The following is a 104,145-nucleotide window of genomic DNA, read 5'->3' on the forward strand; positions in this document are numbered from 1 at the left end:
AAGGCTGTCACCAGGGTCTCTTCTATACCCGTGACTCTGCTCCAGCATTTTTGTCTACCTCCAAAATAACCAAAGACTTCTCACCCCAATCATTCCATCTGCCAGAAGGTACAGAAGCTTGAAAGCGTGCACCACAAGACTCTGGAAAAGCTTCTCTCCCTCTGTTATCAGGCTTTCAATGGTCCTTCCACAAGCTTGGGTACTGCCCAATTCATCTCTACCCAATTGTGGGCATTGGACTTAGTCTATGGAACTGATGCGCTACAATGCTGGGAACTATATTCCATACTCTGTATCTTTCACTTTCCTCTACCCGTTGTACTTTTGATGACTTGATTGTATTTTTATGTTGTACTATCTAATCTATTTGGATAGCATGCAAAATAAAGCTTCTCTCTCTTCCTCGGTACCTTAATTCTCATTGTAGCCTAATTATGGGATAGGGTAGGCAGTGAGAAGATGTAGCACCAACCAGCGGCATCGGTGTAAGGTAAGAGATGGAAGGGACCTGAGGATGAATTATTTCACCCGGAAGCTGGTTGGAATCTGGAGTGGTTGAGGCAGATAGTCTCACAACATTTAACAGTTTTTTGGACGGCCACTTGCCATGGCAAAGAAGCCAAATGTGATAGAAAATGGGTTTAGTATAACTGGATTCCTGGTGGCTAGCACAGACTCTGTGGGCCAAAGGGCCTCCCTCCATGCTTTGTGACTGCATGACTCCCTAAAACTTTATTAAATTAATATTACTAATATAATTATATAATTGAATTATGTTATTATATTTCTATTATATTATGTATATACATTATATTATATTATATTATTTTATATTATATTATATTATATTAACGGAATTATATGTTATTAGATATTTAATTAAACATAATTATATAATATTTCAGGCATAATTGTATAATATATTAGATATTCATTGTTTATAATATAATTAGATAATGATTATATAATTGTATGTAGGGATGACGCGTTCTACATTCGCCCAGGCGAGCGTTGGATTGTGGGGGTTGTAGTCCACGGGCGGTGACGTGAACTACGCGCGCCGAGCCAGGGGACTACACTTCCCATGGCCGCCGGCGGCGTGCAGACGCCATTTCCTCTTCCGCCCCCCTCCGGGCCGGTGGTTGGGGACAATGGCAGCTTCCTTGGTGCTGGTGATGGTGGTGGCCGTCACTGTCAGGGCCGTGCTGTTCCGCTCCTCGCTGGCGGAGTTTATCTCGGAGCGGGTGGAGGTGGTGTCGCCGCTCAATTCCTGGAAGCGAGGTACGGGGAGGAGGGCGGTCGCTGGGCCGGGCAGCCCCATGCAAGCTGCAGCCATTCAGCAGGGATGGGTGGGGCCGAAGGGCCTCCGTTATGCTGCATGACTCCATTCCAAGAGTCAAGAGTCAATTTAATTGTCATTTGGACCCCTGGGGGTCCAAACGAAATGCCGTTTCTGCAGCCATACATTACACACAAATAGACCCAGACACAACATAATTACATTTTACATAAACATCCATCACATAGCTGTGATGGAAGGCCAAAAAAACTTATCTCTCCACTGCACTCTCCCCCCCCCCGATGTCAGAGTCAAAGTCAAAGCCCCCGGCTGGCGATGGCGATTGTCCCGCGGCCATTGAAGCCACGCCGGGTGGTGCGAGGTCGCACACCGGGTCTTGGTGTTGGAGCCCCCGGTGTGCGCTCGCAAAGTCCCGCGGCCATTCCAGCCGCGCGGGGCAGTGGTGTCAGGCCCCGCTCCAGGAGCTCTTCAACCCCGCAACACGGGCGGGAGAATTCGCCGTTGCAGGAGCCCCGAAAAGCGGTCTCCCTCCAGGGATCCACGGGCTCCCGGTGCTGCCGTCCGCAGACCCGCAGTCCCTACCATTGGTTTCCACTACAATGCTGAGAACTATATATTCTGCACTCTGTATCTTACCCTTTGCTCCGCCTATTGTACTTGTTGTTAATTGTACATTTATTGTGACTTCATTGGTCGACTCAAAGTATAGTGCTGGAGCAGCTCAGCGGGGCAGGCAGCATCTGTGGAGAAAACGATGGGTGATGTTTTGGGTCCAGACCCTTCTTCAAACTGAGAATCAGGGGAGAGGGAAACTAGAGATATGAAAAGGTATGAAGAACAAATGAATGGAAGATATGCAAAAGGACAAATCAAAGCCACGATCAAGGAAAGGGGGAGCCCACAATGGTTCCTTGTTGGCTGTTGATGTACTTCTTCATACTTTTAGTTTCCTTCTCCCTTGACTCTCAGTGTGAAGAAGGGTCTTGACCCGAAATGGCACCTATTCCTTTTCTCCAGGGATGCTGCCTGACCCACTTACTCCAGTTTTTTGTATCTACGGTGTAAACCAGCATCTGCAGTTCCTTCCTACACAATGGTTCAATGGTACTTTATTTGTCACATGTACCAAGGTACAGTGAAATTCTTTTTTGTGTACAGCTCAGTACACGTATCCCTGTATATAAGCACTTCGGGGACGGCCCAGTGGCGCAGTGGTAGAGCTGCTGCCTTACAGCGTAAGAGATCCATGTTCAATCCTGACTGCGGGAGCTGACTGCGTGTATGTTCTCCCTGTGACCACGTGGGTTTTCTCCAGTATCCCCGCACATTCCAAAGACGTATAGGTTTGTTCCTCCAGTTTGTGTTTGGCGTCACTCTGCCAATGGAGGTGGCCAAGGACCAAAAAGGTTGGATTGGGAGTTAAAATGGTTAGCAATTGCAGGCCTTGGTGAACAGAGTACAAATGTTTGGCAAAATGGTCACCTAGTCTTAGCATGGTCTCGCTGATGTAAAGTAGGGCACATTGTGAAGCACCAAATGTAGGAGATGAGGTTTGGAGAGGTGTATATAGACCTCTGATTTACCTGGAAGGGCTGCTGGAGTTCCTGGAGGGAAGAAGTGTAGGGTCGGATGTTACATCTTCTGTGGTTGCCGGAGAAAGTACCTGGGGAGAGGCCGGGTTGGGTAGGAAAGTGTGAGTTGGCTGTTGATGTACTTCTTCATACTTTTAGTTTCCTTCTCCCTTGACTCTCAGTGTGAAGAAGGGTCTTGACCCGAAATGGCACCTTTTCTCCAGGGATGCTGCCTGACCCACTTACTCCAGTTTTTTGTATCTACGGTGTAAACCAGCATCTGCAGTTCCTTCCTACACAATGGTTCAATGGTACTTTATTTGTCACATGTACCAAGGTACAGTGAAATTCTTTTTTGTGTACAGCTCAGTACACGTATCCCTGTATATAAGCACTTCGGGGACGGCCCAGTGGCGCAGTGGTAGAGCTGCTGCCTTACAGCGTAAGAGATCCATGTTCAATCCTGACTGGGGGAGCTGACTGCGTGTATGTTCTCCCTGTGACCACGTGGGTTTTCTCCAGTATCCTCGCACATTCCAAAGACGTATAGGTTTGTTCCTCCAGTTTGTGTTTGGCGTCACTCTGCCAATGGAGGTGGCCAAGGACCGAAAAGGTTGGATTGGGAGTTAAAATGGTTAGCAATTGCAGGCCTTGGTGAACAGAGTACAAATGTTTGGCAAAATGGTCACCTAGTCTTAGCATAGTCTCGCTGATGTAAAGTAGGGCACATTATGAAGCACCAAATGTAGGAGATGAGGTTTGGAGAGGTGTATATGGACCTCTGATTTACCTGGAAGGGCTGCTGGAGTTCCTGGAGGGAAGAAGTGTAGGGGCAGATGTTACATCTTCTGTGGTTGCCAGAGAAAGTACCTGGGGAGAGGCCGGGTTGGGTAGGAAAGTGTGAGCAAACCAAGGAGAGCAGTCTCTGCAGAAAGGGATGGGAAGATGTGAAGTTTGCAGAAATGTCAGAGAATTATGTGTTGGTTGCAGAGCCTGGTGGGATGAAAGACGAGGACATGGGGATCTCATATCATTGTTCTATCTAGCGGGAGAGCGACAACAGAAATGTGAGACACTGAGGCACAGCTGAGGAATCCATCCACAACAGCAGGGGGAAACCATTCTACTGAAGAAAGGGGACATTTTGGAAATCCAAGAGCAGAGAGCCTCACCTTTGATTAGTACGGGTTGCATAGCTTATGGGGAGAAGGCAGGAGAATGGGGCTAGGAGGGAGGGATAGATCAGCCATGAGTGAATGGCAGAGTAGACTTGATAGGCAGAATGGTCTAATTCTGCTTCTATCACTTATGATCTTATGATCTTAATTGGCTTTGGACAAATTGTAAATTGTCACTAGTCTGTAGGACAGTGCTCGTTTAAGGGCCCGTTTCCGCGCAGTATCTCTGAAGTCACTTAGTCACATCTTAGATAAGCATCTCGGATGCAGTACAAATGTATTGTAGTAATACACTGAGACAGTAAACTCTTGCAATAACGGACCTCTATATAGCAGACTGACACCTCCCATTGCACCTTCCCCCCCCCCGCTTCTGCCAGCGCCACGTGGTGGGAGCATCCATTTGTGAGAGCAGTGAGTGGGAGCAGCATGAAGGCGGCGAGAGTACTGGGCCCATCCCTGGCGCACCACGTGTGTGGCCGGGGACTCTGCAGCTCCTCAACCTGTGAATTCCTGCTTGTTTAAGGCTGCATTTCTTCCTTCCCGACCTTAGGTTAAACTTTTAAACTTTACCCCCCCCCCCCCCCCCCCCCCCCTCATTCGGGTGTAGCGGACAATCGGCGACAATGGACCCCAGCCCCCACCCCATTATAGCGAGGGTTTACTGTATACGGAGTTACAGATTACTGTCTAAATGGTGTCAAGTTGGGAAAAGAGGAAGTGCAACGGGATCTGGGGGTCCTTGTTCGCCCTGTACGGCAGCGGCTACTCCAGCTCCCGATAGCGATGTGCGTTTTATGTTTAATATGTTGTCTGTACCGTCACAGTCTTGTGCGAGAGTGGTCTATAACAGAACTACACTACTTGGACTAAGAAATTTCGACTTTTACGAAAACCTTTCTGGAGTTACACTGGCTTTGGAACCCGAGGCACTCTGCGAGCTAGGCATCCTACACCGGCAAGACCCAGGGGCCTGCAAGGCAGCGGACTCTCCTCCCATCACAGGTCGACACTGGCGGCGTGTGAGACCTAACTTGCGGCGGAAGCGGTGTGCTAGACCTAGCACGCGGGGCAGCCGAGCGGGTTTCAGCGCCAGGCTAAAAGCTAACCCCTACAGACCTGCACTTCCTTCTATTCTGCTATCCAACGTTCGTTTGCTGGAAAACAAAATGGACTACCTCAGACTGGATTTAACTACACAAAGAAAGGTCAGAGACTGCAACGCCATCATCCTCACAGAGACGTGGCTTGGACCGTTTCGGACAACGCCATTCAGCTGGACGGACTAACAACATTCCGGGCGGACAGGAGTCATGCTCTCAGCGGGGGGGGGGGGGGGGGGGGGGGGGGGGGGGGGGGGGGGGGGGTGGTATATGCATTTTCATCAATACAACTGATGTACAAACTCCGAAACTGTGTCAAGCTACTGTTCTGAGGATATAGAATTTTTGACAATTAAATGCCGACCATTCTACATGCCAAGGGAATTCACAGCCATCAACATCACAGCTGTGTACATTCCACCCAGTGCGAACACAAAGGACGCACTGTCTGCATTGTATCAGTCTATCAGCTCAATGCAGAACTCTGTCTGCATAATCGCTGACGATTTCAATCAGGCCAAACTGAAGACAGTACTACCACATTATTATAAACATGTGAACTTGGCAACCAGGGGAAATAACATACTCGACCAAGTCTACACCAAAATCAGACAGGCATTCAGAGCTGCTCCCCATCCCCACCTGGGGAACTCAGACCACCTCTCTGTTATGCTAATTCCAGCTTACAGACCTCTATTGACTAGGAACAAGCCGTCTGTGAAGCAGATCAGAGCATGGCCAGAGGGAGCCAACTCAGCTCTCAAAGACTGTTTCGACTGCACAGATTGGACCGTTTTTAGGGAGGCTGCCACTACCAACTATCATGTCAACTTGACGGAATACACTGAATCTGTGTCTGGATATATATTCAAATGCATGGAAGATGTGACTGTCATCAAAAACTTCACCACGAGGGCCAACAACAAACCCTGGTTCACCAGGGCGGTACGTGAGCTCCTGAGAGCACGGAATGCTGTTTTCAAGTCCGGGGACAAATACGCCCTTAGTATTGCTAGGGCCAACTTGAACCGGGGTGTCAGAACAGCCAAGCGTGTCTATGGACAGAAAATTCAAGCACACTTCACAGACACTAAGGACCCCAAGCGCTTGTGCCAAGGCATCCAGTCTGTCACTGGCTACAGGCCAACACCCCCACCGTGCGAGGACAACACAGACTTCCTCAACACACTTAACACCTTCTTCAACCGGTTTGAGGAGGACAACACCATCACACCAACAAAAGCCCCTCCCTGCCCAGACCATGAAACACTTCACCTGGACCCAGCTGATGTGCGGAGGACCCTACTCAAGGTGAACCCCAGAAAAGCTGCAGGTCCTGACAACATACGGGGCGTGTGCTCAGAGACTGTGCTGACCAACTCACAGATGTTCTCACTGACATCTATAACACCTCTCTGAGCCAAGCCATCATACCAGCATGCTTCAAAGCCACCACCATCATACCGTTACCCAAGAAATCCCCAGCCTCAACACTGAATGACTACCGGCCCATAGCACTCACGTCCGTCATGATGAAGTGCTTTGAAAGGTTGGTCAAGGCCCACATAACATCCAGTCTCCCCTCTACACTTGACCCATTCCAGTTTGCATACCGTCCCAACCGTTCCACTGATGATGCCATAGCAGCAGCACTCCACCTAAGCCTGGCTCATCTGGAAAACAATAACAGTTACGTGCGGATGCTGTTCGTTGACTTCAGCTCTGCCTTCAACACAGTCATCCCCCAACACCTGGTGAATAAACTCGGCGAAATAGGCATCAACACCCCACTATGCAACTGGTTACTGGACTTCCTCACCGTCAGACCACAGACAGTAAGAGTTGGAAAAAACTCATCAGAGACCACCATCACTTTTCTATATTGCACCTTTTATTATTGCACGTTAATAACATACCTCAAAACTTTACTACACTCTGGCACACTGAATATTTTATATAATGTATATGTCCTGTCTATTTTTATTGGTATATAGTCTGTCTGTGTTATAAATATTACTTGCACATTTGGAGTATGGGGAAACGCAATTTCAATCCTCTGTGTAACTACTTGTTGCATTATTTGAATTGACAATAAAGTTTATTTTACTTTACTTGTTCATCCTTGTTCTATGAAAGTAAGCATGCAGGTACAGCAGGCAGTGAAGAAAGCGAATGGCATGTTGGCTTTTATAACAAGAGGAGTCGAATATAGAAACATAGAAATTAGGTGCAGGAGTAGGCCATTCGGCCCTTCGAGCCTGCACCGCCATTCAATATGATCATGGCTGATCATCCAACTCAGTATCCCGTACCTGCCTTCTCTCCATACCCTCTGATCCCCTTAGCCACAAGGGCCACATCTAACTCCCTCTTAAATATAGCCAATGAACTGGCCTCAACTACCCTCTGTGGCAGAGAGTTCCAGAGATTCACCACTCTCTGTGTGAAAAAAGTTCTTCTCATCTCGGTTTTAAAGGATTTCCCCCTTATCCTTAAGCTGTGACCCCTTGTCCTGGACGTCCCCAACATCGGGAGCAATCTTCCTGCATCTGGCCTGTCCAACCCCTTGAGAATTTTGTAAGTTTCTATAAGATCCCCTCTCAATCTCCTAAATTCTAGAGAGTATAAACCAAGACTATCCAGTCTTTCATCATAAGACAGTCCTGACATCCCAGGAATCAGTCTGGTGAACCTTCTCTGCACTCCTTCTATGGCAATAATGTCCTTCCTCAGATTTGGAGACCAAAACTGTACGCAATACTCCAGGTGTGGTCTCACCAAGACCCTGTACAACTGCAGTAGAACCTCCCTGCTCCTATACTCAAATCCTTTTGCTATGAAAGCTAACATACCATTCGCTTTCTTCACTGCCTGCTGCACCTGGATGCCTACTTTCAATGACTGGTGTACCATGACACCCAGGTCTCGCTGCATCTCCCCTTTTCCTAATCAGCCACCGTTGAGATAATAGTCTGCTTTCCTGTTTTTGCCACCAAAATGGATAACCTCATATTTATCCACATTATACTGCATCTGCCAAACATTTGCCCACTCACCCAGCCTATCCAAGTCACCTTGCAGTCTCCTAGCATCCTCCTCACAGCTAACACTGCCCCCGCAGCTTAGTGTCATCCGCAAACTTGGAGATATTGCCTTCAATTCCCTCATCCAGATCATTAATATATATTGTAAATAGCTGGGGTCCCAGCACTGAGCCTTGCGGTACCCCACTAGTCACTGCCTGCCATTGTGAAAAGGACCCGTTTACTCCTACTCTTTGCTGAATATAGGAGCAAAGAGGTCCTTCTGCAGTTGTACAGGGCCCTAGTGAGACCACACCTGGAGTATTGTGTTCAAGAAGGAACTGCAGATGCTGGAAGATCGAAGGTACACAAAATTGGGTGCAGCAGCATCTATGGAGCGAAGGTCTGAAGAAGGGTTCCGGCCCGAAACGTCGCCTATTTCCTTCGCTCCATAGATGCTGCTGCACCCGCTGAGTTTCTCCAGCAATTTTGTGTACCCTGGAGTATTGTGTGCAGTTTTGGTCCCCTAATTTGAGGAACGTCGACTATTTCCTTGTTATTGAGGGCTGCCGTAGGTTTAGAAGCTTAATGCCCCCGCGGGAGTTGTCATATGCTGAGAGAATGGCGCGGCTTTGTGTACCTCTGGAGTTTAGAAGGATGTGCAGATTTAGGTCCCCATTAAAGATTTGTTAAGGGGAAGGACACGCTCGAGTTATTGAGGGAGTGGGTGGCGTAGGCCGTTTACAAGGTTACTTTCAAGAGAGAGCTAGATAGGGCTCTTAAAGATAAAAGGAGTCGGGGTATATGGGGTGAAGGCAGGGACGGGGTACTGATTGGGGATGATCAGCCACGATCACATTGAATGACGGTGCTGGCTCGAAGGGCCGAATGGCCTACTCCTGCACCTATTGTCTCTTGAGTCATCAGATTTGGAGCAATTTTCAAGTCTCTTGTTGTAAATGTAGGATTCTTGGCCATGCATTGATGGCTCATTGTCCTGGCATGTACTGAAGTACAGGGAAATTATTTTTTTACATACAGTCCAATATTAGTATAATTATAGAAACAAAGAACTGCAGATGTTGGTTTCTACCAAAGAGAGACACAAAGTGCTAGAGTAACACAGGCAGCATATCTGGACCAAAAGGATCGGGATCCTATCCTTATTCTTCATTTTTCACCCATTCTTTTTCTCCAGAGATGCTGCCTGACCTGCTGAATTACTCTAGAACTTTGTGTCTAGCTCAATTATACATAATACAGCACATTTTCAAGTCCCAGTTGTTATAAGTTCTGTGTTCTCATCTGGCCATGAAGACCAGTTGTTCTGGCAGCGTTGCAGGGTGGGTCTGGCCAAGCGAACAGTTGGAGCCTCCACACTGCTCCCTGCTGCTGCAGGTCACATCTGATCCAGCCGAGCCCAGGCTGCTGCAGAGCCTCCAGCGGTCCACTCTCTCCCCACCATCGAGATGCCCTGCACTGCCTCCCACAGCCTGTCCACTTACTAGCCTTTTGTTCCTTGTGTCTGCCGCTATCTTGGATCTCTTCACCCTCCTCTCCGGGCCTCGGGGACAAGCAGGGCAGGACTCAGCAACTTGCCTCTTGTGGATAGCGGGCAAACCAGGCCTGGTGCGGGAGGATATGTGCAGCACCATGGTCTGCTGCCTTTTGATTGTATTCCGGTTTGGGTTCATTATTGTCACGTGTGCCACGGTGCAGTGAAAAGCTTTGCTTTGCCAATTATCCAAACAAATCGGATTATAACATAGATACAATGTGTAGGAGGGAATTGCAGATGCTGGTTTAAACCGAAGATAGGCGCAAAATGTTGGAGTGACTCAGCTGGACTAGCAGCATCTCTGGAAAGAAGGAATGGGTGGCGTTTCGGAACGTCTCCCGTTCCCTCTCTCCAGAGGTGCAGCCTGTCCCTCTGAGTTACTCCAGCTTTTTGTGTCTATGCATAGATACATTCAGTTCCAACATGAGTGCGGTAGGTAGAGCGAAGAAAAAGATACAGAGTGCAGAACATAGTTCTCAGCCTGGCACTGCATCTTTTCCAGAGAGAGTCCAATGTCCACAATGGGGTAGAGTTGAATTGCACAATACTCTGGCTAATTGAGGGACCGTTCAGAAGCCCAACAATGGCGGGGAAGAACCCATTTTGCACGCAGACCTGCAGACTGCATTCCCCGCTAAACAGATGCAGGGAGAAGGAGGAATTTTAAGTACAATATTATCTGATCCATTTGGATACCATGCAAAACAAAGTTTTTTACTGGAGATACAAGAAAAGGGTGGCGCAGCTGGTAGAGCCACTGCATCCCAGCGGCAGAGACTGGAGTTTGATCCAAACCTCCAGGGTGCTCTCTGAGTCGAATTTGTACGTTCACCCTGTGACCACATGGGTTGCCTCCTCGTGCTCTGTTTCCTCCCACATCCCAGAATTTGAAACATGTGGGCTTCTGCTTTTAGTGCTGAATATCTCATCTCAAGGATGACTTTATAATGTGGGCCGAAGCGCATATTTCATGTTGTATCTCTAAAACTAAAAGCTAATTGTCATATGGAAAAATGAAACTCTGACTTGCAGGAGCATTGCAGGCCTGTAAACACAGTGCATAGATGATATAAAATAAATAAAAAATCAGTAAATTAATAATGCTTTACTAGTGCAAGAAAACTCCAAAGTCCTTAGCACAACCAAAAACTGCCAAAGTTCAGAGTTGAGGGTTAGTATTGTATAGAATCAGATCTGGTCTGGATCATACTTCAAACGGTCTGAAGAAGAGTCCCAACCTGAAAAATTGTCTATCTCTATTGTGTATCTATTCCCTCCACAGATGCTGCCTGACCTGCTGAGTGCCGCCAGCACTTTGTCTTAGCATCCTCCATCACAATGGGTCCTTCTTTGTTCTTTGTGCCTTAAATAAAATGAAATGAAATCCCAGTGCCTGCCTCAACTAACTCCTCTGGCAGCTCGTTCCATATACCCACCACCCTCTGTGTGACGTGGGCGAGGTTACTGGCAATGTCTCTGCAGCTAAAGCGCTTGTTGTCTTGGTCCAGAATTCATGGGAAGCTCCTGAGTTGGCGGAAAAGCCCCAGACTATAAATGTTTAATGACGTTGGTTCAGAAAGCCCCATAAATGAATGAAGATCAATCATTTAATCTCTCTACATTTTGCAACTGGATTAAACGTGTTTGTTTCCCTCTGTTACAGTGGTGGAAGGGCTTGCCTTGCTGGATCTAGGAGTGTCCCCATATTCTGGAAATGTCTTCCATGAAGTAAGTATAATGTTGCCAGCTGTGTGTTGATGGGGAACCTTGATTAATGTTATTGCACCGTTTATTGATGGCTTGCTTCATTTATAACTTGGCAGCTGGTTCTGCTTGTCTTCTAATGCCCTAGCATGTATGCTATGTTGTACTCCATCCTATTCACAGACTAGTTCCCATGCAGATATCCTGTGAATTGGTAAAACGGAAGAAGTAAAAGCATGGAACTGCAGATGCTGGTTTACAAAAAAGGACACAGAATGCTGGAGTAACTCAGCGGGGTCAGCATTTCTGGAGATCATGGATAGGTGACGTTTTGGGTTGGGCCCTTCTTCAGACTCTTCTTCAGTTAGTGGGCTGTTGGTTTCAAAGAGGTTGTATTACAAAAGGCACGACTTTAGACTCTAGAGATACAGCGAGTCCGCGCTGACCAGCGATCACCCAATACACTAGCACTGCCCGATACAATAGGGGCAATTCACAATTTATGGAAGCCAATTAACCTACAAACCTGTACATCTTTGAAGTGTGGGAGGAAACCGGAGCACCCAAAGGCAACTTACATAATCACAGGGAGATCGTACAAACTCCGTACAGACAACACCCATGGCCAGGATTGAACCCCGGTCTCTGGCGCTGTAAGGCAGCAACTCTACCGCTGTGCCACAGTGCTGCCTTCAGATTAATTGAAATAATGAATGACATCAAATCGGTTTCTTCATGACCGCAGGTGAATCTTGGATCAAAAATTGACATCGGACCTTCCAAGGGATATCGATTAAGTGCAGGCAGATGGGACTAGCTAGTGGGGATTCCTCCTGCTTTCTTCCTCCCAGCTCCCCCATTCCCCCCACCTTCAATCAGTCTGAAGAAGGGTCCTGACCTTAGATGTCACCTATCCATGTTCTCCAGAGATACTGCCTGGTCTGCTGTGTTACTCTCAGCACTTTGCGTTGACATTTGGTAAAGCTGATTTGCATCTTAGAAACCTATTGAGTCCAGAAGAAGGCTCTTGACCTGAAATGTCAACATTCCATTTCCCTGAACAAATGCTGCCTCATCCACTAAGTTGCACCGGCAGATTGATTTTGTTCTAGATTCAACATGTCTTGCCAGTTTAGTTTAGTTTATTATTTAAACTATTTTATTATTTATTTAGTTTATTAATGTGCCACCAGGGGGCGCCGCACGTTGGCAGTCTCGCCAACCGTCTGTCTGTCTTTTTATTGTTATTTTTAGAGTGTTTTAAAAGTTTTAATGTTCTCTGGTTTGTTCGATGTTGGGGAAGGGGTCGGGGGAAACTTTTTTTCAATCTCTGACCTTGCCGGAGATGCGATTGTTTTCCGGGTAGTATCTCCAGTCGCTCTGCGGCCTAACATCGTGGAGCTGGAGGCCTTGCTTGGGAAGCTGCAAACGACGCAGAAGGTTCGACCAGCCCCGACCCGCGGTCAGATCGCCCGGAGTGGGGGAGCTGAGATTCCTCCCACCCCCCGATGCAGGAGCTTGATCGCCCCGATGCGGTCCGACCGCTGGCTACGGGAGCCAAGATCACCCCGTCAAATGAAGGCTCGAGGCCCCCGACTGGAGAACCAAGAAGGGAAGAGATTGAACTTTTTTTCGCCTTCCATCACAGTGAGGAATTTGGAGGAGTCACTGTGGTGGATGTTTATGTTAAAATGTATTTTGTGTGTTCTGTTGCTTTTTATTGGTATGACTATATGGAAAATGAAATTCCTCGTATGTTGCAAAACATACTTGGATAATAAAATATGATTATGATTATAGTCATGTTTCCCATGGTACAGTGGAAAGCTTCTGTTTGCATGCTATCCATCAAAGAAAGACGACATTAATATAATCAAGCCTCCCATAGTGCACAGATAAAGGATAAAGTGTACAACAATGCGGGAATGCTGCAATCACAGTTGTAGACGAAACAATCTGTATGCAAGATCCTAAAATCAGTAATAACCAGATAAGGAGCGACAATCTGTGCCTCCATAAGGAGGTATATGAGATTGCTAACCGTTATCATGGGTCTGCAAAGCTCAACAGGTCAGGCAGCACCTCCGGAGTATGTGGACTGGTGACTTTCCGGTTAGTTGATGTAGTGCTTTTCTGGGCTAATCTTTAAATGCACATAAGTTGCGTGTTAACACTGACAATTTGGTTGAGGCAACCCAGTATCTATGGGGCCATCTCTTGTCAAATTGAAGTCATTTTATAGTCTGCATGGTTTCAGCATTGACATTCAATTGGTGCTTTTAGACCAGTTTGGATCACAGAATGTAGGCATCTTTATACTGTAGAATCTCTCTTTCTGAACCAGCTGTCAATCCTGCTGATTGGATGTGATGGATTTGAGTGTCAGTGTAATATATAGTCTTCCCACTGACTGGATACGCAACAAATAGCTTTTCCCTGTACCACATGATATGCAACAAAAAGCTTTTCACATGACAATAAAATTAACTAACTAAACTAAACTTTCAAGCTGGAAACGGTGCAGAGAAAATTGATGTTGCCAGGACTCAAGGGACTGAGCTATAGGGAGAGGTTGGGCAGGCTAGGACTCCATTCCTTGGAACGCAGGTGGATGAGAGATGATCTTATAGACATGGATGGAAATCCTGCGGTGGAACGGAGGGACACGTTTCCCCTCCCCCCCCCACTCCCCAATGCTTTGAGAGGTGGGGAACAATCACCGCCATGTTTTGTAATCCGGACTTTATCAGGCGCTTTCTAAGGGCTTAATCGGCCCGTTCACAAGGCTGCATCGAGGTGATCAAGGCTCCCGATGTTGAAGCCCCCGTGACGGGCCGATTCAAGCCCCACAATTCGGGGCGGACGAAGCTGCTGTTGCTGGAGTTCGGAGTCAGTCACCAACCAGGTCAGCTTCCGATGTTACCATCTACAGGGCCCACGGCCGAAGCATCGCGCGTGCGCATGTGTGGCCACCAAAAAATTGTTTTCCCCCCCCCATGTTTTGATAGCGATTTCCTTGCCTGCTTATAGAGGTGCTCTAAATGAGAGAAATAGATCAGGTGGATGCACAGAGTCTCTTGCCCAGAGTAGGGAAATTAAGAACCACAGGACATAGGTTAAGGTGAGGGGGGAGGAAAGATTTAATAGGAGCCTGAGTGGTAACATTTTCACACAAAGGGTGGTGGATGTATGGAACGAGTTGCCGGAGGCGGTAGTTGAGGCAGGTACTATCGCAACTTTAAGGGCAAGTACATAAATAAGACAGTTTAGAGGGATATGGGCCACATGCAGGCAGGTGGGTCTAACATAGATGGGACATGTTGGGCAGCAGGGCCAGTTTGCACGCTGTATGTCTATGACTATAAACTAAACGCAGGGAGCAGGTGCAGAGCTGTTCATCTACCAAGTGATATTAAACCAATAAAACAAGTGAGCTATGAGTTGTGATGGCTTCCCCTCTTAACCATAGTAAAGCCCTGACTAGCCATTCTTGCCTAAATTGGTTATTTAAATCATATGCATATGTGAGTAGAGTGGTTCTGACCCAATGTCCCGTTAAACTATTCTAGTAAACTCTGCTGTCTTTATCATATTTTTGGTTATTTGATGAAAAATTATCCTTTATGTTAGCTAGTACATTTACTATGGGTTTTTTTTACAGACTCCTCTGATCATATACCTGTTCCATTTTCTTATTGATTATGCAGAGTTTGTCTTTATGGTAAGTAAAGTTACCAAATATTGTCTGTTCATGACACTTTTCAACGACTTGCTGTGTTAGCTGTTTTTGATAGCCAAGTGCATTTTGTTTCTGCAGGCGATGGACATTCTCACTGCACTTGCACTCTACATTGTTGCAGAGGATTTCAACAGGGTTGTGGTAAGAACATTGTATTATGTGTTATAACTGTATAACTTTTGACATATTGTATGTAGCTGGCCCTAACGATAAAGCCCTTTCCCATTCATAGTCATTCCAGATATTTCCTCATCAAAAATTCCCTTTCACATTGTCGCAAAAGCCAAGCATAGATCTTCATCAGGATCCATTTTTTGTATGCTCCAAAAGATGGAAATGGCTCAGGGCAGCACGGAGGTGCAGCGGTAGAGTTGGTGCCTTACAGCGCCAGAGACCAGGGTGCGATCCTGACAAATTGGAAATACAAGGATGGAGTTAAAGGGAAAGAGAGTATAGGAAAAGTTAAGAAAGGCATCAGAATTAACGGGACAAAGCTCACAAAGGGATAGGAGAGTATGGCCAAGTGTGATAGCAATCGATGTGAAAGGTGAGGTGAGTAATGGATTAAAAGTATTATATCTGAATGTGCAAAGTATAAGAAGTAAAATGGATGAGCTTGAGGCTCAGTTAGAGATTGGTAGATATGACATTATGGGGATTACAGAGACGTGGCTGCAGGAGGTTCGAAGCTGGGAACTGAATATTCAGGGTTATACGTCCTACAGAAAAGGACAGGCAGGTGGGCAGAGGAGGTGGGGTAGCTCTGTTGGTGAGGGATGAAATTCAGTCCCTTGCGAGGGGTGACATAGGGACTGACGTTGTAGGGTCGCTGTGGATAGAATTTAGGAATTGTAAAGGTAAGAAGACACTAATGGGAATTATCTACAGGCCCCCAAACAGTAGCCTGGATATAGGGTGCAAGTTGCAGCAGGAGTTAAAATTGTCGGGAACAACGGTAATGCCACTGTGGTTGTGGGAGATTTCAATATGCAGGTAGACTGGGAAAATCAGGTTGGTTCTGGACCCCCCAAGAAAGGGAGTTTGTAGAAAACCTTCGAGAGTGCCTCCGAGATGGAGCAGCTGGTATTGGAGCCTACCAGAGAGAAGGCAATTCTGGATTTAGTGTTGTCTAATGATTTAATAAGAGATCTCAAGGTAAAGGAACCGCTAGGTGGTAGTGACATAAGTTTTAATCTGCAATTTGAGAGGGAGAAGGTTAAATCAGAAGTGTCAGTGTTGCAGTTGAACAAAGGGATGAGAGAGGAGCTGGCCAAGATCGACTGGAAAAGGATCCTAGCAGGAATGACGGTGGAACAGCAATGGCAGGAATTTCTGGGCATAATCCAGAAGATGCAGGATCATTTCATTCCAAAGAGGAAGAAAGATTCTAAGGGGAGTAAGAGGCAACCGTGGCTGACAAGGGAAGTTAGGGACCCTATGAAACTAAAAGTAAAGGTATATAACACAGCAAAAAAGTAGCGGGAAGCCAGAGGATTGGGACACTTTCAAAGGACATCAGAAGGTAACAAAAAGGCCAATACGGGGTGAAAAGATGAAGTACGAAGGTAAGCTCGCCAAGAATATAAAGAAGGATAGTAAAAGCTTCTTTAGGTATGTTATGAGAAAAAGATTAGTAAAGACAAATGTGGGTCCCTTGAAGGCAGAAACAGGGGAAATTATTATGGGGAAGTAGAAAATGGCAGAATAGTTGAACAGGTACTTTGGTTCTTTCTGCACAATGGAAGACACAAACAATCTCCCTAGACAGAGGATCTGGGGAGACGGAGGAACTGAAAGAAATTTGCATTGGGTGAGAAATAGTATTGGGTAGACTGATGGGACTGAAGGCTGATAAATCCCCAGGGCCTGATGGTCTGCATCCCAGGGTACTCAAGGAGGTAGCTCAAGAAATTGTGGACACATTGGTGATCATTTTCCAATGTCCTATAGATTCAGGATCAGTTCCTGTGGATTGGAGGGTAGCTAATGTTATCCCACTTTTCAAGAAAGCAGGGAATTATAGACCAGTTAACCTGACATCGGTGGTGGGAAAGATGCTGGAGTCAATTATTAAAGAAGTAATAATGGGGCATTTGGATAGCTGTAAAAGGATTGATCCAAGTCAGCATGGATTTACGAAGGGGAAATCCTGCTTGACTAATTTTCTGGAATTTTTTGAGGATGTGACTAGTAAAATGGATGAAGGAGAGCCAGTGGATGTAGTGTGTCTGGACTTTCAGAAAGCCTTTGATAAGGTCCCACACAGGAGATTAGTGGGCAAAATTAGAGCACATGGTATTGGGGGTGCAGTATTGACATGGATAGAGAATTGGTAGGCAGACAGGAAACAAAGAGTAGGAATAAACAGGTCCCTGTTAGAATGGCAGGCAGTGGCGAGTGGAGTGTCGCAAGGCTCGTTGCCAGGGCCGTAACTATTTACAATATATATTCATGATTTAGATGATAGAATTAAAAGTAACACTAGCAAATTTGCAGATGACACAAAGCTGGGTGGCAGTGTGAACTGCGAAGAGGATGCCAGGAGGTTGCAGGGTGACGGACAGGTTGAGTGAAAGGGCAGATGCATGGCAGATGCAGTATAATGTAGATAAATGTGAAGTTATCCACTTTGTAGGCAAGAACAAGGAGGCAGATTATTATCTCAATGGTGTCAGATTAGGAAAAAGGGAAGTGCAACGAGACCTGGGTGACCTTGTACACCAGTCACTGAAAGTAAACATGCAGATACAGAAAGCAGTGAAGACTAGCATGTTGGCCTTCATTGCGAAAGGATTTGAGTATAGGAATAAAGAGGTCCTTCTGCCGTTGTACAGGACCCTGGTTAGACCACGTCTGAAGTATTGTGTGCAGTTTTGCTTTCCTAATTTGAGGAAGGGCATCCTTGCTGTTGAGGGAGTGCAGCGTAGGTTCACTAGGTTAATGCCCCGGATGGCGGGACTGTCATATGAGGAAAGATTGGAAAGACTGGGCTTGTATTCACTGGAATTTAGGATGAGAAGGGATCTTGTAGGAACATATAAAATTATAAAAGGACTGGACAAGCTCGATGCAGGAAAACTGGTCCCAATGTTGGGGGAGTCCAGAACCAGGGGCCACAGTCTAAGAATAAAGGGGAGGCCATTTAAAATTGAGATTAGAAAAAACGTTTTCACCCAGAGAGGTGTGAACTTGTGGAATTCTCTGCCACAGGAGAGAGTAGAGGCCAATTCACTGGATGGATTTAAAAGAGAGTTAGATGGAACTCTTGGAGCTAGTGGAATCAAGGGGTATGGGGAGAAGGCAGGAAAGGGTTTCTGATTGTGGATGATCAGCCATGATCACAATGATTGGTGGTGCTGGCTCGAAGAGCTGAATGGCCTCCTCCTGCACCTATTTTCTATTTTTCTCCGTTCACAGGTGCTATCTGTAGGCAGTTTGTGCGTTCTCCCTGTGATCGTGTGGGTTTTTTCCAGGTGTTTTGGTTTCCTACCGCACACCTAGAAAGGTTAATTGGCTTCAGTAAAATTGTAAATTGTCCCGAGTGTGTAGGATAGTGTTAGTGTACGGGGTGAGCACTGGCCAGCGCAGACTCGGTGGGCCGAAGGGACTGTTTCCACATTGCATGTCTAAAGTCTGTGTGCAGGTCTTGTTAAACCTATACATTTTTTTGGGTTCAGGTGTTTAATATTTTTGTACGTGTGTTTGTAGTGGATAATGATGCCACAATCTGCAAACTAACAGGTTCTATTTTTAGTTTGTAACGTGCTGATTCAAGTAGGAGCATTTCCTGCCTTTAACAGGAGATGCTTATCCCTTACTCTGTGGGTGAGAATGATAACTGGGTAACAGGTACTGACTTTGTGAATCAGTGGTATTTACATAACCTCAGCCTCAAAGACAGTCCACATCAGTTAAAAAGATTTGAAAATGAAAAAAATCCAAGCCGCTGCTGGTTTAGGACATCAGCACCGCATTTGATTTTACAACAACATCATAAAACGACATCATATCTGCAATATGAATCAAAATCTTCAGATCAAGCAGAAACATATTGGGGAGGCACAGTGATAGAGTTGCTGCCTTACAGCGGCATAGATCCGGGTTCAATCCTGACTACGGGTGCTGTCTGTACGGAGTTTGAATTTTCTTCCCGTGACCGCGTGGCTTTTCTCCGGGTGCTCGGGTTTCCTCCTACACTACAAAGACGTGCAGGTTTGTAGCTTAATTGGCTTGGGTAAAATTGTAAATTGTCCCTAGTGTGTAGGATAGTGGCAGTGTACCGGGCGATCACTGGTCAGCATGGACTATGTGGGCCGAATGGCTGTATCTCTGGTCTAAAATCTAAAGCAGCAAAAAAATTGGGGAAGGAGAGGAGAAGTAAAAACCTATTATTCTAGGAGACACTCGGATTTGTGAAGGCAGTGCAGAAGCTGGTTTACACAAATTAGACACAGTTATGAAGCAACTCAGTGGGTCAGACAGCATCTCTGGAGAACATGGATAAGTGACGTTTTGGTTCGGGACCCTTCTTCACTGACAAAGGGACCTGACCCCAATCGTCACCAATCCATGTTCTCCAGAGAGTTGCTCCAGCAATTTGTATCACAATTATTATTGCTTTGTTTGAAGTGTCATAATATTTGATTGTCCCAGATGCAGCAAACCAGCGGCAAGATTGACTGATCACTGCGAGGGCGAATGCATTTCAAAGAAATTTAAATTGAATGACTAGAATTAAACTATAACTGTGACACTGAAGCTTTTTAATTTAATTTTTATTTCTCAGTTTAGAAAACAGCGGATTGCATTTGAATTCAAGAAATATGCTTGTGATGTCATCTCACTGGTCAGGACTCCGAAAGAAATGTATCATATTCCCCTTAAGGTAGCACTGTTGTAAGTAAGAAAGTATATTGGCATTATCAGTACTGTGATATCTATGTTTAAGAAGGAACTGCAGATGCTGGAGAATCGAAGGTTACACAAAAAATGTGGTTACACAATAACTGTGATATCTATGTTGATTTGTGGTCACTCAGATGGCCACTTGCCACTGGATGTGTAGCATGACACGGGTTAGGGTAGATTTGGGTTCTCATCCTGTTAACATTAGCATCCACCTTTGTACCAGCTGGTAAACCCTGGAAGTACCTGTGGTTAAAGTAAAGCACTTTGGAGTGATTACATTACACCTTTTAAAGTCTCAGGACACACCAGAGCACATTTCAGACAATGAAATACTTGGACGTTCAGTCATTTGTGCCACACAGAAAGCCTAGCAGCCAATGTCTGCACTTAATTTGGAGAATTGTGTTCAGTTTTGGTCACCCCGCTAAAGATGGAAAGACGTTGTTAAACTGGGAAGACTGCAGAGAAGGTTTATGAGGATGTAGGAGAGTTTGGGCAAGGGAGAACTTTATTACGGAGCGCAGGAGGATGAGGGATGATCATCTCGAGGTGTATAAGATCATGAGTACCCAGAGTAGGAGAACAAGAACCAGTGGACATAGGTTTAAGGTGAGAGGGAAAGATTGAATGTGAGAGGCAATGTTTTCACAAAGAGGGTGGTAGGTATATGGAATGAGCTGCCAGCGGTAGTTGAAGCAGGTACTGCTGAATACAGAGGTGTGGTCAACGACTTTGTTGAGTGGCGTGGGCTAAATTACCTGCAGCTCAACACCGACAAGACTACGGAGTTAATAGCGGACTTTAGGAGGAGAGGAACACCCCTATCCCCCGTCTCCATCAATGGTGTGCATGTGCAGTTTACCAGGGAGTACAAATACCTTGGACTGGTCCAGGAACGCTGACGCCCTGAACAAGAAGGGACTGAGCCGGCTGTACTTTTTGAGAAGGCTTCGCTCCTTGTACATCTGCAGTAAGATGCTGCAGATGTTCTACCCATCGGTGGTAGCCAGTGCCATCTTCATCTCTGTCCTGTTCTGGGGCAGCAGGGCGAAGGCCACAGACAATTATCTTTTTCCAAACTAACTCCGGTATCTTTTTTTAAATTTTAGTTGAAAGTAGGTCAGAGCGGTGAGCCGTTGATAAATGGTGCAATTAGTCATTTATAATTAACATAGTTTAACTCTGGTGTAGAGCTGCACGATACCAGATTATTGTAATACTATATTAATCATGAACTTGTCATTTGCACTCCTTTAAAAAAAAAAAAATGCTTAACCTACTTAATATAACTATTACTGGACTTGGTCAATAGGCATCGACTCATATGGTGAATACAAATAATTATTTAATGTATCCACCTACACTCATATTTGGCTGGTGTTTTATATAACCATTTAAATAACAAAATTAAATGAGTAAGGAAGTTAGCCGGTTACGTTTAAGTGATTCCACATATATGCCAGAGACCCGGGTTTAATCCTGACCAAGGGTGCTGTCTGTATGGTGTTAAGCCCAGTTTTCGCTGATTGGATAACATGCCACAAAAAAGCTTTTCACTGTACCTCGGTACATGTGACAAACTAAACTAAACTAGGGCGGCACAATGGCAGTTGCTGCTTCAGCACCAGAGGCCCGGATTCAATCCTGACTATGAGTGCTGTCTACATGAAGTTTGCACATTCCCCTGTGCCCGTGTGGGTTTTTCTCCAGGTGCTCCGGTTTCCACCCACCCTCCAAAGATGTCCAGATTTACAGTTAATTGGCTTCTGTAAATTGTCCCTTTACAATTGTAAAGTGTGTCGGATAAAACTGGTGTATGGATGATCGTTGGTCGGCGCGGACTCGGTGGGCCGAAGGGCATGTTTCCACGCTGTTTCTCTAAAGTAACCCGAAACAAATCACGAAAGCATTAAGTGAATGCCTGCTTTGGTAGACTAAGAACCCTGGCATCAAGAGTCAAAAAAGCAAACTGCTGGAGGAACCCAGCAAATCAGGCAGCATCTGTGGAGGGACATGGACAAAGCATGTTTCATGTCAGGACATCTTCCTAACCCAAAACATCATCATAAATCTATTTCCCTCCACAGATAATGTCTAATCTACTGTGTTCCTACTGCAGTTTGTATTTATACACTGACAGGCATGAAACTATGTGTACACTGACAGTACATGAAACTATGCATTCATTAAAGAATGAATGCATAGTTTGTAGGCTATATATAGTTATCAATTAAAATGTGATTCTAGCTACAGCTATCAAGAGAATTTAAATATACTTAGTAGATCAAAGGATAAGGCTTAGAATGATAGCAGCAAACCTGAAATTTCAGAATTCAGCACAGCATAGTGAAAAGCATTAAAATACATTGTAGAGCTAAAAGTCAAGTGTATAATTGTCTTATACAGACACATCGGGCTTTACTCTCTTGTTTTTAGAATAACGCGCTGGTGTAGTTACCACAGAAGTTTAATTTACCTATTTTCGGAATAATGCACTCAAACTTATGTCTGGCAAACGCATACATCAGCTTTCAGTTATCTAGTAAGTTTAGTTTTGCTTATCAGAAAGCAAACTCGAGTCAAGTCAAGTTTATTCGTCACATACACATACGAGATGTGCAGTGAAATGAAAAGTGGCAATGCTCGCGGACATTGTGCAAAAAGACAAACAAACAAACAAACAAACAAACTACAAACAGAATGTAACAGAATCACATATTCTTTTTCATATTAAATATTGTGGGCGGAAGGAAAAAGGGGAAAAAAACAGCAATTAATTAAAAAAAAAAAAAAGCAGTAGAGTGGTACAGTAAAGTTAGTCCCTGGTGAGATAGGAGTTTACAGTCCTTATGGCCTCTGGGAAGAAGCTTCTTCTCAACCTCTCCGTTCTCACTGCATGGCAACGGAGGCGTTTGCCTGACCGTAGCAGCTGGAACAGTCCGTTGCAGGGGTGGAAGGGTCTCCCATGATTTTATTGGCTCTGGAGTTGCCTGCAGCTATTTGGTGATATGTTTAAATGTATCTGCCTTGGGTATAATTTTTCCAATTACGGAGCATAAACGGGCAATTTTCCTAGATTTATGCTCTTGACGGATAGCATCATGCGTTTCAGGTACAGATGGAAGAGAAAGATTTATAATGTTGTATGATGTGATTTACCTCATTTATTACCTCATGTAAAAGCAATTTTCTGTTCTGTTCCAGCTATCTCCTGAACCCATACACTGTGCTCACCTGTGTGGCTAAGTCGACTTGTGCTATCAACAATGCCATTATTTCCATTTTTATTTTAGCCACTGTGAAAGGTGAGTATTTCTTATTTCTTTGACAAATGTGCAATACGTTCTATCAATTTTGTGTGCCAAGCCTGTCCTTGGCAGTCTGTAATCATTAGTTGTGGTTTTATTCATTATTCTAGAACACTGAGGTCACTTAAAATTTCAATAATTTGAAGCAAGGAGAGAATTAGAACAAAACAAATTTTTCTTGGGCGGCACAGATACGCAGTCTGTAGAGCTGCTGCCTCACAGCGCCAGAGACTCGGGTTCGATCCACACCTCGAGTGCTATGTCTGTGACCACATGGGTTTCCTAAGGGTGCTCGAGTTTCCTCCCACATCCCAAAGACGTGCAGGTTTGTAGGTCAAACGGCCTCTGTAAATTGCCACTGGTGTGTAGGTAGATAAGTGGAATAACGTAGATCTAGTGTGAATGGGTGACCGATAGTTGGCGTGGATTCGCTGCTACCACTTGCCTTTCAAGCTCACAAGACACAAATGTTCATTTAGCTGAGCTGAAAAATCACCCAGTAACCAAGGAACTGCGAGCTTTGGAAGGGAAATGGAAAAATTATAATGGGAAATATAAATCCAATTTAATATTTTGATTTAAAAGTCTAAATTTGCTAAAGAGGGAAATTAAACACAAATCTGAAACAAGAATGGAAAATGCTGCATTACAAATTTGTTAGTAATTTTGAAGGGTCTATTTTCAGTGAACCTTTCAGTCAATCCTTTGAAAACGTGTCCTCAATATATTGACTTTTGTCATTGCATGTAATGTATTGCTCAATACGGCAGCATTTTAAAGTTGACTGCAGCTTTTAATTGTCTCTTGACTTGAACTGACTTGTTTTCTGTTTTCAGGAAGTGCCTTTATTAGTGCAATATTCTTGGCCTTGGCTGCATACCAATCTCTATATCCTGTTGCATTGTTTGCCCCAGCAGTGCTGTACCTTGCACAGGTGATTTATTCTTAATGGTAGCATCATGTTATTGCTGACAGGTTTTCAGTGTGGACAATTCCGTTCCTAAAGGATGGCAAATAACCCATCCCCGAGGTCATGGTGGTTGACCTATCAATGCAATGTGATCTGTACATGCAGATGAGAGCTCGGTCAAGTCCAATATCTCAGCTTTGCTGCATTGCAAAAGAGAGAAATGAACTTAACTGTGTGTCTACTCACCGATCAAATTGCTTGTCAGCACACCAAGTCTCCAGGAATGGCCCCTTGTACAATGTTTTTGGGGGACATTCGTTGAACCATGTATCCATGCACTAAAGGTCTTCTAGGTTTAATGCACTTGATTTTCAAATAGCTGACATGAGTTGAGCAGACAATTGAATTTAAAGGGGAATGCCATAGTGGGAGTTTAAAATCTGTTATTATGGTACATTATTAAATAATTAAAAAAAGAAAATTAAATCTGTGTGTTGAGGTACTGAAGTTATGCATGATAAGAATATCTCGGGTGAAAAACAAATTGCTGGAGGAACTTAGTGGGTAGACAGCATCTGAAAAAGGGTTTGAAATGTCATTATCCATTTCCATCCATGGATGTTGCCTGACCCGCTGAATTTTAGCAATTTATTTTTTGTTGTCGATTCCAACATCTTCAGTAGATCTAGGGATTGATTTAAGTTAGCTAGTTTTGTCAAAAAGTATGAATGTGCAAAGGATGTATGTGATGTAATTGTCTCCTTGATTTGGGACAAGCAGTCAGAGGTTCTATTCCAGATGATATTCTGTACTCCTGCTGGAAAGTGCATATATCTGAGGATTAGCTGGGCATAACGTGGATCAGGCTGGGACATGATAGTTTCTGTTCCACCTGCCATTGATTCCTCTGGTCACAATAATTTGCTGAGGTCTGCTGACATCAAGAACCCGCAAGGTTTCCTTATGAGCATCAATTACTTTGGGAAGCTACAGTTTCTGAATCTGTGGAGCTATAGAATTTTATACACGGAAACAGGCCCTTCAGCCCAACTTGTCCATGCCGACCAAGATGCCCCATCTACACTAGCCCCACCTGCCTTTGTTTGGCCCATATCCCTCTAAACATTTCCTATCCATATACCTGTCCAAATGTCTTTCAATGGTTTCAACTACCTCCTCCAGAAGCTTATTCTGTATACCCACCCCCTCTGTGTGATAAGCCTTTTAAGAGACATTTTTAAATGCATCTTTTGACTAAAACCTCAATGACTTTGAAAATACTTGCTAGAAAACAGGTTGGTGCTGCCTTACTGATTGTGTATTGTGTCACTGAGTTCCAAAATGTAGATGGTTTAGGAAAATCGCATGCAGTGGTTCCTTGCAAGATATATTTAGTAAAGTCCATCTTAAGGATGTAACCATCATTCTCGTATTATTAGCTAATGCAAGATCCAAGGTTGAAGTTGAGGCATGTCCCGAGTGAATTAAAGGGAGGTTATTCTTTCTCTAACTGCTGCACCTCGGTCAGAGGAGCTCCAAGCAAACAGCAGCACTTAAGCTAAATACCCATCACTGTGAGCGAAAGCAATATTTTTAAAGGTTGAGGAAAAAAAGAGTGATTAAGAATCATTTGAAATGCATCAAAATGTACATATTGATCATCTTTTCCTCTTCCTACAGAAACACCATCTAACGGTGAGCCTCCACAGTACTGCTTTCCTGCTCTATTTGGTCAAATATGCAGTCATGTTTATCGGCTGTTTGCTCATCAGCTTATGCTTGTCGTTTTTCTTGCTGAGTTCGTGGACTTTCATCCCCTCAACATATGGCTTCATGTGAGTTTTTCTTGCAAAAAAAAAATATTCTGAAACTAAATGTCAGCTAAAGTTCAATTTCTGAAATAATGAGTTGCTATCCAAGGTTTTTTTAAGCTTTCGTTTAATGCGGCACAGAGGCGCAGCTGGTAGTGCTGCTGCCTCACAGCGCCAGAGACCCAGCTTTCGATCCAGACCTCGGGTGCTGTCTGTGTGGTGTTTGCACGTTGACCACGCGGGTTGCCTCCGGGTGCTCCGGTTTCCTCCCACATTCCAAAGATGTGCCGGTTTGCAGGTTAATTAGATTCTGTTAAATTGTCTCTGGTGTGTAGTGAATGGAGGTGATAGAGGGATAACACAGAGCTGGTGTGATGGACTCAGTGGGCTGAAGGGCCTGTTTCTGTACTATACCTCCAAACTAAACTAAATTAAAAGGAGGGTGGTGTGCGGTAATAGCTACCATCCAAACTTGAAAGCCAATGGGACATTTAATTCTAGATGAATACCTCTGATATAAATCATAAAACTAGTGGCCAAGAACTTTTATAATTAATTTACCTGTGCAGAGATAATGGGAACAAAGTGAACTTTCTAAAATAGGCCCACCCTACACCCCAGGCAAAAAAACAGAAATTCTCTTACTTGAAGTGTCTTACCCTCACGTTTATAACTGCTCCATCATAGTTACGCCTGCACTACAAATGCCAGGGGTACCATGTCAATCTACCGATATCCTTACCTGAGCCAAGATACAGGCTGTCACTTTTTTCGTTAGACATCCAGAAGCCTTTCCGCCCTCCCTTTCATTAATCGCACTTAAAAGCAGATGAGTTGGGTCTTATATTTAATTTAGTTTAGAGATGCAGCACAGAAACAGGCCCCTCGGCCCACCAAGTCCGCGATGGCCAGCGATCCTCACATACTAACACTATCCTACACACACTAGGGACAACTTACTATTTAACCAAAGCCATTTAACCAACAAACCTGTTCGTCTTTGGAGTGTGGGAGAAAACCCAGGCAGATCATGGTGAGAACGTACAAACTTTGTACAGACAGCACCCGTAGTCAAGATCGAACCCGGGTCTGTGGCACTGCAATGGGCCTGTCCCAATTAGCCGATTTTTCAGGCGCCTGTCGGCGACTCTCAAGTTGTAGCAGATCGCTGAAAAACCGGCGACTGGAACGGCGACTGTCAGAGTGGGACACACACACACGCCACACGCGCGCACACACACACAGACACAGACACCTTCCTTCACCAGCCAGTTGTGCATGCGGGGGATAAGGCTCACTTAAGTTCTTTAAAAGCAGGAGGGAGACTGGGTGGGAAAAAGGAGTGGAGACAACTTTTAAGAAGCCAAAGATACACGGCAGTGAAGCTCGGCGGACATTAACATTACCGGTCGGTTATCCTTGGTTCTGAAAACTACTCTTTACATTTTTTTTCCCAATCATCTGATGACATTCACCGGTCAGCCGGAGAACTTACGACCTCCTACGACCTCCAGGCAACCCACTTCCACTGCACGAGAATTCGCGCTACTTTCCATGGTGACTTCATTCTGGGCGGTGCTAATTTTTCAACATGTCAGCGCCAACCAGAATGAAGCCGCGACTAGTTCCAAGAATGCGGGAACTACTCACGACCATGAAGGCGACTCCCCGGCAACCACCCGTGAACATGTGGCGACCGCATAGTCTCCTGTAGTCGCCTAAAAAGTTGCCTTAAGTGGGACAGGCCCATAAGGCAGCAACTCTACCACTGGGCCACTGTGCTGTTGCACCTGTCACAAGTTACAATGCAAAAAAAATTAATCCTGCAAACTTTCTATTTTATCTGGTTCTAGTTCCAAAAAAATGGTCTGGGCATTTGTGGAAGTTTCCAGTCTTTGTTTTAAAAATGATTTTGATTTTAAGCACAGTTTCGGCAAACTGCTTAACACGTTGCAGCTAAAAGAAGCTGCGGAGGAATGAACCCTTGTGCCTCATGGGTTAGGACGAGCAGGATGCTTCTTCCATATGCTCTCTGAGTAGCACATTTGCACGGCAGGTAGCTCTGCTGCCTCACAGCACCACCAATCTGGGCTTGATCCTGACCTCTGGTGCTGTCCGTGTAGCGTGTCAATATCCTCCCTGTGACCACGTGGTTTCCCACATCCCAAAAAGCATGCTGGTTGAGAGGTGAAATGCTGTCCATAGGTTTTCCCCAGTGTAGGTATCAGGTTGGAGAGTCTGGATGAATGAAGCAGGTGAGAGAGAACAAGTCATTGGGGAAGTTAGTGGTTGTCAATTGTCGTTATGGGCTCAGTGGGCCGAAGGGTCTGTTTCCATGCTCCATGTCTAAACTAAATCTTCTGTTTCTTCTAGCCTTTCTGTTCCAGATCTTACACCAAACATTGGATTATTTTGGTACTTCTTTGCTGAGATGTTTGAACATTTTCGCTTGTTTTTTGTGTGTGTATTTCAAATCAACGTATTCTTCTATACTCTTCCATTAGCCGTGAAATTAAGGTAAGATTTCCTTTATTACTATTTAAAATGCTAACTCCACAAATTTGCTGGTAATATTCAGCAAGGCAGGCAACATCTTAGTTTAGTTTAAATCCGGATAGAATTATGAGAGTGCACTTCAATCTGGCGCCCAGGGCGATCTCGACCTCATCGCGATCTCCCAGGTTGATCAGTGTGTCTAATTTGCCTCCTGCGGCCGGGGTTCTGGAAGTCCGGCCCGGCCGGCCAGAGCAGGCAGATCCGTCCCCATAGCACACTTCCAAGGCTGACTTTGCGAGCCGGTACCTCTGCCTAAGCGGGCTGTTCCGGTACCGCTGGACTCCTCTCGGAGGCCATGACCTCAGTCGGCAAAATTGATAATCCAGAAAGGCTCTGGAACCAAGGATGCCAGAAATTCGGTGGTGGACCTGTACAACAATTGGCACTGTTAACATTTTAGCAGCCACTTTGTGCACAGCACATTTCATGAAATGCAGTGATGCGCGTGTGTTCTGCCTTGCTTGTAGACTTGCAAGTGTCGTCCCCCTTCAAGTACATTTCAACAGTAACAACACTTCAAAAGCACCTGCACGACCATAATATACTTTAGAGTATCCTACAATTATGTAAAACCTTAAAATCTGGTCCACATTTTTTCCATCCACTTACCCTGAAAATCTGATTCGGTGAGTGTGAAATTAGGAAGCATTCTAGAATATTAACAGTGGCATTTAATATAATAACATCTCTTGTGTTTTAATTATCACGAATGGATCCATTGACATGCTTCTTAACCTCTACTTTTAATTTGTTCTATTGATGGAAAGGATAACAATAAGGAAAACAAGAACAGCCCACTCAAACACTTCTAAGTGTATGTGTACGGTATTAAATTATGGTCAGATTATGTTTCTGCTGTGACTGAAATTAAATCAACACAAACCTGGTGCTAATCCTGACGTCATAGAGCGTGGCAACAGGCCCTTCGGCCCAACTTGCCTACGCCGACCAACATGCCTCATCTACACTAGTCCCACCCACCGCCGACACTTGGCACATATATCCCTCTAAACATACCCTATCCAGGTCTTTCAACATTGATAAGGCTGGACAGATCACAGACAAACTAACATAAAATTGGGTATAAGACATTCTCTTTAAATGTAATTAAATGATTTTTCATATTTCAGCTGCATCACTCAAATGCAAGTTTATTTGCAAGATTATGTTTAGATTTATTACCAGATTAGTAAAGCATCACATCAATTGCTGGGAAGCTAACGTTATAAATTGACTACAACGTGTGGCTTATAACTCTGGTTATTTAGTTACTTTTGTTTAATGTCACATGTACCCAGGTACAGTGAGAAGCTTTTGTTGTGTGCTAACCAGTCGGCAGAAAGACAATACACGATTACAAACGAGCCATTCACAGAGTACAGATACATGATAAAGGGAACAACGTGAATTACATTTAGTGCAAGGTAAAGTCCGATCAAAGATAGTCCGAGGGTTTCTATTGTGGTAGATAGCAGCTCAGGACTGCTCTCAAGTTGTTGGTAAGATGATTCAGTTGCCAGATAACAGCTGGGAAGAAACTCCCTGAATCTGGAGGTGTGTGTTTTCATATTCTATACCTTATATGCAGTGTTTGAATTGCTCGTTTGAAAGATATGGAAACGGGCCCTTTGGCCCACTGGGTACATGCTGAACAATGCTCAGATGCTCACACAAAGGCTCCTTTATACCTTTTGCAGAGACCACCCCATGTTCTTCATGTTCGTTCAGCTTGCAATCATTGCGATTTTTAAGTCTTACCCTACGGTGGGTGATGTGGCGTTGTACATGGCCTTCCTACCCATGTGGAACCACCTTTACCGATGTAAGTACTAACTGACTCACTCATTGGATCGGGTTCCTTGCTGCATTTTAAAAACTAAGCTAAACTAAACAAAAATTAAAAAGCTAAAGAGAACTCTGTGTTTTTCAGTCCTGCGGAACATCTTTGTGGTATCGTGCATGTTGATCTCTTCGTCAGTGTTGTTCCCAATTTTATGGCATCTGTGGATCTATTCTGGGAGTGCAAATTCCAACTTCTACTATGCCATTACCTTGGTATTCAACGTTGGCCAGGTAAGAGTACAGGCCCCGCGTTATGCCCATGGATGTAACGGAAATCCTCCCTCACAGAATTCACAAGTCACTTACCAAAGGTTTGGGATGCAGAACAATATTTGCATTCACGGAATTTATATAGGCAGAAAATAGATTTATTTTTTAAAGGCCAAAATGTTACTTTTTTTCTTCAGTTCGTGTTTCTTAGTTTAGTTTAGCTTTATTATCATGTGTACCAAAGTACAGCAAAAATCTTTCTTGTTAAGTGCTATCCAGTCAAAGAAAAGACTATATATGAATGCAGTCAAGCCAGGATCAAGGGTACAATGTTTACTGCAAGATAGAGTCAACACACTCCGATTAAAGATAGTTTGAAGGTTTCGAGTGAGGTAGATGGGAGGTCAGGACCACTCTAACTGGTGATAGGATGGTTTGGTTGCTTGATAACTGGTACAGATGACATGGCAGACAAATGCTGGAGAAACTCAGCGGGTGGGGCAGCATCTATGGAGCGAAGGAAATAGGCAACGTTTCGGATCAAAACCCTTCTTCTTTGTCCGAAGAAGGGTTTCGCCCCAAAACGTTGCCTATTTCCTTCGCTCCATAGATGCTGCCTCACCTGCTGGGTTTCTCCAACATTTTTGTCTACCTTTGATTTTCCAGCATCTGCAGTTCCTTCTCAAACAGATGACATGGCTTTTGGTCACAGAAAATCGCATTGTCGGCTGTTTTAAGGAACACACCCACCGTGTCTCCCCTCCCCTGTATAGTGGGGGTTGTCCTTAATTATTAAATGTGTACTATTTGCACTGATGTGTGAATGGGTTTGCCTGTGTAGATTGGCGAATGATTGTCCACATCTTTGCCCTCATGTAAGATGGCATTTCAAGAAGGGTGTAGGAAGGAACTGCAAATGCTTGTTTACACCGAATAGACACAAATGCTGGAGTAACTCGGCGGGTCAGGCAGCATCTCCAGAGAACATGGATAGGTGACGTTTTTGGTCTGCAAGTCAGGGAAGAGGGAAACTAGAGGTGTAAAAATGTACAAAGAACAAATGAGTGAAAGGAATGAAAAGAACAAATCAAAGCGGGCAACGATAATCAAGGAATGCTGGAGCCCACAATGGTCCACTGTTGGCTGTGGAGAAGGTGAGAGCAAGTGGAAACGAAGAGTAAAACTAAGCGGGACGGTACTTGACATCTGTGCCGGGCAATGGCCGTCCAACCTGCGTCCGATGGATGCAACTGCATGCGTTGAGATCAAAAAGTGCTGGAGTAAGCAGCATCTCTTAAGGACATGGATAGGCAAAGGTTCAGGTCAGGCCCCTAACTCCGTGGTGTTTTTAACAGTTTTTAATTTTATACCGAATAGATCTCTAAATCGTGCCTGTCATTAGTAATGCATAATGTTGATTTCCTGTATATATTGATATAGATGATTGTCAAAAACCTCTATGTGTACATGGGTCCTTTTTGTTTTAGGCATAGCATTAATTAGTTTAGAGATGCAGCCTTCAGCCCATCAAGTCCACACCAACCATCAATCACCTGTTTTCATCAGTTCTAAGTTATCCCACTTTTGCATCCACTCCCGACACACACACTGGGCAATTTACCGAGGGCTAATTAGCCTGCAAACCCTCACGCCTAGCGGATGTGAGAGGAAACGGGAACACCTGGAGGAAACCCATTTGTGTCTCGGGGAGAAAATGCAAACTTCTTACAGACAGCACCCAAGGTGAGGATCAACCCCGGGTCTCTGGCGCTGTAAGGCAGCAGCTCTACCAGCTTTGCCACCGTGCTCCCCTGGATGTTAGTTTATGGAACAATACAGCACAGGAACAGGCCTTTCGGCCCATAATGCCTGTGCTGATCATTGTGCCAAGGTAAACTCATCTCATCTGCCTGCACATGATCCATGTCCCCTCCATTCCCTGCCTAGCCACATGCCTATTTAAACACATCTTAAACACCACTATCGTATCTGCCTCCACCACCACCCCTGGCAACACGTTCAAGGCATGTGAAAAGAAAAATTGTCCCACATATCTGGAATAGTTCAGTCGAACACACGAATTAAGAGTATCACTTTACACGCATTTTTATAAACTCGCTACAAGATAGTTTGAGTCATTGTTATTTAACACTGATGTGATGACTGGCTGTGTCTCGTGTTCCTCCACAGATTCTGTTGGTTTCTGATTATTTCTACGCCTTCATCCGGAGAGAGTATCATCTCATCGTGGGACTTCATTTAAAATCGAAGGATGGGAAAGAAGCACACATTGTTCTTAGATAAGGGACAACTTGCACCAAAGTTAAAATCCCTGATATTATTTTGTATTGGGAAGATACTGTTGCTGAGGACATCGTTAACTGATGTCCCTTTACTCTCATCGCGGTACAGCTATGGATTGCTGGACTCAATCACTCAAATGTATTTGTTTTTACGGAGCTCGAAACAGAAAGAAAAGTTCAAATTGCTGTCAACGAGAAGTGTTATAGGAATTTTTTTTTAAGTTGGTCCTTTAGTTTTATTTTCTACTTTCTAAACAACAAGAGTCATTGCACTGGAACAAAACCAGCCTGAGAATTCAGATGCTTCAGGCTCCGTGTTCACGTTTATACAAGTTCCCCCTCTGTAATAACTAATGGTGGGTGCCTACAATACACGGGCACCTGTGGAATGCAAACGGATTTCATTTTCTCAGGTGCTTTCTGGTCTGAGCCACCCGGCTGTAATTTCTGACCCTGGTACTAAGGGGTTCAAGCGTGCTGGTCTTAAAGGCTAAACGATATCCAGGTCAGACTGACGGCTGTCTATTCTAGATGGGTTGATGTAGTGTGTGTCAGCTGTTCGGCTAAATTGGGAAACTTGACCACATTTCTAAGAAGTGGAGTTGGTCCTGCTGTAAAAATACATGGGAGTGTGTGTGTGTGTGTGTGATCTTTGGGCTAAAATATTATTGTCAATCATTAACAATGTAGAAAACATCCTTTTTCTTCTAATCTTCTGTTATAACACTCTGTGTTAAATGATTGTAAGATACTGTTGATAAAGCAAATCCAAGCCTCTGGCAGCTGACATTTTTGGTTTACATTATTATCCCATGTAATGGAATATTCTACCTGAAGTTTAACAGCACACGTCATTCTACTGAGCGAAATTCTGCAGCTACAGGGCGACACAGTGGCGCAGCGGTAGAGTTGCTACTTTACAGCGCCAGGGACCCGGGTTTGATTCTGATTACGGGTGCTGTATGTATGGAGTTTGTACACCGTTTGCCCTGTGACCACGTGTGTTTTCACCACATGCTCCAGTTTCCGCCGACAATCCAAAGACAAACAGGTTTGTAGGTTAATTGAATTCGGTAAAAATTGTAAATTGTCCCTACTGTGTAAGGCTAGTGCTAATGTACGGGGTGATCGCTGGTTGGTGTGGACTTGGAAGGCCAAAGGGCCTGTTCTGTGCTGCATCTGTAAACGAAACCAAACTAAGTTCCATTCAGGCCAGGAGTGTGGTTTAGTGGCATTTGTTTGCTCAAATGTAAAAGCTCTTATACACCTGGTGCCATTAGCAGCTGAGGGAATAAACATAAAATGCTGGAAACACTCAGCTTCCGTAGTTAATGTTTCAGGTCAAGGATTTGCAACGTCTGAAGAATTGTGCGTTCACATTGAGGTATCCAGCCAAGTCTCCTCAGCAGGTCACGATAGTTAGATTGCTCTCGGCAAGTTTGCTTATTCAGACGTCAGCAGTGAACCCAGCTAAATCCTGTACTGGATTGAAATGATTCGGGATGTAGAAACAAGGAACTGCAGAAGCTGGTTTGCCAAGGAAAGATTAAGTGCTGGAGTAACTCAGCAGGTCAGATAGCTTCTCTGGAGAACATGGATAAGTGATGTTTTGGGTCAGCACCCTTCTTCCTTCAACAAATATTATTTCTGTAGTCTGAAGAAGGGTCCTGACCCATAACGTCACCTATCCATGTTCTCCAGAGATGCTGCCTGGCCTGCTGAGTTGCTCCAGCACTTAGTATCTTCTTTTGTAAACCAGCATCTGCAGTTCCTTGTTTCTAAATATTCTTTTTTATCAATTTCTATATTCAAATGAGAAACCATTTAATGAAGGTGGTGACTTGGGAACAGTGATTTATGTTTGTCATAGACATACAGAACAGAATTAGACAATGTGTAGATTCCCATCTAAGCTAGTCCCACCCACTTGCATTTTTCCTATCCACGCCCAAATGTCTTTTAAATGTTATTATCGTACCTGCCTCAACTGCATCATTTCACATGCCCACCAACCTCTGAGTGAAAAGGTTGCCTCTCGAAGAACCTTTGTCAGTGCCGACAAAATGAGAAAACAAATGTGTTTTTAGTTGTAGAGGTGTTGGGCAAGGGATGGATAGGACAAAGGGAATATCTGAGTCACTAAGCACAGAAACAGGCTCTTCAGTTCAACTCGTCCCTGGCATCCAAGATGCCCCTCCTATTTGCCTGCATTTGGTCCATATTCTAAGCTTTCCTATTCATGTACCTACCCAAATTGATAGAACTTTGTATTCATTAATCTCTCCAAATGGTTTGGAGATTGGTTGGCTTCTTATCTTGCACAAATAAGTTGGTTGTGCTTGTCCTAGCCCTTGGACATCACCACAAAACATCCTCGCGGCAGTCCCAGGTTCCACCAGCTTCAGCTGATTCATCAATAGGGAGGTTTCACGGCAGTCAGGTCACGACCCATGACCCGTAATGTTGCTAGGCTACTCCAAATGGGGATTACACGCGATGAACTGCAAGTAGGCACTTACCATTGTTTCCAGCGTAGCGGGCCCGTTAAAACCCGCTGAAATTGTCAATTTTTGCACTGTAAATAATTATGGAAATCGGGATAAGCGTGTAAGACATTTAGCCTACTTCAGAATTCCAAATGTGAGGAGAAATGACGGTAGATAGAAGCGAGAGCTGAAGGGACAACAACAGCCAGAGTGCTTGGCGAACATTGGCCGTTTGCTCACTGCATTTCATCAACTAAGGCATTATTTGTGTTTTTTTCTTGATTCCTTTGGCGTCTAAAAGGTTTCAGAAGTGATAAATCTGGCTGTAATTTTTTTTAAATCGCCCATGATTCCCAAGTGGGTTTTTACATACAAAATGAAAACGCTTCTGAAGAAAAATTTACAGCCAGATTTATCACTTCTGAGAATTTTTAGATACCAAAGGAATCAAGAAAAAACACAAATAATGCCTTACTGTTGATGAAATGCAGTGAGCAAACACGATAATCCCCAATATTTTCAATGTTTACCAAACACTTTAACTGCTGTAGTCCCTTCAGTTCTCGCTTCTCTATACCTTCATTTCGCTTCACGTTTGGGATTCTAAAGTTGGGTACATGTCTCTCACACTTACTCCGACTCCCACAATTTTTTTCAGCGCAAAAATTCAACATTTTGGCGGTTTTTAACAGGTAGGAAAGTACGAGTTTCTAGCATTGATAACATATAGGGTGATTTCACCAAATGTCAAATGAGCGTAGATCCCCCCTCACGTGACCGAAAATTTTAACTGGAGGACATATCTCGTTTTATCGCGTTTGCTCGCTGAATTTCATCAAAAGTAAGTTAATAATGCCTTACTTTTGATGAAATTCAGTGAGCAAACGCGATAATTCCCGATATTTTGGATCTTTAAATCTCCACGTCTGCTGTTCACTTCCGCTGTTTTTCCACCTTCAGTTCCCTCTTGTAATTACCTTACTTTCTATGGTCACGTGAGGGGGGTATCTACGCTCATTACTTTCTATCTTTTTTTTTGCCTGAAAAGCAATTAGGTCGCTGTGCTTCACGGTCACCCCGACTAGCACAGAAAATTTCAGCTCAAAAATCGTCCGTTTTCCATGTTTTTAACGGGTGGGAAAGTGCGTGTTTCCCCATTCACTAACATGTACCGATGTGACATATGTCCTCCAGTTAAAATGTTCGGTCACGTGAGGGGGGGATCTACGCTCATTTGACATTTGGTGAAATCACCCTATACCCGAAGTGATGGATGTCTTCCAGTTGGATTTAGCGGCTCCGTGCGTCGAGCCCTTTGACCCAGTGACCTTTCGTGCAACCCCCCTATAGCCTTCTTTCCATCTTAAGTAGGAATGTTGGCTAATAATCGTGTAATATCCCATTGCGTTCACATTGCCCCCAGCCGGATGCAACAAGACCTGCGGGCCCAGAGCCTGGAGAGGAGGGAGCCGGCGACGTCGGGCGCAAGGAGCAAGGGCCGGTAGGAGAGTGAACCGGGGTCTTGCCTTGCGCATCTTCAAGGCCAGCGGCGACAAGTGACCCAGGGCACGGAGGTGGCGAGGTGAGGAGGGAGATGTCGGTTTGCGGGACGATCCGGACGGAGGCGTCGAGTGGAGGCCCTGCAGCAGCCTGGGGCTCGCCTAGATCGGGCACTGCTCCAGGAGACCGAGCACGCGGACCGGATGACTTTGAAAATGGTGTTGAAACCTGGCGACTATTGCCTGCGGTCTCAGTGGACTATTTATGTGCACTTTGCTAACGGGGATTGTGCTTAGGTATGGCAATACTTTACTAAACTATGCAAAAAAAAAATTTAATTATGCATTTGTACACGTGACAAAAAACGCTCCATGCCTGCACATAGCAAGATATAGAGACATACAGCACGGAAACAGGTCCTTCGGCCCAATTTGTCCGTGCCAACCAAGATGCCTTATCTATAAAATAGACACAAAGTGCTGGAATAACTCAGCGGGTCAGGCAGACTCTGAGGAACATGGATATGTGACATTTCAGGTCAGGACCCTTCCTCAGACTGCTTGCAGTGGGGGGGGAGTGGGGAAACAAAGTTGAATCATAAAGAGGATGGAAAATCATGACCATAACAGATGACCTCGGTGTTTCCCTGACAGGCAGATCATTGGACAAAGGCTAGATATCGAAACGGGTGTGAGCCCAAGAGGGATACATACTTGTAAACTGTGGAGCTAGTAAATGAACTTTAGTGTGGTGGAGGAGAATCTGGTGCAAGGTCATCCACGGGGTGGGGTGGGGTCGGGGAAACGTTAGCGGGGGCGGGGGGGGGGGGGGGGGGGGGGGGAAAGAAAGATGGGAAGTGTTTGTAGAAGTTACCTAAAATGTTAGTGCCATTTGTCTGTGTTTGCCCCATATCCCTCTAAACCTTTGTGACAGCATAGAATTGTGGACGCAGCCCAGACCATCACACAAACCAGCCTCCCTTCCATTGACTCCATCTACACTTCACTGCCTCTGCAAGTCCACCAGCATAATCAAGAACCAGTCTCACCTCTGTCACTCCATCTTCTCCCCTCTCTCAACAGGCAAGAGGGACAGAAGTGTGAAATCGCACACCTCCAGATTCAGGGATGTTTTCTTCCCAGCTATTATCAGGCAACTGAACCATCCTCTTGCCGATTGGAGTGTTGTCCTGACCTCCCATAGTTCTCAACGGAGACCTTTGTACTTTATCTTGCACTAAACGTTATTCCCTTTATCCTATATCTGTACACTGTGGAGGGCTCGATTGTAATCATGTATAGACTTTCCACTGACTGGATAGCATGCAACAAAAAAGCTTTTCACTGCACCTTGGTACTCACGACAATAAACAAAACTACACTAAACAACTCTTTTGAAGTAATAGAAAGTTTTGGTTGAAGAGAGGCCACCTTACCGTAATACAAAATGGATTAAGAAGACATGGGGCTGTTTAAATCAAAATTTTTGTATTGGACTTTTTTTTGTAAATTATGTCATTTTGTTCCAAAAGGAGAAATAAAAATCAACAATTATGAGAATTTCCATGAATGCTATTTCCTTTTTATCACACACATTGACAGGTGCTGTAACTACATTAGAAATTAAATATTACCCAACGCAATTGGAGAGCATTGCACAAATAGTAAAGAATCATAATAGTGTCACAATAAACAGTCGCTGGTCATCTACGTTAAAAACTTGCTTGGTTTATGCTGCAACGTGAGAGTTTGTGGGTCTTCCTAAACACCCGTGTTGTTTATAAAGTGCATTAAAAGCAAATTCTACATAAAATAGCTGATTGTGAACACCAGGAAAAAGCATTACGCTGTTTCAAGTTGCTTTTTGCATTCCACTTATTCCCCCCCCCCCCCACACACACACGCACACACACACACCCCTTCCCTCCAACACCCGATCTCCGCACTCTCAGTACCAATATGGACTTTTGAATCAGTTCTAAAGTCATTGATACATTTTCTTTAACATATATAGCTATGTATATGTTTCCCTCTCTCACTGTCTCCGGCCAAGACAGCTTCCATAATTTCATAGAAGATAGGTGCAAAATGCTGGAGCAACTCAGCAGGTCAGGCAGCATCTCTAGAGAAAAGGAATGGGTGACGTTTCGGGTCGAGGCCCTTCTTCCTTTTCTCCAGAGATGCTGCCTGACCCCCCTGAGTTCCTCCAGCATTTTGCGCCTATCTCCGGCGTAAACCAGCATCTGCAGTTCCTTCCGATCCATCATTTCATATCAGTCGTCATAAGGTCTTGAAACTCCTCACTGCTTGCGTATGGTGGACCATGCATTAAATCACATTTGTTTTTTTAATTACAAAAAAGAAATGAAAAATAAAAAAACACAAACGAAAATGAAGACCAATAAGTAGCAAATAAACAATTGCCAATCATATAGATACAAGTGAGAGAAGGCTGTTCAATGTTTTACATCACCCGGTACACTATGCGACCTTAGTACGTGTGAATGACAGAATGCAGGATGGAAATCCTGACGGTTTGCTTTTTTTGTTTTCTTTTTTAAAAACACAGTGAAATTCTCTCTTCCACGACCAGTTAATGAATTGCGGGGATCTTTTGCCGTGAGTCTGCCGCTTGAATCGATCCTCAGCACCCAAAGGTTTCCTGAGAGGCGTAGACCATGTAAAGGAAGCCGTCCTCGTCCTTCTCCTGTTCGTAGATCTCCGAGATGGAGGTCGAGACGCTGACCATACTCCTTTGGTTGACCAACAGGAAGAAGGCCTGGTTGGGGTTCAGCTGTAGTCTGCGCCTGTGGGAGAACAAAACCATGAGAGGAATAGATCGGGTCGATGCACCGAGTCTCTTGCACAGTAGGGGAATCGAGAACCAGAGTGAGGGGGGAAAGATGTGATAGGAACCCGAGGGGTAACTTTTTCACACAAAGGATGGTGTGTGTATTGAACCAGCTGCCGGAGGCAGGTACTATCACAATGTTGAGGCAGGTGCTATCACAATGTTTAAGAAATACTTAAACGTACTTGGATAGGACAGGTTTAGAGGGCCAAACGCAGGCTGGTGGGACTAGTGTAGTTGGGACATGTTGGCCGGTGTGGAGGAGTTGGGCCGAAGGGCCTGTTTCCATGCTGTATGACTCTATGACTCTAAAAGAAAGGACAACCTTTAAACGTCGACCACAAGAATGGGGATGGTAAGCACTGCAAACTTGGTGTGTGCTACTGAAGTTTTAGTTTAGTTTGGAGATGCAGCGCAGGTATAGGCCCTTTGGCCCACCGAGTCCGCGCCGGTATAGGCACCTTTGGCCCACCCAGTCCGCTCCGACCAGTAATCGCCCTGTACACAAGGGACAATTTACAATTTTACCAAAGCCAATTAACCTACAACTCATTACTGTGCCGCTCCTTTTAGTTTAAAGATTGACACAAAGTGCTGGAGTAACTCAGCGGGTCAGGCGGAATCTCTGGAGAAAAACAATAGGTGACATTTCGGGTTGGGACCTTTCTTCAGACTCAGTTTAGTTTATTATTGTCACATGTACAATAAGTTTTCCCTCAGGTGCCTATTAAATCTTTCCCTTCTCACCAGGTTAATGAATTTTAAAGTGTAACCATTGGCAGTTTCAGTTCAGTTTAGTTTATTGTCACGTGTGCCGAGGTACAGCGAAAAGCTTTTGTTGTGTGCTAAAGGGCCTGTCCCACTTTCCCGAATCATTCACAAATTTTCCCGAGTTCTTCACGAATTCTCCCGAGTTTTCCCCTTGATTCAAACTCGCAGAATGTTCGTAACGGGTCCGTCGGAGTCCGTAGATATATCGTAGCGGCTCGTTATGCCAGCCGTAGGTACTGGGGGCAGCCTCCTGACTTTTTGTACTCATGGATATTTTTTATCAGGCTGGAAAAAACGTCCCGACTTACCTGATGCCCCGAGTACCTACGGCTGGCATAACGAGCCGCTACGATATATCTACGGACCCGTTACGAACATTCTGCGAGTTTGAATCAAGGTGAAAACTCGGGAGAATTCGTGAATAACTCGGGAAAGTGGGACAGGCCTTTCACCAGTCCGCATAAAGACAATACATGCCGGATTTGTACTTTCCAATTTCAGGTCATTCTAAATTGCTGAGCAGCCAAGATAGTAATTTCTGAATATATTCCTTCACAAGGCAAGAGTTTTAACGACCAAAGCCAATAGTTATCACATTTGGACAGGTATATGGATAAGAAAGATTTGTACAATTCCGTACATTGTAAGTTGTCCCTAGTGTGTAGGATAGTGCTTAGTGAACAGGGTGGGTCGGTGCGGACTAGTTGGGCCGAAGGGCCTGTTTCCCTGCTGTAGCCAATCTGTCCTCGGCAGATGTCTGAAGAAGAGATTAAAAAGGCCAGGATACTGGGGAGAACTCCGAAAATAGTGAGATCCGTTTCAAATTCTGGGGTATCAGTTGAACATAAATAAACATTAGCTGAATTTACTGGTGCTCACAAAAGGCAGAAAAAGATCTTTGCAATCTTACTGCTGATTAAGCCAAAAGCAGCAGCTGTTGAGTGGAGTTAAATATTTATTTTTTGCAAGACTGTGTAATATAATCCCACCGCCTCTGTAGAAGATTTTCTTTTGTTCATGTGAAAAGTAATCCAGGGGAAAGACAAGTTTAAAAAATGGTGAGAGATTACTCGAGCCCCTGTGCTGACGTGTTGTTCATTGAACCGTTGTAGAACATAGAACAGTTCGGCACTGGAACAGGCCATTCGGCCCACAATGTCTGCATGGGACAGCACCCGATGTCAGGATCGAACCTGGGTCTCCGGGCTGTCCTACTTACGCACTCTTTTCGGCAACTTGCCGGCGCCCGTCATAGTCGCAACAGGTCGGCGAAAATTTGAAAATCCAACGGCGACCAGAAAAAGGTACGCCTCTTTGGGCGACATAAGTGATAGGCGGCGGCGCGACTCACCCGTTGCAGCGGCCCCTACAGCCTGTCTGTCTTTTTTTAAATTTTTTGTCTAGTTAAATGTAGTGTTTGGTGTTTTTTAATAGTGTTTTTAAATGTGTACATGTGGGGGGCGGGGGGGGGGGGGGGGAAGCTGTTTAAATCTCTTCCCTGTCCGGGAGACCCGACCTTTTCCCTGTAGGGTCTCCATTGTCGTTGGGGCCTAGCACCGTGGAGCAGCCTCCAACCTGAATGACCCGGGGGCTCGGGAGACTGCGGAGCTGCGGACTACTCACCATCGTGGGGCTGGCCGGCCTCGGAGCGTGGGGAGCGGTGGTGACTCGCTGCTGCAACGCGACTCCTGGGGCTCGGAGGCTCCAGCTGTAGCCGCAGGTCCGGTGGACTGGGACATCGGGAGCTCGCGGGTCCTAGGGAGAGACCGCTTCATTGGAGCTCCCAAACGCGACTTCTCCAGCCCGTATCGCGGGGTTGGAACAACCCGGAGCAGGGCCGTACATCACCTGGCGCGGCTTCATGGCCGTGGGACTCACCAATGCCCGTGGGGGTTCCAACCTTGTACTTTCAGACCGGGAGCTGGGCAGTAAATCGCCCCGCGCGGCCTAAAATGGCCGTGGGACTTATCATCACCCGCCTGGGGCTTCGACATCGAGAGAGAAATTGAGAACAGGGGAGAGAAAAGACTTTGCCTTCCATCACAGTGGCTTCACTGTGATGGATGTTTGTGTGAATTTAATTGTGTGTATGTCTGTAGGACATTGTCTTTGTTTGTATGGCTGTGGAAACAACATTTCGTTTGAGTCTCACTGGGGCTCAAATGACAATAAATTTGTATTGTATTGTATTGACTGTTCACGACCATACAGGCGTCACCTCGCGACCTTTCTCTGGTCGCCGCTGGATTTTCAACATTTTGAACATTTTCAGCGACCTGCTGCGACTATGACAGGTGCCGTCAAGTCGCCGAAAAAATTGCGTAAGTGGGACAGGCCCTTGTACCGCAGCAGCTCTACCCTCTTCTCCCCTCTCCCAAAAGGCAAGAGGTACAGGAGTGTGAAAATGCACACCTCCAGATTCAGAGACAGTTTCTTCCCATCAGTTATCGGGCAACTGAACCATCTTATCACCAACTAGAATGTGGTCCTGAGCTACAATGTACCTCATTGGAGATCTTAAAGCTATCTTTAATCGGATTTTACTGAACTTTATTTTGCACCAAACGTAATACCCTTTATCTTGTATCTGTATGCTCCGGACAGCTTGATTGTAATTCATGTTTTGTCTGGTTGCATCCCGGCCTGGTTCAGCAACTTGAACGCCCAGGAGTAAAAAGATTGAAAAAAGTGGTGAACACTGCCCAGTCCATCACGGGCACTGACCTCCCCACTATGGAAGGGATTTACAGGAGTCGCTGCCTCAAAAAGGCAGCCAGCATCGTCAGAGACCCACACCACCCTGGCCACCCTCTCATTTCACGCCTGCTATCGGGGGAAAAAGGTACAGGAGCCTGAAAACTGTAACGTCCAGGTTCAGGAGCAGCTTCTTCCCTCCAGCCTTAACCACACCACAACCTCCAAATAAGCTCTGAACTACAGACAGGGGACATTGGTTTTGACTTTCTGCACTATTGTTTGTGTGTGTTTTTTCCTTGTTTATTATATGTTTACAGTTTACTATGTTCACTTTTATCTGTTGTACTGCTGCAAGTAAGAATTTCATGGTTCATTTCATTGTTCTATCTGGGAACTATCTTCTGACTAAAGAAATTTCTCCTCATCTCCTTCCTAAAAGAACATCCTTTAATTCTGAGGCTATGATCCCCTAGACTCTCCCACTAGTGGAAAAATCCTCTCCACATCCACTCTATCCAAGCCTTTCACTCCTCCCCCTTCTGTCATGGGGTGGACTGAGACGCCCACATCCCCCCCCCCCCCCGATATTTGCACATCCCCAATCCTTTCCACTCGTCGCCTTAATTTCATGTTTCATGTATTTTGTGATTTATGACTGTCGGCAGATCAATTTCCCTCCTGGGATAAATAAAGTTCTATCCTATCGTATCGTATTCTGTATGTTTCAATGAGGTCCCCCCCCCACATTCTTCTAAACTACAACGAGTACAGGTCCAGTGCCGACAATCACTCACCATAGCGTTTACCTACTGATTCCTGGGAACCATTGGAACTCTCTAACTCGCCACACAGGCAGTAGTGGCTCAAAGCCTGGGCTGAACACAACATGCAAAGGGTAATAAATACGGCACTTGCTCACACCCTATCATGCAATTTGGTGTATTCTCTAACAGCAGAGCAGACACTTTTAAAAACTGCGTAAATATTTGATGTGTTTACCAGTTCAGGTTATTATTTTGAACCAAAATGTTCAGCTATTAACGATCAAAAATGCCTCCAGCTATGTCCACCCGACACCAGATCCCATTCTCAGATTACAATCGTCGGTTTATTTTACTGAAGCGTTTAACTATTTCAGTGTAGATCGATTTGGAAAAGGGGAAGGTTGGTTAAGGTTGAAAAACATTTTTGAAGGGCATATGTTGAAGAACTGAAATAAAGACATATGTTGGAAACTATCCTCGACTTGAAAGGTGAGCTCTGTTTCTCTTCTATGGGGGGGTACAGAGTGGCACAACGCCAGAGATCCAGGTTCGATCCTGACTACAGGTGCTGTCTGTACGGATTTTGTATGTTGCATGAGGGTTTCTTCTGGATGCTCTGGTTTCCTCCCACACTCCATAGATGTGCAGGTTTGTAGGTTAATTGGTTTTCTGTAAATTGTCCCAAGAATTTAGGATGGAACTAGTGTATGGATCATTGCTGGTCAGCGTGGACATGATGGGCCGAAGGGCCTGTTGCCACGCTGTATCTCTAAAACTGGAGATGAGTTGTTTATCTTGGCATTTTGTTTGGCACAGACATTGTGGGCTGAAGAGCTCCTGTGAAGAGTAGAGTCCTATGTTCTTGCCCCACCCCATAGGTTTGTTCAAACCCAGAGACACGTGGTTGATTCTTAATTGTCGTCTGCATTGGATCAAACTGTCTCTTAGCCCACGAGTAATCAGGGAAGGAGAATAATTCACGTCCAGTCGAGAAACAAAATAAACCCCAGCTTAGCTTCACCAGCTTGTTCTACTAACATTGGATGAGGTCAGCGTTTAAATGCACTTAAAGCCGCAGGCTTCATTATCTTTTTTAAATTTGAGATTGGTAAAAACCCGCCAAGGAATTACATATGTTCGGGCACCCACTTTAATTAAGGATTTTTGTCAATTGGAGTTTGGTGAGGATAGGTTGAGCAGCTCTTCCTTTTCTCCAGGGATGCTGCCTCGCCCGTTGAGTTACTCCAACATTTTATGTCTATCTTTTGTATGGATAAATGGAGGGGCGGGGGGGGGGTCAGAGGAGATGGGAGAGGGGGGGTCGAGGAGGAGAGAGGAGAGGGGAGGAAGGGAAGGAAAGGAAAGGAAATGGGGAGGTGTTAAATGCAATCTTGGAAATGATAAATGCTTTAAAATAAGACACAAGTCCTGTAGAAACTCAGCGGGTCAGGCAGCATCTCTGGAAAACAAGGACATAGGTTTAATATCAGAGGGAAAAGATTTAATAGGGACTGAAGGGGCATTTTTTTTTCATGGCTGTTTTCTTTTTGTAGCTAAAGCTTCAGTAACAGCCAGGTGACGCTTATTTTCACTCTGCATTGAAATCTTTAATACAAGAATAGAGGCTATTCTCAATTATTTTACCCACAGTAGGGCACAGAGTCTTTTTACCCAGAGCTGGGGTCCCAGGAACCAGCGGACATAGGTTGAAGCTGAGAGGGGAAAGATTTAATAGGGGCAACTTTTTTTCACTCCTAGGGTGGTGGGTGTGTGGAACAATCTTCCAGGGGAGGTAATTTGCTCTAATGGCTTGCTGAATTGAATTAAAATACGATTTTTTGTTTTTTCATTCACCCATAGATAGGGTAGACAATCTGAACCATTTTCCAGGGTGGAAATGTCAAAGACTAGAGGGCATAGCTTAAAGGTGAGAGGAGCAAAGTTAAAAGGAGATATGTGGGACATGGTTTTTTTTTTGTTGAAGAGAGCGATGGGTGTCTGGAACGTTCTGTCAGGGGCGGTGGTGGGTGCAGATACAACAGCAGAGTTTGAGGCTTTTAGATAAGTACGGGTCTACCAACGATATTTTGGCACCCTTGGTTCTAGAACAATTCTGGATTATCCGTTTTGCTGAGTTCACGGCCTTGAGTGGGGGGGGGGTTTGTCCGGATTACAGGTGGGGGCCGGATCACCAGTTGGCGGAAAATCGGTGGTGGACCTGCACACGGAAATGCGGGAGATTACATTAACTTGCCATCACGTTCAGCACGGACATCGTGGGCTGAAGGGCCTCTTCTGCGTACTATGTTCCTGCTCTCCAAAATTTCCAACAGTTAACATTTAGCGGCACGATTTTGTTTTCCTTCCTACCCCAATTCATAGGAAGGGTTAATAATTTGTGGTGACGTTCTTTACACTAGAATGATTTCTCCCATCAACAAGTATCCAGTGACTTCCACTTGGAACATGTGGTCATTTGGCTGAACTCCAGACACAACATCTGAGCACCCAACGTACCTTCCATGGCTTGTTGACACAAAATACCTTCCAATACAAACATCATGGCCTTCCAACTTTTCCTCTTTGATTTAAAAAAAAAGAAAGATAGATAACTTTGGAAGAAGCAATTTCCTCCTCCTAGTACCTTGGGCTGATTCATAGACCTACTTGGTTGTGTAGAGATTGGAATGATCATGGTGGAGTCGGGGACTACAGCCGCATAGAAACATGGAAATCTACAATCCCCATGAACCATGTGATTGGGTCTGAAGAAGGGTCTCGTCCCAAAACGCCACCTACTCCTTTTCTCCAGAGATGCTGCCTGACCCACTGAGTTACTCCATCTTTTTGTGTCTATCTTCAGTTTCAACCAGCATCCGCAGTTCCTTCTCAGTCCATCACCGGCTCTGACCACCCCACCATCGAAGGGACTTATCGGAGTCGCTGCCTCAAAAAATGCAGCCAACATCATCAGAGACCCACAACATCCTGGCCTCACACACATTTCACCACTGCCATTGAGAAGAAGGTACAGGAGCCTGAAAATCGTAACGTCCAGGTTCAGGAACAGCTTCTTCCCTACAGCCATCAGGCTATTAAACACTACAACCTCATATAGGCTCTGAAGTACAATAGACTATTATTATTATTGTTGCACTGTCCTGTTTGTTTTTTTAAGATGTGTGTATGTGTGTGTGTGTATATATATATATATACATATATGTGGGTATGCTGTGAGTATGTATCTATATAGACACAGAGCTTTTCTTTTCTCGCTATCGTTTGTCATATCATACTATGTTTGCATATTCTGTTGTGCTGCAGCAAGTGAGAATTTCATTGTTCTATCTGTGACATTTGACAATAAAACACTCTTGACTCTTGACTATCTTTCCTACACATATGATTGTAGTTTAGTTTAGAGATACAGCGTGGAAACAGGCCCTTCGGTGTCCACAGTGATCGCCCCACACACTAAATATCCTACAGGCTAGGGATTATTTACAATCTTTACTGAAATCCATTAACCTATAAACCTGTACGTCTTTGGAGAGTGGATTGAAACCGGAGCACCCGGAGAAAACCCACGCGGTCACAGGAAGAATGTACAAACTCCGTACTGACAGGGCCCGTAGCCACGAACAAACCCGGGTCTCTGGTGCTGTGAGGCAGCAACTCTGCCGCTGCACCACCGTGCCGCCCCTATCTTTGCTTTAACGAGATAAAACTCTAGGCAAGTCTCCTTGTTGAGCAGCCAGAGGTTCCTGGGGTGTCGGTGTTGTGGGACGTCACCGAGCAGCAGCACGGTCAGTGCAGTTTTCACTCGTTAACTTTACTTTCGTTTCGTTTAGAAGGTGGAGCAGCGATGGAGCCGCTTCCTCACAGAGCCAGAGACCCGAGTTCGATCCGGACTACGGATGCTGTCTGTACGGAGTTTGTACATTCTCCCCGTGACATGCGTGGGTTTTCTCCGGGTGCTCTGGTTTCCTCCCACACTCCAAAGACGTACAGGCTTGTAGGTTAATTGGTTTCGGTAAAATTGTAAGTTGTTCCAAGGGTGTAGGATAGTGCTAGTGCACAGGGCTCGCTCGTTGGCATGGACTCGGTGGGCTGAAGGGCCTGTTTCTGCACTGCATCTCTAAACTAAAACTGAACTCAACTAAATACAGACTAGGGGCTATTTCATGGAAGCCAATTAACTTTAAAATTGCACGACTGTACAATCCTGCACGTCTTTTGGAGTGTGGGAGGAAATCTGAGCACCCAGAGAAACCCACGCGGTCACAGGGAGAACATGCAAACTCCATACAGACAGCACCTGTAGTCAGGATCAAACCCAGGCCTCTTGCACTGTGAGGCAGCGACACTACCTCTGCGCCACTGTGGCCCCCCTCGTTTACTAGGGAACTTATAAAATTCCCAGCACGGACAAGATCCACCTCACCGTGTCAAAAACCAGAATGTCTCCTCCAGTGACTCATGAGTCTAGAAGTTAGGACGTTGTGTTACAGATTTACAAGATGTTGGTGTCATTCCTAGTGATCCATTCCTTCGCTACTCTAGAACTGTGAGATAAACTTCCACGTCAGATGCTCACCAACAACAGGAGAGAGGTTATTTTAGTTAATAAATAGCAGCTGGCTTCAAATCACATGACAAAAATCAGTAACCTAACCCTCCGATTTCAATGACGATATATCTTGCCGTATAAGATCACTCCAATCCATCAGATTCTATGATGAAAGCCATCCAACTTTTCCTGAGGGTGTTCTATGAATAATCTGCTCCAACCAGCGATCACCCTCACACTAGTTCTATCCTACACATTAGGGATAGTTTACAGAGGTCCATTAACCTACAAAGCTGCACATCATTGGAGCGTGGGAGGAAACCAGAGCACCCGGAGAAAACCCACGTGGTCACAGGGGGAACGTAAAACTCCATATAGACAGCACCCGATGTCAGGATTGAACCCGGGTCTCTGGCGCTGAAAGGCAGCAACTCTACAGATGCGTGGTCTGCAAGGGGTTTGTACGTTTTCCCGGTGATATGCGTGGGGTTTCTCCTGGTGCTCCGGTTTCTTCCCACATCCAAAGATGTACAGGTTTGTAGATTAATAGGCTTTGGTATAGATTGGAAATTGTCCCTAGTGTGCGTTAGGATAGTGCTTGTGTACAGGGTGATCGCTGGTCGGCATGGACTCGGTGAGTCGAAGGGCCTGTTTCCGCACTGTATCTCCAAACTAAACTAAAATTTCCACTACGTCCGTGACCTTCAATCCAATAATTTGCTCTCTTCCCACAACCCTTGGAGAACTCTGCATTCCTTCAATTCCCACCACCAGCATCCCTCACACCACCCCCTCCATTCTTCATTCCACTTCTAGTGGATATATGAACAACACAAAGTCTGGAAACCCTAAACCTTCCCTAGATCACTCCAACACTCTCTCTCTCTCTCTCCCTCCCACTTCATCATTAAATCCTCCATCTTTCCCCAAACCTGCCCACCTAAATTAATAAATCCTTCTTTGGTTTTGTCTCAATTTTATCATTGGCTCAAATAGTTCCCTTTAGGCATTTGGAAGCATTTTATTTCCTGAAAGGGGCCATAAAGAAAGGAAGGTGTTTCGAGAGGATGTGGAGAAGGGGCAATAAAATATTTACAAAACTCAGATGATGATTAAAGATGATAGGGGGCGGCACGGTGGCGCAACAGTGGAGTTGCTGCTTTACAGCGCCAGAGACCCGGGTTCAGTCCTGACTACGGAGTAAGTACGTTCTTCCTGCGATCACGTGGGTTTTCTCCGGAACCTCCGGTTTCCTCCCGCACTCCAAAGACGTACAGGTTTGTAGGTTAATATGGCTTTTGTAAAATAAAATTGTAAATTGCCCCGTATGTAGGATATTGTAAGAAGATCACTAAAGTCTAATTACCCAAGCTAATGTTTATGGTTCTAATTCTAGCCCATCCATCAGGACCAGGAACGAGAAAACCTTTTTTAAAAATATTAATAATTTCTCTTTCCACGGATGCTGCCTGACTTGCTGAGTGCTTCCAGCATTTTTTTAAATTTTATTTCAGATTTCCAGCATCTGCAGTGTTTTTTACATTTTTACCTAGGACTCTTTTCTCCAGAGTATTGACTGATCTTTAGGGCAAAGAGTGAGAAGATGTTTAGAACCACTTATTGATGGTCATAAATACTTTCAACAATAAAGAATAACTAGATTATCAGAGAGACACAAGGAACTGCAGATGTTGGAATCCTGAACAGAACACAAAAGTGTTGGAGTAACTCAGCAGGTCAGGCAGCTTTTATGGAGGGAATGGACAGAATGTCCGTTTAGTTTATTGTCATGTGTACCGAGGTACAGTGAAAGCTTTTGTTGCTATCCAGTCAGCAGAAAGACTATACATGGCTACAATCAACCTATTCTCATGTACAGATACATGATAATGAAATAATGTTTAGTGCAAGATAAAACCATTTCGGGGCAGGGCCCTCACCCAAAATGTCATCTGTCCATTCCCTCCATATGCAGACTGTCCCGCTGAGTTATTTTTCCAACTAGATTTTCAGCTCTATTTTCTTGTTTTTTTAAAAAAGCTCAGTACGCCCCCCATGATATCTCTGAATTACATTCTAAATCACGAGCATGCTTACTGAAGCACACACATGTATTCCCCAACTATTGCCCTCGTATGTAAGTGAGGGTTAGAATCTGGGTTTATCTCCGGGTGCTCCGGCTTCATCCCACATTCCAAAGACGTGCAGGTTTGTACGTAAGTTGCCCCTAGTATGTAGGGTAGAACTGGAGGGTGGGTGATCACTGGTCGGTGCAGACTTGGTGCACAAAGGCCTGTTTCCAGGCTGTATCTCCAGACTAAAATAAACTAAGCTAAAAGACTGTGTAGAAGGGAACTGCAGAAGCTTGTTTATACCATAACTTACCAAAACCAAAAGGCCCTTCAGTTTGAGGAAGGGTCCCATCTGAATTGGCATCTATCAATTTACCTCCACAGATTTTCATTGGAGTTCAAGGACTCTATTCCTTGGAGTGCGGGAGGATGAGGGGTGATCTTATTGAGGTGTATAAAATCATGAGAGGAATAAATGCTACGAAGCAACTGTGCTACTTTCAGCAGCGCTGTTTGCCACCCGGGGTTGCCACACCCACGGTCCTTCTGGAAAAAGATTGGCATTTTAAAATTGCTGAACCTTGAAACAAATTTTCCGAACTGTTTTGCTCAGATCACCTGTGGAGCCCGTCGTATACAGCTCACGATAATTGCCTGGTTGACATTTAATTAGTTTATATCTTTATTGTCCTTCAAGTGGGTAAAAATTCCATGGGTTTATGAGGTTGTTATCAAAGATCAGCACCGTCCTGAAAGCATGGTCTAAACAGCAGGCTTTGAGGAATATCTTTAAAGAGTTAAGAGTCCAAGTGTGTTTAATTGTCACATGGACTGACAATTCTCACTTGCGGCAGCATAACAGGTCTGTAACCACAATGCACGTAGATAATATAAGATCATGTATATAGGATCATGAGAGGAGTAGACAGGATAAATGCACAGTCTCTTGCCCAGAGTAGGGGAATCGAGGACCAGAGGACATAGGTTTAAGCTGAAGGGGAAAAGATTTTGATAGGATTCTGAGGGGTCACTTTTTCACACAAAGGGTGGTGGGTGTATGGAACGAGCTGCCGGAGGAGGTAGTTGGTTGTGGTCATCACATTTACAGGAAGATACGAATACAGTGGGAAAGGATGGAAGAGATCTGAGGACAGACACAAAATGCTGGAGGAAATCCACATGGTCACATGCAGAATGGGCAATCTCCATACAGACCGCACTTGAGGTCCGGATTTGCAGGTTAACTTTCAATCATTTGTATAGAAAGACACACATCCAGTCTGAATACCAGTACTTCAGGTTTCTCAGAACCGAACACCAATTTTTGACTATTCTTTTCTTCCAAAGTGGATGGCTGGATATTTTCTCCACATTATAGTCTGTTGCATCTTTTATCTTGTCCTTTAGACTTTAGAGATACAGCGTGGATCACCGAGTCTGAGCCGACCTGTGATCACCCCGTACGCTAGCACTATCCTACATACTAGGGATAATTTACCATTTGGGTTATTGTGGGAGGAAACCCGAGCACCAGGTGGAAACCCACATGGTCACGGAGAGAACGTACAAACTCCGTACAAGCAACACCCGTAGTCAGGATGGAACCTAGGTCTCTGGCACTGTAAGGCATAACTCTACCGCTGCGCACTGTGCCACTCGCTTTACCCTTGAAGCCTCTCTACAAACTACTCACAACCTATCTATGTACCATCAGCTCATTCCACGTAATTTCATCCAGACCGTCGATCCTCAGCAACTTGTCCCATTTTCTCCTTCACTCTTACTCTTCTTTCTTTGTTTACTTCATGTTGTTCCAGGGAAGAATTGTGCTTAAGTCTTTAGGGCAGCACAGTGGTCAAGCTACTGTCTCACAGCACCAGAAACCCAGAGTCCATCCTGACCCCGGGTGCTGTCTCCCTGTGACCAGGTTGGTTTTCTCCAGGTGCAGCGGTTTCCTCCCACATCCCAAAGACGTGCGGGTTTTTCGGTCAATTGTCCCTTTGTAAATTGCCCCTAACGTGTAGGTTGGGAAAGTGGGATAACATACTACCAGTGAACGGGTGTTCCATGGTCGGCATGGGCTTGGTGGGCCAAAGGGCCTGTTTCCATGCTGTATCCCTAAAGGAAACTAAACTGCGCTAGCAAATGGTTTTCAGACGGGGCATGAGATCAGGAATCACGTGCCACAGCGTTCAGGGTTAGATTTCTGAATTTAATGAAATTTACACTTGAAAAACAAGCTCCAATGTCCAATGAGATACGGCTGAATGGCAGTTTTAAAAATGTGCATTACTACTATTGTATATTATCCATTGTATATATCCATATGATTATTGTACACATCCATACCAGGTCCGCGCCTGCGCCATAGACCTCAAAGTCATGGCAATTCAAATGGTTTGGCTAGAATTAGTTTTGTTTAGTTTACAGATACAACATGGAAACAGGCCCTTCGGCCCACCAGGTCCACACCGACCATCAATCACCCATTGGCTCTAGTTCTATGTTATCCCACTTTTGCATTCTAGTTTAGTTTCGAGATACAGCGCGGAAACAGGACCTTCGGCCCACCAAGCACGCCGACCAGCGATTCCCGTAGACTAACACTTTCGTAGGATACACACACTGGGGGTAATTTACAGTGCCCAATTAACCTACAAACCTGCACTTTGGGATGTGGGAGGAAACCAGAGCACCTGGAGAAAACCCACATGGTCACAGGGAGAACAGACAGCATCCGTAGTCAGGATCGAACCCGAGTCTCTGACTCTGTGAGGCAGCAACTCTACCACTGTGCTGTGTGAAAAAGTTACCCCTCAGGTTCCTATTAAATCTTATCCCCCTCACTTTTAAACCTACGTCTTCCGGTTCTCAAGTCCCCGACTGAGCAAGACAATAGACAATAGGTGCAGGAGTAGGCCATTTGGCCCTTCGAGCCAGCACCACCATTTGATGTGATCATGGCTGATCATCCCCAATCAGTACCCCGTACCTGCCTTCTCCCCATACCCCCATGACTCCGCTATTTTTAAGAGCCCTATCTAGCTCTCTCTTGACAGCATCCAGAGAACCTGCCTCCACCGCCTTCTGAGGCAGAGAATTCCACAGACTCTGTGTGTTTACCCAATCTAATTCCTCTCATGATTATGTACACCTCTATAAGATCACCCCTCATCATCTTGCGCTCCAAGGAATAAAGTCTTAGACAGCTCAACCTCTCCCTTTAGCTCAGGCCCTTGAGTCCTGGCAACATCCTCGTAAATCTTTGCACCCATTCCGGTTTGACAACGTGAAAAATGGCACTAAAACATAGCAACTCTTGTATGCTCTCTCAGTGTACTATTCCTGTACACTTGAACTTAACTAAGATTGTGCTTATGTAATTTTACTGAACTTTATGTAAAAAAGGAATTACATTGTACCTCTGTACATGTGACAATAAAGTACCATAGTTACATTAGCTGGGACATACAGTAACCTCTTTCCTCTTCTGAACTGATTTTATACCAAATCCTGGTCAATGTTCTGCATTTCCAAACCTGGTGGATAAGTTTCTCAATTCCCCTTTAGTCCTTAGACTGTGGAGATACAACGTGGAAACGGACCCTTGGGCCCCACCGAGTCTGCGCTGACCAACGATTACCCCGTACACTAGCACTAAATTTTACTATTTTACAGAAGCCAATTAACCTGCAAACCTGCACGTCTTTGGGGTGTGGGAGGAAACCAGAGCTCCCTGAGAAAACCCACACGGTCACAGGGAGAATATACCAACTCCCTACAGACAGTACCAGCGGTCAGGATCGAACCCAGGTCTCTGGTGCTGTAAGGCAACGACTCTACCTGCATCGCAGTGCCCCCTTCCCGACAAACAAGAAGCTTACACTTACCGAATAATCTTGACAAGTTCACTCATGTTGACATGGTCCGGAACTAAGAATTTGGTCTTGTCCAACACTGGCAACTGTTTCTCTCCCTTGTATCGCTCAATGATTACCTGTCATCAAAACAGAGTCTCGGTAAATACGTTGATAGAATAGAAGCCATAACAAAACCAAGGCAGAGGAAAGTTGAACAACATATGATGTACCCACGTAATGTCCAAAATTTTAATCTTGCATAAGACATTGGAGAAGCTACTTGGTCTAAACCAAGGGTCTCCAAACTATTGGCCGCGAGCCACATCCGGCCCGCCACGAGATTTTATCCGGCCCGTCACAAGCTCTTAACACGTTCTGGGCAACAGGCTGTTTAGCGGCTTCTGTGGCAGCGAGGGAAAATAATTGTCAGTTTGCCGTGGGCTAGCAAGATGAGGGTTTGTGTGCAGTTGCTGACAGGTTACCGGCGATGATCCCGGGGAGACTGTGAAGATCAGTGACGGTGGTGGCCCAGTGAGTGAGTGAGTGGGTGAGTGTATGTGTGTGGGTGGGTGTGTGGTGGGTGTGTGTGTGTGTGAGTGTGGGTGTGTGTGTGTGTGTGTGTCTGTGTGTGTGTGGGTGGGTGGGTGTGTGTGTGAGTGAGCGAGTGTGTCAGTGTGGCCCACAAAAATGCGCCTTCATGCTGAAAGGTTTGGAGGCCCCCTGGTCTAAACTACATGGGTTTCCTGAAGTGCCTCACTTTCTTACCACATCCCACTAAGACATGCTGGCAGGCTCATTGGCCACTTTCAGTGCAAGTTGATGGCAAAATAAATCAAAGACAAGCCTGAAGAGCGCACAAAATCAGGAGAAGGAAACATTCAGCCCCTCAATCCTGTCCCATCATTCTATATGATCATGGGTCTTCTGCCCCAGGCCTCATTTCCTCTTCTGTGCTAATTCCACAGTTCCATCAATACCCTGATCACCATGGGCTGTTACGGGAGATTACTAATGTCAGGGATAGGGTGATAGAAGGAGACAGATGAAGGAACAATGGGATGCCAGGATGGCTCCAATGAGCTAAAACGTCTGTGTTGATAAGATAGTTGATAGTCCATAAGTCATAGGAGCAGAATTAAGACATTCGGCCCATCGTGTCTACTCTGCCACTCAAACATGGTTGATCTAACTTTCCCTCTCAACCCCATTTTCCAGCCTTCTCCCTGGAATTTCTGACATGAATCAAGAATCTGTCAATCTCAGCTTTGAAAATATCATAACACTTGGCCTCCACAGTCGTCTGTGGCAGTGAATTCCACAGAATCACCACCCTCTGGCTAAAGAAATTCCTCCTCATCTCCTTTCTAAATGTACGTCCTTTAGATCACCACATTTCTTTAGATTACTGGTTAACTGGCAAAGCAACACTTTAGATACCATTTGGAGTCGCGCATGTCAGTGAACTGAAATCACAAGAATCCCAAAAACCTCAATAACTAGTGGAGGCAGGTACTCCACTGAGTGTAAGAATCATCTGGATGAATCTGCGAATCACCCAGGCATAGAAAGTTACAGACCAAACGCCGGAAAATGGGTTTTGTACAGAGCGGTGCCTAATAGTTAAGAGTCCATTTCTGTGCTGCATGACTCAATAACCACACACACACACACACGTTTACACACACTGTAACTCAGCGGGGCAGGCAGCATCTTTGGAGAGAAGGAAACAAGCCTTCTTCAGATTTAGCATGTTGTGTCTATCACACGTATGTATATGTATGTGCGTGTGTGTGTTTTTTCGCAGCGTAATTTCGTTCAGACCGAAAGGTCTGAATGACAATAAAGGAATCAAATCAAATCAAATCAAATCAAAATGTATACACATATATATACCGGTGTATATATATAATATACACATACCACACACATATATGTGTAAGTATATGCATACATACACGCAGACACAATGTCAGCATAGATCTAGCTTATCGTTTTTGCACTGTACGATTCTATGACATAAATATAAAACCATTTAGATAGTTTTTTGCTATTTTTTTACAGTCGGGAAGTTCAAGCAATTACTACAACAACTAAGAGACGTGGCCCTTTTAAGACAAGTCTCCAACGCGCTCTTTAATTTGAATAGCGGTGCCGGGAGGGTTTTTTTCCTGGCATCTGGGGGAGGATCAAATTTCTCAGGAAGAGCGGCGGCGGAGAGAGGTTATTAACTCCGTGCTCCAGCCTCGACTCCCTTCCCAAAACGCAATGCGGTAAAAAGCAATGATGTAATGCCGTCTCGAAGCCGGTTACAATCCCATTTGTTAGTCGCAAGGTTGCAGAAATTGCACTGGCCCTCGATTCTCTCGAGTAATGTACACCCACCTAACCCAGGCGAGATATTTGAAGGCACTTCGAAAACTAGTTAATAGGTAACAAATAAACAACAAATAGGCAGATTATTATCGTCTGCAAATACATCCTGAATCCTGCTTTCAGCTAATCGGTGAAAACGTTAATATAATAAAAAGGTGTGAATAATAGATATGAGATAATAGATAATTCATGTGATTTAATGCATGGCCCACAATACATACCCAAGCAGTGGGCAGTTTCAAGACCTTATAATGACTGATATGAAATGATGGCTAGGAGGGAACTTCAGATGCTGGTTTATACCAAAGATAGATACAAAGTGCTGGAGTAAGCCAGCGGGGTCAGGCAGCATCTCTGGAGAAAATGGAGAGGTGAAGTTTCGGTTGGGAACCCTTTCATAATCACAATCATGCTTTATTAGCCAAGTATATTTTGCAACATTTGAGGAATTAGATTTGCCATATAGTCATACCACTACAAAGCAACAGAACACACAAAATACATTTTAATATAAACATCCACCACAGTGACTCCTCCACATTCCTCACTGTGATGGAAGGCGAAAAAAAGATCAATCTCTCCCTTCTTTGTTCTCCCGCGGCCGGGGGCCTCTAACCTTCCATTGATGGGATGCTCTTACTCCTGTAGCTGGCGGAGGGCCTCCTCGTTGAGGCGATCAAGCTCCTGCATTGGGGGGAATCTCAGCTCCCCCTGCGCCAGGCGATCTACCCCGGGTCGGGGCTAGTCGAATGTCGTGCGGCTTTTGGAGCTTCCAGACTCGGTCTCTTACCCGAGACTGCGAGCTCCTTGATGTTAAAGTCCGCAGGCCGCAGTTGGAGTGTCGATCCCAGGCAAAGAATCGGCTCCAATGGTAAGTCCACGGCCCCACGGTTCAGCTCAAAGCCAGACCCGAGCAAGGCCTCCAGCTCCATGATGTTAGGCCGCAGAGTGACTGGAGATACGGTCCGGAAAACAGTCGCATCTCCGGAAAGGTTAGAGATTGAAAAAAAGTTTCCCTCAACCCCCTCACCCTCCCCGCCCACCCCCCACATAAAACAAACCAGAGAACATTAATACATACTTTAACTCAGTCATTGGTAAATGACCTGGACTGCCGTCCATTCGGCCCTTCAACCATGATGTTCCTTTTAAACAGCACTCATCCCATTACTCCCATCCCCAATTTATTCAATCAATTCCCAGCCTTGTTCCAACAACAGGAGTCTACCCGGTTGCAAAGCAAACAATTCAACCCTTATCACAACACACTTGACTTACTGGTATCTTGTTAGGATGCTGGTCTCTAATCTGTTGGACTTCTTTAACGCGGTCAGCTGTACCACACAAAGAAAAAAGAAACACGTTAAACTGATCAGGTTGTCAGGCTGGGAGATTTATTTAATTAGATCAGATAGAATCAAATTCGGTATCAATTGCACTGGTTACTGCAAAACACAGTATTGTAGGTCCTGGTATTGTTCAATCCCAAGGGAACGCTGCAAATTGCAAACGTGAAGTCTACATATTACCAACGTTAGACGGGCAGATTGGGGCCAAATTTCACTGGTCAGGTATGAGGGGGAACAGTGAATAGTGTTCTAACTACTCCAGATAATAATATGCCAGACGCCAAATTATCCAGGAATGGAGGAATATGGATCATGAGCAGGCTGAGGAGATTAACCTATCCTGGGATCATGCTTGGCTCAGACAATGTGGGCCAAAGGGCCTGTTCCCGTGCTGTACTGTTCTATGTTATGTTCTGTCTATGGGTCTGGGATCCCCTCAATTGGAGAGGTGGTGGTAACCGAATGTTGGCTGGGCAATGGGGTTTCATCTGTCACCTCAATTAACCAGGGGAGCGTGTGTGTGCGGTGTCTTTGTTGAAAGCCGAGCTTGGTTCGTCAAATGTCCCAAAACTGAACAATGAAATTCTTACTTGCATCAGCACAATAGAGTTGTAAACGCAGTACTCCGTAAACACGATAATAAACACCATAATGAAGTGCAATATATAAAAACAAACAAGCTATGAAGTGCTAAGACAAAACCAATGACCCCCTAGTCCCCAATGCAATCAAGGCAATTGGTAGTTTGGAGGTTAGTTGGAGTTGGTAGTGTTGAATAACCTGATGGTTGTTGTTGCACATCAGCAGGGGTGTTCTTGGTAACAGGTGGGGAAAGGGCACATAACAGAAAGGTGCTCCCGTGACCCCAGCCTTCATCACAAGACAAGGAGGGCAGTACATGGTGAAGGCCAGCAAACAAACAAACGGCCTCAGCCTCGAGAATGAACTACCGCTCATAGGGCAATCAATAGCTCTCGGCCATATTGGAACCAAGATGTTTCATTGTCTTCAATGAAACCAACGATTTCCCCTCGTTTTAGAATATTAACAATGAAATTGGCAGATTTAGTCAATCCATGAATGAAAAGCTAGCGGTGCAGTGCCACTGTCTCAGTGTCGATGCATTTCAAATGAAACTCCAATCCCATTCCTTGGAATGATTGTACGGTTAACCCGGGTCAGAGCGACATTAAGTGAACAAGACAGGTTGCTTTGGCTCCTACTGGGAGGGGTTGGGGAGGAGGGAAGAGATGACTTTATATTAAAATAATTTAAGTGAATCACGATATTCCTGTGATTGGGTTTTTAAGGAGTGGGAAACATGTCGCCATTCACCCACTGATAGACGAGGAGAAAATAATGTACAGTGCTGGGAAAAAAAAACATGACGTCGTAGCTAAAATCAGATGTTTTCATGTTCTCGGATTTCTATCGCGGCCTAAAGCTTGAGAAGGTTTATAGGAAAAGCAAGCAACGCCCAAATCTCCAGGAGAAAATAGTTTGGATTTGTTTTTTTTTTGTGCGTACGGCCTTCACTCTCAGGATTATTGCTTTGAAAGTCCTGGTTTTAGTGCCATACGCCGCTGGTAATTTTGCATGCACCATCGAAAAATGGACGAAATTGCATTGAAATCACAGTGTCCCTCCCAGCCAACTGTGTGTATTTATAACTGGATGTCAAACCATGCATTCATCTATTACGTCTTACGTCATTTGTCACGGCTGACTGTTCTGTCTTATAAATTGTGATTGTAACAACATTTTAAATCAATGGTTAAAAAAAATAACAGAATTACTTCCGGAACAGGGGAGATGAGGAGGAAATAATCACCGCAGTTATTGTTTCAGTAAACGGGCATCGTTACTTTTAGAGTTATAAAGTAACGACATTATAGAAAAAAAATACCACCATCAAGTCTACGGTAAAATATCATTTCGTGGGGGGGGGGGGGGGGGGGGGGGGGGTTAAGAAAGGAAACATGTTTAAACATTGTAGCTTAGATCCGATGATCTAAGATCAGCTTATTTGTTTAACTACGTTTCCAATTGGTGGTGAAATGGGAACAAAAACAAAACAAATCTTCAAAAAGGTTTTATCTTTTGTCGAGAGAGTTGGTCTTAGAAAAAGGAGGTGACTTTACTGTAAAATGGCTTCCAAAGTACAGTAACAATAAAAACAAGTATTCGCAATCCTTTTGAAAGTCCTTTGCTGGGAATTGCTGTCAGGTTAGTGTTTGGGTCATTTCGACAGAGGTTGCAAATCAGTTACTTGGGGTTGCCACGGATTGAGGGTGAGAACGGGGTGAGGATAATCGAGGTTTTGTTCCAGTTGTAATGCTAAGCGTTAAGGAGTTGGGTTAGAATTTGTGATGCATTGTCCTCGGGCTACCAACGACACGGGCAGAGAGCGTCCCTTTGTTAGCTAAGGCTGCTTGCAACCGATCGCTTGATTCGCCCCCCTCTCCCCCGGCACGTACTCTAGTAGTGATCTCCCCTCTTTCGCAGCTGTCTGCCGGCATCACTCCATACCCTCGTCAGCTGAGAGGAGAGAGAGAGAGAGAGATAGAGAGAGAGAGAGAGAGAGACGCACACAAACAAAGACACAAGCCAAGACTCTTCGCCAAGTGCTACATTACATTTCTCGCTTTTTCCTCCCCTCTCCTTTCTAATTTTGTCAAACTCTCCGTTTCTCACGGGCACGTCCACTTACCAAAGCTTCTTCTCTGTTTGAACGACTTGTCAGAAGGCATTTTCAGGGCTGGAGAATGCCGAGAATGATCAACTGAAGCGGACAGTGCTGTTCCTGATGTGTCCAAACACAGAGCGATGTAACAAACTGTATCACGTGAACACCTTGACGTCAAGGCACAGACACTTCATGGGGAGGGCGTGGGGAAGCGTTGGTTACACTCCTTGCTCGCCACAGAGCAACGGAGCCACGCCAGAACTTCTACTTTCTTATATTATCCGATAAGCTGTTGAACTGATACTTCTAAATACATTGCAATTCGCGAGAGGAATAGATCGGGTAGACGCACACAGTCCCTTGCCCAGAGTAGGGGAATCAAGAAGGGTGAGGGGGAGGGGGGAGGGGGGAGGAGATTTAATAGGAAGCTGAGGGGGTAACCGTTTCACACAAAGGGTGGTGGGTGTATGGAACGAGCTGCCGGGGGAGGTAGTTGAGGCAGGGACTGTCGCAAAGTTAAAAAAAACATTTAGACAGTTACATGGATAGGCCAGGTTTAGAGCGATATGGGGCAAACGCAGGCAGGTGGGACTAGTGTAGATGGGGCATGTGTTGGTCGGTGTGGGCAAGTTGGGCCCGCAGGGCCTGTTTCAACACGGTATGACTCCATGACTATGACTCTAATTGCAGCATATCATTCGGTGAGCTCCAATGTTCAGTGTTAGGGGTTATGGAGAGAAGGCAGGAGGATGTGGTGATCGTGGGAAAGATAGGCCAGTTATGATTGAATGCCGGGGTAGATTCGATGGGCCGAATGGCCTAATTATGCTCCTATATTTTATGAACTTATAATATTTAAGTGCGACATTACATATCTCTCCCCCCCCCCATCCCCCTCCCATCTCCTTTCTTTAAAAACTCTCCTCTCTTTCTCACTGGCTTGGCCACTCGCGTCTGGACCCTCCTTCCTTCTGAAGATAAATCTATTTCAAGTCGGGACCTTGGGGAAACTTCACCTATCCACTTTCTCCACTGGCCCGCTGCTCTCTAGCTGGTGAGAGGACAGTTTAGTTGCCTGATAACAGCTGGGAAGAAACTGTCCCTGAATCTGGAGGTGTGTATTTTCACACATCTGCACCTCTTACCTGAGGGTAGAGGGGAGAAGAGGGAGTGGCCTGGGTGAGACTGGTCCTTGATTATGCTGGTGGTCTTGCCGAGGTGTCACGAAGTGTAGATGGAGTCAATGGAAGGAAGGTTGGTTTGTGTGACGGTCTGGGCTACGTCCAGAACATGCTGTCCTGCTTGGAGAGGGGAATGTTTCATATGTGGTTGCATTTCTTGCTGTGACTGACCAGGCCTATCCTTGACTGGGAGACCCTCCCACAGCTTCCACAGGTGAAGTTGTCTCTCACCTTCGGACTGGGGAGTGCATTGCTCTTGCTGCTGATCAGTTTGTGCCGTTGGTGTCTGGCCTCCAGGGTCGTGAACCGCACGCTGTTCTGGTGATCCAAACCCTCCTGGAGGTCCTTTGTCCACATCACAGATTACTTACTGAAAGGGTTCAGGAGAACACAAAGTGCTGGACTAACTCAGCGGGTCAGGCAGCATCTCTGGAGAAAATGAATAGGTGATGTTTTGTGTCAGAACCCTCTTGGAGTTTTTACTTCTTTGATGTAAACCAGCATCTGCAGTTTCTTCCTAGACATAACTATTAATGTTAATATTGTCATATATTACATTAAAATATTGCATGGATTACATTTTGTTTGAATACATCAAACCTGACTGTGGAGCCAATGGTTTAAAAGCTGCATTACGATACGATAATATACGATACGATTGAACCTTATTTATCCCAGGAGGGAAATTGATCTGCCAGTAATCATTAAAAAAGCAAAATGCATGAAACTTGAAATTAAAGTGACGAGTATAAAGCAGTGGGGATGTGAAAAGATTGGGGAGGGGGTGGGGGGGGGGGGGGGGGGGGATCAGTCTCAGTACCCCACGATAGAAGGGGGAGGAGTTGTACAGTTTGATAGCTACAGGGAAAAGAAGGATCTCCTGGGGTGTTCCGTCCTGCATCTTGGTGGAACTAGTCCGTTGCTGAAGGTGCTCCTCAGGTTGACCAGTGTGTCATGGAGGAGGTGAGCTGTATTGTCCAGGATGCTCCTTAGTTTGACTCCCCCATGTGCTTCAATCCAGTGAATAACAGAGAGTAGTGGTGTCATCTCTGTTATTCATTGGAGTCTGAAGAAGGATCTCGACCCAAAACATCGCAATTAAGCAGGGATAGACAGAAAAAGCTGGAGTAACTCAGCGGGACAGGCAGCATCTCTGGAGAGAAGGAATGGGTGGCGGGTCACCCATTCCTTCTCTCCAGAGATGCTGCCTGTCCCTCTGAGTTACTCCAGCTTTTTCTGTCTATCTTCGGTTTAAACCAGCATCTGCAGTTCCTTCTTACACAATTAAGCTAATCAACTGGGAAACTGGGCCGAGAACTGGCAGATGGAATTTAAGTGCGAGGTGTTGGACTTCAGTAAGTTAAACCAGGGTGGGACATTTGGGACAATTTACAATTCTTACCAAAGCCAATTAACTTACAAACATGCAAACCTGTACGTCTTTGGTTGCTAAACACTTTAACTCCCCCTCCCATTCCCACACCGATCTTTCTGTCCTGGGCCTGCTCCATTGTCAGAGTGAGGCCCAGCACAAATTTGAGGAACAGCACCTCATTTTTTGCTTGGGCAGCTTACACCCCAGCGGTATGAACATCGACTTCTCTAACTTCAAGTAACTCTTGCTTTCTCTCTCTCTCCATCCCCTCCCCTTCCTAATTCTACCAGTCTTACTGTCTCTGACTACATTTTATCTCTGCACTGTTACCTTCTCCCAGCTAACAATGATTTATTCCACATTTTCCCTGATCTCTAGTCCCTTTGTACTATTTTCACACCTCACACTTCCTTATCCATGTATCTCCCTCTCCCCTGACATCAGTCTGAAGAACAGTCTCGACCCGAAACGTCACCCCTTATTTCTCTCCAGAGATGCCTGCCCCGCTGAGTTACTGCAGCATTTTGTGTCTATGTTCGTCTGTGGAGTGTGGGAGGAAACCGGAGCACCCGGAGAAAACAAGCGCGGTCATAGGAAGAAGGTACAAACTTCGTGCAGACAGCACCCGTAGTGTTAGTGTAACAATAATGAAGCTAAATCGTTTTGTTACCTTGGTCTCATAATCTGAAGGTCGTGAGTTCGATCCTCACACGGGGCACTAGTTTTGCAGGATCTTATACAAGAGCTGCGAAATTCCACTATATATCGATAGTTATCATTAGTTTCCTGCTTAATAGATTTGTATATTGTTATATATATATATATATATATATATATATGCACACAGAAATACTGCAAAAGTATGAAATATAATATACTAAGGTATAGGAACTGTGGAACGAACACGGGTAAAATGGGATTAGAGAAAGACTAATACTGCCTGGAGTAAATCAGCGGGTCAGGTATGATTAGTTCTGGACACGAAGACCTGCAGAAGTGTATAATGTCATATAATATACTAAGGGATAGAAGCTATGGAACGAGCACGAGTTAAATGGGATTAGTGTGTAGGAAGGAACTACAGATGCTGGTTTATACTGAAGATTGCCACAACGTGCAGGAGGAGTAACAGGGGGGTCAGGCAGTATATGGGGAGGGAATGAACAGACAATGTTTAGGGTCGAGACCCTTCTTCAGCTTGTGCACGCATCAAGGGCAAGGCTTTCCCCCCTCACCTGTATCCGCCCATCACTTATGTAGGAAGGAACTGCAGATGCTAGTTATTGAGTTACTCCAGCTTTTTGTGTCTATCGTCCATCCATCACTTGCCAGGCTTTGTCCCACCCCAACCCCCTCCCCAACTTTCTCACCTCTGCTACCATCTAATACAACCAGTCTGAAGAAGGCCCCGACCTGAAACGCCGTCTGTCCACCCCCACCTCCCAACAGATGCTGCCTGACCCGCCGAGTTACTTTTTGCTCAAGATTCTAACATCTGCAGTTCCTTGTGTCAACGAGTATTTGTTGTTCACTTGAGTTCCAGATATCTCTCATTTCGTCCCGTAACGTAGTCACAACCGTTCATTTCCCTAATTCACTGCAACTAACATTGAGCTAACATGGCCCATATCGACAACAAGGCGAACGGTTCTAGTGTAGGGGGCTCAACAAATATAACTTGTTTACACAAAGGGTAGTGGGTGTATGGAACGAGCTGCCGAGGAGATAGTTGAGGCTGGTACTATCGCAACGTTTAAGAAACATTCAGGCACAAAACTCAGCGGAACAGGTAGCATCTCTGGAGAGAAGGAATGGGTGACGTTTCGGGTCGAGACCTTGCTTCGAGTATAGACAAAAGTGCTGGAGAAACCCAGCGGGTGCGGCAGCATCTATGGAGCGAAGGGATAGGCTACGTTTCGGGCGGAAACTGTGTCTGAAGAAGGGTTTCGGCCGGGAACGTCGCCTATTTCCTTCGCTCCATAGATGCTGCCGCACTCGCTGAGTTTCTCCAGCACTTGTGTCTATCTTCGATTTTCCAGCATCTGCTGTTCCTTCTTAAACTTCTTCGAGACCCGACCCGATCGGACCCGAAACGTCACCCATTCCTTTTCTCCAGAGATGTTGCGTGTTCCACTGAGTTACTCCAGCATCTTGTGCCTACCTTCCATTTAAACCAGCATCTGCAGTTCTTTCCTACACAGGTACATAGATAGCACAGGTTTAGAGGGAAATTGACCACGTTGGGCAAAAGGGCCTGTTTCCACGCTGAATGACTCGGAGTGAGTCTATGATCAATATGACACACTACTGGAGTAACTCAGTGAGTCAGGCAGCATCCCTGGAGAACATGGATACGTGGCATTTCAGGTCGGGTCCCTTCAGGCTGATGCTGCCTGACCCGATTAAGTTACTCCAGTACTTTGTGTTTTTTTAAAATAAACCAGCATCTGCAGTTCTTTGCTTTTCCAGAATGAAAATATAAAATCTGCCCACTGGTTACTAAGTAGTAAACGCTCCCTGACCTCGCGTGTTACACCGTGTAACCTTTCTGCCTTCCCCCCTCTCTTCCAGCTTTCTCTCTCCTCTCTTCCACCTCCCCTCCCCCAAATCGGTCTGAAGAACGGTCCCGACCTGAAACGTCGCCTATCCATGTTCTGCCTGACCCGCAGAGTTACTCCAGTACTCTGTGCCTTTAGCAGACCAGCGTCGGTAGTCCCTTGGTTCATTTTATTGCGTCTCTCCCCTCCCTCCCGCAGACCCCGACCCCGCTGCTCCACTCACGATTCCCTGACCTTGACCCTGTATGTCTGACTTCCTCAGTTGCTTTTGCAAATGGCATGAAATGGGATCGTCTGCATGGAATAGCATGAAACTAACGCCCGCGTTGCTGCTGTTACGCTGACTTGTAACAGCAGATACACTGGTGTGAGTTCATGCTTTATCGCCCATTGATCGCTTCAGTTCGAACACACAGTAATACGGGGAAAGGCTTTGTTGCCCGGGGATAGCTATGCTTCTAACTTCCCCTCCCACTAACCTCCCCTCACCCGAACCTCTCCTCCCACTAATCTCACCCACCCCTCCCTTCCCCGCGTCTGCAGCCGGCGGCTCGCAGCGCTCTCCAGAAGCCATACACCAGCCACTGTACCGGGCTCGGTGTATTCCACACCACTACCCAATACAGAAGGAATACTACCCACCCGCACCATCGGCGCCAGTCTCTGAAGCCACTTCACATCAATTCAATGCAGAGCCTCGTTAGCGCAGTAGGCAGCGCGTCAGTCTCATAATCTGAAGGTCGTGAGTTCGAGCCTCACACGGGGCACATGTTTTGATTTTAAAGCCTCGCCTGAATTGTTTTTCACTTCAATTGCCTAATATTTCTAAATAAGGTCAAAAGTACTGGAGCAACTCAGACAGTTGTGTGATTCCAACGCATATTCTGGCACAAAATGCTGGAGTAACTCAGCGGGACAGGCAGTATCTCTGGAGAGAAGGAATGGGTGACGTTTCGGGTCGAGACCCTTCTTCAGACCGATCTGAATATGTTCAGATATTCATATGACCAATATGTTCTTCAGACATATCTGGCACTTTCTGTCTTTTTGTTTGTATACCAGCATCTGAAGTTCCTTGTATCTATATCTAAAGAAAGGTCCCAATTTGACTAAGAATCATAGCCATACAGCGTGGAAACAGGCCCTTCGGCCCAACTTGCGCACACCTACCAACATGTCCCATCTACAATAGTCCCACCTGCTTGAGTTTGACCCATATTCCTCAAAACCTACCCTATTCATGTACCTGTCTTCGTTTCTTAACCGTTGGGACACTACCTGCCTCAACTCCCTCCACCAGCAGTTCGTCCCATCCACCCTTTGTGTAAAAAAGTGATTCCTCAGGTTTCCATTAAATCTTCCCCCCCTAACTTTGTCCTCTGGGTCTCCTTTCCATTTCCACTCATGAGGTTGCTAGGTAAGATGAAAGCCCATGGTATCAAAGGGGAGATACTAGCATGAATAGCAGGTTGTCTGGATGGCAGAAGAGAAAGAGTGGCAACAAAGGGTTTTTATTCTGGTTGGCTGCCAGTGATTAACTGCAGGGGTCGGTGCTGGGGCCGCTACTCTTCACGTTGTACATTAATGACTTAGATGAGGGATTGAAGGCTTTGTGGCCAACTTTGCTGATGATACGCAAATAGGTGGAGGGACACGTGGTGTAGAGAAAGCACGGACTCTGCAGAAGGACTTGGGACAGTTTGGGAGAGTGGACAGAGAAATGGCAGATGGAATATAGTGTGGCAAAGTGTGAAGTCGTGCATTTTGGTAGAAGGAATAAAGGCATAGACTATTTTCTAAATGGGCAGAGAAGCCAGAAATTGGAGGTACAAAGGGACTTGGGGGCGCTGGTGCAGGATTCCCCAAAGGTTAGTTTGCAAGTTGAATCGGTAGTAAGGAAGGCAAACGCAAAGCTTGCATTTATTTCAAAAGGACAAGAATACAAAAACAGGAATGTAATGCCGAGGCTCTATAAGGAGCCGGTCAGACCGCATTTGGAGTACCGTGAGCAATTTTGGGCCTCATATCTGACTCTGGAGAGGGTCCAGAGGAGGTTTACAAGAATGATCCCAGGAATGAGTGGGTTAACAAATGATGAACATTTGATGGCCCTGAGCCTGTACTCGCTGGAGTTTCAAAAGATGAGGGGGGACCTAATTGAAACTTACTGAATAGTGAAAGGCTTGGATAGAATGGATGTGGAGAGGATGTTTCCACTATTGGGGGAGTCTTGGACCAGAGGTCATAGCCTCAGAATTAAAATACGTTTCTTTACGAAGGAGATGAGGAGGAATTTCTTTAGTCAGAGGGTGGTGAATCTGTGGAATTCTTTGCACAGAAGGCTGTGGAGGCCACGTCAATGGATATTTTTAAGGCAGAGATAGATAGATTCTTGATTAATATAGGTGTCAGGGGTTATGGGGAGAAGGCAAAGAGTTCGAAGGGAAAGATAGATCAGCCATGATTGAATGGCATCGACTAGATGGGCTGAATGGCCTAATTCTGCACCTAGAACCTATGACCTTATGAAAGCCTTGGTCTCCAGACTGGCAATGCTAGTTGAAGATTTAAAGGAAGTCAAAGTGATGCTCGGTGATTTAAATGTGCATGTTTTTGGAGAGGTAGGTTTGGTGTTGTTAACCTCACTCCTTTGTGACATGATTGTGTTGTTTCGGTGTTCATAAGTTCTAGGAGCAGAATTAGGCCATTCGGACCATCAAGTCTACTCCGCCATTCAATCATGGCTGACCTACCATTCCCTCTCTCCTGCCTTCCCATACCCATTCCCATTTCCTGCCTTCGTCCCGTATCCCCGACACCCGTACTAATCAAGAATCGGTTCATTTCCACCTTAAAAATAACCATTGACGGCCTCCATAGCTGTCTGTGGCAATTATTTCCACAGATTCACCACCTGCTCATCACCTTTCTGTTCAGCCTGCAGTTTCCCCCTCGAACTCTCCCTTTGCATGCAAAATGTATCCAACGGACACAATAGACAATAGACAAGAGGTGCAGGAGTAGGCCATTTGGCCCTTCGAGCCAGCACTGCCATTCAATGTGATCATAGCTGAACATCCCCAATCAGTACCCCGTTCCTGCCTTCTCCCCATATCCCCTAACTCCGCTATCTTTAAGAGCCCTATCTAGCTCTCTCTTGAAAGTATCCAGAGAACCGGCCTTCACCACCCTCTGAGGCAGAGAATTCCACAGACTCACAACTCTCTGTGAGAAAAAGTGATTCCTCCTCTCCGTTCTAAATGGCTTACCCATTATTTTTAAACTGTGGCCCCTGGTTCTGGACTCCCCCAACACCGGGAACATGTTTCCTGCCTCTAGCGTGTCCAAACCCTTTACAATCTTATATGTTTCAATAAGATCCCCTCTCAGCCTTCTAAGAGTGTACAAGCCCAGCCACTCAGTCCCGCCATCCTGGGAATTAACCTTGTAAACCTACGCTGCACTCCCTCAATAGCAAGAATGTCCTTCCTCAAATTAGGGGACCAAAACTGCACACAATACTCCAGGTGTGGTCTCACTAGGGCTCTGTACAACTGCAGAAGGACCTCTTTGCTCCTATACTCGACTCCTCTTGATATAAAGGTCAACATACCATTCGCTTTCTTCACTGCCTGCTGTACCTGCACGCTTACTTTCATAGACAGATGAACAAGGACCCCCAGATCCCGTTGTACTTCCCCTTATCCCAACTTGACGCTATTTAGATAGTAATCTGCCTTCCTGTTTTTGCTACAAAGTGGATAACCTCACATTTATCCACATTAAATTTAATCTGCCATGCATCTTCCCACTCCCCCAACCTGTCCAAGTCACCCTGCATTTTCATAGCATCCTCCTCATAGTTCACACTGCCACCCAGCTTTGTGTCATCTGCAACTTTGCTAATGTTTCTTTGAATCCCTTCATCCAAATCATTGATGTATATTGTAAATAGCTGTGGTCCCAGCACCGAGCCTTGTGGTACCCCACTAGTCACTGCCTGCCATTCTGAAAGGGACCCGTTAATCCCTACTATTTGTTTCCTGGCTGCCAACCAATTTTCTATCCATGTCAACACTCTACCCCCAATACCATGTGCCCTAATTTTTCCCACTAATCTCCTATGTGGGACCACAACAGGTATGAATTGGAACACCCAGTCGGAAATGGTTCTGGCAACGCATTCATTTGTGGATTTCAACAAGCACCTTTGTAGCGCAAAGTTATTGTTGCATTCTGCAATACCACCCACTTTAGTATCATCACTATCGACAATATCACACAGATGACTGTTGCATTCCACTCAAACATTTTGAACTAGATTACAAGGGACATAGTGTAGGAATGTTGAATATCCACCCTGCACCTTGTACCTCGCGAACATGAACTGGGGAAATGCTCGTTCCTCCTCAACCAAACACCCAACCCAAAGATAGGCATCCGACTGCCGGCCTGCGGCCTATAATATCCTGAAGCCGCGGTCTCCGGTAGGAAAGTTCCGAATCGGGACCTCCAAGCCACGGAGTGTGTGTGACTGTCCTGACATCGGAGTTTTGATCATCCCGACGAGAGGGCCTGTACATCCGGCCGTCCGTAGCGGCGACTACGGAGTGTTTATGGCCCCGACCACGTGTGAACAAGGGAGGAGAACTGACTGAACTTTGATGCCTTCCACCACAGTGAAGAATGCTGTGGTGGGTGTTTGTGTTAAATCTTATTGTGTATTGTGTGTTCTTTTTACGTGTATCGCTGCTGGCAAATTCATTTCACTGCACCTTCGGGTGCTTGTGACGAATAAAATTGACTTTGACTGCTGGAGTAACTCAACGTGTCAGGCAACATCTCCAGAGAAAAAGGATGGGTGATGTTTCAGGTTGGGACACTTCTTCACAATGAAAATAGGGGGTGGTGGGATGAAGTGCTGGAGGCGACAAGAGACCAGGACCATTCAGTGCCGACCACAAATGAACTCAGGCAGGGTAGTACCTGGTAGGTGCATTGTTGACTCAGGAAAGTGTGATCTCAAGAGAAACAATGTGGAGAACAGTGGAATGTAAAAAGGCAGTGTAAGATGAATTTCATTAAAATTAGAGAATTCAATGCTTGCACCCCAGCAGTATGAACATTGACCTCTCTCTCCATCCCCTCCCCCTTCCTAGTTCTTACTGTCTCCGACTACATTTTATCTCTGTACCACCCACTCCCCTGACATCAGTCTGACGAAGTCTTTCGACCTGAAACATCACCCATTCCTTCTCTCCAGAGATGCTCCCTGTCCCGCTGGGTTACTTTGGCATTTTGGGTCTCCCATCAAACTTTACTTCCCTGGATGGAGTGGAGGGAGGAGGTACAGGGACAGGTGTTGTATATCCTGCGGTTGCAGAGGAATGCACCTGGGAAAAATAAAGAGTGATCACTTGAAACTTGCCACAACACAAGAATATATAGGACGGCACGGTGGTGCAGCGGTAGTGTTGCTGCCTTACAGCGTCAGAGACCCGGCTTCCATCCTGATTCTGGGTGCTGTCTGTACGGAGTTTATACATTCTCCATGACGTCCACGTGGGTTTTCTCCGGGTGCTCAGGTTTCCTCCCACATTCTAAAGGCGTACAGATTTGTAGGTTAATGTTCTTCAGCAAAGCGAGTAAATTATCCCTAGTGTACAGGGTAGTGCTAAGTACGGGGATTGCTGGTTGGCATGGACTCGGTGGGACAAAGGGCCTGTTTCCACGTTGTGGACAAATTACCAAATGTACGCTATTACCAACCATTTTCCAGCAACTGCAGTCTCTTGTGTCTCCATTAAAATAATTAATTTTATTAGTTATAGAAATAATCAATAAATGCAGTTTAACTAGGGGGTCGATAAAACATTTAGGAATATATATTTCAAGTAATGCCATTGATGGGAAATGAAGGTTGAGTGAAAGACAGTACTGTGGACACTTATGTCTCAGGCACATATGTCTGATGTATTCTATGGCATAAAATGGTGAAGAATTTTTATAAAATCTATTAGCTTGACTGTCCATTAATCTAGTGGCTAACAAACAGGGAGATTTAATTAAGTATTTCCTCTCTGATAATAGCTGTTGCCTTACAAGTGCATTGCAGCATACAATATCAGAGAACAGATAAACATAAAATACTTAATTATTCCTTTCAAACCATCACTTTGATTAGATTGCTGTGGCGTTCATTTCCTGCTGTTGCTACATCTACAGTCGGAAACCTTCAATTTCTCAGCTGGTTTATGCCGGTCTATTTAAGTGTAATGTCAGTACTTCATATTAACAAACCCCTTTTGTGCTGCAGCAATCTCTTGGCCAGCTCTCCTCTGACAGAACAGAATTCCATTCCCTCTCCACACCCACCAGGAAAGCACGAATTAGATGGACAATGAGAGAACTGGGGGTGGTGCAACAGTAGAGTCACTGCCCTGCCGCGCCAGAGACCCGGGTTCGATCCCGACTACGGGTGTTGTCTGCAACCCGTTTGTACGTTCTCCTTGTGACCGCATGGGGTTTCTCCCTGTGCTCCGGACCCTTCCCTCCTCCCCCCCCCCCCCCCCAACTTTAAAGACGTACTGTTTTTTTGGTTAATTTTGACCGCATGGGGTTTCTGGCCCAGGTGTCTCTGAGAAGGCAGATACCTCAGCCCCCGGGGCCGAATGGCCCCCCCCAACTATGTTTAAAGACATTACTGTCTCTTTTTAGCGCCAGTGCATGGGGTGATTTAGAGGGAGTAACTTAGATGTGGCAGAGAGTTGTGTGGATTAAGCCCGGGTACATTAAGCCCCCCCCCCCCCCCCCGCCTGTCTCTATCTACAGTTCACGAGTTAGATGTGGCCCTGTGATTGTGGTATGTAAGATGGGTGTATGGGGGGTATGGAGAGTGGGCCGAAGGCTTGCAGATACAGGATACTGAGTTGGATGATTGTTTTCAAAGCCATGATCAACCAATGAATGGCGGCTGTAAACAGGCTGCAGGCCAACGGAAGAAAAGGCCGACGTGAGGCCTAGCAAGTTATTAGGAGCTGCAAGAACAAACCTAGGTTTTTCTTTACATTCTGTGATCAAATTTCTAATTTTGGTTACCACCCCCTCCCTTCAGGCAGGATTGTAAACCTTGTCTCTAGGGACCTTCCAGGTGACAGAGTTCAGTAGCGCTCATTGCATCCTGTGGGGTGATCGCGAGGTCGGCACGGTGACTTGGTTCGGTCTGCCAAGGCCTGCTGGGGCCTGTTTCCAACATTGCTCTGTGCCAACTGCTGCAAAGAACCTCATTTTGCTCAACCTTCTTAGAGTGCAGAGAGTTGTAGGGTGGATTAAGCCCAGTACATGTCTTGCGGCAAATCACCCGCGACGTGAATGCCCTTTCCTTGACCCCTTCATATTTGATGACCCAAAACGTCACCTATCCTTGTTCTCCAGAGTTGCTGCCTGACCCACTGAGGTACTCCAGCACACTGTGCCCTTTCATGTAAACAGCATCAGCAGTTCCTCATTTCTATATTACAATAAAGTAACTGCTGGATTCAGAAGTAAAAATTAATTAAGTTGGAAAAGCTTCTGGTGTAAACAAGTGTCTGGTCCACTCGTGGAAATCATATCCCTTGCCTAGTGATTTAAATCCCTAGAGACCCGGGTTCGATCCAGACTTCAGGCACTGTCTGTGCGGAGTTTGCACACTCTCCCTGTGACCGCATGGAATTTCTCTTGGTGCTCCGGTTTTCTCCCACATCCACATTGGCCTCTGTAAATTACCCCTAGTGGACGGGAAAATGGAATAACAGAACTAGCGTGAACGGGTGATCGACAGTCTGCATGGACACAGTGGACTGAAGGGCCTGTTTCCATGCTGTATCTTTCAATCAATCAATCAATCCAGAAGACGTAGGAGCAGGATTAAGCCATTCGGCCCATTGTCTACTTTGTTTTTCCAATCATGGCTGGTCTATTTTTCCCCTCAATCACATTGACACACTTCCTAATATGGAACCTATCAATTTCTGCCTTAAAAACACCCAGTGTCTTGGCCTCCACTGCTGTATATGGCAATAAATTCCACAGGTTCACCACCCTCAAGTTTAAGAAATTCCTCTTCAACTCCATTTTCAATGTACTTACTTTGACTGAGATTGTGCCCTCTGATCCTAAACTCTCTCACAACTGGTAACATTTTCTCCACGTTCCCCTCTATCTAGGCCTTTCATTATCTGGTAGCTTTTCAGACACCAAAACAAAAAGAAAGGAAGATCACGTACAAAACAGACAAACTTTATTCCACAATTTAATAAATAAAGATCTAAGGCGTAGATCAGGAAGAGTCTGTAAACACTTGACCTAACACTGCAAGTTTGGAGCTGAACGGCTGGCTGGGACAACTCAACACACAGCCTCCTTTCTTATTCCTTCTCTTCTTTGCCCCGTCCCCATTTTGAGCTGTCCTCTTGCTCTTGCCGTGCTGGGAACTCTGCACCGGGGAACTTGCGTGGTGGGACCCCGTCCTCTCGTACCGGGCACTGTGGAATTCCTGCATCAGCGCTTCCACCTCCCAGCGCTCCTGGCGGCGCTGGCTGCAGCAGTGCAGAGCTGCGGGGTCGATGGGATGCGCCTCCGTGTTGAACAGGTAGCCACCCGCCCCCAGCACGCACTCGCCGTAGGGCGTGGTCACCGTGTGGAAGGAGGAGCCGTCGTTATGGAGGAAGTTGTCCGGGTCAAAGAGCAGGTAGAGGTACTTCACCGTCTCGGCCAGGAAGAAAGACTCCATACGATTGTCCAACTTGTGGTCACGCAAATCTCGGACCTTCAATGCCAAAAGAGTCAGTCAACAGATCCATCAGACAAGTCCTCCACCAACTTGTCAGTCATCAGGTCGATCAAACACATACACTCAACCAGCAAAACTCCTAACATTATAAACTTTTGGTCCCACTGCCGAGGAGGGCACAGAAGCTCAGTTGGTGCCGTACATTGCCAGAGACCCGGCTATACTGACTATGGGTGCTGTCTGTACGTTTTCCCTGTGGCTGCATGGGTTTTCTCCGGGTGCTCCGGTTTCCTCCCACACTCCAAAAAAACATACAAGTTAGTAGGTTAATTGGCTTCTGTAAATTATCCCTAGGGTGTGAAATAGAAAGAACTAGTGGACTGGGTGGTTTTTGGTGGCGTGGCCAGGTAGGTCGAAGGGTCTGTTTCTACGCTGTATCTCCAAACTAAATTGACCCAAACCCATGCCTTCAAGAGCCAAGTCAAGAAAGTTTTCATGATTCACAAGCATGGGAAAAGACTGTGTATTCACCCCATCTAGGCCTCTATAACCTTTATACACCTCCCTCCACAAGATCACCCCGTGTCCTAATGCTCCAAATAATTAAGTCCTGGCCTGCCCAATCCCTCCCATTAGCTCAGTCCCTGGAGTCCTGAGGTTCATTGCCCTCAGTAAATAGCCCTCAGTGTGTGGGTGAGTGGTGGGGAGAATAAAATGGGTTACGGTAGGATTAGTGTATGGCCAGTCGGAGACTGAAGAGCCCGTTTCCATGCTGCATTTCTCCCCGATTGAACAATTAACCCAAGCTGGTGATTGACGCAGGACAGAGATAATAACATAGTCTATGAACATAGTAGCCTCTAGAGTTTGTTTCCGCGCTGTATCTCTGAAGACAATAGTGTAAACTGGTGCAGTACTTACAGTAGCATAGCCACAATCCACACGGCTTATCTTCTCAATGGCCTCAACCACATCTCTGCCCAGTTCCAGGAAGGTTGGGTCTCCTGTGGCTCGATACAGATACATCGCACTCTCTACCAGCTCTGCAACAACAAACCAGGCCCGCTGATCTCTCTAGCGTCAGATCAAATAACCCGGAGCAAAAACAGCAGAGGAAATGAAAAGATGCCAGAAGATTGAGATGGTTACTTCTGGATAACAAGGAGGGTAATTGTGTAACGGCAAGTCTGGTCATTGACAATTGAAGTGCATTGGGAGGAAAACCTGTTCATAAGATTATACGACATAGGAGCAGAATTAGGTCATTCAGCCCATCAAGTCTACCCCACCATTCAATTACGGCTGATCTATTTTTCCCTCTCAACCCCATTATGCTGCCTTCATCCCATAACCTTTGATGCCCTTACTTATCAAGAATCTATCAATTTCAGCTTCAAAAGTACCGAGTTACTTGGCCTCCACAGTTGTCGGTGGTAGTGAATTCTACAGATTCACCACCTTCTGGCAAAGGAAATTCCTCATCTATTTTCTCCAGGTACGTCTTTATATTCTAATACTGTGTCCCCTGGTCCTAGACTCTCCCACCAGTGGAACCATCTTCTGCACGTCCACTCTTAGACTTTCATTATCTGGTAGGTTTCTATGAGGTGTCCCCTCATCCTTCCGAACTGCAGTGAGTACGGGGCCAGAGTCACCAAAAGCTCCTCACACCTTAACTTAATCATTCCTGTGTTGGTTCAAATGCTAAGAATTAATACCCAGGGCAGTACAGTAATTTGAAATGGTCCCATCACAAAGTAGCAAGCCTGCTGGGGTCAGTGTAGTCTATATCATAGTGGTCAGGCAGCATATGTGGAGGACATGGATAGGTGACGTTTTGCGTTCGGGACCGTTCTTCAGAGCGATTGTAGTTTGGTGGGGGGAGGAAGAAAGCTGGAAAAGAGGTGGGGGTTGGACAAATTCTGGCGAGTGATGGGTGGAAACAAGGAACTGCAGATGCTGGTTTATACCATACGATAGACACAAAGTGGTGAAGTAACTCAGCAGGTGAAGCATCTCTCTCGAAAAAATAAAAGATGGGTGCCGATTCGATTCAGACGAAGGGTCCCGACTTAAAATGTCACCCATCCTTTTTCTCCAGCGATGCTGCATGAACCGCTGATTTACTCCAGCATTTTGTGTCCATCATATGGTATAAACCAGCATCTGCAGTTCCTCGTTTCTACAAATGCTTTGCTATGTTTTGAAAGGAATGCAAAAAGGGATATGCTTAGGTATGACAATACTTTACTGGACTGTAAATAAGAATATAATTACACTGTGTGTTTGCGCATGAGACAATAACAGCATCATTGAACCATTGGAGATGCTGCCTGAGCCATCGAGTTACTCCAGCAACTTTATTTAATGCTCAAGGTTCCAGCATCTGCAGTGCCTCGCATCGCTCAGCCAATTGCTTTCAGGACATCCCAAGGGCAACACGACAGTTTAATGGAAGGTCCATTTTTTCCTCACCTGGTCGAAGTGGATAACCTTCCCGCTTGTCCACAGTCGAACCCTGGGGGATGCTGTAAAATTCGGGCAGCCCCCCGTACTGTTTCCAAACCTGGTAGTAGTTGTGGAACGTTTTCACTGCGTTGTTAATGTCGCCTATTAAGCTCTGTGGGGGAAGATGAAAGAGCCTCGTCTGTCGCAGGTTCAAACCCAGAAATGACCACTGAAGATTCCAGAACTCCAGTCCATCTTCACAGCTACATCAAGACCACGGGCGGACAACTCAAAGCCAGGAAATTGAGCCAGAACATTCAACAAGGGGCAGCACAGTGGTAGAGTTGCTGCCTCACAGCACCAGAGACCCGGGTTCGATCCTGACTACGGGTGCTGTCTGTATAGAGTTTGCACGTAGTCCCTGTGACCACGTGGGTTTTCTCCGGTTACCTCCCACAGTCCAAAGACATGGAGGTCGGTAGGTTAATTGTTTCTGTAAATTGTCCCTAGTGTGTAGGATAGAAAGAGTGTACAGAGTGATCGTTGGTCGGTGCAGACTCGCTGGGCCAAAGGGCCTGTTGCCACATTGTATTGCTGAACTAAACCAAACTAAAACCAATGATTTTCTACAATTATCCTGTTCCTTCTGCCTCCACGTAATAATATTTCTCTCCAGAAGCATATTTGGGATTTTTGCATTTATTTCCCATGTTCTATTTCTTGACGATGGCCCCCATTTGGTCCACAGAACCTATGCTAACTCTTGGTGAGATCCATTCCAATAACCTATTCTTTCAGAGGTGGCCCACCGACTCCCCACTTACGTGCAAAAGATGAAGGTTTTAAAGGCAAGCTTAGTTTAGAGAAACAGCATGGAAACAGGACCTTCAGCCCACCAAGTCCATGCTGACCATCGATCACCCCCGTTCACACTAGTTCTCTGTTATCCCACTTTCTCATCTACTTCTTATACAGTGGGGGTAATTTACAGAAGTCAATTAACTCACAAACCCACATGTCTTTGGGATGTGGGAGGAAACCGGAGCTCCCGGTGGAAACCCGACGGCACAGGGCCAATGTACAAACTCTGTGCAGATAGCACCCGAGGTCAGGATCGAACCCGGGTCCCTGACGCTGTGAGGCACCAGCTGCACCACTGAGCACCGAAAAATTCAACCCCAAGTTATTTGTTTTTTTTATGACAGAGATGGAAAGGTAAAGATGATCAGAGGAAGAACTCAAGAACCAGGATGATTTAGTAGAACTGTGTCAAATTGCCTGACTCTTATACTCAATGCCCCAACCAATGAAGGCAAGCATGCCATTCACCTTCTTTACCACTGTATCTACTGGTGTTGCCATTTTCCGGCAGATGTGAAGAGGAAATTCGAGGTCGTCTTCAAAAATTTTAACAAGTAGACTAATAGGTACTATCTCAACATTAGAGAAACATTTAGACAGACACATGGATAGGACAGGTTTACACTTTGTACATGGGCCAAATGCAGGCAGATGGGACTAGTGTAGATGGGACATGTTGGTTGTAGTGGGCAAGTTGGGCCGCAGGGCTGTTTCCACGCTGTATGCAAGAAATAATTTTGTCGTTCTGTCTGGGACATGCGGGAATAGAATACTCTCGACGCTTTAGGACGTCACAAAAAAAAAAAAAAAGTTGCAAACAAGTATATCAAAGTCTTACCTGCAGTCCTGGCCAGAAAGCTTCCAGGGACTGAAATACCGGCATGGAGACGGTGCCTTTGTACATCTGAACCCAGACATACCAATCGTCAAACTTGGAGTAATTCGTAATCACTTTCTCATAGTCTACAAAGGGAAAAAACAGAAATAAATTAGCTGAGATTCATTAAATAGAGACAATGCCATAAAGATTTATATCCTTACAAACCACGTACAATAAGAGGTGTTGGCAGGGGTTTACGGGGAGAAGAATGGCATAGATAGATGAATAGACTCGATAGGCTGAATGGCCTAATTCTGCTTCTATAACATATGAACTTATGAGATCTGTGAGACAATTGAGACGCACCATGAAAAAAAAAGAGGCATTCTCGAACAGTGCTGATAATTTAGCATCTAGTCCAGAATGTTCTGTGGTAATCACTGCCCAAAAGTTCTGATTATTAATGGAAAGGAGATTTTTTTTTCAGATACATTTTGTACAAGCAGCCACTTTCCCCAGAGATTTAAATCACTCTCCACTAATTCATGCTGATGTCATTGTGATAAAAGACTCCTTTCCACTTCCTGAGCTTGGTCAGATCAAAAACAGATGCATTTAGACTTTAGAAATGCAGCATGGAAGCAGGCCCTTCGGCCCACCAAGTCCGTGCCGGCCAGCGATCAACCCGCATACTAGAACTATCCAACACACTAGGGACAATTTACCGAAGCCATTTAACCGACAAACCTGTACATCTTTGGAATGTGGGAGGATACCGGAGCACCTGGAGAATACCCACAAGGTCACAGGGAGAACGTACATAGTGCAGACATGCTGACAAGCTAGTGAACAGTTTCTAAACTTACTCTTCCAAAGGTTAGGTTAGTGATTTCCAGTTTATGTGAATTGCCACATATCTGTACGGAGTTTGTACATTTTCCCTGTGGATTTTCTCCTGGTGCACTGATTTCCTCCCACACTCCAAAAATGTGTGGTCATTTAAGTTCCTTGGAACCATTTTCCCCAGGGACCTTAAATGGGAGGCCACCATCGACTCCACAGCCAAAAAGGCCCAACAGAGGATGTACTTCCTGCGGCAGCTGAGAAAACACAATCTGCCACAGGCAATGATGGTCCAGTATTATACTGCCATCATAGAGTCTGTCCTCACCTTCTCCATCATGGTCTGGTTTGGCTCAGCCACCAAGCACGACATCAGGAGGCTGCAGCACATCTATCGATCAGCCGAGAAGATTGTTGGCTGCAACCTTCCCCCCGTCGACAAACTGTACACGGCAAGGGCCAGGAAACGAGCGGGTAAGATCGTCTCTGACCCCTCTCACCCTGGCCACAAACTCTTTGAAGCACTTCCCTCTGGAAGGCAACTCCGGACTGTTAAAGCCGCCACAGCCAGACACAAAAACTACTTTTCCCCCCACTCAACAGCCAAAAGTCTGTAGCCTCCTTGTGCTCTGGTATTGTATTTCATTATTCACATTTGAATTATAACGTTTTATTTTTAATTGTCTACTGTATATCGTGTTGTTATTTGCGAGCAAAGCACCAAGGCAAATTCCTTGTATGCATATATACACGTGGCTTTGTAGGTTAATTGGCTTTGGTAAAATTGCAAATTTTCCCAGTGTTTGGGATAATGCCAGTGTATGGGGTTGGTACGTACTCAGTGGGCCAAAGGGCCTCTTTCCACGCTGTGTCTCTAAAGTCTAAAGTAAAGTCTAATACCTTTTTTTTAATAAAATAGTGCAACACCAGCATCATATTCCACTTCTCCACCTGCCATATAGCTAATCCCGCACAGCAGTGGAGACGACAACACAAGCTTCATAAAAGCACAAATCTTACCCAAGAAAGTCGACATCAGTCCTTCATCTTGCAGCAAGATGGCTCCTTTCACTAGGTATTCGAAGTAAGAGTCCACTCCTGCCCCAATCCCAGCGTCCTGTGCTACCCACTTTGAGGTTAACACATCGATATGATTTCCAACCTTTGGAACAAAAGTCAAGTGGTGAAGGGAACTGCAGAACAAAAATTAAAACAGACGCTAAACTTGCAGTCACCAAAGGCAGTGGGATTTTGGCTCCATCATATGCTAAGGATGTATCCCCAATCCTCCAATCTACCTTGTTGCAGCTTTTGTCCTTTTCCTTTCATCTGCACTTTCTCTGTTGCTACAACACTATATTCTACACTCTATTTCTCTCTTGCACCACAGGATGTATTCATATATAACATGAATGCACTCATAGATGGTATGGGTTGCTGGGATAGCATGCATAACAAACTTTTCCACCACATCTGCGTACATGAGACAATAATAACAATACTAACCAACCTGCCCCTTACTTTGTTGCCCCTCAGGTTTTTTTGGGGACATCACCCACAGATGCAATCTTTAGACTTTAGAGATACAGTAAACAGGCAGTTCGGCCCATCAAGTCCACGCCAACCAACGATCACCCCGTAAACTAACACTATCCTACACATTCGGGACAATTTACAGAAGCCAATTAACCTACAAGCCTGTACACCTTTGGATTGTGGGAGAAAATCGGAGCACCCGAGGAAAGCCCACGGGGTCACAAGGGGAACGTATAAACTCCGTACAGACAACACCCATGGTCAGGATCTAACCCGGGTCTCTGGCGCTGTAGGGCTGCTCTCTACCTCTGCACCACTGTGCTGCCCTTGTGTTGAAAACAAAAAGCAAAGTGCTGGAGGAACTCAAGTAATTTAATTGCAGGTTATTGTGGAACCATTAAGATGATGCAGTTACATCAAGATTTAAAATATGCAATTCTACCCAAAGATGGTGACAAGAAAATATTCAGAGGCATTGAAGGCAATGGAGCTCATGCAGGCAAATGGGATCAGCATAGTTAATAATGGGCTGAAGTGCCTATTTCAAGAGTCAAGAGCCATGAAAGTCATAGCAATTAAATCCTTACTTGCAGCAGCACATCAGATATGTAAACATACTACTCTGTAAACACCATAATAAACAACAAAGTTGTGCATATGTTATATGTGATGAATATATATAAGTTCATAAGTTCTAAGAACAGAATTAGGCCATTCGACCCATCTAGTCTACTCCACCATCACTCATGGCTGATCGATCTTTCCCTCTCAAACCCATTCTCCTTCTTTTTCCCCCATAACATCTGACACCATTACCTAATTAAGAATTTGTCAATCTCCGCCTTAAAAATACCCATTGACGGCCTCCACAGCCTTCTGTGGCATTGAACTCCAGATTCACCGCCTGACTAAAGAAATTCCTCCACATCTCCTTTCTAAAGGCAAGTAATTTTATTCTGAGACTATGGCCTCTGGTTCTAGATTCTCCCATTAGTGGAAACATTGTCTCCATTGTGCATGTGTGTGCATTATCTACATATGTAGTGCAAAGGCAAAACTAATGCCCTTGTCTATATAGTTCAGAATCTATTTGGAGGTTGTAGTGTTTAATAGCCTGATGACTGTGAGGAAGAAGCTGCTCCTGAACCTGGACGTTAGTTTTCAGGCTCCTGTACCTTCTTCCCGATGGGACCAGTGAAGTGAGAGTGCTCTGTGCCGTATGACTGGGCATCACAATGGATAATGGCAGCAGCGGAGAAAGAAGCCAAAAACACCAACCCTGGAGCAGGGTTTGGAAACACTCACGAGGCCAATGTCGGAGCGGCTGTTCCACAGCCCGTCCAGTGCCTTCCTCGCCACCTCCTCAAACACCGGGTCGCCCGTCAGACGGCTCAAGGTGGCAAACTCCAGGATAAAGGTGCCAATGCCCGCCGTGCAGGTGACGGGCGTCTCGCTGGGATTAACCCCGTTCATCAGGTTCACTGTCCCAAACGGCATTCCCGTCGGAGTCTGGAATGCTTTAAAACATGAGGGGAGCAAGGGTGAATACACAGAGTCTTTTACCCAAGGTAGGGGAAATGAAGAACCAGAGAACATAGGTTTAAGATGAGAGGGAGGGATTTAAACAGAAACATCAGGGGCAATTTTTTCCATTCAGTGGCGGGCAGGTATACGGAACGAACTGCCAGAGGAGCAGGGCGGCACAGTGGCGCAGCGGTAGAGTTGCTGCCTTACAGTGCGAGAGACCGGGTTCGATCCTGACTACGGGTGCTGTCTGTACGGAGTTTGTACACTGCGACCACGTGGGTTTTCTCCGGGCACTCTGGTTTCCTCCCGCACTCCAAAGACACACAAGTTTGTAGGTTATTTGGTTTTTGTAAAATTGTAAATTGTCGCTAATATGGAGGATAGTGTCAGTGTACGGGGCAATTGCTGGTCAGGACACACCTCGAGACATTTTGGTCTGGTCATTAGATATCTAAAGAATTCTGCGTGCAAAAGGAATGGAATTAGTCATTCTTAAATACTGTTTCATATTAAATTTCGAGGACAGGGTGACACTGAAAAAAAACAAATTCAAGACTGTATTGCAGATGTTCTTTTTCTTAAAATAAGGGATGGACATACAGGGGAGACTCAAGCAGATCCAGGTTCAAAGACGACATGATTGTAGCGAAGAGATATCTGAGTGGATGTGGAAATGATGTTTACATTATTGGGAGAGTCTTGGACCACTAATCGACTAACACTATCCTACACATTCAAAGCCCCCCCCCCCCCCCAAGGATACATGTCGGAGGGAATTTTGTTTTAAACCCATACCCTGTATCTGGCTTTCTCAAATAAGCACAGACAAGAAATAAAACATCTCATAGGTCAGTGATGAGACTTGCGAACAAGTCGGATTATTGAAGGCCTTAACAGCGCGCACTGATAAACACTGAGAGAACACAAAGTGTTTCTGAGATTCACAGTACCTACAGCATTTTTATATTTTTAGTTTAGTTTCGAGTTACAGCGAGGAAACAGACCCTTCGATCCACTGAGTCCGCACCGACCAAAGATAACGCATACACTAGTTCTATCCTACACACTAAGGACAATTTACAGGAACCAATTAACCTAAAAACCTGTACACCTTTGTAATAAGGAAACCAGAGCACCCGGAGAAAACTCACGCAGTCACAACGTGCAAACAGAGATCACCCGGTCTCATGCGCCCTGTATTCTCATGACTCAATGGTTACATTCTACATTGTTGTAAAAGCCTTCACTGATCAATGTCTCTGCAGTCTTTCATCTTTGTCTTTCTCCAGAATCATCTTCAGCCTTATGTTTCCTGTTATTTTGAAAATCTCTCTCGCAAATATCTAACTAATGGCCAAAAGTCCCATCTCCTGGGCAGTTTTATTTTACCTAATAAACCCAATGTTTATTTTAACTAAACTAGCTGTGCTGTGGAATCTAAACTCTAGGATAAATCTATTAATTGCTCCACTAACATCGTTAGGTTGACTACGTTGACCATTTGTCCCCCGTCATGCTTCCCCTGTATGCAAGCTTGACGGTTAAACACATAACAAGCTACTCATCTTTCTTATAATTTAAAAATGTCCATCATCAACACTGATCACCAACTTCTTCAGGCATGCAGTGCTCCTTTGTGCCCCGAACAATATTCACCCATCTACCAACATCAAATTAGATGTTCCAAAATATGTACAAAATGGCTGCCACAATTCCCTCAGCAGAACTGTGACCGTGCTTCAAAAAAATACTTTTGTTGCCCGCACTAATATCACAGGGAGCATCATGGAACTTGTGTTGTCCTGGTCGCCCCTTTACAGGAAGGATGTGGAGGGTTTGGAGAAGGTACAGTCAAGGTTAACCAGAATGCTGCCCGGATCAGAGGGTATTCGCTATGAGACGTTGAACTTGGATTTGTCTCCCTGGAGGGGAGACGCTGTTTATGAAACTTTATCAACACGTACCTCGGGTATTCGCCCCCCCCCCCCCCCCCCGGAGACGTATTATTCATTCAAACGTTTGGATTGCTCTTCCAGGGAGATGCTAAATGCATTTCGTTGTCTCTGTACTGTACACTGAAAATGACAATTAAAATTGAATCTGACTCTGAATCTGAGAAAGTACATGAGGCATAGAGAAGGTAGACAGTCATTTTCTCAAGATATAAATGTCAAAGACTAAAGGACATAACTTTGAGGTCAGGGTGCAAAGTTTAAGGAGATGTGCAGGGCAAGTTTTTTTTAACACATGGACAGGTTTGAGCCTTGAATGTGCTGCCAGGGATAGTGTTGAAGGCAGATATGGTAGAGGATAGGCACGTGGATTTGCCGGATAGGGATGAGTATGGATCACGTGCCGGCAGAGGAGATTAGTTTCACTTTGAGTTTAGTTTAGAGCGTGGAAACAGGCCTTCAGCCCATCGAGACCTCGTCGACCAGCGATCCCTGCACACCAACACTATCCTACACACACACACACAATCTGGGAGAATTTACCGAAGCCAATTAACCTACAAACCTGTATGTCTTTGGAGTGTGGGAGGAAACCGGAACACCCGGAGAAAACCCATGCAGTCACAGGGAGAACGTCCAAACAATGTGCAGACAGCAATCATAGTCAGGATCGAACCCGGGTCTCGACTGCTGTGCCATAACTTGACATCATGTACAGCACGGCCATTATGGGTCAAAGAGCCTGTTCTAATGTACTGTTCTAACTACATCCCTGCAATAAAAGTTGGGCCATTAACATTCTTGAAACTAAAATCCGAGAATGGATTGAAAAATAAATGGAAATTTTTTATTTTGTGGTGGGAAACAGCAGTTGGATAAACAAATGTCCAGAAATTCACAGCACCTGCAACACAGAATGTGTCAAATAATAGCTTAATTTAGTCTCCTGACTTTCCACAAAATACTATGTCACTATTAAAACGCACAGTCAGAACCAATGATCAGAGATGAATCTCGATGGAAATAGACATATTTATGAAACTCTACCATCACAAATTTAATACAACCTAAAATGGCTTAAAGTACAATACTCTGCTAGCCACTAGATGGCTCAGAAAGTCTGTCAGAGGCACATCTCCTTTGTTAGAGAGAGATACACATACAGAGAGCCAGAGACAGAGACACAATGCTCAGGGGAGGAGCATAATTAACCAAGGATAAAGTGTAGAAACAAGGAACTGCAGATGCTGGTTTGCAGAAAACGACCCAAAGTGCTGGAGTAACTCAGTGGATCAGGCAGCGTCACTGGAGAACTTGGATGGGTGACGTTTCGGGTCACCTGTCGTAGGACAAATCATCGTACAGTTAGACAAACAGGGCCACGTTCCTTTCAAGATACCAAAAGGAGAAATTAATGGGCAGATAGCAAGCCCAGTGACTAGATCAGACGCAAAGATAGAGAAAAGATCCTAGAGTAACTCAGAAGATCAGGCAGCATTCTGGAGCAAAGGAATAGGTGACATCTTGTGCAAGACCCTTCTTCAGACTCAGGGGGGAGGGAAACAAAAGATATAGAAGGTACATAGAACAAATAAATGAAAGAGATGTAAAAAGTATCGATCAAGGAAAGGTGGAGCCCACAATGGTCTATTGGTGGCTGTGGGAACGTTGATAACGAGTGATATAGAGTCATTCCAAGCAGTGGAGAGTTTATTTTAGTTTAGAGATACGGCATGGAAACAGGCCCTTCAGCCCACTGAGCTGTGCCAACCAGCGATCCCCACACACTGGCGCTATCCAACACACCAGGGACAATTTATAATTTTTATTGAAGCCAATTAACCTACAAACTGCACATCTTTAGAGTGTGGGCGGAAATTGGAGCACCCAGAGAAAACCCATGGTGTCACGGGGGAGAACGTGCAAACTCCGTACTGACAGCACTGGAACACGGGTCTCTGGCGCTTCTAGGCAGCAACTCGACCGCTGTGCCACCGTGCCGGCCGGGAGTAGATGAGAGCAGGTTGGGAAGAGCCCTAGGGCAGGAGGGAGGGAGGGAGGGAAGGGTGCGGCAAGGAGCAGCCTTTAGTGGACCTCACCTGGTAGCAGCTTCCGAGCCGCCTCCTCCGCCAGTCTGAGCAACGGTCCCACGCAGGGCCATCCGGGTTCCACCGCGATGCCACCCTCCCTGGACAGCAGGTGGGCGGACAACAAACCCCCCACCACTGGGGACAGCAACAAAACACACCACGTCACAGCCTGCGGCAAAACGGAGGGACTGCAAATCGGCAATTCAAGAAAGGAGGTGAATATACCAGCTAATGGTCAAGTAACTAAACCCTCAGACAATCTTTATCTTGCACTAAACGTTATACCCTTTATCCTGTATCTGTACACTGTGGACGGCTCAATTGTAATCATGTATAGTCTTTCCGCTGACTGGATAGCACGCAATAAAAATCTTTTCACTGTACGCGCGACAATAAATTAAACCCAACCAACCAACTAATTAACCAACCGACTCACTCCCCATTTATTTCCCCATTTCTTTGAATTGAACTGGAAAATCCACACAAATGCCTTCACAATGCCTCTTAATATGGCGGTTCGAGCCTACTCCTTTTTGGTTTCGAGAGACAGCAAGGAAACAGGCCCGTTGCCCCACCCAGTCCACGCGGGCCATCGATCACTCATTAACACTTGTTCCATGTTATCCCACTTTCTCATCCACTCACTGCACTGTAGTGGCAACTTACAGAGGGCTAATTAATCGACAAACCCGCACGTCTTTAAAATTTGGGTGGAAACTGGAGCACGGAGGAAACAAAAACGTGGTCATAGGGAGAACGTGCAGGCTCCACACAGGCAGCACCCAGGTTCAATCCTGACCTCCTGTGCTGCGAGACAGCATCCCTACCACCCCAACTCTGGGTAGAAGACTATGCATTCACCCTATCTATCCCCCCCTCATGATTTTATACACCTCTGTAAGATCATCTGAGCTCCTGCTCGCCAAAGAATCAAGCCCCAGCCTGCCCAACCAATCCCTAGAGTCAAACCCTCGAGTCCTGGCAACATCCTCGGAAATCTTCTCTGCATTCTTTCCAGTATAATGACATCCTTTCTACCAGGGTGACCAAAACATGAACTCAGTGCTGCAAACGTCACCTCATCATTGTTGACTTACCTCGAATGTTGGTCTCAAAGACGGATGCATTGACATCGATGTCAAAATTCATCCCATCCTGAAGGATGTGGACAACTCTCTGAAACTCAGTCACATTACCCAGCACCTGAACACAGATTGGAACAACAGATGATCATTCATACCGTGTTGCAGCAATTCATCAGTTAACATTCCTAGGTTTCAGGAGCAGAATTAGGCCAATCGGCCCAAAGTCTACTCCACCGTTCAATCTATCCTTTCCCCTCAACTCCATTCTCCTGCCTTCTCCCCATAACCCCCGACACCCTTACTAATTGAGAATTTATCAATCTCCACATTAAAAATACCCAATTGCTTGGTCTCCAAAGCCTTCTTGCCATTGAGGGAGTGCAGCATAGGTTCACCAGGTTAATTCCCAGGATGATAGAACTGACATATGATGAAAGAATGGATTGACTGGGCTTGTATTCACTGGAATTTAGACGGATGCGAGGGGGTTTTATAAAAACATAAAATTCATAAAGGGTTGGACAGGCTAGATGCAGGAAAAATGTTCCCCATGTTGGGCGAGTCGAGAAACAGGGGTCACAGTTTAAGAATAGTACTGAGATGAGGAAAAACTTCTTCACCCAGAGTTGTGAATCTGTGGAATTCTCTGCCACAAGAGGCAGTGGAGGTCAATTCACTGGATGTATTCAAGAGAGAGTTAGATGTAGCTCTTGGGGCGAATGGAATCAAGGGATATGGAGAAAAAGCAGGAATGGGGTACTGATTCTGGATGATCAGCCATGATCATATTAAATGGTGGTGCTGGCTCGAAGGGGTGAATGGCCTACTCCTGCACCTATTTTCTATGTTTCTGTGACAATAAACTTCACAGATTCACCTCCTCCTGACTAAAGAAATTCCTCCTCATCCCCTGTCCAAAGGTACATCCTTTTATTCCGAGGCTGTGCCCTCTGGTCCTAGATTCTCCCACTAGTGGAAACATCCTCTTCACATCCACTCTGTCCAGGGCTTTCACGCAGTCATCTGTTCATGAAAGGAATAGACAGGGTAAATGCAGAGTAGAGGAATCGAGAACCAGGGGACATAGGTTTAAGGGGAGCAAACAGGAACCTGAGGGGCAACTGTATATTTAAAACACACAAAGGGTGGTGAGTGTATGGAACGATCTACGGAGGTAGTTGAGGCAGGTAGTAACACAACATTTAAAAAACATTTAGACTGGTACATGGATAGGGCAGATTTAGAGGGATACAAGCCAAAGGCAGGCAGGTGGGCTAGTGTAGGTGGGACGTGTTGGTCGGCATGGACAAGTTGGGTTGCAGGGCCTTTTTCTACGCGCTATGACTATTTCACTTCCGAAAGAGCAGCTGAACAGAACAGGAAGGAACACACAGACCTGAAACCCCCATGTAGATTTATTTAAGAGACATAGTAATCTTCCACCTTGCGTAAAACTCGAAATGCAGGAGTAACTCAGTGGGTCAGGCAGCATCTCTGGAGGACACGGACAGGCAAAAATTCAGGTCGGGACCCTCCTTCAGATTCACCCAGCTTTATCATTTTCATTCCCAACACTATTCCCACCCCTTCACCCAAATAGAACTGAATTGCAAATGGCATCAAAATGGTCTCCGGAACATGCTGCCAGGGGTGGTAGTGGAGGCAGATATGATAGTGCGCTAAGAGACCTTTAGACAGGCACGCGGATATGGAGGGAATGTAGGAATATAGATCACGTGCAAGCAGATGAGGTGAGTTTACCTTGGCATCCTGTTCTGCACTGTCATTGTGGGCCCAAGGGCCTGTTCTGTGCTGCACTGTTCTATGTTTAAAAGCTAGTGCAGACAGGTCTCTTTCTGGCAGTGGAGATGACCCTGCCTCATGTTTTTTACCCGGACTACAGTTCAGGGCCAGATATCCACATCCATTTTTCCAGTACCTCAGAAAACCTCTCAAAGAAAAATAAAATCACAGGGGAATAATTCTTCGATGATCTGGAGAAGGAACGTTCCCATAAAACATTGGCAGGAAGAAATAGAACTTGACCACCCAATGCCTGCACCCACCCACCAACTCTCCCAGGAGGGAAATTTAAGGAGATCGGGAATTCCGACGTCATCCTGTAACCTATCCTATGGGAATGGCCTGGTTGATTTTTCTTTCGCGACATCAATGCGAAACTGAACTCATTTCACTTAGGACTAGATCGACACAAAGTGCTGGGGTGACTCAGTGGGTCAGACATCATCTCCGGGGAACGTGGATAGGTGATGTTACAGGTTGGGGCCCTTCTCCAGACTGATTGTAATAACCCAGTTAAGACAGCAACCCTACCGCTGCACCATCACGCCGCTCCTTGCTTGCTAGGAGGAGTGGGGATTAGGAACAGGGGTGGATTTAGCCTCGACAAAGGTGCCTTAAGTGACCCGAGAGTTTGCAGACAGAAAAAAAGCTGGGCGACAAACAATTAGAGGCCTTATTATTTTTATAACAGAGTCATGAAACACAAAGTGGAGACTGGGAAGGAAAAGGGGTGGAAATAAAATGTCATTTGAAAATGTCATTTGTCGTCTGGGATGCTTTTAAGGCATATATTCGTGGACAAATTATTTCATACTCCGCGGGATTTAAAAAAAACCTCAAAATGAAATACGTGTATTGGCTGATGAGATTAAAGAAATTGATAAAAAATATTCAAAAGCTCCTAGTCTAGAGCTCTATAAGAATAGAGTTGAACTTCAATTGAGACACGATTTGGTATTAGTCTCACCGATTGAAAATCAGCTACTTAAAACCGAAAGTCAAATTTATATACACGGCGATAAATCTGGTAAATTACTCGCCAATCAGTTGAAAGCGGTGTCGGCCAGACGTCAGATTACTAAAGTGAGTAAACGGGATGGTACATTGACTGTAGACCATGATGACATTAATAAATCCTTTCATGAATGTTATACCTCCCTATACCAATCAGAATTTCCTACTGATTCCAATATAATGCATGCGTTTTTAAAGAAATGGAACTTGCCAAATTTACCACATAATGAGTCTCTGTTGTTAGATGAACCCATCGGGGAGGAAGAAATACAGAAAGCAATTCTTTCGATGAATTCTGGTAAAGCTCCTGGTTGGTAGATGGGTTTACAGTGGAATTTGTAAAGTATTTCTCAAGTATACAGTCTCCCTGGCTATTCAAGGTTTTTAAAGAAGCCTTTTTAATGAACAGATTACCACAATCCTTTTATGAAGCATCTATTTCTTAAATTCTTTAAAAAAGATAAAGATCCTACTGAAGTGACATCATATAGACCTATATCACTGTTAAATGTAGATTCCAAAATTCTTGCCATAATATTAGCTATGAGATTGGAAAATATTTTACCGCAAATTATATCATTGTTATGTTTATCATTATTTTTTTGTTGTCGTGTTTTTGCTTTTGAAAAAAACTAATAAAAGGATTTTAAAAGAAAGAAAACGAAAGAGAGAAAACAAGCCAAAAGCAAGTGGAGTTTGTATGAGGCCGGAGAGCCCAATTAAAGGGAACACGGGCAGCCACTTACCAGAAGTGTGTCCAAGGCATCAATCAGAGTCAGAGAAAAGCTGTAAAGTGCAGAAAATACAATTAACGTTTTACTCGGCAGGGAACGCTGAATCAATTAGTGACAAAAATGTTTTTAAAATCCATCGAGCAAGAGATTTTCCTTCTTCGTGTGGACATTGAACCATGGTCAAAAATTTCTGTTCAGTTCTGTGGCTCAGGAAGCACAAAGCCTTCAGTTGCTGGCCATTTTCCACCATGTTTACAAGCTCATTGACCAACCCAGCACCAGTGGGGGAAAAAAAAATGGGAAGCAAGAACTGAAAATTCTGGAAACACATCTGAGCTGGCACAGGGGCGCAGCCTTACAGCGCCAGAGACCCGGGTCCGATCCTGACTACGGGTGCTGTCTGTACGGAGTGTATACGTTCTCCCTGTGACCAAGTGGGTTTTGTCCGGGTGCTGCGGTTTCCTCCCACACTCCAAATACATACAGGTTTGTAGATTAATTGGCTTCAGTAAGTTGTAAAATTGCCACCAGTGCGTAGGATAGTGTTAGTGTGCGGGGTGATTGTTGGTCGGCGCATTCTTGGTGGGATGAAGGGCCAGTTTCAGTTTTAGTTTATTGTCACAGAAGGGAGATGCACAGTTTATTGTCACAGAAGGGAGACCCTGGGTGTCATGGTACACCAGTCATTAAAAGTAGGCATCCAGGTGCAGCAGGCAATGAAGAAAGCAAATGGTATGTTAGCATTCATAGCAAAAGGATTTGAGTATAGGAGCAGGGAGAGGTTCTACTGCAGTTGTACAGGGTCTTGGTGAGACCACACCTGGAGTATTGCGTACAGTTTTGGTCTCCTAATCTGAGGAAAGACATTCTTGCCATAGAGGGAGTACAGAGAAGGTTCACCAGACTGATTCCTGGGATGGCAGGACTTTCATATGAAGAAAGACTGGATAGACTCGGCTTGTACTGGCTAGAATTTAGAAGATTGAGGGGGGATCTTATAGAAACTTACAAAATTCTTAAGGGGCTGGACGGGCTAGATGCAGGAAGATTGTTCTCGATATTGGGGAAGTCCAGAACAAGGGGTCACAGTTTAAGGATAAGGAGGAAATCTTTTAGGACCAAGATGAGGAAAACATTTTTCACACAGAGAGTGGTGAATCTCTGGAATTCTCTGCCACAGAAGGTAGTTGAGGCAAGTTCATTGGATATATTTAAGAGGGAGTTAGATGTGGCCCTTGTGGCTAAAGGGATCAGGGGGTATGGAGAGAAGGCAGGTACAGGATACCGAGTTGGATGATCAGCCATGATCATATTGAAGGCCTACTCCTGCACCTATTTTCTATGTTTCTATCTCACATGTGCAGAGGTACAGTGAAAAGCTTTTATTGCGCGCTAACCAGACAGCGATGATTACAATCAAACCATTCACAGTGCCAGATACATGATAAAGGAATAACATTTAGTGCAATGTAAGGCCAGTAAAGTTGCCTGATAACAGCTGGGAAGAAACTGTCCCCGAGTCTGGAGGTGTGCGTTTTCACACTTCTATACCATTGCCTGAAGGGAGAGGGGAGAAGAGGGAATGGCCAGGGTGCCACTCATCCTTGACTATGCTTCCTGGCCTTGCCGAGGCAGTGCAAGGTATAAATGGAGCCAATGGAAAGGATGTTAGTTTGTGTGAGCCCAGACCATCACACAAACCAATCTCCATACTGTATCTCCAAAATCTAACGTGTTACAGTCTTTTGGAACAAATCTGGCCATAGAGTGAACAGCTTACCTTCCCCAGGTGTCCTGACCATCACAGGTTAAAGGCCGTAGTTCATCATACGGGAAGGCATTATCCAAGTAGTTGTTGTAAGCATGGTAAAACATTCCTTTAACACGCTCTCTGCAGGGAGAAAAACACACACAGAGAATTATTTACTGAGATGTTTGGTTGCACCAACTGTCCTTTCAACCCCGATAGAATCAAAGCAACTGTGAAACCATCCGAGTTCTTAGGGCAAGGGGAGGTGACATTGCCAATGCCAACTTTACCCATATCAGAATTTAGTCCAGACGATGAATCAAATGAAACTCCAAATAGCAACAGCAAGTGATCCATGGCCACACACAGAATCTGGCGTAAAAATTACTTCACTAATGCAAAGTTATACGTCAGATAAACAGACGTTTTCTGATTATATTTTGCGCGAACATCTTGCTTTTTCTTTTCACCTTCTTGTAGATAGCATGAGTAACATGTATGACTCGTGTAGTCATGTGCTCACATGCCTGTGATGCTGGGTTTTCATTGTATGTGTTGTGTACATGAGAATAAACTCAACTTAGTTTAGTGTCGAGAAACTGAGTGGAAACAGGCCCATCAGCCTACTGAATCCACATTGACCATCGATCACAGGGAGAACGTACAAACTCCACACAGACAACAGCCATGGTCAGGATTGAACCTGGGTCTCCGACTGTGAGCAGCTACACTGTGCCGCCCCCCGAGTTTAGTTTAGTGTCACATGTACGAGGTAAAGTTATGCTACCCAGTCAGCGGAAAGACCGTCCAAGTAAGAGCAGTGGACTGAAACCTAGAGTTAAGTGGAGTGGGACGAATGAATGGAAAACTGTCAACATATAAATAACTGATTACTGAACATGAAGTTAGTTATTGTACGATAGCATAAATATGTATGTATGGGTAGCTTAGATACTACTTGGGCTTTGGGTTTGCTTTTCTTGGTTGAGCACTTTTCCTGGTGTTATTGCACAAGTACTTTTGTGTTTTTATTATAATTCTTTTCATTCATTCCCTTGGATTGAGCAGTATTTTCTTGCACCACTTTTGGGTTCAGAGGTGGGTAACAACGTCAACATGGGAACTGTAGATGGGGGAGGTGGTAGCTGATACAATGGACAGGTGGGTAAATGTTGGAAAAGACAGTTCTCCACATTATTTCTCTTGAGATCACACCTTCCCTAGAAAAGTAGGAACAGGACTTTAGCCCATGATGTCTGTGCTGGACACAATGCTCGGCTTAGTTTACAGCGTGTAAACAGGCCCTTCGGCCCACTGAGTCCACACTGACCAGCAATTACCCGTGTACTAGTTTCATGCTACACACTAGGGACAATATACAGAAGCCAATTAACCTACGAACCTGCATGTCTTTGGAATATGGGAGGAAACTGGAGCACCCAGAGGAAACCCAGAAAGAACGTACAAACTCCGCACAGACAGCACTCATAGTCAGGATCGAACCATGAACCACTGTGCTGCCAACTTGATCATAACAATCCCTCTACAGATGCTACTTGGCCGGCTGAGTTACTCCAGCACTTTGTGTTTTGCTCAAGATTTCAGCATCTGCAGTTGCTTGTGTCTGCATGTTTTCACACCAGGTATTGCTGGGATCATAACACAACAATGAACATTGTCTTGGCCACCACAGCCGGCCAATGTTGAGTTTCCCAGGTTTCATGCCAAATGCCTCCAGATGTATAGGTGAGACATTAGAGTGGTTGCAAGTTAACCCTTTCATGCGGTTTAGGAAGAAGGCATCAACTCTGGAAAAGTATGCATTTCTTCCCGCAACAGTCATCTTGTTTTGGCAATAACTGTGGCTCAACTTTCACCCTTCAGAGAAAAGCTTGTCAATCTAGTTTCCCCTCAAGCCGCCCCCTCCTTCCCCTTGCAGGGGAGAAACACTTACCTGTATTGAGCCATCGCCTCAGCCCCAATGTCGTTGCCCTTTGCCATGTTGCCGCCCGCCCCGGCGACGAGGAAGAAACAAGCGGTGTAGAGGGCGAGGTGCATCGGCTCGCTGCCCCTGTCCTCCCCGGGGTGTGGGTGATCGCCGTGCGGCTCCAGCGCTCCTCGCATTCCGCGTCAGCAAAACCCGGAAACCGGCGGGGGGTATTAACGCCTGCGTCCTCTGTCTACATCTATTCTCAATGGCGAAAGGCGTATCCTGCTGCTGCTGCTGCTGCTGCAAAACAGACGAGTGGCCAACACTCCCGTCAATCTAACCAGAAGCACGACTTCTAGCTGGCATGTGCAAGTGTGATACAGTACAGTACAGTACAGGGTCAAGAAGAGTGTCTCATTGACAATGGGAACAACGAAATTCTTACTTGCACCAGCGTAACAACTAGCCAATAACACGATGCAGTTTAATTATCCCGTTAAGATCTCCCGGTAGGCCAAAGCCAAACACTTTAACTCCCCCATACCAGTCTGGAGAAGGGTCTCCAACCGAAACGTCACCCACTCTTTCTCTCCAGAGATAGATGCTGCCTGTCCCGCTGAGTTACTCCAGCATTTTGTGACTATCTACAGTTTAAACCAGCATCTGCAGTTCCTTCCACGCATACTGACCTTTCTGTCCTGGGCCTCCTCCATTGTCAGAGTGAGGCGAGCGGAAATTGGAGGAACTGGATCTCATTATTTCGCTTGGGCAGCTTGAAATCTAGCGGTATGAATATTGATTTCTCTAACTTCAAGTAACCCTTGCATCCCCTCTCTCTCTCCGTCCCTCCTCCACCCTAGTCATCGTACTAGTTTCACTGTCGTCCTGTTGAGTTTTACTGTTTGTGCAACTAGTTACCACCTTTCCCTCAGCCAACAATGGACTGTTGTGGGTTCCACCTTTCCTTGATCATTGTTGCTTTTTGTATATAATTCATTCATTTGTTCTATGTACCTGTATCTCTCGTTTCCCTCTCCCCTGACTCTCAGTCTGAAGAAGGGTCTCGACCCGAGACATCACCTATTCCTTTCCTCCAGAAATGCTGGCTGACCCGCTAAGTTACTGCAGCTTTTTGTGTCTATCATTTATGTAAACCAGCATCTGCAGTTCCTTCATACACAATTTAATTTAGAAATACAGTGCGGAAACGGGCCCTTTGTTCCACCGAGTCCGCGCTGCCCAACGATCCCCATACACTTGCATTATCCTACACACCAGGGACAATTTACAATTTTACCGAAGCCAATTAACCTACAAACTTGCACGTCGTTCAAATGTGGAGGAAACTAGAGCACCCAGAAAAATCCCACACGGTCACAGGGAGAATGTACAAACACTGTACAGACTGCACCTGTAGTCAAGATCCAACCCGGGTCTCTGGCGCTGTAACGGGCCTGTCCCACTTTCACGGCTTAATTCAAAACCTCTGCCGAGTTTAAAGGACCTAAAACAAAATCAAGATCGTGGTAATCTATGAACTCCTACGAGTATGTCCACGAATTCCCACGACTATTTCGATGCTCTCCTTACGAGTAAAAAGTTGCAATTTCTTTCATCCCGACCATTTTTTTACTCATGGACATTTTTTATCGGGCTGGAAAAAAGTCCCGACTTACCTGTTGCCACGAGTACCTACGGCTGGCATAACGAGCCGCTACGATATATCTACGAACTCCTATGATCTCCTATGGACTCGTTACGGACATTCTGTGGACACGAAACAAGAATCTTCCTCTTTCGTGTCCATCTAAGGGAGCGGCAGTGAGGGGGTGGCCTTGTGAGTCTTTGGCTCGAGAGTCTTCCGCGAGGAGGCTGAGGGGAGGAGGCTTCGCATAAAGCTCGAGAGGACGGAACGCGGTGAATACATGTCGGGCAGATGAGACAGTGTGAGGCTTGCAGAATCTGGGAGCACAGGGACACAGATGAAGCCTCTGGCTGCTACAACTGTGGCAAATGCGTCCACCTTCAGCTCCTGAAGGACTGTGTTGGGGCACTGGAGAAGCAGCTGGATGACCTCAGGGCACATCCGGGAAAATGAGAGTTTCCTGGACTAAGACCTACAGTGAGGTAGTCACGCCAAGGATACGGGAAGAACCAAGGTGTGTGACGGAGAGAAAGGGTGGAAATCGTGGAGACCCAGGTACCTGTGCCTAATGCCTGTCCCCCATCTTTACAATCAGTCCGAAGAAGGGACTCGACCTGGAACATCGCCCATCCATGTTCTCCAGAGATGCTGCCTGACCCGCTGAGTTACTCCAGCACTTTTTGTTTCCTTTTCTGCCGTATTTGTGACTAGTTAGTAACAAAGCAATAAAATGATGAACAGCTGTCAATGAGGTGGAAGAAGGTTCATTATGTGAGAGGGTTCATCAACAAACAGATTACAGACTTAGAGAGTATAGACAGATATTTATACTTTGTAATCCAAGCATTTCATCAGTCTTAGGCAGCATTCTGAATCTGTTGCTGTTTACACTTGCGGCTCACCAAGTCTCAGTTGCTGGATAAGGATCCAATAATCCCATAATCCCAATTTCGTCACCAAAATCTCCCGAAAGATGAGTTGTTTACAATGACCATATGTCAATGTTAGCTTTATGCACAAACATAACTAAGATGTTTTTTTCTGTTTTCCTTTTTTAACCTTCCTACAACCTTTATGAGGATGTTGCCAGGACTTGAGGGTCTAAGCTATAGGGAGAGGTTGGGCAGGTTAGGACTATTCATGGAAGCGCTGGAGGATGAGGGATGATCTTCTAGATGTGTATAAGATCATGAGGCAATACCGTGCCCTCCATAATGTTTGGGACAAAGACCCATTGTTTGTTTATTTGCCGCTGTACTCCACAATTCGAGATTTTTTAATAGAAAAAAAAAATCACATGTGGATCACAAAATCACAGTGCACATGGTCAGATTTTAATAAAGGCCATTTTTACACATTTTGGTTTCACCATGTAGAAATTACAATAGTGTTTATACATAGTCCCCCCATTTCAGGGCACCATAATGTTTGGGACACATCTATGTCATGTAAATGAAAGAAGTCATGTTCAGTATTTTGTTGCATATCCTTTGCATGCAATGACTGCTTGAAGTCTGCGATTCATGGACATCACCAGTTGCTGGCTGTCTTCTCTGGTGATGCTCTGCCAGACCTTTCTTGCAGCCATCTTTAGCTTATGCTTCAGTTTTCTCTTCAGCATATAAAAGGCATTCTCAATTGGATTCAGATTAGGTGATTGACGGCCACTCAATTATTGACAATTTTTAGCTTTGAAAAAATGCCTTTGTTGCTGTAGCAGTATGTTTGGTGTGGAAAGAACCGCCGGCCAATGAGTTTTTAGGCATTTGTTTGAACTTGAGCAGATAGGATGTGTCTATACACTTCAGAATTCATAATGCTACTACCATCAGCAGTTGTACCAACAATAAAGATAAGCGAGCCAGTACCTTCAGCAGCCATACATGCCCAGGCCATAACACCCCACCACTGTGTTTCACAGATGAAGTGGTATGTTTTGGATCTTGGGCAGTTCCTTCTCTCCTCCATATTTTGCTCTTGCCATCACTCTGATATAAGTTAATCTTTGTCTCATCTGTCCACAAGACCCTTTTCCAGAACTGTGGTTGCTCTTTTAAGCAATTCTTGGCAAACTGTAACCTGACCATCCTATTTTTGCAGCTAACCAGTGGTTTGCATCTTGCAGTGTAGCTAGCCTCTGTATTTCTGTTCATGAAGGCCTCTGCAGACAGTGGTCATTGACAAATCCTCACCTGACCCCTGAAGAGTGTTTCTGATCTGTCGGACGGCTGTTTGGGGATTTATCTTTATTAAAGAGAGAATTCTTCTGTCATCAGCTGTTGAGGTCTTCCTTGGTCTGCCAGTCCCTTTGTGATTAGTAAGCTCACCAGTATTCTTTTTCTTCTTAATGATGTTCCAAACTGGTGATTTTGGTAAGACTAAGGTTTGGCTGATGTCTCTAGCAGTTTTATTCTTGTTTCTGGCCCCACAGCAGAAGCGTCCACATCGTGGGGCTGGAAACTGGAAGTATCCCGAGCTAATTCTGCTACCACCATCATCTATTGCACCAAGTGATGGCTCCCACTGATTGTCGCCGGAAGCTTGCGTCCTTTTCAGGATGGACGATGACAGCGGTCAATATTTGAAACATGAAAGATGGACACGAAAAAAGAAATTTCTTGTTTCTCAGTCATAATGGCTTCTTTGACTTACAATGGCACAACTTTGGTCCTCATGTTGATAAACAGCAATAACAGTTTCCAAAGGTGATGGAAAGACTGGAGGAAAGACTCGGTTCTGAGAGCTCTCTTATACCTGCATTAAGGAGGCAATTAAACACACTTGAGCAACGTTTCGGGCTGTAACCCTTCTTGAGACTCGTATAAACATTATGTATAAACACAGCTGTAATTTCTACATGGTGAAACCAAAATGTATAAAAAATACCCTTTAATACAATCTGACAATGTGCACTTTAACCACATGCATTTTTTTCTATTACAAATCTAAAATTGTGGAGTACAGAGGCAAATAAACAAATGATGGGTCTTTGTCCCAAACATTAAGGATAGGGTGAATACACAGTCCTTTGCCCAGGGTAGGGGATTCATGAACCAGAGTTTAGTTTTAGTGCAGTTTAGAGATACAGCGCAGAAACAGGCCCTTCGACTCACGTCCACGCCGACAAGTGATCCCCATACACTAACACTATCCTACACACTAGGGACAATTTGCAATATTTACCAGAAGCCAAATTAACCTACCAATAAAGAGAACATAGGTTTTTAGATGTGAAATTGTAATAGGAACCTATTAAACCTAGGCACAGCGGCGGGGGCAGCAGCAGTGTTGCTGCCTTACTGTGCCAGAGACCCAGGTTCAATCCTGACTACGGGCGCACTCTGTACGGAATCTGTACGTTCTCCCTGAGACTGCATGTTTTTTCCAGGTGTTCCGGTTCCCTCCCACACTCCCAAGACATACAGGTTTGTAAGTTCATTACCTTTTGTACATTGTAAATTATCCCTAGTCTGCAGGGTCGTGCTTGTGCACGTGATGATCATAAGTCATAGGAGCAGAATTAGGCCATTTGGCCCGTCAAGTCTACTCCGCCATTCAATCATGGCTGATCTATCTGGTCGCTGGTCGGCACGGACTCGGTGGGCCAATGGACCTGTATCCACACTGTATCTCTAAAGTAAAAAATCTACTGTCACCCTCAATTAAACACCCCACTCATCATCCACTGTCCAAGGCCACACATACCTGTGCTCTGAGCCACTGACAAGGTTACTCAGTGACCCATAGTAACCCATCAGTAACTCATACCCTGTCAAAGAGTCTTTGCTTTTAGATGAAGCAGGTGAAAAAAAGGGGCAAAACCGAGGCAAATATCACAAGGTAAAGTACAAAAGCACAATACAGGGGCATATTTAAATTCATTAGAAATTCCTGTTCTCATTAGTTTGGTTTCATCTCTGTGTTTACTTTAGACTTTATAGACACAGTGTGGAAACAGGCCCTTTGGCCCACCAAGTCCACACTGACCAGCAATCACCCCGTACACTAGCACTATCCTACACCCACTAGGGACAATGTACAATTTACAGAAGCCAATTAACCTACAAACCTGCATGGCCTTGGAGTGCAGGAGGCAACCAGAGCACCCGGAGAAAACCTATGCGGTCACAGGGAGAACGTACAAACTCCGTACAGATCACACCCGTCGTCAGAATCGTACCCGGGTCTCCTGCGCTGTACGGCAGCAACTCTTCCGGTGCACCACCCTGCTGCCCGAATGTGTCTGAGTAAATCCATCCAATATCTTCAACAGGCTCATGTGTTACCTACTAACCTGCCACAATACCACTAACTCCACAAGACTTTGATCTCATATTGGTGTCATTCTGTGCTGTTAATATCTCATTCCTCTATCTGATCTACTCTTTGAAACATTAACTATCCTTTTTTAACAAAATAATTAATTGTTTGTTTTTTTTCCTCTCCAAGCTTCTTTCAACGTGACCATAAACACTTGCTCATTTCTTCCTGTGAACAATCCTCATGTGAAATGGGCAAGTGTGAAACTCAAGTCTGAGTGAGATTTCCTTTTTTGGGGAAAAGTGGTTTGACTAGTTAATCTGAAATCATAGCATGAATCATTTGTAGGTCAAGACATAATAGAGAGATAGCACATCTGTTCCTGGTATTATATTATTGCAGTGCAAAGCTGGTGAGCACACTAATTTCTAATCTCTATCATGTGCAGAAGATAAACAGTTTTCAGTAAAGGATGGGAAATCTGACATTTTGGAAGTTATCACAATTGCAGGGATGGACACTAAATGCTGGAGTAACTCAGTGGGTCAGGCAACAGTCCTGGAGAACATGGATAGGAGGCGTTTCGGGTCCGAACCCTTCTTCAGATTTTTAATCGGCATGATATCCGATTTCTCTCTCACCTACAGTACCGCACTTTACATTTGAAACCTCTTTTTGTTTTTTTTAAAGGAGCGCAGCTTTTGTTGTGTGATCGTGGCACGAGTACCACCAGGGGCGCCGTACGATTGGCAGCCTCGCCGACAGTCTGTCTGTTTTTCTGTCTTTTTTTTTGTTATTTTTAGTGTGTTTTAAAACTTTGTGTAAAAGTTCTCTGGTTTGTTTTATGTGGGGGAGATGGAGGGTGTCGGTGGAAACTATTTATTCTCTTACCTTGTCGGAGATATGATTGGTTTTCGGGTCGTCTCTCCGGTTGCTCTGCGGCTTAACATCATGGAGCTGCAGGCCTTGCTTGGGACTGACCTTGAGCCCCACCACGGTGCGTGGACTTACCATTGGGGGCGAATCCTTGCCTGGGATCGCTCCAACTGCGGCCTGCGGGTTTTACCATCAAGTCTCGGGTAGAGACCGTAGATGTCGGGAGCTCCAATGACGCAATGGTACGACCAGCCCCCACCCGGGGTCCGATCACCGGCACGGGGGAGCTGAGATCTCCCCCCTCCCCTCTGATGCAGGAGCTGATCGTCCCGATGCGGAGGGCCCGGCTGCCGGCTACGCGAGTAAGATCCACCCATCAACAGAAGACTCTAGGCCCCCGACCGTGGGAGAATAAAGAAGGGAAAATTGAATTTTATTTTCACTTTCCATCACAGCGAGGAATGTGGAGGAGTCACTGTGGCGGATGTTTATGTTAAAATGTATTTTGTGTGTTCTGTTGCTTTTTATACTTGGCTAATAAAGTATTATTGTATTGTATTGTCTAAGAAAGAACTACAGATGCTGGAAAAATCGAAGGTAGGCAAAAATGCTGGAGAAACTCAGCGGGTGAGGCAGCATCTATGGAGCAAAGGAATAGGTGACGTTTTTATTGTATTGTGTTTAGAGGAGGAGCTACTTATCGCCAGGGGGATGGGGGACAGAGATAGAGAGAGAGAGAGAGCTGGAGTCCAAAGTTCCTATAGGGAGGTTTCACAGCAGTCAGGTCACGACTCGTGATTCCTCTGGCATCTAAAAGGTTTCAGAAGTGATAAATCTGGCTGTAATTTTTTTTAATCGCCCGTGGTTCCCAAATGGGTTTTTACATATGAAAACGCATCTGAAGAAAAATTTACAGCCAGATTTATCACTTCTGAGAGTTTTTAGATACCAAAGGAACCAAGAAAAACACAAATAATGCTTTACTGTTGATGAAATGCAGTGAGCAAACCCGATTGGACTGTTCGACCTGCTGCCCTCTGGAAGGCGCTATAGGTGCATCAAATCCAGGACAAATAGACTCAGAAATAGTTGTTTTCCGAAAATTATAACTACTCTAAATTCACACATGCACTGACTTCACAGCCCAACACCAGGACTTCCATCTGTATATATGTATATAGCGCCGCAGAATTGTGCACCTATCCCCCCCCCCCCCCCCCTTCTCCCTTTTGTTTTTGTTTTCTGTTTCTTGTTTTTTGTACTAAATTATATGTATGCACTGAGTACGAGCAGCTTTTAATTTCATTGTACATGTATAGTGACAATAAATGGCATATCTATATCTATAATTCCCAATATTTTCAATTCCGATATCTGCACCGCCAATGTTTACCAAGCACTTTAGCTGCTGTTGTCTCTTCAGTTCTCGCTTCTATATACCTTCATTTCGCTTCATTCTAAAGTTGGGAATATGTCTCTCACGTTTACCCCGACTTCCACAATTTTTTTCAGCGCAAAAATTCAACATTTTGGCGGTTTTTAACAGGTAGGAAAGTACGCGTTTCTAGCATTAATAACATATACCCGAAGTGACGGATGTCCTCCAGATGGATTGAGCGGCTCCGTGCGTCGAGCCCTTTGGCCCAGTGACCTTACGTGCAACCCCCCCCTATAGGGTGATTTCACCAAAGGTCAAATGAGCGTAGATCCCCCCCTCACGTGACCGAAAACTTTAACTGGAGGACATATGTCAGTTCGGTACATGTTAGTGAATGGGGAAACACGCACTTTCACACCTGTTAGAAACATTGAAAACGGACGATTTTTGAGCTGAAATTTTCTGTGCTAGTCGGGGTGACCGTGAAGCACAGCGACCTAAATTTTCAGGCAAAAAAAAGATAGAAAGTAAGGTAATTACAAGAGGGAACTGAAGGTAGAAAACAGCGGAAGTGAACAGCAGACATTTGCCGTGGAGATTTAAAGATCCAAAATATCGGGAATTATCGCGTTTGCTCGCTGAATTTCATCAAAAGTAAGTTAATAATGCCTTACTTTTGATGAAATTCACCGAGCAAACGCGAT

General features: G+C 45.2%; 3 protein-coding genes and 1 non-coding gene across 5 annotated transcripts; 2 read left to right on the top strand and 2 right to left on the bottom strand.

Moving 5' to 3' along the window:
• The first annotated feature begins 1,105 nt into the window (after window positions 1–1,105).
• On the top strand, window positions 1,106–33,811 carry pigu (phosphatidylinositol glycan anchor biosynthesis, class U). The gene is made up of 12 exons (XM_055652202.1): window positions 1,106–1,281; window positions 11,397–11,461; window positions 15,099–15,158; window positions 15,255–15,317; window positions 19,963–20,072; window positions 23,289–23,389; window positions 24,229–24,326; window positions 25,983–26,137; window positions 28,487–28,630; window positions 30,367–30,491; window positions 30,600–30,742; window positions 32,912–33,811. Exons 1-12 carry the CDS (start codon window positions 1,152–1,154, stop codon window positions 33,023–33,025), a joined length of 1,308 nt encoding a protein of 435 aa, XP_055508177.1. The 5' UTR covers window positions 1,106–1,151; the 3' UTR covers window positions 33,026–33,811.
• Window positions 33,812–38,476: 4,665 nt separating this feature from the next.
• LOC129707283 (microtubule-associated proteins 1A/1B light chain 3A) lies at window positions 38,477–61,294 on the bottom strand. Its single transcript, XM_055652203.1, has 4 exons — window positions 61,027–61,294; window positions 58,246–58,301; window positions 54,625–54,731; window positions 38,477–39,816 (listed from the first exon to the last, which is right to left on the bottom strand). Exons 1-4 carry the CDS (start codon window positions 61,064–61,066, stop codon window positions 39,654–39,656), a joined length of 366 nt encoding a protein of 121 aa, XP_055508178.1. The 5' UTR covers window positions 61,067–61,294; the 3' UTR covers window positions 38,477–39,653.
• A 5,516-nt stretch (window positions 61,295–66,810) lies between these two features.
• On the top strand, window positions 66,811–66,883 carry trnam-cau (transfer RNA methionine (anticodon CAU)). Its single transcript has one exon. It is a non-coding gene; the product is annotated as a tRNA-Met (tRNA).
• Window positions 66,884–74,380: 7,497 nt separating this feature from the next.
• edem2 (ER degradation enhancer, mannosidase alpha-like 2) lies at window positions 74,381–95,562 on the bottom strand. 2 transcript variants are annotated; one of them, XM_055652204.1, is made up of 11 exons: window positions 95,307–95,562; window positions 93,383–93,493; window positions 91,615–91,654; window positions 88,064–88,169; window positions 86,976–87,101; window positions 82,703–82,914; window positions 80,882–81,023; window positions 79,037–79,161; window positions 77,365–77,509; window positions 75,811–75,932; window positions 74,381–74,925 (listed from the first exon to the last, which is right to left on the bottom strand). In XM_055652204.1, the coding sequence occupies exons 1-11, from the start codon at window positions 95,474–95,476 to the stop codon at window positions 74,437–74,439; spliced, it is 1,788 nt and encodes a 595-aa protein (XP_055508179.1). In that variant the 5' UTR covers window positions 95,477–95,562; the 3' UTR covers window positions 74,381–74,436. The 2 variants fall into 2 exon arrangements, with proteins under 2 accessions (XP_055508179.1, XP_055508180.1); XM_055652205.1 differs by lacking the exon at window positions 95,307–95,562 and having other exon boundaries at window positions 86,976–87,135; window positions 93,383–93,471.
• Between the last annotated feature and the right edge of the window lie 8,583 nt (window positions 95,563–104,145).

The sequence above is a fragment of the Leucoraja erinacea genome, chromosome 21, assembly GCF_028641065.1.
Source record: "Leucoraja erinacea ecotype New England chromosome 21, Leri_hhj_1, whole genome shotgun sequence".
In the NCBI taxonomy this organism is placed as follows: domain Eukaryota; kingdom Metazoa; phylum Chordata; class Chondrichthyes; order Rajiformes; family Rajidae; genus Leucoraja; species Leucoraja erinaceus.

Bases quoted from the DNA above. Each gene is read 5' to 3' on its own strand.
- pigu (XM_055652202.1), top strand. From the start codon at position 1,152: ATGGCAGCTTCCTTGGTGCTGGTGATGGTGGTGGCCGTCACTGTCAGG. The intron at 15,159-15,254 runs GTAAGTAAAGTT...TTGTTTCTGCAG, and splicing joins ATGCAGAGTTTGTCTTTATG to GCGATGGACATTCTCACTGC. The intron at 15,318-19,962 runs GTAAGAACATTG...TTTATTTCTCAG, and splicing joins AGGATTTCAACAGGGTTGTG to TTTAGAAAACAGCGGATTGC.
- LOC129707283 (XM_055652203.1), bottom strand. From the start codon at position 61,066: ATGCCTTCTGACAAGTCGTTCAAACAGAGAAGAAGCTTTG. The intron at 58,302-61,026 runs GTAAGTGGACGT...TGTGTGGTACAG, and splicing joins CAAACAGAGAAGAAGCTTTG to CTGACCGCGTTAAAGAAGTC. The intron at 39,817-54,624 runs GTAAGTGTAAGC...GTTCTCCCACAG, and splicing joins GAACTTGTCAAGATTATTCG to GCGCAGACTACAGCTGAACC.
- edem2 (XM_055652204.1), bottom strand. From the start codon at position 95,476: ATGCGAGGAGCGCTGGAGCCGCACGGCGATCACCCACACCCCGGGGAG. The intron at 93,494-95,306 runs GTAAGTGTTTCT...TTCTCCCTGCAG, and splicing joins GAGGCGATGGCTCAATACAG to AGAGCGTGTTAAAGGAATGT. The intron at 87,102-88,063 runs GTAAGTCAACAA...TGCTGTCCCCAG, and splicing joins CTTTGAGACCAACATTCGAG to TGGTGGGGGGTTTGTTGTCC.